This window comes from Melozone crissalis, unplaced genomic scaffold, assembly GCF_028551555.1.
Source record: "Melozone crissalis strain CALT ecotype California unplaced genomic scaffold, PUWL_Pcris_2 ptg000013l_1, whole genome shotgun sequence".
Classification (NCBI taxonomy): Eukaryota; Metazoa; Chordata; class Aves; order Passeriformes; family Passerellidae; genus Melozone; species Melozone crissalis.
The window spans coordinates 4,477,194-4,594,898 of NW_026535791.1; the positions used below are offsets into that span (position 1 = coordinate 4,477,194).

Genomic DNA, 117,705 nt, shown 5'->3' on the forward strand with positions numbered 1-117,705 from the left:
CAGGACAAGCAAGAGACAAATTAAGTTAGGCAGTACAGACTAAAAGTAGGTAAGAGAATCCAAGCTCAACCTTTCAGAAAGAATTAGGTGCCTCTAAGTCAGCTGAAGGAGACTGGATGGGAAACAGCTTCAGACCAGCTCCTCTCTGATTTAAGTCACATATTTTATCCTCATTCTACCACTAAAGAAAAACCTTATTTATAGTTAAATTACAGGTTAGGATCAAGAGCCATTAATTCTTTGACTAAAAATGCCAGAATTTTTATGTTCTCCTGCCATATGAGATACAGAACTTTTCAATAACACTGTGTTGATAACAGCCACAGAAACTACAAAAATTTTAGCTGCCCTTGGGAAATGGAAAACAGGAAGGTTCAATCAAAAATGAAATCCCAATAATGAGCTTAATACAAGATCCCAACCTAGGGAGTGAACCCCATGCAGACAGTACTTGTTTTACTTATATTCCTCTTCTGCAATTATTCCCTTGCAAATTACTACATTTTGTGTGAAACCTCACATGCTCATTAGCACAGAAGCTGACAGGGAACACCACCAAACTCCAGGCATTTGGGTGCATGCTGGAACCACGCTGTGCACAGACTTCAGCTGGGGCATTCGCTGCAAACTCAGACAGCGGTGGAGGAAAAAGGATTCTGTTAACACCACTTTTCCCCAAGTGTTTAAAGACAGGACTAAGGGCCTTCTTATACATATAGCTTTTGCCTTTGTGGTTTTTACACTGGAAATGCAGATTCAGTAATGGCTGCATTCTCTTGTTCAGCACGGTGGCTGTTTTTCTCACATCACTGAAGGTTGGGTGTGGAGTGCTTGAAGTGAGCAAGCTTAATGTCCCTTCTGCCAACATTTTTTAAAATCCTCTATATTGTGGTTATTACACACTACATGCAAGTATGTATTGCTACAAGCAAGTAGTTAGTTTTCATTGTCTCTTACTATGTTTTTATTGTTCGTAATTGTCTTGCTAATTCATGATGCTGTCTAATTGTTTTTGTATAACTGGAATGATTATGTAAAATGTTCCAACATGCATGAAATTTCAGTGTTATAAAAATCTCACATAAAAAGCAAAACCCAGATGTTAATTCAAAACTCAGTGTAGATTTCAGACATTTGCATTATTTTTCTCCCTAAGCATACGGCCAAAACTTATTTTGATATACTCTGTTACTCATACAAATTTTAGAAATTGAAAAACAGCTATGATTAATAAAAACAATTTTGAGTGAAATTACGATGCCTGGTGAATGTCTTCTTGGGCATGTAGGCAATGACAAATCAATTTCTAGTATGCTTTGTGACAGCTGAAAGTAGCTGTGCAACCCTTAAGCTGAAGCAGTTTAATTAAACCTTGGCATTTTAACAGAATAAAAGAAAATTAGCTATCCTATTTCATTTCCCTATAGTGTAAACAGAGTGTATGACAGGCATCTGTGTGATATATAATTAATCCCACCAGTCAAAAAATTCTTTCAAGGATAGTTATGAAGACTTCAGCTCATGTATACAATAAAGTTTATATCCCAAAGTTGCTCATTATGTATTCCTCCAATTACTTAATGAGATGATTTATTGTTGTACACACTGTGAAAGAGAAAATTATGGTTATATAAAAAAGTAGATGCATTATACATTCATATTTGTAACTCCAAAGAAAGATAAGTAGAAGCAACTGCACCTAACAAAGCTAGAGAAAAAGGTCTGCAAAGAACATTTCATTGCTACAACAACTGTGTATAAGGAAGAAGTACTTTCCATTACTTTTAAATAAAATATATAATAAAATATTTATTCATTGGTTTGAAATAAGCATCAATGAAGTATGAAAAAAGCATAGCATCTTTACTAATAGCATTGAATGACATCAAAGTATATTATTGAACAGCAATTTATGTTTAAATTGATTTTAATAAGCATGCAATTCATAATCAAGCCAATTTTCAATTAAGTGATAATTGAACAGTGACAGCAGGGTGACATGCTGCTGCACAGTGGAGCAGAAGCAGGAGAAAGGGTAAAAAATTTTCCACCTATATCCTAATAGGACAAAAGAAATAAGCACATAACAAGTTCTCAGCTAACTAGAAAAGGTTTACTGCAATTTCAGATCCAGCAGGGTGTTTAACTGGCTTCCAGGACAGCTGTCTCCTACAAATCCCATCTCACACCGTTTTGATCCCATGGCTGCCTAGGATATGCCAGAGCACAGCATGCCCACTTGGTTGTGTAAGCAGGTGAGTCAAGGCCCAGGTCTCCCCCGACAATAATGGGAGTGTAAACCTTTAGTTTACAGTTAGATATAGATGGGCAGTAGTGTGAAGGTTTCTAAATCTCAAACTGAGTCCTATCCTTAGAACAGGAGCCAAAAAGCACGCAATGGGGATAAGCATATATCCACATACAAGTGTCTAACGTCATTTGAGTTGTCTTACATTGTCCAAGAAACTCGTATGGGACAAAGGACAAGGAGGGAAGGTGCACACTGCAGGATGCCAAGTAGGATACCCCTAGGGCATATCAAAGACGACTGGACCCTACAGATGACCAATTGACATGTTTTATAACATTTACATTGCTGTAAGGCAAAACTGTGGCTCAGTGGTGCACCTAATCTTACCTGATTTGATGTAAAAGCCCTCTATTCACAAGCAGTCCCGCACCTACACATACTCAGAACAACTTGGCTTCCACAGCTCAGTGCCACGATCCCACCTGACCTGGAGTGAGACAGATCAAACAGCCCAAAGGACCCAACATGCAAGTTCTGCACTGAGAACTACAAGTGCTTCTATTAGAGACACACAGCAAAAGTGGCAGCTCTGTTTCTCCCAGTAGCCTGTAGAAATAAATGGACTTCTGTCTCCCTCATGACTTTGGAATATATCCACTAATGTGGATATATTATAGTGTTTATACAAGTCAAGTTGAATTCACCAGTAGATACCATAAAGAGAGAAACATGCTTTTCCTGGAGGTGAACTGGGGTGGGAGGAGAGGAAACAGACACAGACTGGAACACAGAAAATTCTGAGCAGATATTAAGGGGATAAAATTACCTTGAGGGTTATCCAAATTTTGAACAGAGATGTTGTCTACAGACTCTGAGATGTTTAAGGCTCAGCTTGACATGACCCACACCGACCTGACCTAATTAGACCTGCTTTGAGCAAGGAATTAATGAAGATGACATTCAGAACTCCTGTTAGAACAGAACTACTCTATGAAGTAATAATTAATTAATTTAATTACTTCATTAAAAAATAATGAATCAAGTAATTATTCTGTGAAGGTAATTTCAAGAATATGGCTTCAGATATACACATACTTCATTGGCACTAGAATGCATCAGATTTCATAGCTAAAAGAGACCATTTCTTGGTCTGAAATACAGGAACTTGCTTTAGGTTCCACAAGGCACAAGCAATGTGCAATCAAAGATAGGATTCTCATAATGAAATCCAAAATTACACAGAGGTTAAGCAGAGAGCTAAAAAACACTGCCCACAGAAGCATATCTAGCCTTTCATTCCTTCACTCTTCAAAACTTCTATAGAATTAAACCACCATGCTCACAAACTCACCAGTAGGAATGCTGATCCTAGAAATAAGAAGTTATTCAGGAACTACATTTATGCCTATAATAACACAGAGGACTGAAAAACTGAACCAGAATTGGGAGTAGTGAGAGTTTATAGGAGATTTTAAAACACTTTTCCTACATTATGTCTGTATAAGCAACTCTCACCTCTATGACATTTATCCTAAATGAATTTATATTTTGCAAAGAAAATTTATATCCTGCACTAGTTACACAGAATCAGGATCTATTAGGTCATCTTTTTCAAAGCCATAACTGTATTTTGTTTGAGAAAAAAAATTATGTTTAATACTAAAATAAAGCGTGTGATAATTCTTTTCTTTTTTTTTTTTAAACTGAGAAAATACACTAGAGAATTCTATGATTTCACAGTGCCTTTCTTCATGGCTATTTCATCTCAATTACTGTTCCTGAAAATTTTTGTATTTTCATGGAACTGGGCTTCAATTTTGCAAAGGTAGCCACAACTCTAAAGTAGCTATTTTATTCTGGTTGCCATTTACTATAATTCCTTCCTTTTCAATGGGAAATTATCTGTGCCTCTTCATCATGTTTCAGAACGACAGAAACAGAGGACTGAGGGCTCTCAGAAAATCCTGTATTCCTTTAGAAGTCCTACGTGACCTGCCACACTGGAATCTAACTTCAGAATCTTTCTGAACTTCTGTAAGAACATAGATTAGCAATTCTTCTATAAGTAGATAGGGGACAATTTAGGGTGCACTCTGTCACTAACAACTCATAGAAGAACAGAGTTCCAAATATCATTATAGCCTCAAGACTGAAGGGTGAAAGTTACTTTAAATGGGAACAAGCAATTTTGAAAGATTCTAAATTGTTTGGGGATTTCATAACAGTCCAAATTTTTCTTTTTTGAGTTGGGACAGAGGCAGTGGCACAGCAAAGAGGGAACATTACTATTCCACGTATGAGATTGTGGAATAAGACCTGAGCACTGATTCTCATGGACTATTCTAAACAGTTTTATCTATAGGTACTATTAAAGGACTTCCCTATGCATTACTGTGCACAAAGTAACTGTGAACGTTGTAAATATTTAGCCACATATAAAACTGAATATATCCAGTACAGCAGCTGAAGAGAGTAGTATACATTTCTAACAGCCTACAAATAGGATAGAATTCATGGCCTGTTCATGATAGCACTATTATGTATTCATTTGTCTCTATATGGATGGTTGTAATTAGCAATATTTTATTTCTTTATTGTTTTTTACTTTCCTTGTGCTCCCTATTGGGACATGCGTTATCCATATGTTTTAAAGCAAAAAGTGAAATAAAGTTACACACACTAATATAAACTAAACTTAAAATTTTATGATAGATATAAGACATGATGGCTGAGGTAATTCCAGCACAACTACTGCACAGTAAGAATGATGTAAAATAACATTTCAGTGTAGTAACACAGCTGAAGCACCAGATTTATTACTACCATTACTTGGTATGCTTAAAAGAAACACAGTGAGCATGAATTCATCTAGATGAGACAAGAACTAGTGGCTCAACAAAATTTTTCCTCTTCAGGGCCATATGACATTCCTGCTAAAGTCTGAATAACAGCACAAAAGAGATTTCAAAAGTACTGATTACTATTACAAAGCCTCCAAGGAATTCACATTTCCATAGTGTCATGAAAGGACATTATTCAGCTGACAGTAAAGATTTGAAAATAAAATTGTTATGCCGCATGCATGTTGATAGCAATTTGGCAAGAGATATAGTATAATTTAGATAGAAGAAATAAAATCAGAACCAAAGCAAAACAGAAATCCCCTGTTAACAATATTCTAAACCCTACTTTTCAGGAGGATATTAAAGAGCTTGTTTATAACCACTGCTAAAATATCTACAACAGAGATCCATCTTCTTTGTATGACTACAGAAAGAGATTCTGATAATTTCAGGAAATAGTCCTATTAAAAAAAAAAAAAAAAAAAAGAAAAAGTCTTAGTTGTCATATTTGACCAGCTAAAATATAATACACTATTTTACCATACATCATTGTGAGACAATTATGCTTATGAAACAAAGCTTTATGCTTATGAACCACCTTTACCATGACACTACCAAAACACTTATCCAGGTACATTGTGTCACTGACTGATTTGGTTTAAGCTGGTAGAATTAAAAAATAAATTAAAAAAAAATTGTTTAAAGTTTTACTTAGGGACAATGCATGGCCTACAAGACATTTTGTGACAAAATGGGTCCTAATAAAAGGTTATTTTTAATGAGTAACACCTTATTTACAACTGCAATATGGCATTTAAAATCTAATTAGTTTATCCCTTTCCCCACAGAGAGAGGGAAAAAAAGAGATAAACTAGCAACTGAGAAGAAAATAATACAATATAAATTGGTACAAAACTGGTAGAAATGAGAACTGTGTTCATTCTGCTAACAGTGCATTCATATTGGTCATATCTAAAGGGTACAAAAAGACAAGCAAAATGTGTAGTCTGAACTAATTACAGTAAAATTGCATTGAAGCAAGAAATCTTTGGAAGTGTACATTCAAATATAAGAGGAAAAAAATCTTAACAGAGGTAAGGAGGGAAAAAAAGGAGGCACAGAAGGCATGCAAAAAACTGTCTGCCAGGAATGACCAAGGAAGCTATCCTGTCTGTGTTTCCTCTTGGTTGGATCTAGAGGGTTTGCACTGAAAGGAGCCAATACCAACACACTGGGGCCCCGCAATGGAGAAGGTGCCAGAAAAGCCTTCAGATCCCAGTTTACAAATGAATCCTGATATTATTGCCTAAGTGGCTGTTGAGTTATTAGGAGTAGCCAGAAATCTTCAAAAACAGTCTTCAGAATGTTCAGGATGCTTTTTGTTGACTACACAAAGAGCACCAACAACTCTGAGACACAATCATGGATTCCAGATGCAGTATAAGGAATAAAATGGGCAACAGAAAAGCTGAAGAGAAGCAGGTATGAATTTCTCAGGAGCTCAGGGTTATAAGAGGCACAGCCTTCACAAATGAAGGTTTCCCATGGGCTCCCGTCCTCTGGAGCTTATACCCAGACTGGGCTCTTTTCATGGACACTGAGCCTGAATGTGAAGAAATGCCTTGTCATTCTATCCTTGGATTTCAAGGAAAGCTGTTACCAATACCTGACCATGGAACTCAGAAAAAGCCCTGAATTTCTTGAAGGGGCTAATATGCTATCAAGGGCTTGCTTTATGTTTTTTATAGGTGCTCACAGAAAAAGCAGGTCATACAACACATATCCACACAAAAGCTGTTGGATCCTTTAGCCCTGAGATAGACCACCTTCTATTTTTCAGACTTGAATTTACACAGTTGGATGGTGTCCAGGGAGATGGCCTCATAAAACAACTTAAGATTTTTCTTCTCAGAAGGAAGCTGATCACTCAGACATAATCCCTGAAAATATTAGGAACTCTAGGGGTATTTTTTATTTTGTTGTTAGGGTTTCTTTTTGTTTGGTTTGTGATCTTTTTTGGGTGGAGGAGGATGTCATTGCTCTTTTTTTAAGTGCTTAAACAATGGTATCAGACTTGCAGCATGAGCCACAGAGATTTCCCAGAGACAACAACTGGGCTAGTTCACAGTCCAGTACACAATTTTTGAAGGGTAGGGCTATGCTGGTGGGTTAACATTGAATGGCACATGACTGCACAGTGAGAAGTCACAGTGTTACCCAAAAGCTGCATCTTTGGAGAACAATGGCTAAGCTGCCATGAGCCAGCTGAGTACAGACGGATCCATGCCGTCAGTATGAGCTATTCCCAACTCCAACCTTGAGTTTCCTTATTGGGAAAGTTATTTAGCTTCTGTCACAGCTGAGTAGAAATCCAAAAAAAGACATAAGCAACATGGCCAGTGAAGGGTGGATGGGGGTGGGTACAGGTGAGGGAGGAGAAGGTGAACTCAACTGTTTACATGATGGTATAGATGCCACAAACCTGAACTTATCAACACGTTAGCCAGTTTGTTACAAACCCAAATATCTTTACATTTTTATCTCACTCACTGCTTATTCTGTACAAGCAATCTGCCTTCAAAAAGAAAATAGACAGTCACTCAAAATAAATGTGTTTTCTTCAGGGAGTTTATAGCTGGTATCCATAATACAGTATTTCCTTTTCTATGGAACAGATTTTTATGCAGAAGTTATTAATACCATTTAATCTAGGTGATCAACATATCCAATTCTAATTCTGTCCCAGTGATTAAAGAATCACTGTTAGAATGTTACCCATACCAATAATTTTTAAACAATACTTTGGATTTACAAATCCATGTACATTATGGATTATGTTAGCAAGTATAGAATTTGTTAACAAGTACACACTTTTATGAAAATGACTGAATTTTCCACTGATTTTGATTAAACTTGCTAGTGTATCCAGGACAATAATTTGCAGTACATTATCTCAAATTGAGACACAACTTCTAGTTCAAGGAACTAGAAGAAATTTGTTACACACAATACAAGCTGGTAGCAAACAGCTACCAGTGGTCTTTCACAAAAGATTTCCTGATTAGCTACAGATTTTCATAATGACTACCCAAAAAAAAAAAAAAAAAAGAAATGAAAAAGCTCAGAAGTAACATGAAAATGCTGATCTCACCTTGTTTCATATATACTAGATTTTTACCAGTCCTGAGCAGCAGCTCCACAGGTAACTTCCAGAGGACTTTCAACTCTATTGAAAAATCAGCTAAACATTTATTTTTAACCATCGTTATTTTCTCCAATACTACAACAGCACCTGGAAGTCCAGACTGGCATACCATTTTTATGCAAGAGATGGCTATCAAAGTATCATTTGCTAGATGTCTGTTAACCAAACTCCCATAAAAAATTCTACATACACAAAACATGTACAATTAGTTTTAGACATTACTACAGTGGTTGGATTGATAAGCCACAAGAAGAATGAAGATTCTGCACAATAAAGGGCAGGAAGCAAAATGAATAGAGAAAACCAAAGGGAAAGATACAGATTACATAGTCCTACCCAAAGGAGGCTAGGATACTTTTTTTTTTAAATCCAATCTATACCCTGACTCGCCTGTGCTTACAATATTCTGCTTAAAATAATCATACAACGCAAGCCTTGTGCCGGACATAAATTTACTGCAGTTCACTACAGCTATCTCACAATAGCTGAGATTCAAGGTGTTAAAATAGACCAGAATAAAATTCTGGTTTTAAAAAAACCCCAAAGAACTACTTCAGAGTGTTGTAGGTCAAAAAGGAAGGAGGTCAATGAAAGAAGGCATTATTCCAACAATAAATTACCCTCTGAATGAAGAGATTAATTTGATATTCAACATTTTTTCCCCTCATTTCCAAAGTAAATACTTCAATGACACATTTCAGTGCACACCCAGTAATTTTTACTCCAGTTTCATGTATCCTAGTTTGTATCCCATCATATCTCAAGTAATTTTCAACACAACAGGCAGTAGACATTCCAGACACTAAAAGCAATGAATCAGCATGCCCATACATTCTTCAGACTGGGCTGGCTAAAAGCTAAAGCTCAATTCAGCTCTCCAAGGACTAGGATGATATCAAGTCTGTAGGGAATACTGCTTTTACTGCTAGTCCTGTATGGTCAGGGTCCGCTTTGCTACACTGGTTGTAAAGGTGAGTTTAGTTTAGGTGAGTTTAGTACGCTCCACTACCCATGTGGATTTACCAGAAAATGGTGAGATATACTGCACAATTCTTACAGAAGAAGTTTCTGGACAGGGTGATTTCTATCCCATATAGAAGCAGTACTACCACTCATTTCAAACAAGAACTCTGTGCCTTCTGCTCGGACGCACAAGCTATTTCAGGCTGGGAATTGTTCTTTTGATCTCAGAGTTCCTTCTTACCCTGCAATTCCCGCAGTGCTTACTTCCTACTTTTCCAATGCTTCCACTTGAGAATATTTCCCGTAATTAAAATCCCTTCTAAGGTAAAATCCCTTCCTCAGTGACCTCAGTGACTCATTTTTCTAACCTCTAGGATAAGGTCACTAACTTCTCTGTACCCATCATCTAAGTTTGACATGTATTTCCTGCCAAGCCAAGTAAAATTTTGGCTTCCTCCGAATCCTTATCTCCTTAGTTTCTTCGCCTTCCCCAAACCTGCCTTTGACGACTTACATTACACATTTGCTCCTTAGTTGCCCGACAATCCTTTGCTACTGCTTTCTACTCTTCTGTTATCCTATTGATACTCACTTCTCCCTGCCTTTCTGAACACCCTTCCTGCAAAATTTATCAGGAAAAGGTGCATTTATCATTCATCTTCCCAATCCGCACGCCACCTTTCCTCTCTGAATCGTTCAGTTTCCCTCCTTTCTTCCCCGATTCCTGTTTCTTCTCCTGAACTGTGCAGACCTTATTCTCACGATCTCCTCCAGCATTCGCCTCCCAGCTCTTTTTGCGCTCTCCACCACATCTGTCCTGCCCCGGCTCCTGTCACATATCCCGAAGCCTCCATAGCCCGTCCGTCCCATCCTGAGGCCGGCCCGAACTCCATCGCCGGCAGCGGGCGAAGCGCGGCGGCGCCAGCCCAGCGCGGTCCGGCCCAGCCCGGCCCGGCCCAGCCACTGGCCCTGGAGCCGGCTCGCTCCGATAAAGCGCAGAGCTTTGGCATCGGGGCGCCCTCCAGAGGCACCACCGAGCCCTGCCCTGCCCGCCAGAGCCGGGGACGACCGGCAGGGACGCGGCGCAGTGAGGGCGAGGGGAGCCCGGGTGCTTCCCGCAGCCGGGCAGCGCGGTCCGTCCGCGGCTGCTCTACGTCCGCTGGTTGGCAGTCGGGGCGGAGAGAGGGAGGGCACAGCTCGTCTCCCGCCCCTGCTCGCCTTCTCCTTCTTCTCCTCCTCCTCCTCCTGGCGCCCGCCCTCTGTTCCTCCTTCCCTCCCTGCAGCGCCGGCGAGACCGCGAGAGCGGCGCCCGCCCCGCCAGGGCGAGGGAAGGAGGCGCAGCCCGCGGGCAGGAAGCTGGATGAGGACGTGTGCGCGGGCAAGGCAGCCCCTCGGGCATGAAGGGGACCGCGGGGACGCTGCCCTGCCCTGCAGCCGAGCGGGGACGTCAGGTAAGCCCTGCCGGCCCGGTCCGAGCCGAGACACTTCCAGTGCCGGGAAAGGGCAAGCGTCCCCTGGAAAGTTGTTCTGTCGGCGCCGGCCGGGGGGCGGAGGGCAGGGAGGCGGGGTGAGTGGCACATCGGAGTGTCCGGCAGGACCCGCTGGATGCTCCGGTACCCGGCGCGGTGCCCGAGGCTGTGCCGCCCCGCCGGGGCGAGGCGCGCAGCGCTGCGAGTGCGGCCCCGGCGTCCCGCGGCCCCCGCGGCTCGGCACCCGTGTCAGCGGCCGTGCCGCGCCCCGCGGAAAGTTTCCAGCGGAGTGAGAGCAGGGAGAAGCGGGAGAGCATCACCGCGGGACGGGAGCGAGGCGAGGGAGAAGCAGCCTGTCTGCTTGCCGCGGGCAGTGGGTGCCGCAGCTTTCCCCGGGTGGCAGGAGCCGTGCTGCCAGCAGTTCGCTCAACTTGTTCTTCACTCTGGTTTGTTGCAGAGGAGTAGGATCAAGTATCCCTGCAAGTGTAATGTCGACATCTTTGATGGCTGCGTCTTACTCTTCTGTGAAATTTACCAACTCGCTTGTGTCAGTTTAGGTATGTTTAGGAGAAACAAACTGCAAAGTCTTACAGAAAGGGACGCACAGCAGTACGCCTGAGACTTCAGTAGGTTTGTTATGTTGTGTGACGTAAGAGTAAATGAAACTGCTGCTCTTTTTGATTCACATTTCACTGGGGCTTTTTAACTGAACATTTGTGGATTAAGCAGAAACTTTGAGTAAAATGTGTGAATCATCATAACGCTGTTGGAGATCAAATCCCAATTTAAATGTTTTGCAATTATTTTCTTCCCCCTTTGCTCATAATTCAGATAAAGGAAAGACTAAAGTAGTTTGCTTGGTTCTTCTGAAGTAACTTAAGGAATCAAAAGTGAGCAGCGTTCCACACAGAGGTTGTAGGTACCTTTGCTACAAAGCAAAAAGAACAACATTGAACCACTTTAAGGAAAAATAACTAATCAAAAAACCTGTACCTTGGGAAGCCTCCTTCCCTCCCAGCCTGAACAAAGATGTGTGCATTGCAAACTGCACTGGGAGTGGAAGGATTCAAGCCATTTCAAATGAGGCAGTTTCCCCTTACAGAGAATTTTCTACACTAACTCACTTGGTTAATAGGAGACAGTCTGCCTTAACTATCAGCTGCAGTTCCGTGTTTCACTTACACGTTTTCAAGTACTGAGGTAATTCCACAATATTTGTTGCAAAATCTAGAAGAAAAACTTAAATGCAAATCACCTAATTTCATTAGATCAAAGAAGTACAAGTAGCTTTTTGGTTTGGAGGTTTATTTTCTTGGTTTTGAGGGTTTTGTTGGTTGGTTGGTTTTTAATAGAACAAATTTGAAGCCAGATTTAGGGGAGCATTCAAAAGTAGCCTAGATTTCACAGTGTACATCTGTTGCTGCAGGTAATGCTTGAACATTGATAAGGCACCATACTTAAGGTGATTTTCACGTTAGGACTTTTCCTAATAGGCTCATGGATATATCTCTTAAGAAGGTCTATCACAGTTAATGACCCAATGCAGCTCTAAGACTTCTTTACATGTGCTCAGGCTTTTATTAATGGACTTTTATATAGCATTAAGCTAAGAGAGGGCTGAGGAAATAGAAGAATAGACATGTAAAAACTTGAAATGCTTCCCACTCTTCTGCATTTTGTTCACTGGTTGTTTTTCTTTATTTTTTCTTTATCATTTGGCAGCTTCAAATACAACAACTCTGGGCTTTCATGCAAGCGGCAGGTTTTATTAAACCTATGATACAGTTTTCTATTGTAGAATGTTCTGTAGTTCTTACTTCCTTGGAAAGATAAGATATGACTAGGGAATTATCATTTTTCTTGACAGCATGACAGTTAAAACTTGGTTTGCATTGGAGTGAGCATGTGTAGTGTATTAAAGGAGATGTCATTCTGAACTGTCTGACAAACTTTTCAACGTTTCTTTTTTTTTATATGGAGGTGAATATATTGCTTGTGAAATCACTGCTAGGATGTAACTAAGCTGTAAGGATGAATTGATGTAGTGACGTTGGGTCAAACTTAGAATTTTTAGCATAGTTTTAATATTTAGAAGCCTATGGATTTAGTGCTCAGTTCTGTAACCAGATATTTGAATTAATTTTATTCATATCAGCATCTTAGCTAAATTCACTCAGAAGTACTGGTACTTAAGCTGTGCAGAGGTAGAATATGGATGGAATATACCGAAGCAAAATGCTTTGTTTGCTAATAAGATATCTGTTCTGATAACATGTCCAGATTTTATACATACAGGAATTGCTATCAGGAATTGATAGCAATATAGGAATTGCTATCAAAACCTGAGCTCATGTTATAAGTCAGAAGCTTAAATGTGGCTGGGTGTCCAACAAACGTTCTTTTACAGCATGCAAAATCTTAAGCAGTGAAAATGGCCAGGTGAGGCAAGGGGGGGCATAAAAAATGCCATTAAGGTATGGAAGTGTGGGAAGCTAGGTAAAGAGGAAAAAAAAGAAGGAATTGAGGGTTTGGGGTTTTATTTGCTGTGATGGTTTTTGTTTGTGTGGTAGGGGGCTTGTCTGTTTGGTTTTTTAGTACTAACATTTGCTCTAAAAACAAAGTTACCTCTTTTGAAGGTAATACACACCTTGAGGATTTTGGGTAAACGTGTACATGAAGAAACAGGTGAGGTATTTGCTTTTACCTGAAAACTGTGGCTGCATATACAGCTTTTTTCATTATAGTTCTGTTTGCAGACCTTGTACTGCTATATACAAAGGCATCTCTTGAGCCATAATAGAAAACTTTTTACTTGGTTGTTAAACCTATCTGTTATGCTTGGAGTAGATAATACCATTGTAAAACTAGTTAACTGTGTTTAGTGTTTTTACAGAAGCAAGAAACTGATAAAAAGTGGAAAATACTGGCTAAAGAAAATTGTGTCTTAGTTACAAGTTGAATTCCCAGGTGCTGAGAAGTACATATGATAAACCTGTAAAAAGACAGGACTAGATTTAGGGAAAGGATTTTTTCTGGTCACTACAAACAAGTAATATTCCTGCAGAATGAGCTTTCACTTTGCATGCACTTTCTGCGTGTTGGTTTCCTCCCAATGGAAAGACTCCTGATTATTTAATTTTTGCTTTCTTTTCCACCTTTTGTAGACCTTTGGTAGTTATTATTTTCTGTATTTTCTGCTGAATTCCACTAATTTCTTCCTTTATTCAAAAGGTAGAGAATGTTCTGTATGGAAATTACAGCTGTAGCCTTACCAACAAGTAAACTGTAAAGATTAGCTTCAGTTCAAGGAGCATGTTGTCTTTTCTGCAGGAATATGGTATTTCTGATCATTTTTACTCATGGTAACTCTAACCATCAAAATACCAGAGTAGCTACACACTGTGGGTCCTCATCCAGTATTTTCCCACTTGGTTATTTTTAGTTAACTATTTACATTCTTTAATTGCATCTTAATTTTATCCTAGATCATGTTTGCAGTTTAACATCATTATTCTGAGTTTTAGTCCTGTATACCAAGATTTCTAGTCCTGGCTTCTAGATCTCCTTGGCCTAATGTCATGCTTAGATGTAAAAACTATACTTTGTTGCTTCTCTTATTAATAAAGTGATTAATATGTATCAGGAAAGATAGGGGAGCCTTCTCTTAATATGGTAATGTAAACTGTTTCTTAATTAACTAATATAATGGGTTTCAGTCCACAGGTATTATAACAGTGTATAAATATGGGTATTATTGTCTTTTAGAAACTATTATGAAGTCCAAAGCAGGAGTAGTGTGTATTTGTTTAAGAAAGGTTTTGTTGCAAAACATCACAGCTTTAAAGGAAAGGAAGTGCCATTTAATTTAGAAATTCTTTTTAATACAATTGTTTTACTGAGCAACCAAATACCTTATCTTGAATGTCAGCTCAGAATACTCCTGGGCACTGTCCCTTGCAATTGTATCATGTATCCTATTTGTAATTAAAATGCCATACACAAACCTCATGAAAATTAACAAGGTAACATAAGTGCTAGTTTTACTTTTTAGTTTTTGACAATTATATGTACTAAATAACTTTAGTTACCAAGAAATGGGCAATAATATGTCAAATTATTGAGCTGTTTGATTGACTACTATGCTTTAGATAATTTCTAAGGGTCATTCAAGTTTCACATTTGTACATATTTATGAAAACATTAGAGGAAAACTAAAATAGTGTTATGAAAACTGATTTTCTTTTAGAGGCATATGGCATTGAAAACCTTAACAGTCTTTCATGAAATTGCCATAATATGAAATTTGTTGTTATATTTTCCTGTTTTCTGCAGATATGTAGAGTCTTAGCTTTAACAGAGTGATTCTGAACATCTAATTATTTTTTTTCTACTTCACTGAATTGACTCACTGTGATGTTCCAAATTAATATATTTGTCAATATTGCTGTCAAGTCACATTACATGTATCACCCTCTGAAATTGGAGAATTACTTTTGGAAACTTCAATATATGTGAGTCATACAGAAGTACCTAGATAAATTCCTTGCTTGTGGTTGTGCATTAAGCATTCTATACTTCTGAGAATTTATTTATTATAAATAATTCTGAAAACTTCATAATATCCTGTCTGTATAAACCTGGAGAGATAACTTCTATTTGTTTTCTAAGAGTAGCACTCTGGAATTTGGATTTTGTATATTGAACACCCTTGCTGTTATCAAAGATACTGTAAAAACATGTTTTTCTATGTTGCAGAAAAAGTAGATTGCTTTTTGAGTTTTGAGGAAAACTCAAGATTGAAGAAATTGCACAATGTATGCTGAAAACCCTGTTCATTAATCTAAAAATGACATAATAACATATATATATTGATTCTAAGCCAGCAATTTATTTGATTTCTAAACAAGGAATTTTTGTCTATAACTATCTGTCAGTTTTCACAAATTATTTATTTGCTAATGAGGAATTGTAAACTAATGTAAAATATTATTTGAGAAAAATGTTGTTTGTGAAAAATGATTACGTGATACTAGTTCCCTGACTTGATTTTCTTGGATGCAGCACTTTCTCGGGCTGTGAAGATTTTTGCTCAGAAATTTGAAGACAGCAATATTTTTTACATATAGAGGTGTATATGCACAAAAATAAAAAGGACTCAGATTTTTTCTGGTGCTGACTTCAAAACTTGGAAGCACTTAAACAACCAAGGAAGGAGAAACAAAATGGAAAGGTCTGGCTGATTAAATAAATTTCACTGGAATCTCTCCATCCATTCTCAAAAACAAACTTCCCCAGATAATTTGAGAAAAAAAATTGTAACCTGTCTTAAAAAGACTGCAATAGCAGCCATTGTGGAAGTCCAGAGACGTCCTGCCTCCTCCTTGTTATCGAAACCAACACTGGGTTCTGAAGCCTTCTATTATTTAGGAAGAAGGTTCAGCTTTTAGTAAACCATTTACTGTGTCTTGGCAATGGTCAGAGTTACTTTTATGTCTGAAGTGCAAGGTCAAATCACTTCTCTCAGGACATTTAACTGTTGGATGAGCTGTGTTCTTCATGGGTCTAGAAGGAAGTCAAGAGGTCTTCTCAGCATCTTTTAAGGAATGCGATGAGCTACCAGGCCTTTAGGCAATGGGATCTTCTTCCCTTAGTTTACTCGCTGGCTAATACAAGATCCCCCAGAAGTAATAGAATTGTAGAATGGCTTGGCTTGGAAGAAACCTTAAAGATCATCCAGTTCCAAACCCCCTGCCATGTGCAGGAACATCTCTTACTATACCAGATTGTAAAAAGCCCCATCCAAGTGGGTGCTAGAACGTCCCAGAAAGAGTTAGGGATCATATAGGAATCTCTGTTATTGGAGGTAATCGTACTCATAGTTAGGGATTGGGATCTGCGTAGAGAAATGTGCAGATTTATGCAGGAATCTGAGTTCCAGCATCTAATGTGGAAATGGCTGTGACTGTGCTGACAATATAATTACAAGATGCAGCAAGCACAGTGCTGTGGGAAGATGTGTGCACTCTATCTACTTATTGTTACTGACATAGTTTTAGTAAGTGACACCAGGACAGAGCCTTCAGAGAGCCTTTTACTGTAGTCTAATTAAATCATCTTGTCAATTATGGTGTTTTATTTCCAGAATGTTTAATGCTTTCTTCTTGTTCAGTCTTGTAGAGAAAGTAACAGTATGGCCTGAATCACTTATTACACCTTTGAACTTAAGCCATGTTAAGTTCTGGTAGTACTTGGTCTAAATACCACTTTAAAAGGGGAAAAAAAATAATTGTGCTTTGGAGGATAAGTACACTCACTCAACATGGCTCTTTCAAGGGTGAAATTACCATGAATTTTCAGTCAAGTTTTGCAACAATGGACCCAAGGTATCACTAAGGACTTTCTCTGTTCCAAAGGATTATTTCAGGTTAAGCATTGCAGACAAGTTGCAATTCTTGATGCACCTGGACATAGCTTTGAAAGCTACAGCAATATTACAGTGTTGCACCGGTGTTTATCAATTCTATTGCAAGGGAATACATTAAGAAATTGCAAATGCAACTAAAAATACTGCATTTTAAGGAGTACAGTTGGTTTCATGTTACATTTGAGCATTGCATTTTTAGGATACACTAGACCTGAAGAGACTGAAACTTTGAATTCTAACTTCTCAGTGGAAAGGCAAAGTCAGCTTTACTTAGATCAGCAGAGAAAATGTGTGCCTCTCCTCCAACCAAATTAACAGGGCTTCAAGAAAACTATATGCATTTATGGGAAAAGGTATTTTTTATCTTCTTTAATAAAACCCTTTTGTTAACATATGCTGTCTTCTTAACAGCACATTTGATTGATAGCTTGGAACAACATAGCAGTCTCATCAGGCCTGCCTTTTTAGGGGAACTCATTATGCTGCTTCTGAACTGTGTGCAGTAACCCATCAACATGGGTTATTGGGTTTTTAATACTGTATAATTAGGATATATGTATGATTCTGCTCCTTGTCCAGCTTGTTGCTTGCCTTCCTAATCCTATTTAGAGATTTGCCAAGAATAGGAATTGCTTGTATTTTTTTTAAGCACTAGGGTTTGAGTAATAAAGGAAGTAAGGAAGATTGTAAGGAAATTTTGGCTGTCATTGCTTTCTTATTCCCATAGGTGAAGGTTAATCTTAAATCTGAGACAAATATCTGTGCTAAAAGGAAGCATCCCTCCCTTTTTAAGTATGGTGCCGTGTGTCTCTTATCTACTAGTTAAACTTAATGATTGCCAAACTCTTCTCAGTTTTGGGAGTGCTTTGTGGTAATCTCTCTGACATGTCTTAATGCTTTTTCTTGGGATTTTTGCTGTCATACAATGTCTCATACACTACACATACTGAATTTCTTGGAATATTTAGAAATTATGTGTTAATTATGGGAATTTTTGTCAGGAGCTGTATTCAGATATTTTTGGGGATTTTTTTTGTTTGTTTTATTTTTTGTTAATTTTTTTACTTGGTTGGGTTTTTGTTTTGATTTTTTTGTTTGTTTGTTTGTTTTGTGTTTAAATGGTAGGTTAACTTGAAGCCAATTGAATCAGTAACCCAAACTAAGCATCCATTGTTTTTGTTTGCTCAGCTGAGTCCACAAATATGCTAATAACAAATACATTCAGTCCTCCATTCCAACAAAAAATGCAAGTGCACCTAGGCATGCCAGTGAATTCTTGTCTCAGGTTGCTTGTGCACTTGGCACCCGTGTCTGCACATACGTCTTTGAACATGGCAGACCTTTATCTGTGGTGAATGCAACGCTGATTGAAGACATTACACTGGCAGATAATAAATTTTGGACATTCATGCTGATTCATATAGTTTATTTAGTCCTATCATCAAGCTGGTGAGCAAGTGCAAAAACTTTTGCCATTTTTCCAGCTGATATTTGCTGCATCCACTCTTGGCTGACGGGTTTACCTCAAGGTCCATGCCTATCCAGAAATCAGCCCCTCATGCAAATATCCAAGAGTTGAGGCCGTCTGTAAAATCTGCTTCTCATCTATGTATCATTAGGGTTTATTGATTGTACTGTCATTTTCAGGTATAATCTCTGATCAGGGTCAGTCTCTTTCCCATGACTACTGCAACTGTCAGCCCACTGTGTAAATGATGAGCATGGACTCAAAGAGTCTTTTTGCAGACTGTGCAGAAAATCATAATTAGCAGCAGAAGTGACTAGACTAAAATAATTTTTATGGCTGCATGTAAAATCCTGTTTTTATTTTAATTTCAGCTCCATAAGGTTTTGGAAAATTTAGTTGAGCTATGGGAATACACTTTTGGTTGAGTTCACTGCACACTTACCTAACAGCAATGTCTACAATTCACTTATTTTTCCAGGCAATTTTTCTCCTTATTCATGTGGCAAAATATTCTTGATACAAATCTTCTGATAGTTGACTTTGGAAAAGTCTAGAAAATTAATTCCATCTTTCTGTTCATCCTTTTCAATAGCTTATAATTACAGACATTATTCTAAAGGAGATGCTGGTATTTCTTTTCTTCTTGTTAATTTTAGATGTAAACTCATTTGGTATCAAGTACATGAATTCACAATCTAGGTCTTTGATGGAAAAAAAAAAGTCATGAGATAAAACCGTCATGCTCCAGGCTTTGTCACAAGAAAGCAGTTGCTCCTGCATGAGGAACAGGGACAACTGGTGATATCTTCAATTGTCATAATAGACTCTGGAAACAGAGTGATTTGAATGGGAAGAAAATATTATCTCTTTTTTTCCCCCCTGTAAAACAGCCTTACACCAGATCATTATTCTTTAGGATATCATTATTCTTTAGGATCAGTTGACAGGAACAAATGAGAATCTTTAACTGAAACTGTATGTTAATGATAGCATGAAAACAAATGTAAAGGTGTCTGAAAGGTACTCAAAGCAAGTTCATTTATCTACTTATAATGGGTATTAAAATCATAACAATTTTCTGGTAACAGTTCTGGGAAATGGCATACTCTTACAGTATGTGAAGTAAGTCTCCTGGAACATGGGAGGAGGTCTTTATATCACAGAAGGGAATCATAAAATTGTTTGAGTTGGAAGAGATCTTAAAGATCATCCAGTTCCAACCCCTTGCCGCAGGCAGGGACACCTTCCACTACACTGTGCTTCTCCAAGTCCCATCCAGCCTGGCTTTGGACACCAGTACATGCCAAAAAGAGTTAGATCATACAGTAGCCAGTTGGAGACGATCATATTGGTAGGTAGGGATTGCTGTCTGCTTAGGAACTTGCAGATATATGCAGGAATCTGAGTTCCGGCATCTGATGTGGAAATGGCTGTGACTGTGCTGCCAATGATTGTTAGATGCAGCAAGCACAGCACTGTGGGAAGATGTGTGCACCCTCTTTACTTATTGTTACTGAAAGTTTTAGTGGATGACACCAGGGCACTAATACACATGACTTTATTTGAAGAGAAATCTTCAAAGAGTTTATGAAATCACAAGAACTAATTAAACAACTAAGCATATGTATTTGCCAATATAGTTCAAACTTTCATCTGATATGTTCTCTATTCTGATAATTTATATTCAAGAACTTCCTTGGGCTGAGAAATGAATGCATTGCTGTGAGAAGTTTAGTAAGAGGTTCTAAAACTAGATTTTAAATTGTTAGTAGAGCAGCTAAAAATGGAAAAGTTTAACTTTCTTTTTCCTGCACTATTTAGTATTTCATTAGAAATAATGTTTAAAAATAATCTATGAGGATCAAGTGTTAATTGAGTTCTTATGGTTCTGTATGAAAATTGCATGTACGATAGTTATGAACATTACAAAGTTTTCAGATGCTTATCCTGCAGAAAATGTTGAAATGCTTTTGTGTCCAGGGAATAGCAGGATTCCATTTCCTGTAGGTGGACACAAGTGAATTTGTAGTTTACTGCTACAAACTTAACAAAATAATAACTTTTGTTTCACAGTAGTTGAGTCTTATAATATGCACTGTTTGGTTGAGAAATTAAATTCTTCTGATTACTTCTGGTTAATACTTAAGTGCTATCTCTGATTGATACTTCTGGTTAATACTTAAGTGCTATCTCTGATTTGTTATAAGCAAGACAGTTTTTACTTACAAGTAATGACTTACAAAGTCATTACTTTCCAGTTTTGAGGTAGCTCTATTAAGTTTTTCTAAGCCATGTTGAAATTTCAGCAATTGTTTCTACTCATTATAGAATTGTGTAAATGAACTAGCTTCTGTTCCAAACTCCTTCAGTTCTTAAGGAAACTGGAAAATTTCTCTAAGCTTACAACAATTGGTACATTCCATCTATCCAATGAAATAGTGAACATGAGGCTATTTTTTGATGGGACACTCCTGTTGCTCTCTGTTCTATTCTTTACTGCTGCAGATTGTTTTTTGTTGTCTCCACCCTTTCTCAGTTGCTTTTATTTGGTTTGCTTCTCTTGTCGTATTTCTTGATTTCTTTTTTGCGTGTCATCCTTACATCTTCATGTCTCTTACCTCCTATAAAGCCATTTTATCACTTCTCTTTAGTATAGATGACTCTTCCTTTCTTCCTGAGCATAAACCAACTGAATTTTGAAAGTCCAGTGAAAAGCTGTCTGGCCTCATTGCATAGCAAAATTCCAGAGTGAGCTCTGGGAATTGGAAGGAAAAAGAAAAGAGAAAGTTTTGATTAACCTAGTGGAATATCTGTCTATAAGCAGTTCCAGGAGATCATGACAGATTAGTTTAAAGTGAAATACAGGGGAAACATTATCAATATGAGTTTTCTTGAGCTTCAGCTTCCTGAGGAGTCACTAGTGTTGTTAGTGTACATCGTCAACGGACAAAGAGAACATTTTACTCCCTTGCGCTTCGTCACAGAATTAAACAAATATAATTAAAGCTATGGTACTGGTGACTTACTGTTCTCAAATAGCTCAGTTTTGTCTCTGGAAGTAACAACACCATTTTGTGCCATTAGGAGTGCCTCAGGATATTTACCTTACATTTTAAAAGCAAATTTAATACATATTTTATGTAGCTAGAGTAATGTGTTAGTGAGAAGTGGTACTCCACTTATTTGTCTAATTTTATAATAAAATCATAATGTTCTAACTTCTGTAAATAACAGACTAAATAGGGCCCAACTTTCCAAATGAATAAATCTCATCGCTTACTTAGTGACAGGTGACACATCCCATGCCAGGTAACCTTTTGTTCAGTGGCAGAAGGTATAGCCTTACTTAGTGGTGTCAGACTATAATGCAATCATGTAAGAATCCAATTATCTTTTTTTTAACTATTCCTACTTTTTTTTTTTATGACCAGCCATGCTGAAATTTTAATGAGAATTCTCAGGCTTACCTTAGCAGATAGATGGCAGAATGAACATTTTTATAACTCAAATAAAAGCCTTTATGTTTTATCATGAGGCACTCCTATTGTCTTTTTTCCATTTTGTAAGATAAGTAAACATTACCTCAGAAGAAACTTTAAAGAACACCCCAACTTTGTTACGTGTATACATAAAAATCTGTACACGTACACTTTTTCAGTATTACATCTGCATATTTACTTCTCAGCTAGACTTGTTGTTACATTCTGATTATGTAATATTTCCTGGCTACACAAATCACTTTTTCACATTTTCATTAAGCCTGAGTTCATAGTAACATTGAGGTCATCGTGTTTTTGTAACACAACCATGGGAGCACCTTATCAAATATCCTTGTTGCTAAAGCAGCTTGACCTTGCATTTAATTTACTAATCAAAAGCAATCCTAGCAGGCAGTTCAAACAAAAATACCATATCTTTGTTTTCCTTTGTAAGTAACAAACTAGGTCACAGTAACTGGACAAGAGGAGAGCATTTACCAAACTTCTTGGGCCTTGATTTCCCCCTTACATTGCCGAAAATAAAATCTTAAAAGTAATATTTAAAAATTCTTTTTTCCCCAAGCTGAAAATATTAGGATTACTCTATACTCACTGCAGACTTTCTGTGTGCTATTCCAGGTAGTTTGGAGTGAGCTGCTGCTCTCAAAAATAAGTGATTAGCCCTACTCCTGAACTCTTCCTAAAGTTCTTTGTGGGCCAGTAGGAAAAGGCTGTCGATCATTCTGTTATGGCTGTCCAGAGCCAGTCAGTATTTTTTTCTGAAGATTTATAGATTCTGCTTTGGCATGAGATTGCATTTGCCACTGTGACAGGAAGTAGGCTGTTTGGTCCTTTGGAAATCCGCTCACTGGAAATGTGCCACCATCAGAAGGGCTTCTCCAGTATAGTCCTCGTTCCTCGGTTTTTGTCCCAAGGATCCTGAAAAATAAAGTACCAGTAGTGGATTACCCTGCTATTGCTGATAAAGTTAGTTAATCCAATAGCCTGGTGCTGAAAGTTGTCTGTAAAAGAGGGTAGCTGAGAGGAGGCTAAATCTGAAGTGAATTGTTGTCGTGTGCTGCTAAAGCACTCTACAAGAAATTGTAAAAGCCAATACGTAACATATGTTGCATAGGCAGAAAGACGAATTTTGTTTTGGGGTTCATTGAAAGTCAGTCTTACTATAAGTCCTATGAATTTGTAAGTATTGGATGTTCGGAACATTGCTATTCGTAAATGTATCCCACCTGTTTAAAGTATGAGTACAGGATACATACATAGGTAATAATGGAGATCATAAATATTAGCAGATGTCAAGCACAAGTTTAATGCTAAATCCAAAGAGGGGAATTTGTGATCTTTTTAAATACCTCACACGCCCAGGCTGTCATCCTGAAAAATTACAGGTCGCAACCAAATGAATGTAAGTTTCTTCATACTGATGTATTTTTGACAGATTGTGTTCAGGATTTTATGTTAAGAATTTACATTGTATATGTGGGCTGTGTTTCTTAAAGTTCTTGAAAGATTTAAAAAGAATTGCAATTTACCTGCTGCACACTGAGTAAAAACAAGCTAAATATAATCTAATTCTTCTTAGATTATAAAAAAGGAAATACTATTTGTAATATTGAGCTTTTTGTATACAAACTTATAAAATGCACAAGACCAAATACAGTCTCATAAAGAGGGCTTACCTTTTCATAACAACTAGCAAGGGTACTTCTTATTGGGAATATTTTGGGAGGCATTTGCATATACTAAATATGACCTACTATGCAATAGGTCTTTAAAATAATTTATGATTTGGTGTATAGTGCCCATACAGTTAATGTAAAATAGTGCAGTGGCTATAAATTTTACAAGTCCAAAATTCTGTCTCTGGAGCAGAAACAAAGGAGTTGTTTTACACAGGAGAGTCCTGAATTTTATTTAATGTAACTTAGAAAAAGCTATAGATGACCTAGCCACATTTTTGATTATAGACTAAAAAAAGGGATAGGGAAGTGGGAAACCAAATTCAGAAGGTTACTAGCTATGGAAGCATACTACTTCACCTTACAAGAGAATGCCTTACAGCCAGACTGTAGATTAATATTATATAGATTCAGTGTCAAGCCAGTCTGTTTCATGTTGGATCATTGTGTAGCAAGGAATAATAGATTTAGATGTAAGAAAGAATAATAACAGGGAATGTTGTAGTATAATCAGAAAAAGACTTCAGAGAAAAATGTGTCCACTGACTACATCTGTACCTGGAGATGATTAGTGGGTACTTGCTCATGTCCATTCTCTCCAAGCCTGAGATTCTTCAGAAAGATAAGTTGCATCCCTGCTGCATGTAAGCAGGAGTGTAGAGGGTGTAAGCAGCTACTTCAGAAGGCTTGGGATTTTCACAGCATAGGGTTCCTTGTTCTTGAGCTGCTTTATCTCTTGAATGTGTTGTGCTATTTATACAAGCCATTGGTTTGTGGTAATTGCCTAGATGTGGTGTAGCTGTACCATTGGTGAAGCTGTGATCCCAGGTTATGTAGGGTTATCCTGGTTTATAGAATACATCTTCATGAGTTAACGTGAAATGTTGTAATTTGGCATCTGTGATCCTGGTATACTATGAAGTTTGAAAGAAACTGCTGTCTTGTGATGGATGATTCTTTGTGTGTTTGCATTCATCAAGGGTTAGCCCTCACTATACAGAATGTTAGTTGAGAAAATTGAACTCAGTTGTCTTGAGCTGAGATCAGGATTAGGTCTCAAATTTTGCTGTCTAGAGCCTGGAATATCTGACATCTGCTCTTTTGTTTTCTGGGCACTTGTCCTTATTGAGTAGGGGAATGATACTTTTCTTTAAAGTGAGCCAATCCCCAGCTCATACCTGAGGAATGACTTCAGCCTAAGTAAAATCTGAGTCTTTTCATGGTCAGTTGTAGAAAATATAACTGCAAATCATCCATATTGAGAACAACCAGGTTTATAGGGGAAATGTTCAAGAGGAGTTCCCATTTATCTTGGGGTAGTCAATGGGGTCTGCTTATGTGACTTTGTCTACATAATGTTTATAACTAGCAATTGCCTCACATGGGTGTCTACAGAGATTTGTAGATAACCAGGGAAGATTTGTGGATTCCTTGACTTGTTCTAACAGCTAAATGTACATTGTGTAGGTCAGATAACACATCATTGTTCTAATGATGTGTATAGCATTCTTAAACTCTCCCAAGATATCGTCTGTATCAGTCTCAGAGTATTGGTCTACATTGTGATGGTGCCACTCAAGCCATGCTCCCCACTCCAAGTGACAACTATTCTTTGAAAATGGCAGCCAGTACAGAGACAACAGCTCAGTCTTGAGCTCTTGCAAGTAGAAATGAATTATGCCTTTGCTCCCCTTAACATAAAAAAGAAGAACTTGAGAGGTGTTTGAGGTGCTGGTATCTCCAGTGCTGTATTTATGATAAATTTTGGAAATACCTCAGCTCCATCTTACCCAAAAATCTGTCTTTGACAGTAGCTCACAATAAATGCCTCGGAAAGAATATAAGGAAGGGAAACATCATCTTTTCGTGATTTTTGCCAAAATATTCTCCTACTTTCTTTGAGTATTTCAAGATCTATCAGAGCCTGCTGTCATGCCTTTGTATATGAGTTTTAGACAGATTTCCAGGAATGTATCTACCTTACCTTTTCAATCTGGCAAAGTTCTTAGCATGTGGGCTGTCTACAGGCGTCATTGCATTTGATCTGTTTACACTTTGCCCTGAAATAATTCAGTACTGTAACATGTTTTCAGTAGTTTCGTATTCTAGGAAGTTCTTATGAAAACTGGGAAGGAAGTCATGCCCAGTCCTTTTCTCCCTCCTTGCTCTGGACCTGGTGTTCAGTCAAAGAATCCTTCTTAGGCCCAGTAAATTTCCTACCATCCCCTGGAAGTCAAAGTGTGATTTAGTCTGAAGTCATTGGCCAGGTATCTTCCCATTAGATGGACAAGCATATGGACATTGGAGACTGGCCAGCCATTCTCTGAAATGTGATTGGAGTCAGTTGAGGCAATAATATAAAACATTTTGGTAGCTGGACTCTCTTTCCCAGGCTTGACATCTTGCAGCAGACATAGTGAAAGAAAAATGCTGCAGTTTTCCTTGTAGATATTTAGGCTGGAGTCATTCCATCTCAGATCACACATGTAAATAAGATAACCTGCATACCAGCTGGTGGTAAATGATGGTCCATATTCCTGATACTGATGGCAGGAGCCATATTTTGGTGGTTATGAGGAGAGGGGTTTTGTTTTCATTAGGGTTTTTTGTTGGTTTTTTTTTTCTGAAACTCTGCGTGTGAAGGAGGAAAAGAGACAGAAAGAACCAATTTCTGTCTTCTGCCTGTCTAACAGCTGTCTGTGCTTTTTTAGTTTACCTTGAGTAAATCAAAAAGTTGTGTTGCTGTGGATCTAGTAGGTGCCTAAAAGAAAGAAATGGAAATATCTCCTCTATATGCATGTATTCACTAGACTTTACCTCTCCTGAAGAATTTCTTCATATAGAAGGTATGGGTTTAGAAGGAATTGAGAATACAATGAAAATCACTGCCCCTCGCCCCCCCCCCCTTTTTTTTTTTATTGTGCCTATATCCCTATGGATAGGTTGCGAGAGCATATTTCAGAATTACTTGCACTAGTTCATTAAGTAAGTAAATTAACCCTACCTGACTTAAGTAGAATGTTTCTTTACATTATAATTCTAATTACATGGCTTTTTAATTTATGGAATTTTGTTTGTGATGACAGGCTCTTCCTCTCTGTAAGATGCAAGCTGCTTTTTCTTAAGAACTTCTCTCTTTGTAATTTAGTGTGCATCTACCCATGTAAACCTGAACATTTAAGCTCTTAATGTGCTCTTATTTGACTTAAAAATATCCGACTAGTTTCTAACACTTTAAAAGTAATCTTTCTATCAAAATTTGACAGTTTTCAACCTTCATTTTAATACTGCTACCCCTTTGATAGTTGCACTTTAATTTTCAGGAAATTGAATCCTAACTAAAAGCTTCTTTCCATTCCGTCAGTCTTCAGCATTGTCGCTTGTAATTTTGGTTCTTTGATGGATCTGAAAGCTTTAGATGCAGGTTTTTGACATTGATTTTGTTGTTCTTGTATCCTGAGAAGTTAAAAAAATTAGATGAATTTTTAAGCTTCTGAAATATGTGTCATGAAGGCAAAGCAGCTATGAAAAGAACCAGGTAAAGCGGATTACTTTGACTTGGGATGTGGCTAGATATTTTTACTTTCAAATTTTACATCAGCCTTTTGAACAATTCCAGTATTAAATTTCATTCTAGCCGTATGACATCATGTGTCCCTGCACATGTAGAATAACATCAGTAAAAATTCTCTTGTTGATTTCTCAGATTTCCTCAGGAAACTTTCAAGATATTCCCTAACCAGAAATTTAAGAAGCTAAGCAGCTGTGGCACAAGTAGTAGGGTTATGGAAGGATAAACAGATGGCTAGATCTTGGGAAGCAGGGAGTAAAAACGCATGCTGAATTTTTGCGGCGGAGAAACATTGTCTTTGTAGATATGCAACAGTTTGTGCTGAGACTTGTCCACCTAACACAGATCTTGCACAATGCACATCGCACATCTTCTCTATGATAGCACATATCAGAAGGGCTGTTGTTGGGGTTTGGAGCTGTGATGTTTGGAAAGAAGTTAGAAATAGGATCAATTGAAAAGCTCCAGAAGAACCTTCTGATTCTGAGTGATGAGACAGGAGAATGGCAAATCCAGGTATGTTAGAATTGACTAGAACAGAATACTTCAGTCAGATGGGACCTTCCATTGGTCATTTATTCCAACTGTCAGGTTGTCCTTTGGAAAGACAGAAAATCTCTCAGTATGTTTCCTTGATGCTTTCCTTGCTGAAAGCATCAAAATACTATTAGTCTGGGGAGAGTCACCCCTTGGTGTTCTTTGTTGGGCTTAAGCTTCTGAAGCTAGCTCTGTATTACATGTTCAAGATAAAAAAAAAGGATGTTCTTTCTTTACTTTTGCATGTGTAAGCCTTGTAGAAAGTGTCCCTTACTCTTCATTCTTGAAGTGGGAAGTGAGTTCTGTTGTTTCAGTGTAGCAATTTGTCCTCACATATATGGTGATGTGTTTGGAACCAGCATATGGTACCAGCCCATGGTGGGATCTAGATGATCTTTAAGGTCTTTCCAACCCAAACCAACCCATTGTAGGATTTAAATTGTACTTAGTGACCTCAGTACCTGTGTTCTTTAACATCTCACCACAGCCATCTTACTGTAAATCCACTTACCAAGCTCAGCACCATTTTCAAAGTCTACAGTTGTGTTTTCAATTCACCACTGTTTAATTGGAGGTTGGGTAGTGCCATCAGCTGTTGTTACAAAACTTGTGTGAGCCCATCAAAGAAAGTGGGGTAGAAGAGGCAAGTTTTTCTGTGTATTCCTTGCATCTCAAGGAACTGATTGAAGTGGTACAAAAATGGCAGTGGGGATTTTCTGTCTTGTGCAATGTTAGTAGAGCAGGGATTAGAGCATTCCTCCCACGGACACTGCAAGGGGAAACTTCATTTTTTTGTGATTAGGATAAATTTGCCCTTTGTTAAAATGCACTTGAGAATTATCTAAGGAAGGAGCACTGTTACTGGTCAGGATAATTTCCCCCCTTGGTTTTGAAAGCTGCATTCATGAGAAGGAGGTTCAAAATGCAAGTATAACCAAGAATATCAGGATAAAAAGGGGATTGGAGATATAACAGCCCTTTCAGTTGAGAAGCTGTGGGAGACGTTGGATGGCATTAACAAAAGCATCAGAGGCTTTGTTTCTCTTCCTAGCTATGTGTGGTGTTTATGAATGCTGATAGGAGAATTCCCCTATGTAATGCTGAATTAGAGTTTCACAGACAGGAGCTTGATAAAAAGAGGGTTTATTTTTGTGGCTTGAATTAAGTCCTGTGGTAAAAAGCTGTACAGTCATCCACTTTAGTGACAGGTGCAGGGTAGATAGTGAATATTTTGGTTTTATGCTACAGCTTTTCCATTTTTTTTCCTAAATTAATTGAAGCAGCTGGAAAGTAAATATGATATGAGAAAATTTTATCTCAAATGGAGTTCAATAGCTATTCATAAAATCAAATTCTAACATGGAAAGTAAAGTATTTATAGACAGTGGAAGAAAATTTCTTATTTACAATTCGGGAAATTTCAATAAATTCACTTTTTAAAAAAAGCTTTTCTAGGAAGTTAAATACCTTTCCAAAGGGACTGTTTGTTTTCCTGTTGGTAAAAAATTAATGTTATATTGTAACTATGTATGGTCCTGTTGTTTCTTTAATTGTTCTTGTACTGGGACTTAGATCCCAGCCCCATGCTGAGTGGCTATTAAGTCAGTAAGAGAACTGGCAGGGAGATTGATGTGGTACACCAGGATGCCATTTTTTCCCCCGTAAGCTTGTCTGTAGATACCTTTTTCTGCTTTATAGGCTGGCTGCAGTTTCTTTGTCCACGCACATTCACCGTTTTCTCTCTTTGGGCCCTCTTTAAGTCTGTTGGTGTGAGATTCCATGATTGTCTCACAGCCATAAAATCCTTTCCTGCTTTCACCTTGATTTCATATTGCTAATAGAGAAAGTGGGAAATGCAGCAAATGTTCTATAGCTGCTGAATTCTCTGCATTGTTACAGTTTGAGTAATTTACAAAAAATTTTAGTTTGTGAAAATATTTCAAAGCATCTCATTTGTAAAGCTTTCTTTTGGAGATTATTCTAGTGTACATTTTCAGTGCCTCCATAAACATCCCTCTTTATAAAATCAATAGCCTCCTTTTAACGATTTACTTTATTAGGTGAGATTTTAATGTAGTTTATTCAAAAAAAGGCTATTATTCCTGATCATTAGCCCAGATTAACATAAATGCACCAGGCAGACATTTGTTAATTTCATTCTCAAAATTATACTTTACATTTTCATTACTATTCTTGATAAGAAGTATCTCAACAGTTCTGTAGAAGTCAGGATTTTCTAATGACTGCAGGCATTGTTCCTTAAATTCTGACTTTCCTCTTAAGATTGAATCTTTGTTTCACAGTGCCTAAAAAGATGACAAAAGCAAGATGACAAAAGCATCCATCTTTAATAAAAGTTACAGATACCTCCTAAGGCACATCACTGGGTCTAGCTGAAGTGGACTCAACTCCCCAAAAAAGTTACACTATCCATACTCAGGAAAGTGTTAATTTGTGGAATTGTATGTTCTCTCACAAGGATGCTATTTATGGTTCCTTCCTAAAGCAGGTGAAACCAAGAACTGTAATGAATTGCATGGGATTGGCTTAGGAATGAAGAGTGAGAGTTGTTAGTGCTTGACATTTTTACAGATGCTGCACTGCAATCTACAGGAAATTGGGAAGCATCCTTCAGAGATAGCCAGTTATCAGTACTGCTCTTTCTGCACCAAGCACATTAAATATGTATCTCAAAGTTTAAAATTGTTGATGATTCTGAGAAAGTGACACAGAAGCTTCTCTGCATATCTAATTATAATTACTCTTTCAATAGGACAAAAAATAATAAAACCCCAAAGCTCATTTATCCTTAGTTACCTTTTGGGAATGCAAAATAAGTATAAGGTCGCTTTAGTTCACAAGAGCTTGACACACTATTAGTTACCATGTGTCCATCTGTTTGTCTTGCTATTTTTTACCTCATCTTGCTAATCAGGGCCTTTGCCCTCCGCTGGATCTGTTCCCTGGGCTTACACAGAACAAGTTGTTGATTTTATGTGGCATTTCCAGTAAAAAATTTGAAAAAAAGTATTTTAAGGTAGTTATATTTTTCACAGAGGAGTATAAGTAAGCATGTAAATTTTACTGTTTACTAAGCACAGAAGTTGGACTATGAATCTCTTTTCTTGTCATATTTAATTCTGCAGTTTCTGAATGTGCCATTTAAAATTTTATATAGCCCAAGATATTTTCTGTTATTTATGTTGGTTTTTTTAAATAATAAATGAGTGTATAGCACTCATATAAATATAAAATAGGTTGATATATTTTCTCCATTTTTTAATCATACCACTGTTAACAAATGCAAATTATCTGATTATCTCTACTGCTATAAGAAAAAGATTTTAAGTGGAGCTATTTGACAGTGTATAGACCATGTACAAATCATTGTTTGAAATGTTGATTGCTTGAAAAAAAAGCAAGCTACCTAAGGTATAGACTTACCATAAGAATATGCTGCATGTAGAAATAATGGTATAAAACAAAGCCAATCTATTCTTTTGCAGTGAAAGACAAGTGAAGACTTTGCTTGCAGTGAAGACAAGATCCTTGCAATATATGAGGATATAAAATGCTACTTGAGCAAAGAGATGCAATTTAATGTAGAAGAAACTCTTTGTCTTTTGACCTCCTTCTGTAGAGGTTACATTGTGTGATTCAAAGGGTACACTAATTTCCTGTGTCATCTTGTGGAAGCTGCTGCTGAAGAATGTTCAGCGTGTACAGTTTTTTTGCTCACAGAGGTAGTCTTTCACGTCTTAAAGGCTGTTTCTCTTAACCTGTAACTTGCACATTAAGCATCAAGAGGTGGTATCTTTCTGTTGCAGATTTGGTACTAAACCAGCACCCTCAAAGTGCTCCGTCTTTGTTCAGGTTCTGTCTTCTGTGGGATTCCCCCCATTAGTTTCTCTCAGAGTAAGGTCAAACTTTCCTGTAGTACTTTACCAGCTGCTCATCCTGGTCTCTCAATGCGTGGCCTTTACATGAAGCATTGTTACGATCTGCTCCAAGGATTAAGCAACTTTCCTAGCAACAGTGCAAACACATTTTCATTCAACTCCTTCCAGTTCCTGAATATGTAACCTGAATGTGAGTCATTGTCTTCACTTTTTCTCAGTCACTTGGGTATCCATATCACTGCAGGAAGATTATTCTTGTGTGCTGTTGGATGCTAAATAACGCAAATGCAACACTCAGTGTTTGTCTTCCCTGGCTTTCCAGTCTTCAGCTAACAACATGCCCAGGAAAGCTGTCATGAAAATCAGTATGGCTGGAGGCAACTTCTCTTCTAGCCTCAGGTGTCAGAGTGCCAATCCCTCCTTGATTCAGTCTTAAAAATGCAAGGAGAACACAAATATCCAAAAATATTGCTGCTCTTCTTGTGCCATTCTCAGGAGAAAATCTGAATATAGTTGACCAGACCTTTTTTCCCCAAACTATTTCAGTAGCAAACAAAACTGCTATCCTTTCCATTTGCTCAGTCCTGTGGCAAGCAGTAGAGAATTGTGGGGAAACTTTGAGAGATACTTGAAAGTATTTTCACATGCACCTGTCAATGTATTAGGCTATATATCTGTTTTTAAAATGCATCTTCATTAATTTTTTTATTCTTTTGGGAATATTATATAGAAGACAGACAAGGAGCAGTAAATTATATAAGAAATAAGAACTGCTTGGTATTGATAGTAAAGCAGGATGCCCTTGACTTGAGGACAAGCTTAAAATCTAAGCACGTCAAGCCAAGTTAATGAGGAAAGAGAAGTACATCAAGTGTCTACTAGAACTTCCATGAGAATATAAAAATGAAGTGCTCTGGTATTGATGGTTTTGCCAAGCCCAGCATCAGATTCTAAGATTCCTATGAGGCAAGTAAAATCAGTTAACTGTAAAGTCTAACAATGGCAATTAAAGAGAAAGAGCCCAAATATATGTGCACATTCTGAAAATCTGAAAGGCTTCGCACTGACTACTTATATGTTGCTGGTTATCCTCTAAGATCTCTTCCTATCAATATTCTAAGAAATATCAAGGTTACTTTCTTAGAAAGTGCTAGAAAAAGTAGAGATGGTTCTAAGACATAGTTAGACTGGGTATGCAGCTAGTTATACTGTGCATAATGGGGTCCATTCAGTTTTGTAGAAGAGCTGACTAGAACAATGCACTTTCAGACTGGTCTTAGTGCTTATCTGCTGGATTAATACACCATAACAGTAGGTGTGACAGCCCACCCTTAAGGGGAGTTGTCAGTCATCACAGTAGGTTGGAGATGGCCAGACGCATTATCTTAGAAAATGGACAGGGAATTTCTAGAAGTTGTTTTCTGGTGGAGGGCTGATCTGTGCCTTGGCTTTGTGTTTAGCCATGCAACCATTTTCTAACAGTGGATGGATTGGGTATTTGACTGCACAGCTGAAAATGAAGCCGCCTGTTTGTGTGGTTATCCAGACAGCAAATGAGATGATCATACCAACTAGGATGCAGCTGTTGTCACTTCAGCTGATGCAAAGCCAGTGAAGTGTGAGAAGTAAAGATGTGACATTAAATGTTTTGAGCAAATAACAGGGGAAAAGACTTTTAACCATCCATTCTGATTATGGTTAAAATGAATGTATTCTCTACTAGTCAATTACATTGACTAGTAATTGTGAAACTTGTGAATCACAGGTTCACTAGAGGAGAGAGAAACTTGGGCATTCGGTAATAATGTTTCTTACTAAAATCAAACAAATTGTCTCCTATTTTGCACAACTAGAGCAGCCGAGTAGAGCCTACTTCATTTTATTGTCTATTTCCATACTAGTTTGTTCTTTATTATTTATTATTTTTCAAAATAGCCTGTTAGAATGGAATGCCATTTTGTAATAAACATTACTCCAGATAGCACTACGATATTTCTTATTTAAACTGATGCAACACTTTATTTTGCAAGTATATTGAAACTCTGCTCAATAAGTTGGGATGTCATATTCTTAAAGACTGTCAAAATTTATCAGTTTAAATCTGTCAATTTTAAGTCAACACTTCCACTATGGTTACTCTCCTTGCTGTGGTTGCCTACAGCTCAGCCTCGAGGATAACCCTTCAAAATACTAGATAATTACACTATTCCCATAGTTAATTTAAGCATTTCAATCAAACAGGAAATAGCTTATAGTCTGTTCCCTGGTTGATTATAGTTTCTTCATATTAAAAGGGCGCCACTTAACATTTGCTTGCTTATGCCAGATGGCAAGTTCCTAATTAAATTCACTTCTCATGTGCCTAATTTTTCTGCTTGCATTTTGGCAAAGCTGAAATCTCAGTAGGGCAAACAGATAGTTGGGGTATACTAACAACATTATTATTGTTATTTTTACAGTCTTTCTTATGAATGGTAGCTCAAAAAAGATCTTATGGATCAAGAGCTGCAACTTAACCTTTGGTAGTAAGGCTCTGCTTCAATACAACTTCAGAATGTCAAACCAGAGTCTTAAAAATTATTTTGTCTTCCCTTCTCCTGTTGCTCTTTAAGGGCTGTTCAATTTTTTTTTTCCACAGAAAGCAGGAGCAGAAATTGTTATTTTGCTATGGTGGTTGATAAGAAGAATTGCTTGTCCATTTTCTGCTTCTTTTGCATAGGCTTTCTTTTTGTCTTATCAGAAACATTAGAAGAGGTAAAAACTCCGGAGCTAAGTGCTGAGCTTCCTTTGTCTGCCTGGTGAAGACAATTATCTTGATCCAGAAAAGTGACTCTGAATTAAGTACTTTGGTCTTGCATTCTTAAATATGGTTCAGTACAGATTCTTTATGGAGTGATCTTGGGAAATCATCAATTAAGTTTTACTTTATAATTTGTAATGGGTTCACTCTGGCTGGATGCCCTGTGCCCAACAAAGCTCCTCTAACTCTTCTCTTCCCAGCTGGATGGGGGGGAGAAAATATAATGAAGGTTTCATGGCTTGAGATAGGGACCGGGAAAGATCACTCATCAAATACTGTCATGGGGAAAACAGATTTGATTTGGGGATATTACTGAAGTAATTACTAATAAAATCAGAGCAGGATAATGAGAAGTAAAAACAAATTTTAAAAACACCTTCTCCTACCTCTCTCCCTCCTTCTCATCTCTATCTCCTCCTTCCTAGCAGTACAGGGAGATAGGGAATGGAGGTTTCAGTTATTTCATCACATGTTGTTCCTGCCACTGCTCAGGGAGAAGAGTCTCCCTTGCTCCAGCGTGGGGTCCTTCCCACCACAGATGACAGTTCTCCGTGAACTTCTCCAACAGGAGTCCATCCCAAGGGCAACGGTTCTTCACAGACTGTGGCAGTGTGGGTCACTCTTCCACGGGGTGCAGTCCTTCCAGTCCAGCCTGCTCCAACACTAGTCTCCCACAGGGTCACAAGTCCTACCAGGAAGCCTGCTCCAGCATGGACGCCTCTCTACATGGGCCTGCAGCTCCCTGCCAGGAGCCTGCTCCAACATGGGCTTCCCATGGGGTCACACAGCCTCCTCTCAGGCATCACCTGCTCCAGCATGGGCTCCTCCATGGGCTCCAGGTGGATCTCTGCATCCCTGGGGATCTCCATGGGCTGCAGGGGAATCTCAGCACTCTGCACCAAGGGCTGCAGGGGAATCTCAGCTCAATGCCTGGAGCCCCTCCTGCCCCTCCTTCTGCCCTGGTGTCTGCAGGGCTGTTCCTCTCCCATATTCTCACTACGCTACTCCTTGGCCGCAGTTACATCTGCCCAATAATTGGGTTTTCCTTCTTAAATATGTTGTGCCAGAGGCATTACTGTCATTCCTGATTGGCCCAGCCTTGGCCAGCAGCACATCTGTTTTGGAGCCAGCTGGCATTGGCTCTGTCGGGCATGGGAGGAGCTTCTGGAAGCTTCTCATAGAAGCCACCCCTGTAGCCCCCCATGCTATCAAAACCTGTCAATGCAAACCCAATGTGTAACTGTGTTTTGTTAACCAAAGATTGCCCAGGCCTTCAAGGTGTGAACTGTTTTGCTGGGTTGACTCTGTATCTCCACAGTGCAGGTGTTAACTATTTCTTGGGAATTTAGAAGTGAGAGACTCAGTTTTGCAATCAAAAATGGAAATGCTATAAAATACTGTATAATTCTAGTTTTCAGATTAATAGAATAACTTCTAGTTTCCAGAATAATAGCCCTAATATATCTGGGGTTAGGATGTTTTACTCTGTAGCACAAAAAATGCTTTTTATTGTGCCTTTTCTCACCCTCCACCCCATTTTTGGCATTTTAGAAGGCTAGGGCTTTTTTTCCTTGGCATTCTTATAGTGAGTCATAGGGTGTAGCATGATTTTGATTGCAAAATTAATAGTAATCTACTTCAGAACAGCTTTACAATGGGAACTTGTAAAGGAAAAATCATTAATCATTCAGCATTTTATAGCATAGTTTTAAAGGAAAAGTAGAATGCTTTGGGAACATTGCTTTTTCTTGGCTACCAAATAAAAACCACAGGAGATAATCAGTATTGGATAAAAGCTTTTCCTACATTGACTGCAAGACATTAATTCTTGGTTTGTTTTTTTTTTTTTTTGCAAGTACTTTTGATATTTTGTGAGCTGAACTTGTGCAACAGAAGAATTTAAAGATGTTCTCTTCAGGTCTTGTAACAAATTGTTAAGAATGTGTTCATTTATTTATACTAAACAGCCAGTCTTACTTATTCTCTTTATGTGAGCATACACACTGGTCTGTAGTATGACCATCCTAAAATAACTTTTCCCTCTTGTTTAACAAGGCAGAAGTGCTGTTTTGATACTGTATTTTTACAGTATTAAATAGATTTCAATCTTTTTATCACTTTTATTGAAGACTGAAGTTTTAAGAAAAGTAAACTAATGCAGATTCCTTCCATAATTTAATAATCAATTGCTCCAGATATAAAATTAGAATCCACTAAATTCTGAGCATTGAGTCTGTCAGGGCACGAGTTCTGGGACAATGATTCCTATTATAGGGTTCTGGCCAGAGCACTGTAATTTCCATGGTTTCACTTCTCTTCTTCTAAATCTTTTGAAACTGGAGTAATTTTTCTTGTGTGCCTTAACTTTCTTTTTTTTTTCTTTCTGGGAAGATGCATAGCAGTACTGAATGAGAATACTATTCTAATAAGTAGACACTGAATAACTGTATTTAAACGAAGTTTTATGTCCTTTATATGCTTTTGTTTCAAATGCAAATTAGATAAAAGCTTGCTTTCTCAGAGTTAAAAATGTGCTATGTTACTGAAATATAACATTTAATTATAAAATGGCAGACTTTTATATCTCTTGATTACCAGTACTTCTGCTCTGTCAGTGAGTAGGGAAGGAAGCAAGAAAAATTACAGATAAAAGAAATAGGAAGAAAGCAAAAGAGAGTGTTAATGTCATTCTATTCTTTAGAGTTTGTATCTGTACAAGCCACTATGTGATATGAGAATATGGATACAGAGGCAGGGCTTGAAAGACCTAACAAACTTGATCTACCATGGAGGGACACTCATTCCATTTTCTGTTTCATCCAGCCAGCTGTACTGAGTGACAGCCATGTGCTTCACTTGAATGCCTCAGAATTCAGATATCCCAAGGCAGACTAGACCATCCTGCTCTGGACTTTTAGAGCATTTGGGGTTTTGGTTTTGTTTTTAGTAAAGACCAGGTGATGTAAGAGGAAATGTTGTGACCAGAGAACATGAAATGGGGTTCTCTGTTGCTTGTCAGTGCTGTTGACATCTGTTGTAGAAGTGATTTGACATACTGTATGGAACAGAATTGTAAATACACTATTCTGTCTGTCACAGAGTGCTTGCTGATGGTGCTGTGAGTAGGTGCACAATGAATCATACCCTAAAATAAAAAGCCCAGTGCACAAAATAGCACACCTATTAAAAAGTGCTTTGCTCCACCCTCCTGTGCAGATTATTTGTGAGTTTCATATGAACCAAAGTATATGTTTCTGTATGCTTTGGTAAGTATACCAAAGAAAAAACATTTCTGGTTTCCTTCCTGAGAAAAAGCTAACAATTAACTTCCTCAAGCTAACAGTATTTGCACTTCATGCTTAGGAGAATACTTGAATTATACCAAAAACTCACCAGGACAAAATCACTACAAATCTGCTTGGACATTTAGTGTTGGGTGGGGATTTTCCTCCTTGATACTTAGGCAACTTTTTCTGCTTTTAAGGTAGTGCTACAGCAAGGTCGCTCCATTGTGTCCTCCAGTCTGCATAAGCTGTAGACTCCAAATTAATATCTTCAGCTGGCTCTTTGGAAGGGTCTACAAATGTGTGCTTTCTTGTTTGCTCTTAAAAGATAAATTTATCCCTACTTACCTATATTCCAGGGCAGCTGTCAGGCTCATCTTTGCACATAGTACAGTGGTGAGCACAGAGTACACATGAACTTGTTGCTTCACTAAGTAAGCTCTTTAAAGGTTCATGCAGAATTATACTCACAGAAATGAAATCTTTTTTAATCTGAGTGTGTGAAGATGCAATCCAAGTAGAAGATACCACTTAACACATCCTTCCCCAAAAAAAACATTATCTAGCCCTCTGTGACAGTTTGAAAGAGTTATGTATAAATTAATTTTGTGTCTATGTGAATTTGAAAAGAAATGGACTAGAGCTGGTGAACAATAACCAAAAAAGATTCTTCTTCTGGACCCACTGAGTGTACTGGGGAGGAAAGGTGGCAGAACGCATAAAAGAATGGGATAGAGAAAAGCTGTGTGGCAGCAAGGAACAGAAACCTAATAGCTGAAGCAGCGATTGAAGCACTGCTGGGGTGATCAGGCAATAGACCCACAGCCAGCTGTTTGTGCTCACCGATGAAAAAAAACTTCCTAGAAACCAGACCTGCCGTGCACTGACACATGAGGCAGTTTTGGATATTTTCAGGTTCTTTAATTTTTGTATTGTCTTGCATACTACTTTTCAGATTTTTCTCTTTTAGTTTATTGTTGTTCATTCTCTAATGAAACATAGATATTCCATGTTTCAAAGCTGTGTTGAGCCTTCTTATAGATATCATGTAATGGAATAGTCTAAGCCGATCTCCCTTAAAGCCTTATATTTTTGACTTGTGTATTTATATTCTAAGAGGTTCCTTTTGGAGTATTTTCCACTTTGGAATTCCTTAAAACAATTGCATTTTTGTAGATCTAATTGATGTAAGAATAACTTCCAAGTGTTTCTCTTTGTTTATATGGGAAAAATATAAGGGTCCTTTAGCTCACTCTTTTGCTCAGGTTTAGAAGATTGCATCTCATTTTAAACATTCACCATAGCCCTGTCCTTAGGAGGAGGCAAGGTCTCAATCTATCAGTAAATGAACAGCTGCCTTATCCCTTAAAAATTTAAAAAGCACATTAAACATAGCCAATTCAAAATGCTTTGGAGGGAAACACTAGAAAAATTATTTCCAACACTTCTTGCTTGGTATTACAGTGGAGTCTCTAACATAGTGGGAAGTCAGGAGAACAGGAAAACATCATTTTTGAAAAAGTGCTTTTTCTGTGGCATCAGTATTCAAGCTCATCAGTAACTAAAATGCCCAAGAACAGGAATAGAGAATACTTGGGCATTTCTCCTCTGTTGTTGGTAGTCCAGAGATTTCTGGAAAGTAATTACTTTTTAATATTTTCTGGCCATTATTACAGTTATCCCCCACTTCAGTTGTTTTAGAATTTGGTTAATTTTTGGTTTTACATTCATACTTTTTTCCCCAAGGTTTCTGCCATTTTATCTTTAAATTTTCTTTTGCTATACTACTTGACCTTTCTGAAAAGATACTTTCCCAAAGTATCTTTTAATATTTCATATCTCAAAACTCCTGTTTCATAGAATCTTTTAGATTGAAAAAGATCTCTGCTATCATCAGGAGTTACACATCTGTACAACCTAATTTTAGTTATTTTTAGTGTTTTCCACATAATCACAGTATTTCAGATAAATTCCATTTCCTATACAGGCTAGAATAGTCTTGTTTCCTGAATACCCTTTGTTTACCAAATCCTTATCACCACTTAAATACCCTTTGCTTTCCACTGCTTATCACAGTCTTTAAACATCTCACAGACTTGAAAAATACCTGACAGGACCAAATGTCTTCTATGTCCTTTCTAGTTGGATGAATTACTTAAACTGATACCTGATAGTGTCTTCTCCACCACTGTGTTGTTTTGTACTTTGAGAAATAAGCAGATGTTCTTGAAATCTTACAGGCATACATCAAACATTTGTTAAAAAAAAACCAAAAAACCCCCAAAAAAACAAAAGAGGGAAAAAACGTAGAATCAGTTAAAGTAGCAGAATATTGAGACCATCATTTCTGTATGGTTGTTTTCCTGAGATGAGTTTGCAAGTGCTTCTAGTTAGTCAGGTGCTGGTATGGGTGGACTCTGACAATGTGGAAGATAAATGTGTTAGTTACGTTTCCAGGACTAAGTCATCAGCCACTGACTTTCAAAATCCAATTGAAAAGGAAGTTTTCAGTTTTGGGGTGAGGAATGGGATATCAGCATTCTTGAGCTGTGCAGAAAAATAGGGGGGAGGAGGAGAAAGGTTTGCATATGTACAGATGCAATGTAACCCCAGAACTGAATTTGTTGTTCATTATACTAATGGATTCCAATCTTATAATTGCAACAAAAATAGTTTTTATTATTTTGCACATATATTTTTGAATAATGTTTATTTTGCATTTACTCTACTGTCATGAACATTTGCAGTCCAAACAGCTCTTGGGTGTGCAGCGTTTCATTTGTTTGTGTCACATTGTAAGCTGAGTGAATTTTGCCCTATCACTTGTAACATGTTGTCAGTTGAACTAGTGAGGAGGGCAGCTCATGAATATATCTTCTTTTTTCTCTATACTCAAGCAAAATTTTGCTTTCTCTTTCCCTTTTGTGCATTTAAATAGGAGGACAGCTGCCTTCAGATGGTACAGAACTCACTGACAGTTGCTCTTGCTTCAGTCCTACTTCATGAGAACTTCAGAAGTTACTAACTGAGGTATTTATTTGTTCTTTTCATTTTTTCAAGTTTTAACTTTGCAGAAATTAGTTATGTGGAAGAGCAGGACAAGGGAGACATATAGACTAATGAAGAGAAATCGCATATGGAAAATAGCACAAAGTTCTGTCATAAAGAGAGCTACTGGGCAATAGGATCTAATCTTTCAATAGCTAGACACTATGTTAGTCAATCTTTTTTATATGTTTAGAAATCAAATAATTACAAATATGTCAAAAGAAAACATGCTATAAATGCAGTTAAAAGCATTGGGGTTTTGATGGTCATGTACTCACTTTTATCTGATCCTCTGTTTTTCTCCAAGAATGGGCAAAAGATTTTGCAGAAAATCCCTAGACATGAATACCCAATTACCTAAATAATGAACCTTTCAAAACTCTTGCATCATTTATAGGTTTCTTCCTCTACTACTTAAAAGGAATTTCAATTAAAGAAAATCTTTGGCATTAACACAACATACAAATGCCTTCCTCACACTTTCTTTCATAACTGAGATTAAATACAAAATCTGTTTTAAAAATATTGATAAATATTTTTATTGGAAATATTTGTCATTTTTGGCAGATACCAATGAATTAATTTCTTTGCAGAGAAAAGAACACCATTTGTATATGTACACAGAGTCTGATAAAGGATTTATGGCCACAGAACTCATGAAGGGAAAAAAAGTTTCTTGTAAGCCTGTGATCAGCTGGATTTGTGTCAGTCCTAAATTTATGATCTGCAGCTGTTAAATGTGTGATAGGAGCTTTGTCTTCTAAAGCATGTTGACAGTGTGAGCACAAGGCTGAGAAAAAGAAAACGTAGTGCTTTGAGAAGTGAGACTGTCCGAACGTGGGTGAGGATTGCAATGCTTCTCATAGCACAAACCTTTTATTCTGTAAATCTTACATATGTATATTTTAATGCTTTTTAAATTGTGGAAAGCTACTGGCACAGATTCTAACATATCTGAGGTTGGACAAGAAGTCTGCTGGTCAGTGTTTGTGTACGTAGTGTAATGTAAGCAGTGCCAGACTGGAATTCTTTTTCTGCATTTAAGAGCTCAAAGCTTTAATGATACTGGGAAAAAAAAAAAAAAAAAGAAAAAAAAAAGAAAAAAAGGACTTGTAACTCCTATAATGTCTGAAATCTGAAAACATGTAATATAAGCAACTTTTTTTTATATAGCTCCTAGTATTTATGTGTGTGTCTATGCATATATATGCATCTGTGTTTTAGATACCAAGATAGGCTTAGCTTCTTGAAAAGATTGGTAATTGTTAGTATGGTTCTTGTATAAAATTTATATGTGCGATTATAGCTATATTACAATACCTGTATTTCCTTTTTTAAAGAGACTTTTTATATGCCAGACAGTATATATTATAGCTAGAATAATGTCAACCTTAAAATGAAAAGTTTTCGGAAAATGAACTCTTAAAATTCAGTTGGGATGTTACATACAGTTTCATAAAAGAAAGCAGAAGTCTTTTTTGTTTCTAATTTTGCATTTAGTGCTGCTAGCAGCCGGCTCTGATAATGGTTTTTACGTGCAGGTTCTATGGAGTGCTCACATTCTCAGATTTTAATAAAGTTGGCATTACGTTACAGGTTGAGAGATTTCACTGTACATTATAGGTTGGTTATGTCTTACCATAAGTTCATTTCTGGAGTCAGTACACAACTGTTTCAGCAGGAGAATTAACCGCTTATGTCACAGATTATAATTAGCTGTGTCTGTGTGCCAGAGCAACAGGATGGAATGCAAAACGTAGCCAAACATGTGAACGAATTTTCTTCCAGTGATATTTGGCCAGACCTAAAATATCTTCCACTCCACATCTGAAAGTAGTGGAAAAGTTAGACAATTCTCTCTTGGAAAGAGACCGGTTGTAGTTTTTTCACAAGTCCACATTGTTTCAAATCTCCAAGGTAAGTAACATTTTTTAAAAATTATTTGTATATCTGTATTAAAACATTAGAATGTTAAAAAAGGAGGGTTTTTGTTGGTTCTTTACTTGTTACATGGTTGTAGTGAGCTTCTCCCCTTTCTAAGTTTCTGTGCAACATTTCAGACTGATTTTGTCCTTATTTAAGGATCATTTTGATGCTTATGTGATTTATTTTAGGGCCTAAATTATGTGTTAATTTTTAGCTACAGTTATTATTTTTGATTCAGATAGTTTATTTATACTTGTTTTTGCAATTAAAAGTTACATACTTTAAACCTGCACTTCTGTAATACTAAGAAGCTTAATTAGAAATTTTGAGTTTAGTAACTTCTAAATCTTTTACAGTATCATGTTACTGTACTTACATAAATATCTGATTTGCAGTAGTAAACCTCTGACGCTTGTAGCTGTAGATTTCTCTCAGTTTATTTATCACATACCAAAAGTTAAATTTTGTCAAGAATGGATCCATGGTTCTGCTGAACACTTCTTTGCTCGATTGTGTGATAAAAACCTCCCACCTGAGAAATTGTTACCAAAATTATTTCTAACTTCTGTGAAACATACTTAAATTAATATAGGGCATGTAATTATCTGTGTACAGAACTTGTTTTGCAAGTTTGTAATCTCTTTGAAGTCAAATACATTTTCTTGTGGATAATTTCTCTTACTGAAAGAAAATTACCAACTAGTTATCAGTGGATTACTGACTCATTATCAAATGATTTATTGGATAATACTTGGTGTCTTGCCATCAACAGTTGCTTGCACTGCGTACTTAATCCCGAATCTGATTGAGCACAGAAGTTCCTAAAACAGGATATTGCCCAAGTGTAGGAATGTGATTTTAGTGCATCAACACCAGTCAGCTAGGCTTCTTTTACTGAGGTATGGGTGTTTTTACTGAATCTGTCTAAAATCTCCTCTTACTTGAGGAGGACGTGACTCATGTCCTAGAAGTGTCTGTCTTATCTCCATTTTCTAGGAGGGTGACTATGTAAGTGTGGCTGATCTTGTCTGTGTTTGGGGAGATTAATTTTGGTCTGCACAACCACTTCCAAGTGAGTGGTCCATTTCAGTGAACTATAGGAACTTGGTACCATAAAGTTCTGGAACTTTGCCATGAGTTAAGATTTTGGAAGTTTTGTTTGTGATAGTCACAAATGATGCCACTTTGGCTGAGATGGATTTCTGTTTATCTTCTAAACAAATGTTCTGTTAGATACACCCCTCCCTTCTACTATGTAATGAAGAAAAAATGCTCCTAGAATACCACCAAAGGATAGCAACAAGTGCATGGGGTTAAATTAAAAATAAAAGAGTCTAAATTAAGCCCAGCATTAGAGGGAACCACTTAAAATCTCTTTTCCAAACCTTCATACTTTTGCTAACAGCATGCAGCTCTTTCCTGGTTGAAAACTCAGTGGTTTAAAGCATGTTATATTTTGAGTTTTATTCATAATCATAAAGCAGATAAAGTTATGTGTACAAAGATCTTCTTGCTTGAATAGCCTCATGAGATTTTTTTCCTTCCTGTGGAAAGTAATGCCTTCTACATGAAATACAAATCCCAGGTCCTAACCTCTTACTGTTTTTAATTATTTTCATGACTTGGAATTAAGTAAGCTGGATTTCCTGTGGACTTATTTCTCAGAGTTGATTGTCTTACATGTTTAACAAGCAGCGACTGAAGGTTTTTTGTAACAGAGACATTTACAAGGTCTTTTTCTCACATCAGTTTTCTGATATTTTATAAGGTCTTCATGCCCATTGCAATCCCTCGGTAAAGACATAAATGGGGGTTCTTATTTTCTCTGTTATCTCATTTTCAGACAGTTTGCAGGTATGTAGTATTTGAAGCATCTGCTTGTTTGTTGAATTACGTCGAAATTGGCCAAGAAACTCAAAAGCTATTGAAGGAGGTAGGGAAAATGAATGGGAGATGGATGGTTTAGACATTGACATAGGGTTTGGTTGCTTTTTTATTTATTAAACCAGGCTAAAAGAATCATGGCAGTTTGGATAACAGGTTAATTCAATATCCTGGTCAAATTTGCAGCTTGGGTAATAGTATTCTCACTATTTAATTCATCTTAGCTTTGGCTACCTGGGCCAGTCTTCTCATTAAACCTTTCTGTATATCTGCCAAAAGCTGTTAAACAGTTGCTTCATTTCATGCCATGGTTGGTTATGTTTCTGTGGTGGATGAAGTCTGTATAAGACTGTGAAGAGAAATATAAACTAAAATACATAAATATTTTTTTAATGGAGTGTGGTATGTACTGAAGTGTTAGATAATGCTGGTGGCAGCCATAAAACACATGCTTTTCAATAAAGTGTATGTTCCTTTGTGGATATGTATATCCTGAAGGTTGCCTGTAAGAATCAGGTATATAGTAAATATGTATTTTCAATAAAGGGATGTAGGGATAGAATCATCTTGTAGTAATGACTGTTAAAACTCTTCAGTTCCTCCCCATTTATTTGCTGTGCTGTCAGTGCTCTGAGGAGCAGAAATTTTAGTACCTTTGCCTCACATTACCTTTTCCCAGTATTCCAAGTGCCAGATACTAAATTTTATACAGAGTTTTTGCATCCTTGCCTTATTAGTTGTGGATACTAGTGGCTTTCAGAAAAGGCTGACTGTGTAGAGTACAACAGCCTGTTTCATGTTAAAGTTTCACATAGGTCCTACCTTGAATTTCCAAGCTGTTAGACCTTTCTGAGAGAAGCATGCAGGCTCCTGATGGAAGTAGACGTGTCTGCAAAGTTCCACTACACCCAATTTCCTCAGTTTTGAGGAAAAGGATTTTAAGTGAGAGGCAGTAATAATTAAATAAAAACCATGTTCTGGTGACTCCAGACTGCTGAAAACAGAATAAAATGGAAGAGTTTCTTAAAAAATAAATGCTCTGAAGTGAAGCTGAGTCAGTAGAGCAAAGCTGTGGTAATGAACCCTAACCGCAGATCAGGCTATATTAGCAATGCTTTAGATATCAAGCTCCTTCCAAAGGCCTCTTCCAGTCCAGCTTTGAACTGGAATAGATAATCTCCAGAGGTCCATTGCAGCCCAGTTTTTCCTAGGATTCTCAGAATTTGTTCAGATTTTCATGACTATTCACTTTATTGTTATTATCAATTACCTACGGGTTTTTTTTTAGTCACCTGGCTGTATTGCTAGGTGGTCCAATCGACAGTGCTTCAGAGTTCATGAAAGAGGGCATTTAACTTTAATTTAAACAATTTAATAAATATGTGAGATTGGTAGCTAGCGGTATTCTCAAGCCACGTAAAGTTGCTGTATGTCAATGAGAATTAACTGTAGTATTTGACTTGTACTTGGAAATACAAGGAAGGAAATAGATGGATTCAGAACTTAAAGCCAAAAAACTAACAGTGAGTATTACTTCAATATAAGCATTCCCTATGAGATGAAAAGCCATGGGAGGATATTTGTACACCTGGAAGAAAAGGTTGCTGTTATTGATTTCCTGAGGGAAAGTTTTCACTGTAGGGATAATAAAATGATAAGACAGATTTCAATATGTGCAGGAAGAAGAGGTTGATTTGAGTTTGGCCTGAGTGCTAAGCAAGAAAGTGAACATGGTGAACAATCCCAAAAGCCAGCACAGTTGAGGCTGAGAAGGCAGTGTCAGGTTTGTTCCCCCCACATTCACCTGACAGTGTCCTGATACACGTTGTGCCTTTGCAGTATACCCCAAGATTTCCAGCATATATTCTGGTGCTACAAAAAGTCATATTTGAGGGCTGAAGTGGTCCAAGTTTACCCAGAGGATACTCAGAGCCAAGTTTATGTAGTATGGATGGGTGTGGCATAGAATTTTATGGAGTGGAGCCAAACCCTTTGTCAGGTGGGCAGCATGACCAAGAAAAGACCTGATAGTCCTGTGATGCCCATGCTACTTTTCAGGCTATTTTTCTAGTCTCAAATGCTCAAACAGACCTGATGTAGCTTGTACACCAAAAAACTTGCCTTATTTTCAGCCCTTCTGTTTAGTATAAGAAAAGATTTTTTTTTCTAGCCCCAAAACTTTTCTTCCCTGTAACATTCTACTTCTAGTTTCATTCTGTTATGGTAGGTATTTCCCACTTAATGAGAATACTGATGACGTCTGCTGAAAACTGTTGTCTTGCTTAAACACGGAACTGCATTACAAAATAGTTTATTTCATTTTGAATGATTCCATGAGTCATTTGATAATTGTGTTCAATGCATGTGTGAAGATACTGCTTCCAAAAACAGAAATGCAGTTCTTGTATTGACAAAGTTGTGTAACACTGTTAATGTATTGTCATAACAGAGAAAAAAACATTTCTAAGCTATATTTGATAAAAACTGTATTTATTTAAGTACCCTCAATTCTTTCTGAATTGAATATTTTGTTGAAATTCTGTTAGTAACAACTTTCACAATCTGTGAGAGTACTTTTTAAATATATATTCTAATTTTATTGATTTTGCTTTTAGTTAAACTTCTGTTGAACTGATAGTATTGTGATTCACACTTGGTGATTTATTTTAACTGATTTTAGTCACATTTATGGAAGAAAAAGCTGTATCCCTTTAGTCATATTGAAAACATCTAAAATACTATTTAAATTGAGAACATGAATATGACTGTCTTCCTGTATCAGAAGTCCTAAAGCACCTAATAACAAATGGCTTTAACTCAAGAAAAATTCAAAGCTGGCATTCAAAAAATTATGTAGAAATAAGCTTTGATTTAGGATTGTTTGGTAAGCAAAGCGAATAAATGGCTAGAATGCAAAATTAGGTAAAAGCAGCAGAAAGCAAAATTATTCTATATTCTTTTACATTGCCAAAAGATTCCATCTTTTGGTACCTTTTTCTTTTCTTTTTTTTTACTTTCTTCAGCATCCCTAGGTACTTCCTTGTTCTCCCCATATTTTACCGTCTCCACTTACGCATCTCATGTTCGTTTCCTGACTGTACTCACTACTTAACCTTTTTTTATTATCTTCAAGTATCTACTCACAGTGTTTATTTTACTGTAATTAAAATGTGGAGACTTTTTTACATATCTGATCACATATTTTGTTAATTCACAGCTAAAAAGAAATAAAAACATTTTTAAGACAATTTTCCCCTACCGAAAGAGATCTCCACCTTGTGGAAGATTATTTTAAATTTCAACTGAATTTATCCAGCAGTTTCTTTAAATTGAAATAATAGATTCTAAAGCTTTGAGGGCGCTCTGCTTATGTACACCAGGGCATGACAAAAATCTCTCAGTTGTCCTTATGTTGAACTAAGGCTTTTCTGAAAAGTGATTACCTTCCAGAAATGTGTGTGACATTGTTCTCCAGCTGCCAAGTAGGAAATCAAGATCTATCCTAGGCAGAGTTCGGTTACCCAGTTGGTAGAGAACAGTCCAAATCTCTGCAAATCTGGACTAGGTGAACCTGAGGCACTAAGATATAGCATAGTTTATCTTTATCTTGCCATCAGAATCTTGCATATTTTTCCAGAATTTGAGTTTTGGGAAGCCTGATCTGCAGCTCTTGGTTCTCTGATAATATCGCAGGCTACAAAAACTGATGGATGTCCAAATCTGAGGAACAAACAATGTCTAACTGAAGTTTAAAAAGACAAGGTATACTTGTGCTCTGTGGCTGTCTTTTCCTATGTGTGCCTAAAGAGTAACTTTAGAAACTTCAGACCTACTTTCTGGAGAAGGTAATGTGCTTGTTATTTGATCCAAATAGGAATTGTTTTCCAATTACTCAAATTAGAATCTTTAAAATTAAGAAATCTTCAAAATTAAGAAAAACAAATCCTACATTTCAGATTATACTACTTTATTTACATCAGTAAATATTCTCTCAACTAAAGGATTTTAGTAATGCCTGCTGATTTCTATTTTGGAGTAAATACTTTGTATGGAAAATTCTGCTTTGAAATATAAGGAGTGTATACGTTATGTCAAATAAGAGATCTTTTAGTTTATCTTGGAATGCCTGCATACTTAACAGGCAATTTGGGTTTTGCTGATGCTTCATTTGTTTTTACAGTTAACTGAAAGATCAGCTATGTCTTTCTTATAGGTTTTAATCCAAGAACTGGTATACTGATCAAAGCCAGTATTTATACACTTCTCCATGTTCTTCATTTTCTGTTTCTTGCATTGCATTGTTGCTTTGTCACGGTTGCTTAGAAAGAAACTTAGAGATGGTTGCTGCCTAAACAGTTGGAGTCAACATCACCAAAAAAGGCTTCTGCAATACAAGTCTGATGATGTCCTTATGTGTCTAGTATACATTTAATGGGTTTTCCCCTGTGTAAGTAAAAAGAAGTAATAAAGTTGTTATGAGCAGGACTGCAAAGCAACAGGAACACATCATTTTGTAGTCATTGACATTTAAAATTCCTGAGAAAAGGGCAGAGGTTTAATGTAATGAGACACAGTATACATAGGAAAGCATTTTGCTTCCCTTGCTGCTGAAAAATGAATTTTGAATCTTTAGTTTAGCTACATGTGACTTATCAAAAAAGGTACAGTTGTTATTTTCCAGATGTGAGGTCAAATTATTCTATTGTATTTTTTGAAGTATGTATGTGATGAATCACTTGAACTTGGGAGGGAAGACTTGAGGATTAATTTTCATCTCTAGCCTCTACATCTAGTTTACATCTAGTTCTATTCCTCCTTTTGTCTATTTTTATTTCAATTTTCCAAAAAAAAAAAATAAAGTTTCAGAGACTCTACTTACTACCTGAAATCATTTACCAAGATTTACCAAAGCTAAATAAACTGCTTTTCGAGCTCCACAGCCAACACAGGAAAGCATCACAAAAGGGAGTTATTTTGTAATTGTATTGAAGTCTACTAAATGAACTGGAAGTATACTTCTCAAGAGGTAACAGCATTCTACTACAGTAGTGCTTTCATAAAAGCAGCAGCAAGACAAGGAAAAAGGAAAAAGTTATGTCAATATGTATGTCTTTATGTACTTAAATAGAGCTATTTGCTTTCACTCTCATCTCTTCCCAGTTCTGACAACATGAAATACTTTTCCTGTAAACAACATTGAGGATAGTGTTAAAGAGCTTTTGCTGAAAGCTCTCTAAAACAGGACTTGCTTTAGGAACATTATTTCTAGAAGATACATTTTGGCCTTGCTGCTGGTAATCATTGTGGTATGATAGGAAAGCTCTTCTATCACACACATTGAAAATTAAAAAAAATTTTTTAACTGTTTTTAAACAGAAAAATGCACAACTGCATTTTTAAAAAGTATCTGAATTTATTCTTTGTCTGGTAAATATGTATACAAGATTATGGCACCAGAAATTCTTTCATTATTTGCCTCTATCACAGGGATTACTTTAATTTTCTTCACATTTATTTGGAATTTCAGGTCTTTTGATGTGTTTTCAATGACCCCAACGAAGATTATTTTCCCATTACTTCCCAAGTTAGTTTTGCAATTCTGGTCACTGTGTCGCACTTCTAAATGCAACAAAAAGCATGACAAATGACAACAATTTTTTAAAAAAAATTTATGCCTACAAGTGTTTTGAGTTTCCCGGTGTTGTCTCCAGTGAAGGAAAAATTGAAGGCCACAAAACAATTCTTATTTGCATTTAACGGCGCTTAAGAAATGAAATTTTGTACACAGATTTTCCTATTTTTTGCTGCAACTCAAACTGACTAGCTGCCAGATCCTGTCTGCAAAGTTTAACTTCAGTGTGCGTGAAAAAAGAACTTTGTAGTTCTGTCTTTTCTTATGAGACTGTACACTGATGATAAAGGAGGAATTAAATGTAATTTAGAGCACCCAAGTCTTACGGTAACAATACAGAGCAAAGAAACGTGATTTAAAGTAACAATTTAAATGGCAATACAAAGAGCATGGGATGTATCCATTTTGTCACATACTCAAATAAACTTCTCTTAATGTCCGTGACACCCAGAAGCATGAAAACCAATCTAAAGTAGCTGGAATTCTGTTTAATCACGTAGGTTAAGAGTAGTACTGTTGACCCGTTATAATACAAATTTGAATTGATGACTTGAGTTCTTAGATGTTATTTCCAAATAAGTAATATGCCAAATAAATACTCCAATTTATCAAATGTTTCACCCTTGCAAGAAAAGAAATTTTATTTTTAAATGTAATCTGTTTGTAAAAGCTGTGTAAAGTGTTAGTCTACAAATGGTTGCTGTCTGTTGATATTTCGTTCTGGTTGAATTTTCTTCTTTGGTTTTGTTGGTTTGTTGTTGTTGTTTTAATTAAACAGACAGAATTCAATTTACTGTTGGCTGTTGTTTACCTCAAAGATGCTGCCCACCCCACTCCCCCCTCTATCTTCTTTGACTGTGCAGTCAAATTTGAGTATGATAAAATAAAAGCATAGAGTTTTTCAAGGTAATTAAGTATTTTTTCAAGTTTACTGAAAGTGTCTTGTGAGATAATAGCCTCATTAGAGGAAAACTCTGCCGTGGTACATTCTGTTGGCATGTGGATAATATCTACTGGGTCAGAATATGCAATTGAAGCTACCTAGTACTGATGTGTGTTATGTTTGGCTCAGGAAATTTTTATAAAGCACATGGATAGAGCAAGGGTAACAAGATTACTGTGTTGATGTGAGTGCTTGACCAAACACACATATCTGTACAGAATTAGGCCTCATCACTACTTCTGGATACAGTACAAATTGTTAATTAGCTTTCACTGTTTCTTTGCTGCTTTTAAAGGATTTTTTGACACAATTGAAAGCAATAGCAAACACACACAGGTCCTGTACCCTAGTCTCTTTTTATTCCCTCTGTACTTTGCTACTAACTTTAGTTTCATCTTTGTTGCTGATTTAAGTGAGGAGCACAAACTGGGCTTTGAGTTTGCCCTTTTTCAGCACTCTCCCAGATGAAACAGTTACCTCCCAACACAAATCCTGAATTTGTTTCAGAATATTATTGCTGTGTTCATAAAGGATGTCCTATATGTTCAAGTAACATGTGTGACCTGCTTCATGATCAGAGATAGTGAAGACCAGTCCCTCATGTCTTGTGTCTTTTTGTAACATCTAAGAATTCCTGTGTTGGGATGCTCTGAGATATCACAAGTCAAGTTTGGTAGGTATTAAATTAGTATTTAGACCGTAGAGACAGAAACTCTGCTCTGTGGTACTTCCTGAAGGACTTTGTATGCACGTAGACATACGTGAATCACTGTACTGATAGTGATTTTTTTTTCCTCCATGAATTTTAGCAAAACAGCCAGAGAAGGTAGACTTGAATACCTTCCTACACAGAAGATGTGCAGAATTGGATAACTTTTAACAATCATTTACCATTGGTATTAAAAATTATTAAATACAGTAAATAAAATTTTTGGTGATTGATGCTGGAACTGTCTAACCTGATACTTTACAAAGACTGTGTTTGTGCAGTCAGAAGTCTTCATTCAGTTCCTTTGTGGGCCAGGGGTTTTTTTTAATTGACTTGTATTTGGTTTTGAATATCAATACTATGTATTTGAGTGCTGGGTATACACTGACGATTTGTATTTTGAGTGCCTGAACAAAGATATCAAAAAGAAAATCCTAAAGGAGTTAATATCAATGATCCCCACTGAGGAGGTCTGGGAAATTTCTCTGTACACCTTTTTATTCTGGACTGGAAGATGGCTCTGAAGAAATGTCCCAGATGATAAAAAAAATCATTAGGAGATATTTTGGGACAGATCAATACAATTGATAATAATGAGTTTTCTGTCATCATGTCTGGATGTTATTCATATTCAGAAGGCAAAAAGTTTTACCTGTCTGGTAAAAGAAGCAAGATAGCACCAGACATGACTTCATCTTAATTTTCAGCCCCAATAACTTCCAATATATTTAGGTATTGCTATCTGCATGGTTTTAGCTTTACTACTACAATATATCCCCACTGTCCATTTTTCCAAGAGCTTGAGTACAGAGTAGCATTGTGATGAGAAACACACGTAAATCTTCAAATATTATGCAGTTCCTATTAATTTTTATATTCATACAGGAAGAATTTTGTCATTGTCAGAGAATACTCCCAGGCAGATTATCCCTATCTTCGTCTTTTGAATAAACAAAAGAGCAATAATATCAGTTTAAGCCAAAATGTAACCTTTGTTGTGTTTAGAAATGGTTATAAAGGGATTATAAAGGAAGAGTCACTTATGAATAAGTAAATGTAGAGTAAGCAAACAGAAACTATCAGATGTTTGCAATCAGTTGGGGAAGAATGTTTTAAGGTGTAGCCATTGAATAGAATCATTTCCAATAAGCTTAGAATTTCCAAAGGTATTGTGGACATCTCCATAGCCCATTGTAATGCAATGTGAAAACCAGTTTTTCTTAAAGAACAAAGGCAATGTCTTAAAACCACGTATTTTCTGTAGCTGTCTCTCAAGTGCTGTGATTTCCTGGACTTTCCGATGATATTGTAAATCTAAGTGAAAGAGTTTTTCTCTGGAGGACAGTAGACTTGGAAATGAAGAGCAGATTCACATTTTATTTTCTGTCCAGCACTTTCTAGCAGGTCTGGATGCATTGTTTTTGCAGGCACAAGAGCTTGTGGTATAAAAATATGGTATCAAGAGTAAAAATATGGATTTCATTGTGTCTTCATTTGCCAGTCTTCAAATTTCTAATACAAAACAGAAATCTATTTCTTACAAGCAGAATAGGTTTTATCTTTGCTAGAAATTTCAAATAATTTACCATTTGTAGTTGTTGATGAAAAGGCTATAGCAGGGAATTAAGAAAAATTAATCTGTAACTATCAGTGCACAATCTGGGGTTTTTTTTTCAGTTATAATGACATCTTTTGTGCCCTACATGCAAATCTAAGTTAAAACATACATTTTTTTTTAGATAGCCGTGTAGAGCAACTTCGTGATGTAAAACAGTTCACTTCCTCTGTACAAGCTGATAAAATATTTTATATTTCAAATGAGGAATTATCCCCTTTTATAAAAGCAATAAGATTTCTCTAAGAAGATGATTTGAAATTGTATAACACATGGCATTCTTGTTATCCACAGAGGGATTTTATAATCATAGTAATTTCCTTAAATATGATTGACTTCCTTGGGTAGGCAGATATACAGCAAGATGTTGCTAAGTCTTGGTCTGAGTGAATATGTGGTTTTAATTGTGATGTTTTAACTTCTTATGTCAACTGATTTTTGTCTTGCCTGACTTCATTTTTTTAGTAATAGTAAAGTATTGGAAATCTGGGATAGATCATGTAAGATAACTCAACTTATATACTGTAGTCTGTAGCCATCATGTCCTTGTTTGGTATTAGATTTTCTGTATTTGAAATTTTTAAAAATTCTATAATTTGATGTTTTATTCAAAATGTTGGTCACCAAGTTACTTGCTAATGACCTTCAGAATTCAGTGCCAGACTTTTACAGTAATTAGCTATAACGAGGACTGAATGGAAAAGTATTACCTGTGTACAGTGTAATGTGCACATCTCTTCTGAATAAGAAAATAATTTAGCTGTCACTGAATGAAAGAACTAAAATGCTAGTGAACAAAAACTACCTGTGGTAGATTATAGCAAAAGTTCTGTAAATTTGACAGCCACCTTCTCTTCATTTCTCTCTTTGAAGTGTCAGATTATACATGGATTGCTTTGTAAACCTTTATTACTTGCAAGGAATGACAACTCTAAGGGAAACCTTCCACTTTCACCTGAAGAAAAGCCCTTTGACACCTGAAAGGATCAAATTATCAGAATAAGAGAGGATGCAGTGTTAAGTAATTTTATAATTCTTTGAAACTATAATTTTATAAATTAGAGTAGGAAAATTTATTAAATCCCCAAGACGTCCCTGTGTGTTTATTTTGTCCTTCTTAGTGAGAAAGCCCTTTATAAGGAGATTAAATGCACATGGTTCTTATTTTTCATAACGACAGGATTTTTATTAAACCATAAGGAGACAAAGAAAAGTGATTCTCCTAGCCTTTCCATGAGAACAAGATGGCTCTCAGCATTCCTTGTACATTAATATTTTCCTTTCTTCTACCTGAGCTGGTGCTACAGAGCTCATGGTACTTGTTTAAAGACTGGCCCATACAAACACAGGCAGGTAAAGTTCATACCTAGCCTAGTTAGAAACACTTTCTTAAATGCACAATTAAAGAAAAAGAGGGATCTAGGGGAATTAATCAACTCTGGCTTGTGCTTCAGAAAGAGAAACCTCACAGCCAGAAGACTACAATGATTTCTGTTCTGATAGTCATGGCAGTGCATTATGTATCTGGTGTACTTGCAGTCCTTCAAGGAAAAAAATAAATCGTGTTGAAGAGCAGCTGCTACAGGGGAAAAGTGTATTGGGCTGTAGAGGGCAAAATTTATTTCACAGTTAGGTTAATTAAAGCATATTGTTCGCTATCGCATTTTTATCCTCTACTCAAGGCCCGTGAGATATCGTCTTCTCAAAGGGGTTGGACAATAAAAACTGTACTAGTAAGAACAGATTAGTTACCTGTTGCAAGTTTGATGTTTTAAAATGTCTTTTTGGTAATAAACTCTATTGAAAAACACAGAATGACATTCAAAGGACAAAACAGGGTTTTACACACTGAAACTATGAAAGTTCATTTCACAAAGAATAGTAAGTAAGGAAACAAATGATCTTAACACCGTTAATGATTCTCAGTCTTTAATTGTTAAGTGAAAACAATGGCTCCACAGACTGCTCTTTCCTCTCTTCTTCTCTGTGGGCTTTTAATTCTGGTGGGAGTAACATGATTTTATCTTTTTTCTTATTTGAATAATATTTTTTTTAATTTTTAAAGGAGGAAAATAAATATAATTGAAAGATAGAAAACAAAGTTTTAAAAAATTACTGTAAATGAGATTCAACAGTACACATATTAGACAAAATATTTTATATAGCATATTAATATTAATAATATGTTTTAATGGCAATATGCATATATTTATATAATATTAATGATTATGTCATTAATATTTATATAATCTTGTGCTGTCAGGGACTGCCTTTCAGCTCTACTTAAAAATGTGCAAAGCTTTTAATTGTGACCATGTCATGGTTATTATGCCAATGTGCATTGCAGGGTATGCAACAGTTAACTAGGCCATATAAATTTCATCACTGGTTTCCACAAATTATACTGCAGGGATCCAGCTCTTTTCAGCTGATGACACTAGTTTACAATTCAAATTGAAATATTCTAGATAACACAAAAATTTCAACAAAGCAAGATTGGGCACGATTAAATACAATGTGATGGAAGGACTGAAAGTAATTATAAAATTTTCACCTAATCATGAGAGTTTGATTTTTCCCTGTATTTCTCATTTTTTTTGGAAAGCTTTTCTGCATAGATTCCAAAGGTTTCTCATTTTTTTTCTCTGAACAACAGGATTGCCTAAACTGTCTTTCATCTTTCAGGAAGATACTCCAACAGCATCTCTTCGCTGTTGGTTAATCATTGGTCTGCTTCTGTGTTCACAAGGACAAAATGTGCATGCCTGAATGCACTAAAGTGTGAAACCTTGGTGTACTTCTGATGTTCATATTATAATAATACCCACCTAGACCAATGCAACACACACAAAAAATGAGCGTAATATTCCATGAAGATACCATATGCTGATCATAAAAGTAGTTTTCACTTGCCTTTGCTGACAGGTTGTTTAACTTCAGTTTTCAGTTTGTATACAATGGCACAGGAATTTAAAGATATTGAAATGGTCTTTTCACTATACTGTTTATGTTTAGCACTATCACCTTTTTCATGTCCACACCCATAGTGAATTTTCTTGCATGTGAATGAATATACTTTATGTAAAGTGGTGTCATGGTTTAGGGATGATGGGTGTCCTCCAATTCAGTATTCCTATTAAAACCATGCCACACTTGCTCCCCCTTCCCTCCAACTGGAAGCACAAAAGGCAAGGATCATGGGCTGAGATAAGAACTGTTTGCTGGAAACAGCAATAAGATAAGAAAAGGAACAGTAAAAGCAACAACATTAACAAGAGAAGATATAGCACAAAGAAATTACTTGCATGGAAAGCCTGCAACAATAAAAAAATACCAATCAGTTCTTCCCAAACATATGTTTTTCCACTGAAAGGATTGCCCTTTTCCTCAGAAGCCAGTCCCTTCTCCCCCACTCCTGGCAATGACCTGCTGGGGTATAGAAAAACATCAGGGTCCTGGACACACCACTTCAATAATATCTCTTTCCAGCTGCTGCAAAAAATTAACCTTGTCCTGGCCAAAACCAGAACAAGAGGAAAGAGCAGATGTACTGATGACTGTTTGTGAAGAAGAACGTGCATAGTACAAGCACCAGTGGTACAAATTTCATGATGAAACCTCACCAGTTCTTCTGAACTCCAATTTGAAAAGATTTTATTGAATGTTAAGCTTTTTGCTGAAAATATAAATGCTAATAATTACATAATGGTTAATGGAATGACCACTGGTTATGAGTATTGACCAACTAAATAGTTCTGAATTTAAATTATTTTCTAATTGCATGTTATTATCAGTTGCTTTATGACAACATGACAAAGTACTCGAGTAACACAGTCCAGAGCTATGTGTAAAGGGGAGTTTTATTTAAATGAAAATAAGAGCCATTTTTGAACAAAAACAATGAAAATATGTTTTTACAGTTGAAATATACTGAGATTACTTATTGTAATTGAATTTTTTCAATACTGTCTTCAGTATTTCCTACAGATAAGTAATTTCTGAAAATAGTAAAAATATCATGCTTTTATTCAGGCATGCTTTCCTAAACAGGCTAAAGGATAAGTTTTCAAATTACTTTTTAAAAACATAGGTGTCTTAAGTGAATATTTCAGAGCTGTCAGAATAGGTTTTGAACTTGATGCCCAAACTAACCTCAGTCCAACAGTAATGTTTGTGATAGACAGTTTTTTAACGTCTTTCATAATTAATATTAATATAAAAATCTCCTGAACTTCAGAATCACTCAAATGACTGAGACCAGTTTCTAAGTTTTATATCAAAGAAGGTGCATTATAGGCAGGGAAATATTCTGTCATTATTATATATTTTTAGGGGACACTTAAAAGTGTGAAGAGCATACAGGTCTTTCATGGGCATCTTATATGTATTACTGCAGGCATGAATTTCATGCCTTACATGCAACACATACGATGTCTGAACACATGGGAAATCTCATGATGTCAAAAATCTGCAGTGTTACTGGTTGTTTACAAGTTTGACCTATCATTTAAAATCTGTGAAAAATCTTTTGGCAGCTAATTAGCATTCAGTATCTGGTTTAAATCAGCGAATAGCCAAGAAGTAATTGGATTTAAATGGATCCCTGTAAAATAGATGTTGACAATTAGAAAATACTTCTAAATAGCAAACTATCATGATAGAACTCAATCCCATGAATTATGGCCAAATCTACAAAAATCCATAGGGAATGTGCTGATTGTGTTGGTCGTTGAATAGAAACATCAAGAAATTCCACTTCCAATTAAGTAGTTTATTTGTAGTAGCTTTTTTATTGTGGTACTGCTGACCTGATGCAAATAAGACATTTTTCATGGCCCATTTGAAAGATGTAAGAATTTTCATTCTGAAACTCAATTGCCATTTTATCTGCACTATGGCTTGCCAGTATTTCTTACTCTTAGTCATTGTGTGCTGCTCCCTTGTAAAATAGTTAACAGAGAAAAGATAATATTTACCAAAGTCATTGTGCATTCTGCAGGTTTCTTGCTTCTCCCTGCACAACTAACTTGTGTACATCCAGGTGTCTAAGTCACCACTTCCTTCTTGCTGCCTGTTTAGAATGCTCCTACACAACCAGTTTCATGGTTATTCCACTTACAAATCACATTTCTCATCATAGAACTAAATACCTGTTGTTCTTGTTCTGTGAATCTATCTTGGATCTTGGCTGACTTCACAACACAACTATCAGGTCTCCCTATCTAAGGCTTTCCTTTCAGCCCAATTTTCTAAAACATCCCAGACTTAGAAAAAGATTTCTTTCTGACTTCCCCAGACAGGTCGGAGATTATTTTCCTATGTGATTTTAGCTCGTGAACATACAAGTCAAGTAGTATGGAAAGTTGATTCTCCCAAAAGAAACAGTCCAACAGGATCAGTTCTGAAAGAATTTCCACTGTAATTATGTAATAGTAGGACACTAAATCTCTTAAAAATCATAAAAAATTATGTAAGGGAGAAAAACTTAATCCTTCTCAAAGCCTTCAGTTGTCTAGGCAAGCACTGCCTATTTACTATGACCAAAGCAATTTTTGGCAGTATTAATAATGCTCAGAAACAACAGAACTGTTTTCTGTCAGGAAAAACTAATCCATGCAGGGAACAATGCTGTGCTGGGAGATGTCCCCTGTGGAATTTCTGAAGGGCTGAAAACAATCACAAAACTCATAGGCTTTTTGCTGAAATACATAATGGATTTTGACCTCACCTCATTAAACAGCAGTACATAATACATTATGTATAAAACGCTAAACTCACTAAGTAAACATTTTACAACAGAGTAAAAATGGAACAGAGAAGAATGGGAATCAGAAAAATCCTATCTTGTTGTGAAATTACATGCTTTGGAAATCATTCTGGGAGAAATGTCTACAACATATAGTCATACATGTATGAGAAAGTCATCACAGGCTCTCTTTCTTTCTCTTTTGATGGAGGGAAGTTAAGCAGTCCATTTAATATCTAAAATTCACATCTAACATGAGTCAGACAACTAATTCCCAGCAGGGAGACCTATCTCCATTGACCATAAAGGGAGTCCAGGTTGACTGGCTCAGATATTCAGGGCTAAATTGTTCATATCTAACGTTGTGAGATGAATTCCAAGCTCAGAGACCACTGTAATGACGCTGCATAAGACCGTGAAAATGTTACAGTTAATTAATTCTTTAGCAAATCATCTCTACTGCAAAATTTACCTTGCAGGCATAGGAACAGCAGCACAAGGAACAGGCAAAGCAGTCTGCCTAGTGAAGGGGGCGTAAAAGAGATGCAAAGAAATTCACGTGTGAGTACTCACCACACAGAAACCAGCAGCACCCCAACCACTCACCCGTGTCCAGCAGGACCAGGAGGGATCCCTTCTCCCCTTTCCTTCTTCCCCACCACCCCCTGCACATGGCAGGAAGCTGTACAGGATAACCTCAGAGTCCTAGCCATGCCTATCCTGCCTACTGCAAATGTTAACCATGTCCCAGCCAGAACAAGGACATAGGTGTACTCCTCATGGGCAAGAACTGCACAGCTTATTTCTCAAAGTTTGTCTCTGGTTGCTACCAGATAAGAGTTACTGCATCCTGTTCTGTAAGTTATGTGCTGAGAAGAAATTTGTGTGGAAGTAAGGGTGAAGGTTTGTCTAATCATCTTATGGAACCCGTTATATGTATAAATGTCCCAATATCTTATGGCAGCACATGGTAACAGAGATTTCAGATAAGGGGCAACCTCTGTATGATTTACTATACAATAATTAGGTAGAAAACAGAAAAGACATAGTATTAACTTATATTTAAACAGCATTCTATAATGAGTACTATGTGCTTGAGTAATACACAGAACTAAAATACACAATCTGATATTTTTAAACATAGTTCATCTGTTAAATATTAAGAAACATCTTGTAAATCTTGTAAATGTTTTGCACTAAGATTAAGCCAATTTATTTCAGAACCTATAATTCCTCAGTACTAAATTGCTATACTGTTTTCAGCAATGAAAATATTTATATACACAGTCTATGAGCAACTGAGACTGATAGCAGAAAAAAAAATATTTTACCATAATGTCTGTAAGTAAAATTACATTATGAACTGCCAATTATTTGGTCTCATTTTTGAATATAAATAAACAAGAAATTAATTTATTTTGGTGGAAGTGCAGAAATAAGATGACTGCTGCATATATACTAGGGGCTAATGCATTGGCTTCTGTTCAATTGTAAACTTGGCATTCTCTGTCTTGCTAGGAAGCTAAAGGAACAAAAGATGACATCTTTCTAAAGATAAGGGTTAGAACTGAGAGCCATAAGCACGTTACAGACACAGGGTGGCTCTGCAGGAAACTTCAACAGAGGCAGGGGTGTCTTTTGATCATGTTTTGAAAGCTGTGTGAGCAGAGCATGGTGATCTCATTGATAGGAGGAAATTCAAAATTGAGAGTAGACCTTGTGTGAAACCTTTCTGAAGGCACTCTCATTTGTGAACATTATGTTATCGCAAAGTGGAGCAGTTTTTGGATGTAAGATGCCTGTGGACATACCTGGCTCATGGGAAGGGCTTGACTTTGCAATACCTATTTTGTTTCTGACATCCATGATAGGGTTAGAGTTTTTTTGCTTTTTTTGCTCAGTATAAATGAGACACATATTGCCTACTGTTGTTCTTGATAAGCGGCTTCAGCTGCTGAGTTTTCATTCTTTTGGCCAAAATTGTAAGCTTTAATGAATGGTTCAAATTGTTGCTGGTCTCTGCGCTGTAAATGTGGAAGTTAGTGAATATTCTCATCTTTTAAGGAAATGCAACCTTCTAAGATTCCTTTAAATTCAAACAATGCTTCTTTAAGAACTATAGTATAAAGTGAAACAATGCTTCTTTAGGAACTATAGTATAAAGTCAAGTTGTTTAAACCCATTAGGCAGTGGTTTTAATGTTGATATATCTTTAAATATGAATATCTGATTAATTGAGAAATCATTATTTCCTGTACATCATAAAGAATAATTTAATTTCTTTACATACATACTCTGAAGCCTAATATTTATTAGCATTCCAACTGATACATACTTGTGAGCTGTAGATTATGATATGATGGCATGAAATATTTTATGATGGGAGAATTTGAATATTATGACAAATGGGAGGAAAGTTTTTCCATTCTTTATAGGATGAAATAAATTTAAGACTCCTGAAAACAGCAGTTAATGCAGTTCATATATTAAAACATCATGTTGAGTGTATCAAAAACTAAGATGTAAGTTGAAAAGAGCAGAATAAAAATGCTTTCCAGGTAAAACTTCATAAAGTTTCTAGTTCCTAGCTATTACAATTATATCTTTATATTTTCCTTGGAGTTTTATATAAGTATTGTCACTTAAATTAAGCAACTAAGCAGTTCCCTTTCTTTTTTTTTTTCCTTTACATAGCAGATGGTACGTGAACAGTACATGACAACGACACCAGGCACGAGCCTAGAGAGGCCGAAAAATGAATATGTCTACAAAATTGGAATTTATGGCTGGAGAAAGCGTTGTCTCTACCTGTTTGTTCTCCTCCTGCTTATCATCCTAGTTGTGAATTTTTCTTTGACAATTTGGATTCTTAAAGTGATGTGGTTTTCCCCAGTAAGTGTCCTCTTTAATTTTCCATTCTTGACTTCTCTTCCCTGCCTCACCCTTCACTTATTTTGCATGTAAACCAGCTTCTCTGTAGGTAATGGATGGTTCTTTTTTCTTTCTTCTCAATTGTGATTTGTACTTTGGCTGAAAGTATGTTAGAAAAATCTATCTATATACTTCCTCATATATAATTTCTATATTAGTAATAATTTTTGAAATACTGAGGTTGTTGATGCTTTAGATTGCAGTGAATTCTAACCATTCTATGAGAATGTATTTTGATGTTGTCTCATAATCTCTGTTTAGTTGATAGTTTATAAATGTGTTTGCTGTAATTTTATCTCATACAGAATTCCTTAGTTAAAATATTGCTGACAGCTGCTGTGGTTTTTTAGCTTATTTCTCCTATTTATCAGCATCTAAAATGTAATAATTTATTTGCCCAATTAATTACAGCTTGGAGGCAATTATCAGTACTTCATGCTTGAGGCCCAGCAGCTACATAATTCAGAAATAAATTTAATAACTTTCCACTGTCATATATATATTTATAATGGAATTTTGCATGTAGTAGATTAAAGGGTATGTTTCAGAAGTCTGCAAGATACGACTTTAGTCAGGATGTAATAAAATGCATCAGTGAATATTGAAGCTAAGCTAATTTGCTCCTAACATGCAGTTGTGATACACAGATGATTTGAATAGACTTGTTACAAGAAAAACCATAATAATAAATTTCTACAGCTCTGCCCTGGCTACTGAAGAAAGTTTCTGTTATCTATTGTTATTGCACCTCTGTCACTAAGGGAAGACCACTTCATCTTAACATAAATATTTCTATGCTCACTAAAAAGAAAGTATTTTAGTTTTCAGTCCTACTTACTAATATGGTTTTTAGTGCTTGAATTCCTGTGAAGGGTCTTCCCCTACATGAATTCGTTACAGCACTGTTACTGCCATACAGATTAGAGTGCAAAACATCTTAGATCACACATAATTTTTCTCTTATGCAGCTCGCATGGAAGATATGCTTTTAGTGCCTGCCTGTCATAAATCACAGAGAGCATGAAAAACTTTTGTTTTCTGTGTGGCTCAGGGTTCTATTTTGACAGAGTTTTAAAAAATATTTTTTTGTTGATTTGATTCCTACATATGAGCTTGGGTATTTCTTCTCTGATACCGGTGAGGATTTTAAAAAAATAGAAAGTCTACTTACAGGAATGCCCATCTCCTTGTGTGGTTCCTGTGTGGAAGATACCAAATGCCTTGGTCTGCTGAGGGACAGTGTCCTTACGCTTTTGCAACAAGAGCAGTGGAGTAACAGCTCTAGCAGTGCAGGTTTACATCCTTCCACAGAGTGAAAGGGCTGTGAATGCCACAATTACAAGGAATTTCCTAATTCTGTGTTAAAGAATCTGTATGCCTATGTGCCCAATTGGATAGTGACTTAACTGTAATGCCTTCATTAATTTGGGATAATTTTAGGGAAATACTGAAATTCAGATAAATATCAACTGTAAATTAATTCGTGCAAAGTGCACAGGTATGTCACAATCCTCAGCAAAAGTGAATGTGATGTTGTTAAGAAGAGAGAACTTCTTTTACTGGGTGTTGTATTAATAGACTACATCTCTCAAGACAAGAAGTAACTCTGAGGATACCAGAAATCTCACCCAGAGAATCACAGAGAAGCAGTGCTAGCCACTGAGTCTGAGAAGGATGTTTAGTGTACATTCAAATCTGCAAGCATATAATTGAAGCATCACAGTTCTTTCCTGTGTCAAAGGAAACACCAATTATGAAGAATTAGTGCAATAGTTATAATAAATTACCAATACTATCATAAAACCCTTTTCATGATGGAATTAAGCATTTATTTCTCCAAGTATTTTGTTGCTGTTTGAAAAGAGAAGTATCAGTATAGTGTCAGAATTATATTTTTATGATTCGTGAGTTCCAAGCTTGACAAGTATTTGCTGTTTAGGAAATGAGTTGATTGATGTATATCACACTTACCCAATTAAGAATTCCCATGACTGGAAAGAGTTTAAAAATAATTGCAAAATATTATCCTATATGCAATCATCAGTTATTTAGCAAATATTAACCTGTCAACTGTGATAACACTTACATTTATTAAATGTATTCTAGGTATACTGTGTAGTATACCTAGAATACATTTAGAGATTATAGGACTATGTTTAATATTCATAATAGATATTGTATTTATTCAAGAAACAATTTGTATTGTCACTAAGGCTGATAAATGTACTTAGAAAAAATGTCGCCAACATTTTAAAATATATTTTTATAGTAGAGTCCTGAAGAGAGTGTATGCTGAAGGAAAAATTCAAGCATAATATGACTGCAGTATATAATTTTATAAGGAAAACAGATTTTCAATAATAGAGGTGTTGGTGCTTTAGTGATTGATTGACGTGATTCTATAGCACAGCCCTTTCACAAGCCCACTCAGAGCTGACAAACTGGTTATTTAGACATCAAAGTTTCTTTAGTTGTATAAAAAGTGTTCTCTTTTTCTATAAAGCATCCTTGATTCTTTCATTAAGTAATAACTTGCAGTATACAAAAATCACATGCTATGTCTATTCAGAGATCCAGATTAAGATAATAATGAAATTATGAACAGAGCTTGAAGCATTGAATTAATCCATGCACACATGTCCTGCCTTAACCCCCATAAAACCAGACAGTGTGATAAATACCAGCAAAGAAGCTAAGCTGATAAAGGAGAACATGAACCAGACACAGATATGCTGCAAGATGAATAGAGTTTGATCTCCTTTTACAAATTTGGAATGATGAAAGGCAGAAACTTTTCTAAGCTCTATTGTTTGAGAGGCCTTTGGCATCAAATGTAGATGACTAAATGGAACAGAATTTCATTGTTTCATTTCATTTCACTTCATTGCATTTCATAAAAGCTAGACTAAAAGAGAACAACCTGAACAGAGAATATATCCCTTTTCTCATGCTGCCCAATTAAAAAACATATGGGCATCTCCAAATTGTGCACATTAATTCAAAGGTATCAGCTGTGCCTCATTCTTTTTTTTCCGTTTTCTCTCTTGCAGTTCAGAGGGACAGTGTCTCAAGTTTTTTTGTGGGAATAAGCAAAGAAACCTGTGAATTCATTATATCCAGCTGTTTCAGAGAAGACATTCAAATAATTATGCCTTGAGTTTGGTGAATATGGTGAAATAGAGTAATTTAAAAAATACCATTTTTTTTGCATGAAAATCAGTTTGAAAAAGGGTTGGGTTTTTTCCCCTGGACAATGTATCACATTTCTCATGTAATGGAAATTTCAGATTCTGTTTTTAACATAATGAGGCTTTCTGAGCACTAAAAGGGACTACTAGTTTTAAGAGTTTAGAAAATGAAGAATCTTAAGGGGTTTAAGGCTGCAAGGATGTCAGAAGTCCTGTGGACGATTCTGAAGCATCCATTAGGTCTGAAAGAGAGGACCTTCCATGTCTCTGATATCTGCTGTAAGACAAGTGTGGCAGGATGCAAGCAGTGAAGATTTCTAGAGGGTGTCAGCAACAGCTTCTGAAGAGGGCAATTAAAGGTGGCACACAGCTGGATCTGCTACTCACAGGATCCCATGGGAGCCAGATCTGAAGGGTAAAGTTACCCAGAAAAGCATGATCAAGTTTAAGGACTGTATCCTCCAAATGTAGGATGGATCAGTCCTGATAGTTAGATAAATTTCCTGGCTTAGCTGGGCAGGTTACTTGTGATGGAGCTTCAGTGAAAAAGTAGTATAGAAGAGTTGGAAGTAGATAAAGGCTACAAAGAAGAAATTTCTAAACAGTGTCTGGGCCAGGAAATGTGTCAGGCTTTCTGTGTCAGAAATGCCAAAGCTCAGCTTCAGTTAAGAATTACAAAGGGCAAATGGCAACAGAGTCTCTTGCAGAGTCACTCTCTACAGTGTTTGAAAGATATTGGAGACTGGGGAGATCCTGGGTGGCTGGAGGAATGCAAGTGTTGCACTGGTCTTTAGAAAAAGGGGACCATGGGTTTACCAAGAGTGAATGATGCCTGACCAATCTGATTGCCATTTTATGATAAAATGTCCGGAATTATAGATGATGGGAGGCCACAAAATATTATTTACCTTGACTTCAGCAAGGCTTCTGACTTTTTCCCCACAATATTCCTTCCCCTAGTTGGGGTATTACAGCCATGAGGAGTGGACAAACAGATAAGTATAAAAAGTAAACTGCCTGGGTAGTTGGGTTCTGAAGGTAGATGCTAATGTGTTGTGGTCTGTATGGAGGACAGCAATAAGCATTGTAATTGTCTTGTCCTGGCTCTTCTCCTTTGCAAAAACTTAACAACTTGGGTATTGTTAAGAATGCTTGCTCACTGAATTAGCAGGTTATATCAGTGTGGGGGTACCATTCAAAACTTCCAAGGCTCAGGCTGGAGGTCACACTAGCTCCAGGCCAGGATTGTCATGCTAGGTCTCTTGAACTCAGGTGTGAAAAATGCACCTGATGAGGTGATTACCATTCCTGATGCTCTAGCAAATCTTTTTCAGAAACCCCTCATTAATTCGGTTATTGTATTATTTAGGTTTTGTCACATTATCATAACACCAGGAACAGTTGTATGCCAAAGATTATTTCTGAATTTTTTTTGCCTCTGATGGAGACACCCATGTTTTCCATAGATTTTAGTGGATACCGCAGCTATCGTGGTCTCCTGGAATAAGAAAGGAAATTGCATTGTATTTCATTTTGATAAGGACAGATAGCAATGAAGCTGCACTGTTTACCAGGATAACTAGTTGCCTCTTCTTCAGTGTGGAGTTTTTTTTTTCCTCTGACAAAAATTTTAAGCACAGTATAAGAGAAGTAGACAGGTCTTTATAGCTTTAGATGCACTGCTAATCAAACATAGTTCAAATCTGTGCTCAATCTCAAGTTCTTCTGCCATCCATATCAAACCTTACTTGGGTTTAAGGCTAACAAGAAGAGTCAAGTCCTAATACTAAGCCTTAGAATAACTCCCAGGTCACCTTATCATGACAGGGAGTGACTTGGTCTGTGGAGGGCCAAGTCAATCAGTGTCCAATGTCCAGTCCAACAATGCATATCCTAAGCATGGTTTTTCCTAAGAACAGGATAAATGTTTGCCCTGCTCTTGTACCTGCACCTCAGCTGGACATAGAGACAAAGGAAATGAGAACTGTGAGTGTTTCTGTACATTTCAGATAGATTGCGGGCTTTTACTTTCTCCATTACGCACTTAAATTTCTGGCACTGGAATAAATAGGGAAATTGCCACAGTTGCACAAAAACATACAGGGTTTTCTAGATATTGGCAGGTGTTTTCTTCTTTTGGCCTACTTTTAGTTAGGGAGTACTCTATCCATGTAGCCATTCCCAGGAACTTGTATCACAGACATAGCACCCTTCTAAATTTCTGGGGTTCCCATTAAAAATGAATATAGGCAAAGCATTAAAAATTCTTTTTTTCCCCTTATTTATAAAAGTTTTCTGTAAGGCAATAGTAATTTGTTGATAGTTCATTTAATAAGACGTTGAGAAGCAAGCTATATATAATTTTACTATATATATATATATATATTTTTTAGTTGGTGGATAATGGTAATGCTCTAAATTTATAAATAGAATATGTACTTTGAAATAAAAAAGTGATTTTTTAATAAAATACTTGTGTAAACAACTATTCAAGCACTTGATAAACTGAGGCACTGAAGATTGAGGGACTTACTTAAGGAAATATAGAAATATGAAACTATGAATGTAATGAATTAAGAAAGCAAAATTTTAACTGAAAATCAGTTAACACTTTCAGACAGTGAGACTTAATAGACTGTGTAATAGCATACCTTATTGAATTGGAGATGCTCAACCAGTTGGAGCACCTAAAACCAGAGCAGACAGCAATGAAAAGGTACAGTAAAGAACACTTAGACCAAGAGATCTCCTTCACCATAGACATACATTAGCATACTTGTACAGCCTTCCCATGCATTTTGTGATTAACCAGTGGGTCCTCCATGGAATTAGTTGTCATATTGAGAATGTTGCATTACCTAATACTTAAATAAAATAAATTATTGAGTATTTCATAAATGTTCATCCAAATTTTCATGTCAGAATATGAACATGCCATAGTTTCTATTCTGAATAATCCTAAACAGCTGTATTTTGCAACCTTTCTAAATATTTTATGCAGAAAGTAATAATTGAGTAGAAAGATACTGAGATACTAACTGCAGAAAGCTGTTGCCAAAGAAAGACTTTTCAGTAGTGATACATATTTTCGTTTAAATATATTTTCTTAAGTGTTTGTTTATTCTGAATTATATTATGAATCAAATCGTGTATGTAAAAGTGTGTTGAGGAACATTTAAGTGTATATTTGGAATAGTTTATAATATTAATAAAGAGTTATAAAAATGTGAGTACAGACAGATTAGAGTGTACATGCAAGTTTAAAACTGGATTAAGAAGACCCTTTTGGAGAGCCTTTGCAAACCTAAGGAAAATATTTAATTCCATTTCTTAAGCTAAGTTGCATAATTACAAATGTTAATATAATAAAATTAATTACCCAACTTATAAAAACCTAATTCCTGAATAAAGACATGTAGCAGTGGGAGTAGAAGTCTATTTCTTCATAGTCAGTTTTTCTAACCAAGCAGATGTAATGCCAGATGTAATAGCATTTTTTAATATTTGTGCGGTACAGAACCAAAGACAGAATATGGTCCTTGGTGAACAAGGAAATTAAGCTAAAACTGAATCTGTTTTGAGAATATATTCTTTCCTCTTGAGTAACACCTGTTTTAATTAATACTTTAAGTAAGGAAATCTGTTATTCTGTATATCAGGACAAAGATGAAAGAGGACCTGAAAATATCTTGAAAATATACATCTTAAGTATGAATCCTATTTTATGAAAGAAATGTTATAAAAATAAGCAAACATCAGTGGTTTGATAATTTGCATAATTCATAGCTGTTTTCTTACAAATCTGTTGAATTCAAAGTGGTCATCTACTTTTCTAAATCTCGAAATATTATCTACCCACTTTTCACTCTTGTCCATAAATGCTGTTTTGGTTTGTATCCAGCCCTAAGCCAGGTGAGACTAACTTCTACACCAGGAGTGCTTGCTGTTGCCAAGGGCTCTGATTTGACCAATGTCTTTGGCTGAAATTACTCCACTGTCATCTACGCAGATGAGTCAGATAACCTCTGTCTGAGCCCAGCAAATAGAGTCCTTGCAACTGAAAATGAGATGAGGCATCAGAAATGTTATTATACCAAGCACGTACTTAGCTCCAAAATTGATATTGTAAGTCAAACAGAGAGTTTCATCAGATTCATTACCAATCCTGTTTTGCTGATTGCTCTTTAACAATCTCTACCCACAGTCCTATTATCTCAATGAAACACTACACTCTTGTTTGCAAAGCAAGTTCTCTAAATAGTAATTGCTGCAAGAAGTGCTGCAGTGCAAACTGAATCTATAAAGCCATTAATTTAACTAGCTTTGGGCCACAACAAGTGGTGTCTTGGTCTGAACTTGGAAAGGTCTTTCCCTGATCTGGCCTGGAAGGAGGATGTAAGGATCCTACAAGAAAGAAGGATCTAACTGAAAGGATTTAACTGAGTGGAAATGCTGTATCCTTTCTGCTCTGAAGTTAATATCATTACTGCTTTCATTCGACCACTACAATGTGTGTGGACTTACTTTTAATATATGGAAAAGTTGAATATTCAGGGAGCAGATACTGCAAATCAAACATGTTTTTAACTCCTGAGATGGAAGCTACTTGATTTGAATTAAATATGTGTTCAAACTTATGTCAGAATCAACTTTGAGAATTTCTTTGGTTTAACTATGCTAGCATATGGGTTAGCCTCTTTCCAGTATTTGATCTCTCCCCAAAAGGAGAAAATACACATCTTCCCTTGCAGCTATTAGCTGATACACAGAGCAGAAGTTCAATTTCACTTCCTCAGAGAAGCCTGAGGACTGCATTTGAGTCTAATGCTGAGAAGGTACAGAAACAATGATGATATGATGTGATATGGTGTGACATACGATACTGAGAGTGGCTGACCAAATTCAGTGAGCCAGTGTGTATCAGTGAGCCAGTTTCAGTGTTGGTAGGAAAATAAAAACTATGTTATTCGTCAAATTTAGGTGACTAGAAATACTCATTTTTAAACTGAATGAGTGTTCCCCATGCCTCATGCTCATTTCTAATGGCCACATGACTACAGCAGCAGACCTACATTGTCATAATCCTGGGAGATAAATCCCAGATAAATCACCTGATGCTCTTTTGCTTCCATATGCCATAGGCAGCATGAGACTCAGCTACCTGAGAGCAACTCACTGTGAGTGCAAGAGCCCTAGAGCTGCATCTGCTTGTTTTCCACTCCTAATAGTCTAGAGTCTGTTTAGAGTCTAAGAAAATAAGACATCCAAGATGGTCCTCTCATCCAGATGTTCCACAACACAGTGCATCTTGCCTAGAATTCTGCAGTGGTGGCTACTCATTTCAGCTGGTTTTGGAGTATCTATATAGATAATTCACTGAAAAGCTAGATGTCAAATGTCTTTTAGACCAGGACTTCTCAATCAAGTAGTCTTGATGAGCTTTTATGAGGATTCAGAGATTGAATGTTTGTGGTAGAAGGCTTTGTCTCTTTTTCTCCAAGCACTTACCTGCTTGGGAGCATTTTCAAAGTATGAAAAAATGTTTCTACTATAGTTGAAGGCATCCTGTTGCTGCAGTTAGAATAAGTGAAACAGTTCTGAAATGAAAACTGGTCACACCTGTGTGAACACTAATGCTAAGTTGCATCTTTGGTACACAAGAGTTTGGCAGCTGCCAGCAGTTTCCACGCTAGTCAGCTCCTTGCAGCAGTAAAACCTGATTGCTGTCTGCAAGATGCCATTTCATCCTTCCCTGCTGTACAGCTGCGTCCCTGCCTCGCTGAGGGCTTTGAGTAATTACAAAATGTGAGTCTCAGCTATATCTGCATGTGCAACAGTGTGTTACAGCTCAGGGCCAGCAAACTCAAGCAGTGACAGTCACCAGCATCAGGATAACCAGAATTCCGACTTGCCATGCATTTCCTGTCTTTATGGAGCACTTTTTTTACCCCCCACCCTAAGCAATAGCTTGTTGTACGACTGCATCAAAGTCCACATCTAACTAATAGATATTGTGTCCCTTTCCTCAAATCACTAGAAATATATTCAAATATTCAGTTATTTGAATAGGAACAGAATCAAATCCTTGAAACAGAAAGCATCACATTTGTTCACTACTGAGGAAGCCGCAATACTCAGTAAAAAGCAATTGGTAATGTAAGGAGCAGAGTGGTTGTTGAGAGAACATTATGTGTAAATATTATGCTCTGCCTTTTCATGGAGCTTAGCATTGGATCTCAATGCATTGGGGTGGTTGTTTATTCTAAATCTCTCTATTTTATATTCTATGTAACTTCAATTTGCCAGTTATAAAAGGGACATAATAGAATTCTCCTATCTTGCTGTACTGCATAACTCAGAACTTTTGCAATCTTAAGATGCTCAAATATTGTAGTACTAAGAACATAATAATTGTTTGCATGTCACAAAGGTAATAGAAATGAGGATCATTATATAAAATCCACAGTTTTATTGTTGGCATGCATGTTACAGAGTTTATGTTAGTCCTCACAGATAGTCATTTATGCACATAACCCAAATCTAAATTTCCTGGGTTTGCACTTCCCAAGTGGTCAATGAGAATGGATAATGAGGCTGTTAGGCAAATATGTGAGAATGTGAGCTTTGTGTCAATGCTTAAATTAAATATCTGATATAAGAAAATATGGCATACTGGAGAACATACTTATACAAAGTAATCCTGAGGGATATTACTGGATTTACTGAAAAAATAAGAACTTCTAGGTAAGTTAAAAGTGCTGAGTTTTGTCATGTGACATACCAATTTTGCCAGAGACATTTCTTTGTCTATATAGCATTTGCACAATAATCATTGCTGGGAAACCTGAATCCATTAGAAAGAACATGCTGAGTAAATTGCATAATTTTTTTTCACATAATTTTTTTGTTCTTTTTCTACTAAAAATGTCTTCCTGCCAAAGGCAGGACAGAGATTGCCACCCAGGAGTTTGTTAATATTTTCCAGTCTGCTTCAGAGCAATAATTAATCACTAGTTCTTCCTCTGCCTTCTTAAATTTCAGATTTGTCAATGTCATTTTTTTGTACTTATTCTGAAATATGCTACTTATTTAGTTCTTTTTATTTTATTCCATAAAAATATAAAAACTCCATTTAAACCTGATAGCTAACATAAACTACTTTCACCTGATGGGAAGAGGTATGAGCTCAGAGGAAATCATCAGACTCTAAATTTGGTTAATAAAAGAGGTGATGCTTGTTAATGGTATTTCTTTAGAATATCCTGATATTTTACATCAGATTTTTCAAGTGTTTTCCTTAAAACCTAAGTGTCTTTATAATGTTGGAGTATTGCAACTTAGAAGAAACTGTCCATAGTCTTTGCTAGAGAAACATATTTTTAAATCAGTCAGTGCTGGCTAGGAATTGTCATTATAAAAGCTCATCATAGGTATTTTAGTTTGGCCTTACGGGATGTATCACTATATACTGGGTACTTTTTAAAAGCTTGGCAGTGGTGTAGAGTTTGGAAACTGAATCTGTTTTCACTGAGAAAAGTCAGTACATTAAATATTTCAAAACAGTAAAATATTTAACCCTGAAAAACAGATTCCATAAATAGCTTTTCTAAAAGCCTCTTTCCTGAAGCAAATCTTGCTGAGGAAGAATTGTGGTTGTACTCTCCAGTGGAGTGAATGAACATTTCTTACCCTATGGAATTTAAGCAAAACTCGTTTCTCTCTTTGTCTCCTTTCAGGTCTGCTAAAAAAATAGCTATGATTTTTTATTGAAGGCTGGTGTGATATGTTACTTAGCATTACATATATACATATATAATCTGATTAGTCAGAATATATATTTGAAAACAATTACCATCTCTTCAATTATAACTTTTCTCAGTGGCAAGCATAATTCATTCAATGAACAATTTATTGATGTGTAATTAGTGGCCTCTTATCTCTCTGCTTACATCAAGAACTACCTGAAAACTGTTTAGAGTGAAAATAATTTTTTGGGTTTATTGTTTTTTTATTTAGCTCTTCCATCTGTTCCTTGTAGTTTGCAGCAGTTGGCTTGAAATATTTTTATGTGGCCTAGCTGGAAGGCTGGGGTTTTTTTGGTTTCTTGGGGTTTTTTTGGCAAGTTTTCTGTCACTCTTTATGTCAGGGAAATGGGCAAATCCTTTACAAATTAGCTGAATACCTGTGAAATACCTTGCAGCTGAGGCCTGCAAACCCTCAGATGTACTTACTGAAGTAATTCCTCACTCATTTTTCACATTATCAATTCTATGATAATGATGAAAGGAAGTAAAAAGAAAGAACAGAGATATCAGCTGGAAAGAATAATTGGGCTGAAAGCAGGAAGGACTAAGGAAGAAAGGATGAAAAAACTGAGAAGCAGGTGATACAGAAAAAGGTATATGATAATGAGATAAAGAGCCTTGACCTGCAATTGAAGGAGAAAAAACTAAGCCAATGAATTAAAACTTAATTAAAAAGAAGTTATTGATGAAAATGAAAGCAAATAAAAATCCCTCTTCGTCTGTTCTCTAGGCTTATATTATTGATAGAATGAACCCTGAGATGTTAATATAAGGTTTTTTTATGTGAGTACTCATTTATAAAAGTTTATTGTTCATTACATTTTTAGAAGGCAAGTACAAAAGCTGTTTCAGCACAGCCAATACAAATGCACTTTTTTTTAATTTAATGACTATAAAACTGTATTTCCACTCCACACCCTCCTCCCACCAAAAAAAACCCCAAAAAACAACAAACCAAGTTTAATAACTTCATGAAACCTGCAATTTCTCACAGAACATTACTCCTGGGAAAAAATAAGGTATTCTCAAAATTTTAAATGCATTACTATTTGTATATTTATCAGTAGACTTGAGGCAGGCAGTTCTGAAAATGTTTAATTCATGAAAAGAACACAAAATAGATACAGCAACAATAGTAAATTGTGCATAATTCTCACATCTTCTCCTCAGACTGGAATGGGACACCTGCGTGTTACAAAAGAAGGCCTTCGACTGGAAGGGGAATCTGAATTCTTATTCCCTCTTTATGCCAAAGAAATCCATTCAAGAGTGGTAAGTGGGTAATCTTGCAAAAATGCTAAATAAAATGAATGCACTTCTGAATAATTGAACTTTCCATGGTTTCTGTCATGTAAGAAAAAAACAAACATATATATATATGTATGTTCATGTATATCTGTATATGCACATATTTCTGCACACTTTACAAGGTCAGTGTTATGATGCTTTGTCAGAATTAATGTTTATCTCTTAGGCAGCTCAAACAGGAATTATAATTGTTATTGTATGTAAGTAATGCTAAAACTTGAGGAGTGTATGAAAAGGTTTTCATTATTTTTACTGAGATTATTTTTTAATACAGACTTCCCTAGGAAGTTGCTTGTTCTGTTTATTCATTCACTATAGAATAGTTTCAATATCTCTAAAATTAGTGGATCCCAATGGAAAAGTTACGATTTCTCTAAAATATATAGCTTTTTTCACTTCAAGGACAAAGCCATGAGATGTCTGACATGTTTATATATATATGTATATAAAATTTACAAGTCTAAATGGAAAGACTTAGTATTTTCTCTAGTTCACCTAGACATAAAAGTTTGTTGTTGTTATTACTAGCGAGGTAAACTAAAAATACCAAGATTGGTCAAATATTTATCAAAATTATTAACTTTAAAATGCCACAGAGAAAGGGAAAGGTGCGAAAGTTGTGGGTTTAGAAAAAGGAAGAGAGCATCTGATTGGTATTGTAATTATCCAGGGGGACTCTGAAACTTATTCCAGTGAATTTTTTGTAGGGAGATGTCTGCTTCTGGCTAATAAAATAAATAGTTTCCAGAACTATTGTCCATAGCCCGACATCTCATGAAATAAATTTTTATGTTTTATAAATGTTACCATCAACCACTGGGTCATTTCATTGAATAACATACTATTCAGTGACAATGAAAGCCAAATATGGCTCTTTCATATCTTCAAACATGTAATTGAGAAGAAATCGGCAGCCATGTGAGTTTTCTGAACCTAGGAAAAACGTTAGTGTGTGTATATATTGCTATGTCAAGAGAAAATGTAAATAAATTTATCAGAACGAGGTTGTTAACATGCTTGATTACGAAAATTTAAGCAATCCTAACATATTTTACTTATACTGAGCTTTTACTTTTCTCTAAATATTTCTAGTTTCAGGAGCAGCTCTTAATTATGACAGTGAAATTGCATTACTGTATCTGTATTTCCATTTAGCTTCTTATGCTGTATTCTTTTCTGCCTCACAGACAGTGAGAAAACTATTTATGTGCTTTGGTGAATTTCCCTTGAGGTTTTTTATCCAGTAAGACATGTAACTTTTTAAGACCACCACAGCTAATGTTTAAGAACTCCCTCTAGTCCCAAAGATCGTTATGCAGTGTTAAGCTACCATTTGTGCTCTCTTAATATTCCTTTCAGCTCTTAATACATTTAGTACAATATAGGAGAAAGAGGTGTGGCAGCATCTAATATAAGCTTAGCTGTCCAATGATCCGTCATGATCATTAGTAGCGTGCATTAATTAGATCCTTCAGGCTACTGCTTCTCTCTGCCTACTGATAATTCATCATAGTTTTTTTGTTTGTATCCTTGCTTCTTTTAAATATTTGAACTCTCTAAAGGCTTAATTGCCTGAAGCTTGGTCTCCTGAGTTGCCATTTATGTGTTTATTCTCCTAACATTACTTATTTGTTAAGCTTTCTTTTTCTACGTTTGTCTTGGAGAACTGAGCCCCTCTCAGCTTTCAAAGCAGCTTTCTCCCTTGCCTTAATAGTTCTCTCCTTGCAGTCTCCTAACAGATTTTCTCGCCTAATGAGGTCTCCAAAGTGCTAAGAAAATATGTAGCAGAAAATCTACTTGCTGTGCATTGTCTCTGGAGCCTATTACAAGTTTATGCCTTTATTATGAGTCCAACGCAGAGCTGTGGGCAAGACCATTGCACCTTTGCTGAAACATCATGGAAAGATAAAAGATGAGCATTTTTAAATATGTTACTAGATTTTAATTAGTCAAAACCACATGTGTGCAGCAGCAGGTCTAGAGTACATTTTATGCACACTTTCATTTGATACCACAAATTACTAAAATATTTTTAAATCAACCAGTGATAATCAAATAAATGTAATAAAGATGCCCAGCTCCGTGGGTCATTTAGCAGATTTACTTAAATGTGCTATATTTACCCAATCCCCAATCTTTGTTGGCCTTCCTTTTCCAATTGATACTAACTTACTACCATTCATTCTAACACATGGCTTACTTTTTTCCTAAGACTTTTCATTATTTTCATTATTGATGTTAATTCTGTGAGCTTTTATGTTTTCTCAATATAATTTATAAAGTGTGATTCATTTCTTTTGCTCACCTAATGACTTATTTTGAAAGAGCCTTTCTACCTACTTGTAAGATACTGTTTGTTTTCTTTTATAAAATGTGTAACTTTTATGAGTCCAAATTGTGTGTTGCTTCTATTTCATTACTTTTTAATCAGATTTGTGGTTTTGTTACTAAAGAGGTGTTTTTAGTAAAATTCATCATGTAAAAAGTGTTTAAAACTCTCAGGTTGTCTCATACTCTAAGCATTAAGTTGAGATGAAAATATGCCTTGGGGTTATTTTCAGGGGTTAGCCCTTCAAGTTACTATGTGGTCTCTGGTGAGTCCAGAAAAATAACTAGAAGACATATCTGTGAAAGAGGCTGATCTCTTAATAATATTCCAGTAGTTAGACACTCATTTATTTAGGACTGGGTATCTCCACTGAGGTCACAAGCAGGCAGCTTGCTGGTACTCTCTTCATATCATGTATTCCCTGGTGCTTTGGCAACTGAGATCTGCATAGGCACTTCTCATCACTTACTGAGTGCTTGTCCTCCAGAGACAAAGTGTGCTTTAGTATGAAAACGCCTGTACTGCAGAAAACTTCCTCCCCTTTTTTTGAAGTCTACCAGTGTATTTACAGTTTGCTAATCCAAATGAGTGATAAGATTTGTGTACCCAGATAGTTTTCTGATACTTAATGTCAAGTAAAGACAGTGGCCACTGTGATTACTCTGAAAATCACCTGTACTGTCATCTGTTAAAGTCAGCACTGATCTAGTCAGCCTGCCACTCTCTCCATCACTCACTGTTAGAGCTTCCTTGCCTGGAGAGCTGATGCCAGGTGTCAAAATTAGGCCACAGACTGCATGGACCATTGAGGAAGCAGAATGCACAGCATGTTTCTCACCAAGTTAATACAATAGTATGAATTCTCAAATTCATACTATTTAGAGTGCTCACACTCAATTAAATGGCTTGAGTTATTTACTGACAGGTACTGAATCTAGTACTAAAATATTTTTTCCAAAAGATAAAATCTTAGCAGCCATGTTCATTGGTCCAGTAACACAGGTTTTGTTCACCTGGCATATTCCTTTTAATTATTTTTCTTACTTTAAATCTGACGTAGTATTAGTAATCAGAAATATCTGCCCACATTATTTGATGAGATCTGTGGAAAGTTTTGTAGTTGCAAATACCTTTCAGTGACTGTGTTGATACCAACACTAGACAAAATTTTGAAAATGGTTCACAATTCTAATTGTACTATCTAACATATTTATTTTCTTTCTCCATACTTCAGGACTCATCACTGCTTCTCCAGTCTACTCACAATGTGACTGTGAATGCTCGCAATTCAAATGGGGAAGTCACAGGCAGATTAAATGTGGGTAAGTCTGAGTGATTATTCCTTGTCCATTGCTTTGGAAACATTGTAATGAATATTTGTATAGAGATTTGAGAATATAAAGCACTAAACACATTATTATTTATTACTATTATGGTCATATTTGAATAGTCCATCTGCCACGCAGTAAAAAGCAGCAATATATTTTCAGTTCCTCAGTTAGGCAATAATTCTTCAAATATTTTAAGCACTTCTTTATTGCAGAGTTATGCAAGAAAGGTTTCTGCAAAAGTTACCCTTTTTCCTTATGTAAATATCTATTGATAGTTGCAAATCAATTTCTGAGAAAATACATTTAAGCAGACATCCTAAAAAAATTCAAGTTCAAAACTCAGACATTTATCTTTTACTATCTATGGTAGCAGTAAAATACATCGGTTTACTCGGTGAAATCAATAGATCTAGACAGACATAAGTTAGAGATCTTGGCAGAATAAATAACCTGACCTTACTCTTTAAATCATATTTTTAAGGCAATAATGGCAACAATATGTGTAAGCCATGACAAAATTTTTCTTAGCTTTGTTACTATTTTTCAACCTTTATTTGACATTTAAGAAAAATCTAGGAAGTTTTTCACACATTTTTTACAAGGTCCTCAGGCAGCAAAGCATAAATTCCTGCTCATTTAACTGTAGCCTAACTTGATATGTTTAAGTAGTTTACTAAATTGGGATCCAGCAGAGCATTGATGAGCAACTTTTCAGTGCTGTTGCGACTGTGTAACTTCTGTGACAACTCCTGTTTGAAGAATAACCATTTCAATTCATATGATGTTTTTCAAGCCTCACTGTTTTCAAACAAAAGGAAAAAAATATATAAAGGAGCCTGTTATTCCACTTAAAAATGTATAATTATACAATTTATCTCACTTCAGTCTTTAAATGCTTTCTGACTCCCTTTTTTTAATTCTTTCAATCATAAAGATCTGCATGACTTGTCTTAAGAAAATACTGCTAAATATTTATCAAAAGGAGTGTGATAAATAGGTGTGTGGCATACTCATTTTATATGCACAAGCCTTTGCTAAAGAGTTAATATCTTCCACAATTGCCAATGTGCTGCAATTATGTCTTAAAACTCTAGTCCTCTTATAAATAAGACTAGTTGCAATTGTGAAGAAGTCGTGTAGATAAGCTTGGAATTGTTCCAGAGATGACAATATAATATAGCATCTCTCACAAGATTATAACAAAAATACCTTTTAACTCATGGAAATTGTGATTCAAATGATCTTTTAAAAGAATTTAATAAGTTACTAAGAATGATTTAAATACCCAGTCTTCAACAAAAGTAATTCACACAAGAGATGTGAAACAAATCTTTACTTGAGTTTCTGTGAAATACCCCCTATGAAGATAATAGGCACATATTATGCATTCCTTCATGAATCACAGATATACAAAAAAGACATAAAATGTGAGCAAATTCCAACATGATTACTCTGGCTTTAAAGCTTCTACATGCCTCTCAGTTCGTCTGCATGCAATACCTCTTGGAGGAGTTGTCTGGACATTGTTTTTTTAATCAAAATGCTCTAGATGTTGAGTTTTGTACTGCAACCCATAATTACACTGCTTTCAGAAGTCTCACTAAATGCAAATACTTCAAAAAGTGCTTGCCAGGGAAATGATAATTTCAAAATAATAGGGACCATAATTAAAGAAAAAAAGCCCAATTACATTCTTCATTCTTTTTTTTTTACTTCAATGGCTCCCTGGATGACAAAAACACCCATTTTATTTTAATTACTTTTTACAAATAAACAAACAGGAACAAAAAAAGGCATAAAAGGAAATAAGATTTTATTTAAGGGAAATGATGGCTTTGTTAATATTTCTAGGAGAAATGGGACTCTGAAGGATGTTGGCCCACAGACAGCAAGGAAGGAATCTAAGCAAAGCATAGTTCTGGGAATATACAGGCTTAATAGTCATAGGGAATTAAGAAAGTTGTGGAGAGAGTTGCTTATATGCAAGGCAGCAATGTGTACAAAATAGATAGTGAATATTTTCATTAGAATAGCTCCTTTCCTTAGAATCATTAATACAATTCAAGTGTCATTGTTACAGCTTGCTTATCAACTTTCAAAACTGAAATATCTAGAACTTTCTTTGGTAATCCACAAAGGTGCTAATTATGATTTCCAAGATTTCTATTCTTAACCACTTCAAAGCCTTATTCAATCCTAGAACAGAAGAGCAATGCAGCACTTTTGATTTTATATCCAGAGCGATAATAAATCAACTTAGTGCAAAAAACTTGTCAAACTTTTTCAATATTGATTGATGATAAATATATTATGTACAAAAGAAACATTTAGACTATATAGTGAATTATGAAATCTTTAAGACCAACAATGGTATCAAATAGTAAATTATGTTTTACCTAAGTAAACATAAACATCTATGTACAGCTTATCAGCAGATGAAAATAATACAGTCAGCTTTTGCAGTTCTGGTTCAGTCATGGATAGTAAGTCAATAAGAGTAGCATGTTTGCAACTGTCTCTGCTGAAAAGTAGGACCAGATTTTTAAGATATCTCTCTTTAAATGATTTTGTAAGCAGGTTTCAACCTACAGAAGATCCTAAATTCTCCTTGTAATATGTCTTTTTCAGGAGAAAATTTAAGGAAAAAAAATTAAACTTTTTTAAAAAAAGAAAAAAGGTTTCCAAAGTCATGAAAGTTTTGTGAGAGCAGATTCCAGTAGAATGGGTTGCTGATCCTTGTCCTATTTCAATTTTTTACACCAAGGAATAGTAACATCAGTAGCTTAGGTCAGGGGTTCAGTTTAAAGTGTCTAAAGCTTGTAGGAATTTATTTAGATAGTTGGATTAAGAAGCTGTTCTGCATTGTTAAGCATGAAATCAGCTTCACTCAGAAAGCATGGGAATATGGTGAAAGTCAAAATGGCTTATGCAGTGTGAAAACAGAATTACAGTCAAAATTCTGCTTAGAGACTATGTCTCTAACATTAACCTGAACAGCTATTACAATGTGAGTATATGTGCTATCCCTTTTTTCAGACTGGAACAACGTTCTGAGGAAACAGATCAGTGTCAGTACCTCATACATTGCTTTAGCACTGATAATTGCCATTTAGAAAACTACTGCTTTCCAAAGTCAAATCATGTAGGGGTTTATCAGCATTTTAATATTTCTTTTCAAGTTATGGTAGTTTTCCTTAGGAGCCATAGGAGGAAGAAAACAGTGCTAAGGAAGCATGATGACTCTAAGAAGAGTTTGATCTTGTTTTCACAGGGAAAACCCTGAAGCCAGTTTCATAAACCTAATGACATTGTAAAATCATTTAGTTTTTCCAGAAGTCTTGCATTAAAAATCCCATTTTTGTCCAAATAAATTCTTTCTTATCTCTGAGATAAAAGGCAGAACGTATTCCTTGAAGATCTTTGTCTGCAAGATGATTATATGCACAACTTTAATTGGTGTCCAGCTGGGCTATAAGAAAGGAAGATACAACATAGGAGCAATTAATAGAAGGATAAATCTGAAAATTCATTGAAGTACTTTTGAGGTGATTAAGAATTTCTATGATCAAGAGTTTAGAGTATTTATTCGAATGGGATTAAAGTAGGAATGCTTACTTCCTAAAGTATAAAAATTTTAGCTAGCAGTGAATCTGATCATATAAAGACATACATGCTAGTTTATGTAAAAGTAAAATTTGGTTAGATGGATAAGATTTAGAGAATTGAGAGGTGGCTGCTAAAACATTCTTCAGACTTTTTGACCAATTCTCCTTTTTAAGACAATATGCATTAAATGCACATGCTTTTTAATATGCATTAAATGCAAATGCTTTTAGTCATTGAGTATTTGAATGTATATCATGTTCAAAAGAATTAAAACAAATAGCAGAAAACAGTAAGAAATATTCAAGATATGTTTAAATGAGACCTAGTTAAGCAAATCAAACAGCAGTTTAATACTTAGACTCAAAGGAAAAGTATCGTCTTCTGAAAAAAAACACCATTGATGGTCTAAGCACCATGTAGAGTTAGATGCTTACGGTAGCAAGATATGCACACCCTGTCCCCAAATATGATAATCTTTGTGAAGAAATTCACAATGATGTTCACAGTCAGACAGACTGACTTAAGCCAGAATTAAAACATCCTCTGGCAGTTAATCAGATAGTTAATGTGAGGGTGGAGGGGCACTGGAACAGCATGCCCAGAGAAACTGTAGCTGCCCCATCCCTGGAAGTGTTCAAGGCCAGGCTTGGATGGAGCTTTGAGAAACCTGATCTATTGGAAGGTGCCCCTTCCCATTTCAGGGGGTTGAAACTACACATTCATTAAAGTCCCTTCCAACCCAGACCATTCTCTGATTCTATGATAACGTGCATTGCCGACTTGTTAAGCAGGACAGCATCACATTAAGGGAAAATTTAACCTGGCCCAGGGGACTTGAATCCTGTGCTGTCACTTTTCTTCTCAGTCTGGAAGAGGACATAATTCCACAAAGCTTTGTTCTGAAAAAAACCACTAGTATTTGGGAAGCCACTTTTTATTCGGAAAATAACCATTTGGGGGATACTTGTCTGTCATCAGAGAGCAATCACTCTTCTGAGTAGCTTCATTGTCTCTTTATTCCAATGGGAGGAAATAATTAAAAATAAGTGAAAAAAGGGGAAAAATTAAAGATGTTACAACCTGCTCAATTTTAAAAGCTTCAATATATTTGCAATCCCAAATATATTTTGGTTTCAGTGGTACAGTAATCATTAACATAAGTAATTGGGTGGTAATTGGAAGGTAATAGTTACTGCTAAAGATGAGGATAGTTTCTGCACCAAAACTAATTGAATTTTTGGCAGTGGTTAATGCTAGATGAATTTGTAAAGTTAGTTTAAAGTGGCTGAAATTTACTGAGATTATAATCTAAGATAGAATTTGGATAATTAAGTACATCTAAAATCCTAGTCGCTTCAAATGCAACAGCAGTTTTGAACCCTGATGGCAGCTACTGCCCAAAGGAGGAGCCACACCCCTATCTTTGTGCAGCAGGTGTGCAGAACACACCCTTAATCCTGATGGGCAGCTTGAACATGTACCTGCAGTGTAGCCTTGTGGCAATGAGCACTAGGAGCACACTGGGCTGCACCATCCCTCATCTGGGAGGCAGAGGCTGCAGCTGGAATACTGTAGACCCTCTCCAGTGGGATGGAGCTGCAAGCCACCCAGTGAGCTGCTCAGATGGCCAGGGAGTGGAAGCAATGAACTGTAAGAGTCTGAAGAGGTTGTGTTTGTTTAACCTGCAAGAAGAGAAGGCTTAAGGAGAGCTTCTAATGGGCACCGGGTACTAGGAGGGCTAGAGACAAAATAAATCATAGAATCATAAAAGTTGAAAAAGACCTCCAAGGTCAAGTCCAACCTTTGACCAAATACCACCATGCCAACTAAAGCATATCACAAAGTGCCACATCTACTCATTTTTTCAATGCTTCTGAACCCACTTCCCTGGGTAGCTTGTTCCAAGGTTTAACCACTCTTTTAGTGGAGAAACTTTTTCCTAATATCAAACCTGAAGCTCTCTTGGTTGAGGCCATTTCCTGCTGTCGAATCACTAGCGTGAATCCAGACTTGAGGTGCACAGCAAGAGGGCAAAAGGCAATGGTCTTGGTTTGCAGAAAGGCAAAATGCAACTGGATAGAAGGGGTGCGTGAGACTCACCACTCTTCCATGGTTAACCATGGGAACAGATTGCCCAGGGAGTCTGATAAATCCCCTTCCTCAGAGGTGTTAAAACTTCATCTAGACAAGACCCTGAGCACCTTTATCTAACTTCCAGCCGAGCTGACCCTGCTGTAGTTAGGAGTTGGAACATAGAGAGGTGACCTCTGGCTTGCATTCTTCTGTGATTCAATCTTGCCCAGTCTTCACCTGACACGCTGGAAGAAAACGTTGCTTACAGACCCCATGTCAGACTTTCTGGTCTGATATAGAAATCCTGGACACTCTAGGACATCTGAAATAAGCTGAAGGCCAGGCAGTGAACACAAAAGAATGTATAATGGTACTAGACAGCAGTTGTGAAATGAATGTTGTGAAATGAATCGTGCTCCATCTGTTCAGCTGATCCTCTCACACTGTCCTCTGCCCAGATCCAGTAGGTAGGCTTAGAATACTGCTGAAACACAGTGCATGAGTTGACCTTATGAAAATACACTCATGGATTTCTTTTTTTTTTTCAAAAAAAAGGAAAAGGGGAAGAAGAATATCCATTATACTGACGATAAAGTACTCACTTAGGAATGAGAGATCAGCTATCCTCTCTGCATACAGGGTTTCATATTATCATGCCTCATCTCCTTTAGTATTTTTCTTTTCACCTTATCTGTCTGAGGACTGTATGTTTCAGCTTTTCCTGTTGAAGTTCTTAATGCAACAAAATTTGGATTCATTAAGCCTGTGAGAAAAGGTGACCAATTTTTTAAGATCCCTAGACCTGTGTTCAATCACAGATCACAACAAAATATAAACAGTAGTGACAGTAAGGCACTTTTACCTTGATCTGACAGGACATAATTGTTTCATCCATTGCATAAAAGGAGAACTGAGAGAAAAAGGGGAAATAGGATCAGCAAGTGTTCTATTCATGTATTAGAGTTGTTCAAACCTATGAGAGATGTATGTTACCGACATAAAATGTGTCTGTGCAATGTGCACGTTCCCTGTAGTAATACCTTTGTTCTAATGAAATACTATACCTTTCCATATGAAAATATGCCTAACTTTATGTTTCTGAAAGTAAGAGCTTTACATTTATTGGTATTGTATTCTGTCATACATGGAATGAGAACTGAATCTGTAGGAGTATTACGTTTTTAATACCCTTTTAATGAGATCTTCTTTTAGGTAAGGTGCTTTAGTTTAATAAAAATTAACTGGAAAAGGAAATTGCATAGGAATATCAAAGAGCAGTCTGGACTTTGGTTTATACCCAATACTTCAATGATTCTAGGTGGTAGGAGAAGAGCAAAACATACAGAGTAGCTGACAGCCATAGGTTAATTAGAAATGGCAGATGAAAAAAGAGAGTAAGAAAATAAAAGATATTAAATTACTTAGTGATAAAAGTAAATCCAATGTTGGAAAGCCTTTTCTTCTGAAAGATCTAAAGACACAGTAAAAATGCTTAGTATTTGGCAGAACTATTTGAAGAGTCTGCCTACTGGTAACATGTAGGCAGACTTCAAATTTCAGACTCCTCAGATTTCATTGGCATTAAGCATTTGCATGTATTTATTTTATGGCTGGCCCTGTTTTTGACAGAAGATCCTTTGCTGTCTGGTACATCTATATTTGTATTGGCCTGGAATTCAAAGGTTGTGTAGCAGTAGAAGACAGTTTATTAAACTCTTTTCAACTGAAATGGAGTCACTAAACAAGAGCTTCCTTCCCCGGAAAATCTCTAGGGATGTAAAGAGTGAGGACAAATGAAAATGAAGACTGTTTAGCAGCATGTCAGTTTCTTTTTGGTAAAAAAAAAGTTGACCATTTAAAGCAGCATCCTCAGTGTCAAGAGGTATGTGATATGAAGATCACTTACAAGGTCTGCTTCAGGACTGCACATTAAAGGAGGAAACACACAGGAACAATAGGCAATAATCAGCCTGATTAGCAAGAATAACCCATTGACCTGGAAATTCGTGTGACACATCTCACAGCAAGCAGAAGACAAATATTGTCTATAACCTGCATTCAGTCAGGTTGCATTTTTAATCATAGGATTTTATCAGCAAATATGATTATATAGTATTAGTTGACTTATATGTAGTTAATATGCTAGAGTGGTAAACAAAACACATTTAGGCATTAGGAGATTACACTTTCAGATACTGAGTTTGGCTGCTGTTTGTGAGTTGAAAATTAATCTCACTGAGATTATGATACAGTTAGTGTTATTGAATATAGCTAGTTTATGTGTATTGTGGAATACCATTAAGAGAAATTACTTGCTCCTTTTCATTACATAAACTTTTTGCCATTTAGGTAAAAATCTATTACTTCTTTTTGAAACCCTGAGATATCTCATCTCTAGCATGAATAAAACATATGTTTGAATTTTGTTTACCCTATCATTCCTTCTTAAGATTCAAAATACATCCGTTATTATTCATACCATTCTCTGATATTGAAGATTATCTATAGGACAGTCCTTGTCTCACATTAGTGGGGCACTTGTGTTAAGAAAACTGTGGACTTAAAGATTCTTGTTAAAGATTTATTCAAGTGTGCAAGGTCCAGGATCAAACAGTCTGAATGCAAATCCAGCATGGGCAAGGGCCATGAGTTGGAGTTCCAAAGAGAGACAAGTTGAAGTAGCTTTGGAAAATACAAAATGTTCAGTAAGTGCTCTCACACTGCCTGCAGAGTTTTTCCTTAATTAAGCTAGCTTTTAAAATCATGGAGTTGGATGAATGGGAAGGATGAGGGACCAGCCCCTGCAGCACTGGTGAAGTTGATATTATCCATTTTACTCAGGCCTTTGATTTGTTTGAAAACACAAGGATCTAGCTACACTACATGAAAGGCCAGTTTCATTATTGTTGCTGGGCACAAACAGGAACAATCAATCACTAAACTATAAAAATGGCTCAGGTTGGAAGGGACCTTAATAAAACCTTAACCAAGATTGTCTAGGAAACCATTGACAGGGATCCATCCCTGCCTCACTTACCCAGAACTGTTTCTTTTGCTGTAAAAAAATTTTTTAAATACTGTTTAAGGCCTTTTCTCTTGACAAAGATATTTTCTGATCTCACTTTTTGCAACATACTTCTCAGAAATAAAGTCTTTGGCTTCAGAACAGCTTTAGAGAAGAGCCATATTGGGGTCCATAAGATTGTGCTTGGGTGCACATGTGCCACAGAGCATAACGTAATGCAGAGCTCAGCCCTCTATCCTCCTTATTCAGGAAGAATCAGTATTGGGTTCTATGCCTTAAAATTGTTGCCCTCATTTAGGACATTATGGCATCTCTAACTCTTTCTTTGTGCTTGGTGGACAGTTAAAATCAATGTTTTACATCTGCTGAGTGAAGCAATAAGCAATATGTGTGGAGCCTCATGGTGTGCTTCTGTCATACCAGCTACCAACCAGATTTTGTCAAATGCCTGCATGTATTTAATGCCCCTTTCACATAAGAGCTAAAAAAAAAAAAAAAACATTTCTTTTGAGAATTACTACCTGAAATATATTTAACATTTATGTGAGCAGACATGGGAAAACAGGTTCTTAATGGGAAGGAAGCAGTTCAGTGCCTCTCGGTCCTGTGGATAGTCTGTGAAATGCATTTATTAAAAATTGCTGAAAAGGAGTCTTAACTGCTTTGACCATTGTCTGTAATTTTAATTCTGAATATAGATTTATGATGAAACTCTATGTAATAGATATTCAGGCTCAATGTGGTGTGAATTTTAATTGATCAGGTTGTTAGAACAGGGAATATTAAGGGTTTGATTTTTATCTGCTTACCTAGCCAATATTGTAGAACAGGATGTTTTAGTGAATTTTGGATCTGGAAGTATGCACAGACTCTCTTGCTCATATTATTTTCATTTTTGGAGTACCAGAATCAATTGCAAATATTCTTTTAGTTTCTTGAAACCCTTAAGAAAATGATCAGTAGCATTTGTTAGATAAGTGGAGCCAAACTGGCATCTGTTAGGAAGAGCTGAGGTCCTGCTCTTACATGGGATGTTTGTTATTTTAAAGCATTTGAGCCTCCCTAATGAAAAGGGATGATGCTGCAAAGACTTTGATAATTAGTTTCCATTTCAAAACAAAGAGAAAGAAAAAAGAAAAAGAAAAGATAGATTCATTTGATCAAAGCAGTTTCAACACCAAGGACATGAATGTTAGTCTGGATCAATTTGTGTGGGATTTTCTAGATTCCCTGGAAACCCAACTACAAAGGAAGACTCCAAGACATGGTTTTGAACAACAAATTAATCATGTAAATAGACTTAACCAATTTCAGAACTTAAAAGTTCACTATCCTTAGAATATCTGAGTGCTTCATGCCCTTCAGTGGACTTAAATGAGTCACTACATTGTTAGCACATCAATTAAAATTATTAATTTATATATAAAATTGAAGAAAAATGATGAAATTATTCCATTAGTCTACTGTCTTTTGCAGGTCCTAAAATGGTAGAATTCCACAGTCAGCAATTTCAGATCAACTCAAAGGATGGAAAGCCACTTTTTACAGTGGATGAAAATGAAGTTGTAATTGGCACAGATAAGCTTCGAGTCACAGGTTTGTAACGGTTTAAAAAATGCTCAGGTAACACTGATATGAAAGGCACAATAAGAATGGCATTTTTAAATAAGTTATTATGTGTGAATTCAAGTTCTTGTTTTACCGCATTAGGAAACAGAAATATGAAGATAATCTGACTTTTTTTCTAATCTAAGACATTTGTATATATGTGTGTGTGTATATATATATATATAAAATGTGTAAATATTCTATAAAATTATTCTATAAAATGTGTAAGTATGTGTGTGTTTTATTTTAAAGCCATTAATAGCTGGAACTGTAGTGGTCCATCTTTTTATGAATTATTTAATGTTTCCAGTGCACACTGTCTGAAGCTGAAAAAATTCTAGATATTCCATTCTGAGTAGTAATGAGTCTGATCTGTGAAAACCTTGGAGAGAGAAATATCTCTCTGATATTTTTATACGATTTTATCTTTCAAAGTGAAAGCTACTGTATTTCTGTTCTGTGAGTAGCACATATGTCACAGGAAGATATTTGTAGTATATCTTAAATGTCACCTGTCAAGAGAAAAGTTTGTCTTAGGCTGTTTCTTCAAATCACTGAAGTACTCATTTACAAAGTAATATGTCAAAGTTATCGCATGAAAAGCTACTTCCTTTCATACAACCTGATAAAGTCAACCTTCATTTTCTAGGCGGCATTAAAATAGATACATCAAGGTGTGATTTCTCTTTTTGAGCAGAAGAATCCATCAAAGGAAATATTGAAATTATTCTGTAATTTCTTTTCAATTAATGTTTTAATATTTTTTACCTGATTGCAACTGCCATGTTTGGCCTTCCCCAATTACTGGTCCTCTGGAATCTTGAGGTCTTCATTTCAATGAATAGATTCATATTATTTCACTGTCAAAACTATAAATATGGTAGTAACTATACAATTAGTGATTCAAAGTCAAAGTTAAGTTATAATAATTGTGTTAATAAATTTTGTTTACGCCTGAGGGTCTTATCTTAAGGTTTTTTACTTTTTAACCTAATTGAAATTGCAACTTTGTTTAACCAGGAAACCATATCAAATAATTATTGTTTGCCCAAGGGATGCTAAACTTTAATAGAAAAGCGTGTTTAACAAAGATATGAAAAACTGCATAATTGTTAACTGATTTGGAAAAGGTCTGTCTCTGCTCAAAGTAAGTAAAAATCATTCATACACGAGTTGAAATTGTTATGCTAATATTAATGACTCACTCATCCAATATTAATCTTTACAGTGCATTGATAATTATTTACTTCAGCAGATATTGTACTGACACATTGCCTGTTTTTTTTTTATACTGTAGTAAAATTCAAAAGCAAATACATTAAAGTCAGTGAAGTTATTTCAGTGTAAAATTAATGTAAGTGAGAGGAGATTCATGCCTACTTTGCTTCAAATTAATTTATTAAAATTGTGATTTAAATGATACTATTAGCATGAAGGAGAAATTATTGTGATTTTAATGATACTATTAGTATGAAGGATAAATTGGTAACACTAATATATACTGAGACTATTTTTAAACATCTTAGATAAAGATCAATGTGAAATAAATTTTGAAAAGTTCATACCATAAAAAATAGATAATCCTTGGCTTAAAATACACAAAGAACATTTTGCAGTTTGTTATGTACAGTGTAGTGAACTATTTGATGTTACTTTTCCTTATTTATGTGAATGATGAAAAGTTCAGCAATGATTTTTAGAAAACCTGACAGTTTTCAACTAAAATATAATATAGCAGACAGCAAATGTGTATGATTTGTGATATTTCAAGACAAAGGTAAATGTCTAAGAGTAATATAATCCAACCCAACACCTGTCATTTTCCTACAATTAGTATGTTTCAACTCATACTATTTCAGTCAGACATTCTGTGGCCCCTGCGTAGACTAGAACAGCGCAAATCAAGGAAGAGCAAATGCCTGGGGAAAGCCTCAACCAGGAACGTGCCTCCGATACCCCGCAGGGTCGCCGGCCGGTCTGGGTGGTCGCACTTCCCTGGAGCACAGAGAGATGCTGGCACCGGCCCCGGGCAGAGCTCTTGTGCCCACCAAATGCTCTTCTCCACTTTGGGGAGGGCTCCAGGGCTTGTCATCCCCCTTGGAGGAGAGTGGATAGAGGCTGAGCTCACATGCTCAAACACTAACATCCAGCTGTGTGTGAAACACCCTGGGCTGTGTGAGACACCACATGGTATCACTTTATCTCCAGGAGATGCTTCCTGTGATTGTGGCAGCTGGAAGCCAGGCAGGACACACAAGGGTGTCCCAGATGACAGTAAGGACATAGGAGGAGGCAAAGAAGCACTGCCTTTGGCTCATCTGTGACATCTACATCACAGACACATCTCAGTGTATATGAAACTGAAGCTGGGTTTAGCCCTTTGTGAAAATTACTGCTCCTGAAGGAGCATGGACAAAAACTGCATCCTCTTCAATATTATTTCAGTAAGGACCTGTGTTTTGCAGGCATTTATTGTGTTGCTGTGGCAGTACTGAACATCCGTGTTTTGTTCTGGGAAGGTTTTGTACATTCAGCTGGCACTGGTGACAGTGAAACCACCTTGTAACTGTATTGACTAGTTCTATAATGTCATCATGGCAGGCTCATAGAAACATAGAATTTTAATGGTTAGAGAAGATCTCTAACATCCTGCCATAAACCTAACACTGCTATATTCACCTCTAAATCACATCCCCAGGTGCCACACCTACGCTTTTTTTTCCTTAAAGGAAAGCTGGCAGGGCAGAGAGGATCAGTTTTTTTATGGAGAAGCATATTTCTATCACCCTTTCTCCAGTTTACTACTTGCCCTTCTGCTTGTTTGTCTTTTATAAAAATCCCCTGGAGTATTTGCTCTGTTCTGTGCAAAGGATTTCAGTTTGAGTAGCTAATGCTGAAGTGCAATGTGACAGTGTGTGTTTAATTTAAACACTTCTGCTCAGAAGGTAAGTTAAGTAGGAGGCAATTTGAGGGTATGAGTAAACATTCTGTTAGGCTTTGAGAAGGCAAATGGTCCTTGCTTGATAGGGTGCGTGGGGTGTTAATGAATCTTGCTGGCTTCAAACCTGTCATTGAGAAAATTAGAATCTTGTTCTTGTGTATTTTAGGAATAAATTACAATATCTTAATAAACAGTAGCCTAAAAAATAGTAAATATAGTAATAGTCATATCACAGTTAAACTAGGAAATGAAGACAGAATATCAATTTAGGACCATTTTCCAAAAAAGGTTGCCCTGAGATGTTTTTCTTTTAGTGGCATACTGTTAAAACTTAATGCTGTTTGATGAAGAAGCTTTACTCACATTAAAGTCAAGGTTTTATTCGTGCTTAGAGGTGAAGGCTCTAGAATATGGAAATAAGCCTTTTCATTCCATTTTACACCATCTGGCCACTGCCCAGAACATTAACACTGATGTTTCCTGTTCTCTTTCTTCCATTAGCCCCTGTTTCCATGAAACTGATACTATCTCTGTAACCACTTCCTTGCTTTATAGGATCATGGGATCATAGAATCACTTACATTGGAAAAGAACTCTTGAGATCACCAAGTTGAACCATTAGCCCAACACTGCTAAGTCTACCACTAAATCTTGTCCCCAGGTGCCACATCTGCACTTCTGTTGTATCAGTATATCCCTGCAAAATATCTTAGTTGTATCAAATTAGCATTTTCTGATAAACATTTTTAATTCCTTAAGCTGCAGAATATTCTCAATGTTAATGAACATGAACTGAAATGTTAATGAAGCAGGGTTAATGCTCTGTCTGAATTAATAAATTTTATATTTTCCAGTATTATATTCATGCCAGTTTGTAATTTACAGAAAACGTAATCTATTTAAATTTATAAGAATATCAACAGCTAAATAAAATTTAAATTCAAGCTTAGTAAATCAATGATTGCTCAAAGTGGTGAAGTGATTTAATATGGTAATTCTTGTATCTTGGGTTCTTCTCTTCCGTCAAGGAGATTTCATTCTAGGAAATCAGGATTTCAGCTAAAACTCTTTTCAAAAAGCAGCACATTTTATGCCTTCTCAGGAAATCCTGAGAATTTTCCAGCAATCCTCATGAAGAGACAGTCTTCCTATCAGTTGTCTCAGCAATGTATTAATTTTAATGTTTTTCTTTGATTTCACCTCTTTTCTTTTTACCATGCTCTCTGAGGTTGCCCCAACCAATTTTTAATTATCTTTTTCCCTTTATACCACATTTATACAATCTATGCCGTACCTTTTAATCCTCCATTGCCATTCTCTGTCTGCACAGAGCCCAAATCCCTAACGTAGGGATTTCTACAGCTCAGAATTCTTTCCAGAGGGTAATGGCATAAAGAGCAGCCAGACAAGCCACCTTGACTAATACCCTAACTATTAAAATATATTGCCTTGCTACATATTCACCTGGAAAGTGCTCAGGTATATGAATCCTCAAAGCCAGAGAAGATCTCTCAACCTAAGACCGCTCCAGTTTTTGATGAGTACATCCAAAAAGCCAAGGCACAGAAGTTGAGAGGCTCCACCCTTGCCGTAGGTGGTGGTGTTCAGCTGCTTTTTTCGAGCTGCCTCTGTTGCTGAGGGGCTTTTGTCCTACATCAGCTGATTTCCTAGTGGAGCTTAGGTGGAAGGTGGTCACAGGGTTGGTGACACTGAAATAATGTGAAATAATGCTAATACTCAGGAGAGCAGAAATCGAAGTCCTTGGAAGATTTTCAGGTCCAACAGAGACCTGAGCAGGCTCCTGATGAGCCACTGTTTCTTTCTCTTTGGAATGAAACTACACATATATCAAGGTGTAAACCATCTGATCCCATAGTCATTAACATCTTGCTTGCAGAAACACCATTTCATATTCAGCAAGTCTGCCTGTAAATAGGGGAGAATCTTTGATAAAGCTATGTGACAGAAATTGTGATATGCATGGAGCAGTCTGAAATAAATATGATTATTTAGGACTGTAGCATTTGCAAAGATTTTGTATGGGTTTAATTATCTCTATTGACTATATTTAAATACAATTACATTGTATAAATCTTATTTATTTATTTTATGTCTGTAAGTAGTTTAAAATTTATCTGTCTTCAGACCATTTTAATAATTTAAAGCTGTACATTTACATTACTTCTATATTGTATTTGTCCAACCAAGGCTGCAATGGTAATAACATAGCTGTTTTTTAATTGTCTTTTAATTCTTAACATGAGTTCTCTTGATGTCCAACATCGAAATGGCCATATTAAAAAAACCACTCTTGCTATTTTTGTGTTATGTTTGAGGTATTACATTATAATGTTTTTTCATCTTTTGCTTTTTTTTGCAGGGCCTGAAGGGGCACTTTTTGAACATTCTGTAGAAACACCACTTGTGAAAGCAGAAGCTTTTAAACAGCTTAGGTAAGAATTTAGACATAAATCTAATAAGTAAATGTTATTTTCTATAAATATTCACATTTTTTGAACACATGATTTTCAACACAGAATTGCTAATAACTTTTTTCTGGGTTATGTGACAGGTTATTATTTTGAAGGAAAATTATACATATTGTTCTGCAATTTTGAATTATACTATGAATTGTTTGTTGCTGATGGTGAATATATTTAAAAACCCTGTGGAAAGATTTTCTGTAAACTTCTATTTTGCAGTTTTGAAAGACTTTGGAATATGACTTTTTCTACTTAGTTACAATATAAGTTGCTTGTCTGCAGTAGGTCATCAACCTGTAATTAGTCAAGGTTTTTGAAAACTAGTATCTGAGGAAGCAGACTAAGAAGAAAAGTTTGGAAATGCATGAAGCTCTAATGTATGAAGGGAATTAAAAATTGGTTGGGGCAACTTCAGAGATGATGGTGAAAAGAAGTGAAATCAAGAAAAAACCATCAAAAATTACTAAAAAGCAGTTTGGGCTGAGAAAATCATAATTAAGTACTTTGTATGTTTCAGAGCTCCTTAATTCAAGGATAGGCTTTTTTTGTGCATTAATCTATTTAGTTTTGAGTATCCCGAATTAGTTTATAATATGCTGGTTATGATGAGGTAATAAAGTCAAATTATATTCTCTTCATGAACATGTTATCTTTCATTTATATGCCAGTTCAAAGAAGGATTTGAAATGAAAGAGGATGTCTTTAACAATTGGATTTCTGTCCTTTCATACCTTGGCAGTTTGCTTCTTTTTTGTCATAATTTCTCTTTTTAGTTTTGCTCTCCAGTAGGGATAACTACTAGAGAGGAGTGGAGGCTGATGAAAGCTTTCAAAAACACTGTCTGTATCTTGTTGATTGAATTTTCAAATTGAGAATGACAAATGAGAGAGAGACTTTTAAGATAATTATTTTGATTATCTTATTTATATTTAAGATTTACTTTACCTTGTGCATGCATTTGAAGACAGTATGATTTCAAGGCATAATTTTTAACATATTGATGTCCACTTTCAAAAATGTGTTTCTTCTGTTATGGTAGAATTTGGATGTGAGAGACTTTGACCAATATTCTGCATTTTAAGCATACATTGTCTGGTTTTATAGGAAGTGGACTCATTATGTTGTAAATTTGACATTTTCTGTGATTATCTCGACTTCAGTGAAGTAGGAAATCAAATTTCCTAATTGCAAAATCAAGAAGCTCTCTGCAAATTTTGATTGGATATGAATCTATTATTTTCCATGGTTGTTACATTGCTTCAAATTCATAATCAATTAATATTTTAATAGGGTTAATATAGTTTTATTCTACATCTGTTATAAACTGTTACATTATAAGTTCTATTTGCACTGTTGTTTAACAACAATTGCAATGTTCCTGACTATATGCAACTATTGTTAGTATAATTTTTCTGCCTCTTTTTCAAATAGGATAACAGTAGGAAGGAAAACACTGAGCTTAATTCAAAGTGCTCCTAAAGTTCTCCTCCATGAATGAATTTACCTCACAGCTTACCTCTTTAGTGTTTGTCAACTATAAACAACTATTTTGATCTGGAATGTTGCTATTTGTTAGCAGATCTCAAATGTAATACATAAAATCCCACTCAGTTCTGTCTTCAATTAACTTAAAATAGGGGGAAGTACAGACTTCTCCAGAATTGACAGAAGTTTGTTAGTAATTATTGTGAATGTCTGGGAACTAGCGACATGGCCACTGACACACTTGTGACTGTATTTGACAGGAATCCAGAGCTGCTAAACACCTGTGCTAGAAACTGAGTTAGCTTAACCCCAAGAAAACTGATTTTGTGGGCATGAGGCTGTGCAATGCATGCACCACTCACTTGTGCCAGCATAGAATAGCTTGGGCTGGAAGAGACCTTTAAGATCATAAAGGTCCAACCCTTCCTGCCATGGGCACCTCCCACCAGACCAAGCTGCTCAGAGTCCCACCCAGCCTGGCCTTGGACACCTCCATCATCCGCAGCTTCTCTGGGCATCCTATTCCAGTGACCTACTATCCTCACAGCAAAGAAATTTTTCCCAGTATCTAATCTAAATCTTTCCTCCTTGCTCTATCACTTCATGCCCTTGTAAAATATCCCTCTTTTCTCTCCTCTCCTGGTAGGCCTTTACCAAGAGAAGTTCAGGATGCCTCAATCCTTTAATTTATTTTCTTTTTCTGTCATAATTAGTGTCAAGTTTGAAAGCAGAGATGGCAATAATTTCATATTTTCATGAAGGGATTCTGGGAAGGTTTAAGAAGGAAATGTACTGGTCTGCAGTGCAGATGGTAAATGAAGATGTAGGCAGAGAAGACCATTTTGTCAAGCTGGAGAAAGGTTACTTTCAAGGGTAACCTTAAATGTCGGCATAAGCAAAATTCATGCATTCTGTTGTGAAGGAGTTCAGACAAATTTACCAAGAAAATTTATATAATGCTTCACAAATAATCTATTTCATTCCACACGGTTAAATACAGGTACCTACCCACTGAAAAGTACTTGAATATGAAAATTTAAAATGCAATTTTAAGTATGACTTTCCTATTTCAGATTTGAAGATGCTTCCTTTCCAGATTAGTGTAGTGAGCACAGAGTTATAGTTAATATAATGTATTTGCTTACCTTCAGCCTTATCTCCACACCTTCACCATCTATTAATCTTCTGCTATTTTTCCTTTATTTTTCCTTCAGTGGTTGTGCTATGCCATGTGAATGTGATATGCTGGATGAATGTGTTATAAGGTGCCATGGTCTGCAGCATTAAATGTGGGGAACAGTGTTTTGAGAAACCCTATCCACTACAAATGGAGTTGCAGGTTTCAAGGAGATGACTGGAAAGCTGTTAATGCTCGTAATTTTTCAGCTCGTGTCATATGAATGGGGGCCACATTCTTTCTCTGTCATTCAGATTTAGAGTAAGATTTCAAACAAAGCTGACACAAATGGCCTCTGAATTACACATTCTGCTGGCTTTCTTGTCCAAATGCGGAATTTCAAGATAGACTGCTTTTTTGGAAACAAAGAGATGTGTGTGTTAGAACAAACGTGTCTTTTTATAGCTAACTTATTGAGATAGAGCGGTGCAATTATACTGTGGTCAGTGACTGTCTTTTCATTTGCAGTTTGAAGGAAAATTATAGAGTCCTTTTCAGTATAAAAGATGGAATTTTTGACTCACTCATAAAGAAAAAGAGATGTGTTCGCACTTACTTCCAGCTGGTAGGAAGAATTAAAACAACAAAACCTACATTTCAAGATTGTAGCTTTCCTAAGTTTAAAATAGCATTGCCTGCTTTTTAATTCCTTTAATGGACTTCCTATATCTAAGTAAGATCCATAGTTTTCATTTGCAGAAATTGTTAAGACTTTAGGACCAGGTGGACACCTAAAAATGGGGCCTTGCATGTAAGAAGTATCCAACAGACATCTCGAAGACGTGTTGAGAGTCACCAGGGAGGTTTGGATATATCCAGGAAATGTCCTTCCCTGACAAATACCATTGAGGAGGCACCTGGTTGAAAACAGCCAATTGTCATAGGGAGAACAGAAATATGTCAGTGATTGCTATGATCCAGCTCTTTATTCCTGCCAAGCTATTTTGTAGCCTTTTCCATGGCTCTTTGTGAGGGCTTGGACTTTGGTATGTATTTGGCACCTTGAGAACTTGCCTCAGTCAGGTCTCCTGGTGCTTCCTAAGAATTTATTTAGCTGACACCTAGAACTGAATCACAGCAAAGATTTAATGGAAAACAGAGATTTAACATCTTCCTTCCCAGAAAAACCTGAATTTAAACAGAATTAGGAAAGCTCATGTTCAGACACATACTTTGTGACCTAAAATGTAGGTCAAAAATCTGTAACAGCAACTACTGGAACTAGATGCTGTAGACAGAGACATTTATAACAGTTCCCTAAAAGCCATCTTTTCCCCAGGTTCCATGTTAAGCACTGGAAATAGACTCCTCTGATATTATCCCAAGTTTCATGCCAGCACACATACCTTTTTATATCCCTTGTTATCAAATAATATTCTCTGTGAAAACCGGTGTCTAATTTTAGACATTTTTCCAATCTGATGCTAACATATTTTTCTGATAACTTAAAACAGATTAGAATGTTATTTAGCCTATTCCTGCATTCCTCCTAAATTTTTGTATCCTTGAATAACATGGAGTTCATACATAGTTTTGTCATTTTTTTACCGTTTGCTTCTTGTCGTCTACATGGCTTTTGGTTTTCTAAGGGAAAACAGTGGATCAGCAAAACTCTTTAAATCTCAAAACAATGTTTCTGAGCTGAGCATTTGCATTTCCCAAACTTAAAAAAATGTGCTTACAAATGTGGCATTTTTCCATTTATCAACTAACTGTATACTATGAATAATGAATATAATGCTTACAAATTAGTACTATCTTTGTTCTCGTATTTGCTGTGTATGGCTGTCTGACTGCCAACAACTGTGCCTTCTGAGCACAAATCTTGTGGGAAATCACTTATAGTACACTCAGCTTGTGGTATTCAAACTGTCTTTTAACTGAGGGTTTACATTCAAGTTCAGAATGATTCACATCATTCCACTATTCTTGATTTTGGGGAGCTCTATAGCAGGAATGATATCACTGTTCCAGAGAGCCAACTTTTGCAGAGTATGATTATAAATTTATAGAGAGAGACATATGTTACCAGAATATGGGTATATTTAATGGTTTATGGGTATATAGTGAAAATATTTCAATATTCCCCAGGGAAACTGATGTATTCTAAACAAATGTTTCATATTGGTATTAAATAAAACTTCAAATGTGTAACTAAGGAAGCATTATTTTATATTTAACTGAAATATCTGTCCAACACTTAAAAGCATAAAAATATATATATACAGGTATGTGACTGACATGTTAGAGAATTTTGATAACTTGAACGCCAATTGTATGGTTTCTAGGTATCTGGTTAGGCTAGATTACTGTACTAATGGTAGACTTTTCCCTGTCTATATATTCATAATTGACATACACCCTTTAATTTTACATCTGTTCTGTGGCATCCAATAACTACTGATGTAGTTACGGTTTCTACTTCTCTCAGATGCTTTCTGAAGTCTTATTTTTAACCTTTCCAGTCCCCATTGATATTAGTTTTTCCTTTTACACTTGAAGTATTTGCTATGGTTAAACTATGTAATAAGAGGGAAAGCTGGAAACTGAATTTGTCGAGTTTTATGGCTGTATGAGTAAGAATTATGAAGGAAATGTAGAGAAATGTATAGAAGGCAACCAAGGGAAAAGCATTTGCCAAATTATTGTTTAATCATATTTGTTATACTAATGCTTGCATGCTAATTGCTTAAAAATACCATCTAACCAATTGACGTAAAGTCATTTTGATTTGCATTCATTATGAAAATCAAAAGCCCAGTCAGTCAGAAGAGAATGAATTACATAATAGAAAGTAGGAATAAGGTTATGATTCAGTGTTTGCAAGGCACCTCTGCTCCATGACTAGTGAGATATTTCTACTGCAGTGTGATTTTATGAGCCCTGGCCTTAATTTGATGGATATAAATTTGCCTTCATATACTTTTTGTAATCAGGTTAACTAAAAACACCATAAAATATGTATTTTGGAAGCTTTAAAGAATTTATTTCCATTCATCTGATGGACTCAAATGTGTAAAAAGGTGTCGTTTAGAAGGATTGGATAGTACAGGGCATCATGTTGATCACCTTTTCAGAAGCATTTCTGACTTGGGTATTTTAAAAAAACTCTTTTAGCAAAGTCTTGTGTATTACATCACATCTGGTTGTCTTGTAAGCAGTGATTTTTCCTATAAATGTTAGTGAAAAGAATTTTGCAAGCACTGTCATAAGTGACTTTCACTTCCTCCATTCCCATGGCTGATGTCTTTCCTAAAGCCTCAGTTTCTCAGAGATGTCACTCAACACATTAAAACCAATAAAAGTTGTTGCTGCTGTAGAAACAGAAACATGGGGCAGTCATTTAAGTATTTTCCATGGCTGCTTGTGTCAGTAGCACAAAGAGCAAAGCTGTGATGATTAATGCACCTGTTGAACTGGGTCCCTGACAATGTCAGACTGCTCAGTGAGTTTGCTACAGTGAACTTGTCACCAGTGATTACAGCATATTCCACCAGAGCACAAGCCACTGTGAAAACTTTGATAGTGATTGTCACAGTTTTAGACACCACCTTGCAGGTGACCACCTGGAGCCCTGTTTGTAAGCCTGATTGTGCTGTCGCTGATCCAAGCTGTAATACTGAGTTGAGCAGATCATGCCTTACATTATCTTTCACCTACATACATTTCTGCACATATATCAAGAGAACTGAAGGAGGAGGCAGGAAACAGGAGACACCCACCATTAGGAGGTGGGTGTGGGAAACACTGGGAGAAGAAAAGGGAGCGTTTCCTGCTAAGAGCAGCTTTTCCAAGATGCGTTGCACATGTACACCATCGCTACTCACTCTTTCCCCTCTCCCTTGGACTGTGTGCAGAGTTGTGATACTTCAGTTGTGAGGAGTCTGATGACAGTGTGGCACATTCAGCCACTGTACTAACAATCACAAGAAGGAAAGGGTATGACCTGCTTTTCAGCAAAGCCTCTTCACTGGAGTGTTTGTTTTCATGAAGAACATGTGGACATTATAAACAGCATTTACTGAAGAACTCCAGTTACTTGAAATCTTGCTATGTTTCAGCATATTAATAAAAAATTGCTTGAGAATCATATAAAAGAAAGGCATGGCAAATTTCAGCCTGGAAGGTAATTTTATGAAACTACTTATAAGGAAAATGCCAACCCCATTTTTTACAACAATGATGCAAGTGCTGTTATTATATGAGATTAAAATTTTATAATACAAGACATTATTTTATAATATTATTAAAGTAATTTGAAAAAGATAGCTGTGCTGGAAACATCTGCTATGTGCCAGATTTAATCACATTCACTGGGGCCTTGGTCATTTTTAATTACCTGGAGAGTCAGCATATCATAAAATTGAGGTCATCACAGAGACCTCTTTTTAATTAGCTCTTACCACTCTCCATCACAACTGTCAGTCTTGAAAGAGGCTTCTATTTTAATCATGTCTTAGTCTTATCTTTAGTCTTCATTCCTTCAGCGACTCTGCATTGAGTGACAGTAGGCAAACAGGAAAAAACACCTCAATATTTAAAATGGATGGAGAACTAATAAACAAATAAGTACACTGCGATAATCATATCTTCTGTGTTTTGGAATACATTATAAATGTTATTTTAAATTGCTTTTAGAGCCTTTTCAAAGTGCCATTAAAACTGGGAACTGTTTTGTTCTTTTTTTAAGAGAACATGTAAATGCATTTGTCCTATAACTTTGAGCACTTCTTTTATGTGGCTTACATTAAAAAAAAAGTTCTGTTAACCAAAACCTTGGGAACTGGAAACATCTGTTATTCAAATCTGGCTTTGTAATTGTGCTTGTGCACAGAGATCCCCCCTAAGCCGTAAACAGTGTTAGTGCCTGCTGTGCTGATGCTGAACAATTCCCTTGAATCCAGAATCTCATAACTGAGCTTTACTGGAATCATCTGCTGCCACGCATTTCAGATTTGCAACATAAATACACAACTAACTTGGAACGTGTTTTATTTCAAGAAATAAAACTATGCTAAGAATGTTTATATAAATTAAAGAAAAACATGCTAAAGGAAACGCCAGCTGACACCTTCAAGAGCAGCAGATACTCCCAATATTTAAGAATGGCACCCCAAAAGAATGCAGGGCTTTGGGGGTCTGCCCTTGATCATTATCCTCGATCATTTTTAGCATAAGTCAAAATGAGCTTAAAAAAGCCCAGTAGATTTATTTATTTAAAAATCAACTGTGTTTCCTCTGCATATGGAGTAGCGCTAAAAAGTGAGCACATACAAAAACCCCTTCATCTGCATTTGCCTAACATTTTTGCTGATTCTAAATTGTTTCTTCATTGTTCATGCATGTGATTTAGCTGATGGTTCAGCAGACATTCCTGGTTAACATTCATCTCTTACATATTTAGGCTGCATTCATGCGACTGAGTCCAAAGCTAGAGGACCTCTCTGTTCCCAGAGTAAGCAGATGCATCTCAGATGTCCATCCAGGTTTAGAATACTCCTCTCTCTGCAAGCAAAATCATTCATTCGTTCGTTCACTGAAGTGGAAAGGGATCCTCCCACAAGCCACCCACACAGAAACTAAGATTCCTGGAGCATGGCCCCAGGGGTTTACAACTGTTTGGGTAGATGTTCAGGTGGAGTCGATTAAATTTATTTGGACATCTAGTGCAGATACCTGTACTGCATCTCATCACTTTTGGTGGAAGGCAACAGGTATTGTGAGGGCATTTTACAGAGATATCTAAAATAGAGCAGAATATTTATGCTCTAGCACTACTTCTTTCCTTCTGTTAATTTTGAAGGAATGGGGGATCAATGGCATTTCTTTAGGAATTGTGCACTTGCCAACTACACCATGTTTGGTTAATGTCTGAGGAAATGAAAATTCATCATAAGAAATCAGGCACTGCACTGGGAGATGTTCAAGTTGCAGAATAAAAGCTTTCCACTTGGAACCTAGTATTTCATAAATTCATCTATTCATCTAAATTGCTAATCATGGTTTATATAACCATGTGACTAGGATTAGAAATGGCTGCCAGTTACTGGTTCTTGTTTGATATCAGGCATGAGATAATGAGTCCTTCCAAGCTAATCATTAGCTTGGAATGCTATGACTTTTTCTTTTCAGGAAAGTCATGACAACATCATATTTACCTAAAAGAAGTATCCTTTATTAGTTGGTAAAAATCCATGGTTGTCTTGTACTCACAAAAAACTTGGAGAATTTCAAATAGTTTAAGTGTTTTCCTTGCCAGCAAGTTTCTGAATATCTTCTTCCTTCAAAACCTTCTCTATATCTTCTGCATCAAATTCAGGTTTCTTTTTTATACCAGTCTTGATAACTGTGCATCCCATATATCTACATTTATATTTATTATCTCCTACAGTTCTTCCCTTGGCTCCTGTAATTCTTGTTTTGAACATTTTTCTGGTTTTCTGTCCTACACTGCACACTCATCTCCAATGTCCTCCTTTGACTGACTTATTTCTTAAAGCTTATGATTATTCAAATATGTATCAGAAAAATAGCACAATCTCTCTTTTCTTCTAATCTGAGATCATCAGATTGCCCACAGTCTGAAACACAACAGAATAAGACAGCCTTATATTGTTAGTGCTTTTCTGTTATGGAGTCCTAAGCACAGACGTCATTAGAGGAACACAATCCAGGTTGATTTCCTGGGTCCTGCATTTCTGATATTGGAATATGTAAAAGTTGTACACCCTGATGCAGCACTGGGGCACATAACAGACTTGCCTCCAAATCCAAGATCTTGGAGCTATAAGCTTATATTAAGTCCATGGATAAAATTATTTAAATATAGGCATAAATAAGGACAAATGGATTAATTTATCTACAGAAAATTAAACTTACAATAGAATCTGATTAATTATGATTTTATTTTCTCACAATGATTGTCTTAACATGAAAAGCATAAAGAGTCTAAGATCCATTACTGCCATTGCTCAATATTCCAAAAGATCATTACAAGATTGTTTTAGCTTTAGATTGTTTTAGCATTCCCTATAGGTTGCTTATTTGAGCTTAATGAGTATTTGTGCTCTGATTTCTTTGTTTCTCCATTACATGATTTTGTAATTTCACAGTGACTCCCCTTCACCCCAGCCAAGCTCAGTAAACCCAGCTGTGTTGTGTATGATGAAAACTCCTTCCCAAGAGTTAGAAGAAAGGGAAATATGAAAGTGGTTCAGTGAGGTTTTTTTACCCTCCAGATATGAGAGCTCAGCCCTGAAATGGTTGAGTAATGAATGGTTGAGTAATGCCCCTAGGCCTTACCAGCAGAGGCCTCTGGGAGGGGAGTCTAATAAACATGAAAAGAAAGGATCCTGCAGCAGTATTATACATGCCATACAGAAGGCCTGAACTGCAATTAGTAATGACTTGCTTGTGTTTCATGACTGTCTTTGTGCATGAATGTGATTGTCCAGAGAAAGAAGATTACCAAGAAAAGCAGAGCCTACTACAGCATTTTGTAGTTATTTCAGGGTACTTCTGCTGTTATGAAGGTATTTGGGATGTTTCAGAAAATAGACATTTCTGTCTATTTTCAGAGGCCAGAGGTGTTACAAGCTGCCAGTAAAGCACAGCACATTTTGAGCCTTCCCCAAGTGATTGGAGGCAAAATGATGGACCTTCCAAAATGACATTTTCATTAGTGCATTTAAGCAATAAACAGAAAAAAACAAAAAAAGGAGGTTACTTTTAAAATCAAATTAGAACAGATTGCTCTATCATTTTATAGTCTTTAAGTTACAACATAGGATCACTGAAGATTTTAAAGCTTCAGAATTCCTGGAAAAAATAGGTGCTTTATGAACAGCTGCTTATATTCTAGCCAAATATTTTTTCTCTAATGGAGTTCCTGTGTATATACACTTGCCTCTAAACAGATGTTTTCATAGTATGCTTCTCTGAATTCACTTGTACCCTATGTGTTTTCTTACAGTGTTATCAGACAACTTTTCTCTATTTTCACAAGAGACTGGTGATTTTTTTTATTACGGGCACAAAACCTTTATTTGACTTAATAGTTTTGGCATGGTAAAGTTGAAAGCACAGTTTTAATATTAAGCTGTATCTCATGCTACTCTTAAGTTTTCCTGTAGGTTTTTCTGCAATGGAAGAGCCAGATTCACTTGATAGAAAATTACTAAATGTTCTTTACTTTAAATTTTGAGATAATTGCTGTTAAATTTTGATTCATTAAAAATTTACTGGTTTGACTATTACATTTCATTGTGGCATAAATAATAAATTAGTGTTCAGTATATAGGAGATGTAGATATTGACATTGGTCTTACTAAAACAGAATATGCGTCCTAGTTCAGGCAAGTCACAGAGGCAATAGTCCTTGGAAAATGAGTTTTTTGAACTAAGCTACAAAAATTGGGAGATAGATTATAACCATTGACCAACTAATGGGCTTGACAAGGAAAAATGGATGCAGTTTTTCAATCAATTTTTCTCATTATGTTTCATTTAGTTTAAGTCGGTGAAGTTCAGACTTAGAATGCCAAAATGAATGAATGCAAAATGGAAGACAATATCATCCAGGTGGGAAGTGATTATTCCACCTCTTAATGAAGGAATTCAATAGGTGTGATGCAAAATGGGACATCTTAGAAAGAAAAATCAGTCAGCATTTGAAAGATTTGTAGAAGTCATGTCAAATCAGAATTTTGTGCTAAAGCTTGACTAAGTAACTGCTATATTTTCATTATGCAGAAACTTACGGGGAAGAAGATTTTATGAGTCATTAGTATTTTCTATTCTTTGACATTCAGTAAGAGCTATCACATCTTACTGTTGAATACTGATACTTCCGTGTCCTCAAGATAGACACAGTTGATGGAATATGCTGTGAAACTCATTTTTCCTCTTTGCAAGGAGATGTAATTTTAGGAGCTGTTCCAAAGAAAATGCTTTTACAAAATACAGAAATGAGGCTTATAATGAGACTGAGATCTCAGTCCTGTTGTTTTGTCCTTCTTTGCCTTTGGACCATCTGGCAAGCAGCCAAAAGCACAAGGCAGAACACCAAGATGCTCAAGTTTGGGTAGTCATGTTCTTGCAGCATCCTGATTTCCATCCCCACTCACCTGACCTCAAAACAGCAAGCTGCTGGGAGATAAGTGAATATGGGTGGGGATTGGCAGTGGGCATTACTCCATGCCTGCTGCTCACTCTCCACCTCTAGAACTCCAGCCCAGTTTTGCTCAGCTCGTGTCAACAGGAATCCAGATTCCTCATAAAGAAAGGATATGGTTTGAAATTGCATGTACTGCACCATAAATAAATGCTGACAATGTCTTTTTGCTGTGTGACTAGTGCATGCTGTGCCTGTGGTTTACTCTCTTACAATGTGTAGCTGCATGGCTGGGGAATTAGACTGCTTTCAGACTAATCAAAAAGTCAATATACTCCTATTGCCTTTTAAAGGTTAACGTACATTCAAAAAGCAGGGATCAAAGCAGACATCTACAGAGAACCAAGGCCAATTAAGGCCACAGAATCCTCTAGGTTGCTTTTTTGCCTTTCAAAACAGTAGTTCCTTGACAGGTTAAAGATTTTCCTTTTTCCCCTCTTTCCCTCATGGGTTTATTTTTTTTTTCCTCTTCATTTCTTGCCTTTTCTATTCATCCTTTGCTCCATGACCTCTAGTCATTTTTTAATTAAAAAATTACTATAGTTATTTATTGTTTAATAATCATAATTTAATTTCTGTTTCCCTTAAACCTTTACAAAGTCAAATGAATTCTGGGGCAGGTGTTCATGGCAGGATTTCTTTTTGCACACCAAAGGTATACGAGGGTCTCTTGCTTAGCTGATGATGTGAGAAAGATGTTTTGATTATAGAATCATAAGATGGTTTGAGTTACAAGGGTCCTTAAAAGTCATCTATTTCCAGCCCCCTGTCATGAGCAGGTACACCTTCCACTAGACCAGGTTGCTCAAGGCCCTGTGTAACCTGACCTTGGACACTTCCAGGGATGCACAATTGTTGGGTTCACTACAAAATTAGAGCTAGTGTTGATCCTGGACCTGTTCAGTCCAGTTACAGTAATCCTGATCTTCCTCAGACAGGTGCTGGGAAGAATGCATACAGATGGGCAACTTCTGTCTAAGGTCATACCACTGAATTCTCTTCCCATTGAATTCAGGAGAGATGATGACTCCTGAGCTGGAAAGGTCAAAAAGGGGTCAGAAGGAAAGGATAAACAATTACCCAAGAGCAAGCTGGTTCCTCAGTCCTGCTCTGAGGGTCAAGCAACCCCAAAGTGCAGTAGGAAACTTGTGGTACTCTTTCTTCAGTGTTAGAACTAGCTTTCTAATACCTTGTGATACTTAAAAGATCTGTAAGGCATCCTTCTGACTCCTGCCCGACCAGGATGAAAAAAGAGATCAATATTCCTGCAGCATGCACAGGCAGTGTCGCCTGCTTCTTTACCAGAACTGCTGCAGGCTGTCCCTGCCCTCACATCCTCCCTAACAGCCAACTGAGCAATTTCGGGTGATCTTATATCTCCACAAGTTAGCAACATGCTTATAGGAAAAGGGAAATGTCCAAGCCTTTTGGTTGTTGGGATGGTTTCAGATCCAGAGCCTGGATGCTGTCGAGGTTCTCTCAGAATATTTTTTCACACAGGCCTTCATGAATTATTTAGCACAGCTCAGCACCAAATTTCTTTGGCTGCCAGACAAGACAGTATAGTTGACTCCTGGAACTCTTACCAACAAGTAAATATTATCTTTGCTGTTATCAATTGCAATGGACTGTGGAGAACCAATATTCAGCAAATGACAGGTGTAAAATATCCCCAGGGACCACCTATTCTCTCACTCTTCCCTGGCTTTCAGAAGCTGACATGGTGCAGTTTCTCAGGGTACAGGGATCAGGGTGAAGGCAAAGTAACTATTCTGCAAGTGGGCCCAGGTGTGGCTTGCTTTGCCTTACAATCTGTGGGTATGTGTACTTGAGTGTCTAAATTCAAATTAGAAACATGCTTGGGAGAGAAATCTCCCAATGGCCTGTGAGTTCTCCACATCTTGATTTTCATTGTGGAACTGTTTGGGAGACATGGACAGGGTGACATTTGTGTTAAAGTATTCTGAACACATCAGGTGGTCTCGTGGAGAACACCTGATGTGCTCCAACCTTTATGGGCATCCAGCTGGCAACACCTAGTCCAGAGTTCTCCTCAGGACACACATAATGGGCTGCCAGGTCCTTGGCATCAAATATTGTGCTGCCCAGATCAATTTCTCTTGCACCACACCCCTTGCTAATTGACCCTGGCAGCTACTGCAGTACCTAGAAGCTACTCATAAGTACAGAATCCATCTTCCCAAGCGAGATAGAGGCTGTGACAGATGTCACATTTAGGACAGCACATTACATAGATTAATTCCCCTAGATGGAAAAGATCATTCACTTCATCCTCTTAAATGTAATTCATGTGTCTGTAAGTTTAAAAAAAATATAAAGTGACTGGTACCAATATATTCCCTCATTATTCTAATGCACAAATTCAAACATTATAAAGTGACCAAAAACTCTTAAGACAATTAATTTCTTCCCTGTTACTCTCCAAGCACCCTCCATCATTTGCAAACAAACTGAATTCTTGCTTTGTCAGGACACCTGAGAGACGCACATCAGTGTGGGGACTGAGAAGGGACATTCAAAGTCAAGGTTCGACTTAGGCTGTTTCTGCACTAGGTGCCCATTTCCCTTTGAGTGCATCTGGACTTTAGACACCAAACCTTAGAATACTGTACAAAGAAATGAGTCATTAGTGTTATTGACTCTTGCCTTTGCTAGGATCTCACATATTGCAGTTCACATCACTGATTCACAACAGTTTGCATTGCCAGGAAGCTTCAATGACGTGCTTAATTAGGCAAATCCAGGCTGAGTTAATCTAGAAATAGGACCTGTATAAACAGCAGAAATTTAGGTTTGTGATTAATATAGCAAATGTAATTCTGCCATGTAATTTAAATTATGTGTATGTCATATCATAAATCTAAGTGCTTCCGAAGTCTGTAGGCTTCGTGCTAGCATTAATTTTTGTAGAAAGTAAGAAATATTTCTCTTGTGTTTGATTGCTTTTTAAAGTCCAGGTCTGATATACTCTCAAAAGTTTGTCCCAGTCTGCTGTTTTGTGATATTTAATGGAGTTTAAAAATAAAAATTTATGCCTACGTATAATTTGCTTATTTAGGTGAAATGCATTACAAAAGAACATCAGGTATTTCAGACTTTAAAGCTTTTTGTTAAGACAAACTATGACAAAGTTATATTTAACTACTTTGACACTAATTTATGAAAATACATTAAATTTTAAAAATTGAAAATAGAAACTTTTTTAATTTTTCAGTATATAATGCATACAAATGTGCCCTGAAAGATATTCCCGTGAAGCAGACCACCCACATTAATCACTCAAGGAAGAGCTGATTTTCTATTTCATAGAGGTATAAATTTAGAGATCTAAAGCAAAAATTCATACAAAAGTTGTTAAATTCCAAACACTGTGTAATAAAGATTACTAATACTATATTGGTTGTCTGATTCAGAACTTATTCTCATGACCTGGTGCACAGCATAATCAGGACTGAAGTTTGTGCTATCTCAGGTTGATGGGGTGAGGCATTAAATTGTTTTGTGGATATGGTCTCAATAAGGGGCTATGATGCATTTACCCATTGTCAGTATTTTATTTATTTATCAGGCTGGAGTTTAAACTAATTGAAGGTGATGAAGCCAGGAGGTGTCAGGGAGAGGCAGATCATAGAAATATAAAGTCATAGAATTGTTTGGGTTGGAAGGGACCTTTCAAGATCAGAGAAGATAGAATCTTCTGCTAACTCTGGCCAGCAGTGATGATAAGCCAATATTGCTTGAGCTATTTTCAGATTTGAGAATAAAAATGAAGTTTCAGTGACTGTGCTAAGATATCATGGATTCAGGTTTTAAGTTATCAGCTGGATTTTGCTTCTTCAGAACTCAAAAATACAACTGAACTTTCGCACAAGCACAAACTCTCTTCTTTTACATTCTGGCTTTAATGAAGTAACAGGAAAACAAAAAGAAAATGAAGAATTGTGTCTCAGTAAATTAGATAGCTAATTCCTGCCAATAATTGGCAGTCAGAGTCTGGACTCACTACACAGTGCATTCCCAGTAAAGGACCTACTTGGGCAGAGCTTCCACTCGCCCGGTCTGGCAGCTGTGGAGCACCTGTGGAGCCAGCACAACATCTGCTGGGAGTGCAAGCACACACACACACAACCCTCTGCATTTCTGGAAAACACAGTGGCTTGGGAACAAGTGTGTCTGTGTTCTGAAGTGTGGATGCAGCCCACACTCTTTGGTATGTGTCCAGAGAATAGGAAAGCCAGCACATGTAAACAGGGACCGCAGTTGTCTCACTTTCTCTAGCCTTCATATTCACCTGTTTAGTATTGGCTGGTGTCTTCAGGAAGGGTGAGTGAATATTCATAAGTAAAACCTAATAGGTATCAATTCTGATCCTGCAGTGCCTCCAGATGAAGCAGTTCTTGGTAATGGTCAAAAGAAGCAACATAATCACTAGCTTTTTGCTAGGATTGGGTTTTTTCTTTCCTTCTCATGATTTTTAGTTACTACTTCTATCCCTTCTACTTAACATGGAAAAGATAGCAAAATTGTGAAGGAACAAAGCCTTATCTCTTTGAAAAATAAAAATTATTATTCCTGCTCAGCTGATCCAACGAGGTGATTACTCAGATAATACAGTGCCTTCCTGCCATCTTGTGGCACTGCAAGGTTTGCAACTCCCTGTTTGTTGTACTGTATAATTTTTATTTCAAATTAACAGTTTTAAGTTTCAGATGTCATCTAGTTAAACAACACACACACACAAAGAGTGAAATCTTGCTCTAGCTAATTGCAGTGTCAGAAATCCCATTGATTTTAAAAAGTTCCAGACTGTATTAATTGTATTTATTTCAATGTCTTATTATGTCAAAAATGAAAACAAATTGAAACTAATGTAAAACTGGGTTTCAGGTTAATAGATTAGGTTACTGTTATACTGAAATAATCTGCAGTTATGTATGAAATAATACCTTGCATTTCTATTATGAATTGATCTGTATTTTTCATTTGGGATACTTTGTTGGTTTTCAAAATAGCTGCCTCCTTTTTTAAGTCTGCCTGAAGGAAAGGAAAAATGCATCTTTTGTATGACTTCAGAGCCTGCAAGAGCTTGTTCAATGTTTACTTATTTTTCTAAAAAAAAAAGAATGTATGAGATTGTGGTACTGTCCAATTTTCTGCTCCTACTTTTAGGCTGGAATCACCAACTCGATCTCTGAGCATGGATGCACCACGAGGAATTAATATTAAAGCACAAGCTGGGAATATTGAAGCGCTTTCCCAGATGGATATCAAACTACACAGCAGTGATGGCGTGGTGAGTACAAGCCCTTCTTTTCCATAACTGTGGTTGATCTTCTGGGTGACTGTAACTTCAAGTCTTTTTTTCAAGTTCTGTTAATTTAGTTCCTCAGGTTTTAGGTGGCAGGATATTAAAATTAATAGTGCCAATAATAGAACTATTATTTATGCAAATAATACGACCAACAGACATAATGTTGTATTAGCTTAGAGAGATGCTTTCTAATGAAACTTGGATACTGCTTAGCTCCCTCCTAGCGCAGTGATTCCCAGGCACCCCAGCGAGGAACCTTGGCTCAGAAGCAGATGCAGCCCCAGAGTGGCAAAATTAAGGAGTGAAGCTCTGCAGACATCATTAACAGCAGGCAACACGCAGCAGCCTATTTATCCCCTCTGCAAGGCTGTACTGTGCCAGTTCTTCCACGGAGGAACTACGGACCAACCCACGTCCATCCTTAACCAGCTGGCTCCGTGGTGAGGCCTCAGCACTCAGGCCAGGACAGACCTGGATCCAGCAGCAGTGCTTGTGTCCCGCTCTTCTGTGCACAGGCAGGGACCCTGTCACTTACCTTAGAATCATAGAGTGAATTGTGCTGGAAGGGACCTTAAACATCATCCAGGTCCAATTTCCCCTGCCATGGCCAGGGACACCTTCAAATAGACCAGGCTGCTCAGAGCTCAATCCAATCTGGCCTTGAACACTTCCAGGCATGGGTCATCGACAAGTTCTCTGGGCAACCTGTTCTGTGCCTCACCACTGGAAGAAGTTCTTTTTTATATCTAATCTAAATCTATCTTCTTTTAGTTTAAAACCAGTATGCCTCATAAAGGGTCCCTCCCCAGCTTTCTTGTAGGCTCTCTTTAAGTACTGGAAGGCTGCAATGAGGTCTCCCCAGAGCCTTCTCTTCTCCATGCTGAAAAACTCCAGTTCTCTCAGCCTTTCCTCACAGGAGAGGTGCTCCATCCCTCTGAGCATCTTCGTGTCCTTCCTCTTAACTAACTTCAAGAGATCCATGTCTTTCTTATTTTGGGGGCCCCAGAGCTAATGCAGCACTGCAGGTGAGCTCTCACCAGAACAGAGCAGAGGAGCAGAATTCCCTCCCTTGCCCCTGCCCATGCTACTCCTGTTGTAGCCCAGGATGTGATTGATTTTCTGAGCTGCAAGCACACATTGCTGGCTCATACATAGGTTTTCATTTGTCAATACCCCTACATCTTTCTTCTAAGGGCTTCTCTCAATCCATTCATCACCCTGCTTGTTTCCATTTTGGGGATTGCCCCAACACAGGTGCAGGACATTGCACTTGGCCTTGTTGAACTTCACGAGTTCTCTGCTAAGGAGAGGATAGGCACCAACTTATTCCTGTCCTTTGTTTATGTCTGCCAAGAGCCTAGGGCTCAGAGAAACTTTGTATATAACAAGTCCAGTGTAAAAGGCCGTTCTTAGGCCTCTGCCTAGCCAAATTCACCTTGTCTCATGGCACATGATTGCTTTACCATGTCTAATAACCTTGTTTCTCCTGCTTTTTCCCACACAGCTTTTGCTGGATGCTGAAACCGTGCGACTGCCCAAGCTGCCTGAGGGTACAAGGGGTGGATCTGGGATTTCTCAGGGGCTCTATGAAATCTGTGTGTGTCCAGATGGAAAGCTCTACTTGTCAGTGGCTGGTGTGGGCTCCACTTGCCAGGAATACAGCCGAGTCTGCCAGTGAGGCACCCAAAAGGCCACACACCCCCTTGGGCATCTGGGTTTTGTATTACTCCTAAAGAGCATTACTGAAAGCATATTTTTCAGCATTTTAGAAACAAAGTACTTACAATTTAGGAAACAAATCTGCATCTACAGTTCTGGAATACAGGGTGTAAGGGGAAGAAGAGCACAAATGCCATTTCCACTTCAGAAGAACGACTTGAAGCAAATTACATGTTTTGTCAGTAACACTTGGAAAACAGCCTTACAGAGAGTATAAAAAATAAAACAAATATGTTTCCTTGCTGAACTGTTATTCAGTCAGATAATTATGTCATTGTTCGTATTTTTGAGATCCATGGGTTTTTCCTCTCACTACATGTAAACACTTACTGTATTAGTGGGTGAAATGAAATAGAGGGAACTACTTGAATTATTTGTAAGACAAAGCATTATTTGGAAAATTCAGAAAGTGCCAGCAAATGGTCTATGCAATTTTGTTCTTGCAATAACACAAGATGTGGTATTTGTGTGAGTTCTTGTTAATTTGTTGATAGCTTTCTGTTTTAATTTGGCAACACATATGCTGATTTGCTTCTTACTGAGATTCGTATAAAAATAACTAATGCAAAAAGCTCCAGAAGTCATGAAGGCCTCTCTGTGTCTCAGATCCATTCACTATAAAACAGAGAAGTATGTTAGTATATTTTATAATAACATTGTTTGTTCTACTGCCTGTACCATCATATTCAATCAAATCCTTTTTTATTTTAGGGCATGCTAATTCAACAAGGCAATCTGTTGGGCCAGCTGGACTAGTAAACAAAAAAAATGTGTCTTCAGATTGTGTGGCACAAGAAACTCTTTGGGCAGTGGGAAAAAAAACCTTTTATGCAGCCCACAAATCTCAACCAAGAGGAATATTTCATTCCCATCTGCACCTGTTTACTGGTATTTCTGATCCTGTCAGAGTGGGACTCCATCACAAACAGAGAGAGTAAAACTGTTACTATTTTTTACATTAGGATTTTGGATAAAAAATAAATGCTCACCAGAGCTGACAAACCATTTATTGGCCTTGTAAAGAAACACAACTGCAGACCCATTCCCCTGTACAGTGTTGCACTGAACACAAATAAATTGTTTGCACACCTCTGGGTAGCAAGATTTGTATTTTATAGTCTGTTGTTTAAACCTCATGGGTTTTTCATTCCTTTGATGCTGTTTTGTATATACTTTATGATCTTATTATCCAGGAAGGAGCTATCACATAGTGCCTTGGTGTCTATTTACAGAAGGATTTTAACCCATAGTGTTAGTAAACCACGAATGTCCACATTTTGGAAAAGAAAATAATCACCATCCTTAAAACAAAAGAATCAGGACAAAATAACTACTAACAAACTTGCTACTTCAGCTCTGGTGAACAAGGGAAGAAATCCAGCACTTGGATGAGACCCCCAGGTCTACACACAAAAGCCTGAACTGAGAGAGTCCTACGTAAATATCTTCCTCTATTATTGTCATAAAGCCCAGGGCAGTTCTCGCTTCAAGGTCTGCCTTTGCAATTTCTCCAAGTGTCTGATGTACAGAACTGAAACTGCCCTTCAGCAGCAGGGTGGAGCCCTCAGCAATTAATGCAAACTCCAAGAACTTCAGTAGAGCAAGTAGGAAACACTTAAGGTGAGCTTAGGCGAGTGAAGCAAGGGTTCACATGTTATCTGGAGAGTGCTCCAACTGCTCTTACACTGCCTAAAGGAGAAGTAGGAAGCCACACATCTTCCATGTCTGAAATTGCCTTTTCTTGGACTTAGACTCATTCACTTAGTCCTGTCTTCAGGAGTGAGTCCAAGGCTGTTTGCCGTAAGGAAAGAAGTGTTAATCTCCACAACTGTGTCTCTTGACTATATCTGTTTTTAAGGCTAAGCCCTCAGCTGAGGTACACTTTAACAGAAACCTGTCTTCAGTGTTCCTTTAAAGTCAATTTAGATGGTTCCAGCTCCATGCACAAGCTTTTACAAACCAAAACACAAGCAGACTTCATTGGATAGAAAGTTTGAGTACTAAAATAAAGGTCAGCAAAGGTCAGTTGCATGTGCCGGATACCTAAAAGCTGCTGCTACGAGTAAGTTGGAGAACCGTAATGTCACCGGTCTCTTACAGGTGTAGTATTAACAGCAAAACTGGGACTTGAGTCCTTAGAAATTTCAGCCATTGGTCTGACATCAAGGAACATATGCCCGTTTCCATGGAGTATCAAACAAATAATTCACTAATCTAACACCTAAATGTTAGGCAGATACTGCAAAATAGTTAAAATCTCCTTGTTCTACTGGCAGTAGAAGCACAGAACTTCAAGTTATACATTTTAAGCTTTTGTTATGGAGGCACATTTTCAAATGTGATTTGCCAATTAATTCACAGCAAGGGACTGAACTGAGGCTTTCCAGGCAAGAATAACCTGACCCCTAAAGAGCTAGGAAAATCAGGGTGCAGTCCCCTGGCTGGTAACACTATTAAGCAGGATGGCACTTCATTTAGACACTGCAATAACTACAACCTTTCATGTGGAGATAAATCTTCTGGACTTGCTTCATTTCACAGGTGGAGTCTAAGTAGTACCAAAACCTAAAGAGGTCTGCTGTACCCTTAGCCCTGCCATCACACAAATCACCAACGTGATCTTTTTCATTGCTTAAATTTGATTCTTCTTTTTATTATGCTAAAACACTGACATCAGAAGTATTGTTCCAGTATAGAAGTTGTGCACATAAAGCATGGCTGGCAACATCTTGTCACAGACTATTTTTTTTCTTTTAGGTGTGGTTAGTAGAGAAACAAAATTTATGCTAACATTACCAGAGTATTATCAGCTGATGCTACAATCTGAATTGCTGTTAATCTCAACATAGGTCATACATCACTATTTCTGATAATTCTATGCGGATGTCTATTTCCCCCTCTTTAATACTTCAAAATTACTGTTTCTACTTGAATTAAACTACAGTAATTAGTTAGAGTAACAGAAAATTATGGCACAGGGAAGTGAGAGTATGCAGTTCTCTAGTTTATTTCCAAAAGCATTATCCAAATGCAGAAGAGAAAAAAATCACTTCTAGCATAGTGAACTGATTTGTTTGCATATGTACTCCCTCAAAAAGAATTATTTACAGCTGTTCTTGCAACTGGTTGCAATTGTTACATAGTGGAAAAATGATAGAAAAACTTCACTGGTGATTGCGTAAACACGAGCTTTTTTTTTTTCCATTTCACAGTCCTTTAGTATTTGCAGTTGTCTATCTTTATATAGCTTTATGCAAAAGGAAATTGCAAGAATTGGAAACCAAGTTCTTGAATAAACTTTATACATTTTGAACAATCTGCTTCTGCTTTTGTATTCAAATGAAACATAGCTTAAATGAATGTTTTCATTTTTAAAACAAAATTGTTTTTACAAGACTAAGAATGTGAAATGCACTTTATTTAAAAATATGAACACAATTCTTAGTCCCAGCTAAAAATGTACTTAGCAGAATTTAGGAAATGCTTTACAATTAGATTTCATTGGACATCTAGAATTCATTTGTCTTAATCAGTAGTGGTTGAAAGTAAACAAAGAAATTACTGCAGTGCTACTGAATTAATCGTCCAGAAAACACATCAAAGAAAAGATAAACAGTTTTGATGAAAATTCATTGACAAAACTCTTCATGTGACAAAAAAAAAAGTGTGTCTTCTTCAAATGAAAACATTTATTTTGGCTGCCAGGTTTAGTTATTTTTGAGCTATTAGTTCTTCCTTTGTTCCCCAGGACCAATCCAGCCTTTCTCAAAGAGTTTAGATCCAGCAACAGAAAATCTCAAAGGTGGTACTACATTCCTCTACTTCAACTGGAGAAATTACAATAGATTTAATTATAGTCTTGTTGAAAGCAACCCAAGTATACTAGTTCCAAGTGAATGCAATCCTTATAGTAAATTTTAAACCCTACTTCACAAATTAATAAAGTAACTTTACTGATAATGATTCGAGTACAAATATTGTAAAACTACATTTTTTACATAATAAAACATTTATTCTTCAGGCAGTCAGCTACACAAAAATCTGTGTCCATAACAAAAAACAACAAGAAAAACAGAACAAAACCACAAACAAACGAGGTATTTTTTCTTGTCACTAATTGTTGAGGCAAGTGTCCTGTGCTTTTTAGAATAGCTGTGTAACACTTCATTGTTTGAGAGGAAAGCTTTTAAACTGTTCTAAGCCTCCATACCTGACTTAGACAGATTGTCAAGTCTCCCAGCTGAGCCAAAAGGAAGAATCAATTAAGGATTTTATTTATTTGTTTTTCTTTTTAATCAGGAATTAAATGGCACTTACAGAATCATGTTCCATCAAAATATGGTTTCCTGGTCTCACAAAGCCTCTTTATTTATGTTAGCTGTTACAGTGAGTTAAGCAAATAAGAAACTAAAAGACTTCCTACTGAGACAACTCACTTGCTTGTCCCTTTGCAGACATCTGTAACATTTTATTGTTAGTTTCAATTCAGGAATAAGAGAATTAATTCATTTTTCTGTGTCATTCCAGTTTTCTTTCTCAACTTGGCTCAGAGTTTAAAATTATTTCAGACTATTAGCTTCCTAAGAACTAGGACCATTTTCTTTCTCAGTGTCAGCACTCAACAGAATATACAAACTAACCAAAATTATAGTTAGAATATTTTAGTGATTCTGCACAGACATGTTAACAGTTTGTAATACTAATACTGGTAAGGCAACATAAGTTGCTTATAAAACACAGTTATACCCTTACAGGATTTTCTTCCTCAAGAGCTCACGTAAAAACAGGGGTGTTCATGG

At 36.5% G+C, this 117,705-nt stretch overlaps 1 protein-coding gene across 2 annotated transcripts; it reads left to right on the top strand.

Annotated features, from left to right (window-relative positions):
- The first annotated feature begins 10,554 nt into the window (after nt 1-10,554).
- Nucleotides 10,555-113,363, top strand: SGCG (sarcoglycan gamma). Of its 2 annotated transcripts, none has more exons than XM_054271735.1 (9): nt 10,555-10,713; nt 40,829-40,920; nt 62,088-62,285; nt 74,488-74,589; nt 78,189-78,276; nt 88,466-88,585; nt 93,919-93,991; nt 111,046-111,169; nt 112,692-113,363. In XM_054271735.1, exons 3-9 carry the CDS (start codon nt 62,091-62,093, stop codon nt 112,863-112,865), a joined length of 876 nt encoding a protein of 291 aa, XP_054127710.1. In that variant the 5' UTR covers nt 10,555-10,713; nt 40,829-40,920; nt 62,088-62,090; the 3' UTR covers nt 112,866-113,363. The 2 variants fall into 2 exon arrangements, with proteins under 2 accessions (XP_054127710.1, XP_054127711.1); XM_054271736.1 differs by having other exon boundaries at nt 62,091-62,285.
- The last annotated feature ends 4,342 nt before the right edge of the window (nt 113,364-117,705 follow it).

Bases quoted from the DNA above. Each gene is read 5' to 3' on its own strand.
- SGCG (XM_054271735.1), top strand. From the start codon at position 62,091: ATGGTACGTGAACAGTACATGACAACGACACCAGGCACGAGCCTAGAG. The intron at 74,590-78,188 runs GTAAGTGGGTAA...TCCATACTTCAG, and splicing joins AAGAAATCCATTCAAGAGTG to GACTCATCACTGCTTCTCCA. The intron at 88,586-93,918 runs GTTTGTAACGGT...TTTTTTTTGCAG, and splicing joins AGATAAGCTTCGAGTCACAG to GGCCTGAAGGGGCACTTTTT.